General features: G+C 37.0%; 1 protein-coding gene across 3 annotated transcripts; it reads left to right on the forward strand.

Moving 5' to 3' along the window:
* Window positions 1–11,848: 11,848 nt before the first annotated feature.
* NETO1 (neuropilin and tolloid like 1) lies at window positions 11,849–105,083 on the forward strand. Of its 3 annotated transcripts, none has more exons than XR_004593291.3 (11): window positions 11,849–14,565; window positions 21,871–21,924; window positions 27,291–27,428; window positions 32,993–33,241; window positions 63,423–63,464; window positions 63,557–63,684; window positions 74,616–74,844; window positions 87,248–87,361; window positions 93,829–94,387; window positions 96,299–96,386; window positions 98,910–105,083. XR_004593291.3 is itself a non-coding variant. In XM_034429365.3 (11 exons), the coding sequence occupies exons 1-10, from the start codon at window positions 14,538–14,540 to the stop codon at window positions 96,371–96,373; spliced, it is 1,602 nt and encodes a 533-aa protein (XP_034285256.1). In that variant the 5' UTR covers window positions 11,850–14,537; the 3' UTR covers window positions 96,374–96,386; window positions 98,910–105,083. The 3 variants fall into 3 exon arrangements, 2 of the variants coding, with proteins under 2 accessions (XP_034285257.1, XP_034285256.1); XM_034429365.3 differs by having other exon boundaries at window positions 11,850–14,565; window positions 96,313–96,386; XM_034429366.3 differs by lacking the exon at window positions 96,299–96,386.
* The last annotated feature ends 39,096 nt before the right edge of the window (window positions 105,084–144,179 follow it).

Consider the following 144,179-nt stretch of genomic DNA (forward strand, 5'->3'; position numbering starts at 1 on the left):
TTGCTAGTGAGACAATTGTTATGTGAGTTTTGCCCCATTTTATGACTTCTCTTGCCACAGTTATTAAGTGAATCATTGCAGTTCTTAAGTTAGTAACATTGGTTGGTAAGTGAGTCTGGCTTCCTCATTGACTTTGCTTTGTCAGAAAGTTGCAAAAGGCAATCACATGACCCCGGAACTCTGCAACCATCATAAATATGAGTCAGTGGTCTTTCTTTACACTCTGTGTGTCTTAGCTGTGTCTTCATGTGTGCGTGTGTGCATGTGGGCACACATGCATGTGCATTGTTATCTCTCTGTCAGCTACTTAGGCATACATACAGTGGTGGGATTCAGCCGATTCAGGCTGGTTTGGATGAACTGGTTGTTAAATTGCTGGCTGGCCCAACCTGGCCTGATTTATTGGCCTCGCAAATCTTGGTTGGTGCTTTAGAGTCACACCGCGGCATAGCTGCAGTTCCGCTTTGGCTCCCTTGCCTCGACTACGTGGCCATGCGGCCCAGCCTGCTTGCCTGCCTTTGCTGCGGACTATGATGCAGTGGCCTCCCGCTCATCTTGGCCTGCTCCCGAACGGTCGCCTTGGGCTTTTCCTGATCACTCCAGCAGCATAACAGGTAAACACAGCCGGGTGCCCCCTCAGGGAAGCAGGGTTGGGAAGGGTGGTTGACCTGCGCCCACCTGACAGCTGGTCGTAGCCTACGCCCATCTGATCGCCTCACCCTGCAGCCAGTCCCATAGGCCTACGCCCACCTCTCACCTGGGCGGCAACTGCCTACCCCCGTTGGATCACCTCGCCCTGCAGCCGGCTGTATCCAGGCCCGGCTTCATCCCAAACAGCAATCCCAGCACCGATCTAGTGGCCAGCACTACCTTGCAAGCCAGCCAGCCTGCCTAGCCTGAGCCCAATAGACTCCTGGCCAGTCTCCCGGGAACCAGGTGATTCTACCCAGCTGCTGGTTCTCACCTGCCAGCAGGTGGGGGGGCAACCAGGGAGCACAAGGCTACGCAACCTGCATCTCTCCTCTGCCAGCCACTCCTCCCTCACCTGCCCACTAGGCTGAGCTCTTTGGCCAAGTGTGGACCGTTGCTGTGAAAATGGTGTGAGCCCAATGGGCTGGAAGGTAAGGTTGACGGTGGGGAAGGAAGGTCTGCTCTGGGCTTGCTGCACTCAGCCAAAGGGCTGCCTTGGGGGGGGGGCACATTGAGGCTCAGCCGCCTTTCGGGCCCAGCTTTGGCTTCCATGGGGCCTCTGGGTGGGAGGCTTGAGAGAAAATGCCTCCCCCAAGGGTTGGCCACTCACCCATCTGCTGGCTTGGCTGGCCTGGAAGCGGCATGTCCCCTTGTCGTGGGCTGGATGCAGAACCTGAGGTGGAGAGGAAATTGACCAGGTGGCATCCCAAAGCAGGCACCTTTGCCTCACTGTGTCATCCCCCCCCCCCCAACGAGGCAGCTCTTCGGCTGAGCACAGCAAGCCTGGAGCAGATCTTCCTTCCCCGCCATCAGCCTTACCTTCCAACCCATGGGGCTCGCACCATTTTCACAGCGATGACCCACACTTGGCTGAAGCACTTGGGCCGGCGGGTGGGCAAGGGAGGGGCAGCTGTCAGAGGGCCAATGTGGGTGGCATAACCTTGTGCTCCCTGGTCACCCCTGCCTTGCGCCCACTGGCAGGCGAGGCCCAGAAGCTGCAAAGAATCTAGGCAGCGGGCAAGATGTGAGCTGGTGGAGAGCTGAGCACGATGACTCATCCTGGCTCTCTTTCCCCTCTGCCACCAGCCACAGGAGGAAGGTTGGACCCGGAAGCCTTGCCTTCCGGCCTTTCCAGGCAACCTGGGACTGAATGTGATTGTCCCTTCAAGCCCAGTTCCTGGGAGACTGGCCAGGAGTCTGTTGGGCTTGGGCTTGGCAGGCTAGCTGGCTGGTTCGCGAGGCAGTGGTGGCTACCAGACCGGTGCTGGGATCACCACTCGGAATGAAGCCGGGCCTGGATATGGCGGGCTGCCCTCACCCAGGCAGCTTCAAAATTAAATGCTTCCTTTTCTTGCAAGTATGTACAAATATCATTAAAGGGTGAAATGATGAGCAAAAGAGAAAGAAAGTTCTGTAACCAGAAAAACTTAGAATGAAAACAATTAGAAGTGGTTCTTTGTGAAGGATCTGTGAAAGTTTTGGAATATTGCAATAAGGCCCAAGAAAAAAAATAAAGCAGAAAGATTTAATTAAAAGAGAAGAGAAAGAATGGTAAGACATCCACCGACTGCTTTGAAAATGCCTTTCAAATTTGTTTTCATTTACAATGGATTGGAAATATTTGCTTGACTATACGCTTTAATGTTCAAAAAGAATAATCTTTATCAGTATAAACAGAGATGTATTCTTCAAGCTTTAGTGCATTTTGCAAAAATCATGTAGAATGCAGAATGCAGAAATGCAGAAGAAATTTCCTGACAGTGAGAACAATTAATCAGAGGAATGGGATGCCTTCAGAAGTTGTGGGTATACCATCACTGGAGGTTTTTAAAAAGAAATTTGTTCATAATAGTATAGGGTCTCATGCTTGAGCAGAGGTTGGACTAGAAAACCTCCAAGGTCCTTTCCAACTCTGTTATTGTTTATAAATCTCTCCGTTCAGTCTTACCAAGAGAATGGTGATAAACAATACTTGGAAATGTGCATCGGGTCTTCTGATAACAAAATCTTATCTTACTGGCTAGTATCAAGGAGATGACAACTTTGAAAAAGCTTCCTCTCTCACCATAATATGCAAAACAAGGCAAGGACTGGCTGGGAGGGGAGGGGTGAGAAGAGGCCAGGCGAGGTGCCCCTCGATGTGAATGATACCGAATTGGCCATGCCCCCTCAGTCACATGCCCACCCAGCCATGCCCACCCTGTCACATGACCACTAAGCCACGCCCACAGATCTGGTAGTTAAAAATTTTGAATCTCACCATGGCATGCATAGCATTTTTATGAGAGAATACATGGTATCTTCAAACTTTTTCCACCTTTAAACCGTGAGGCTTCTCTTCAAAATCCATCATGTTTCTATTTAAATTCTCTGCATTTTCTCTTTTTTAACAGTTCCTTCCGTTTAATTTGCAACTTTCTCTGAATCATGCTGTTAAATATTCTTGGAATGGGCTGCAGGTTTTACTCACACCCCCTTGGTGTGTCTCAAATTGCCTGACGGTTCGACTGGCAGCTGCTCCTGTTTTGTAAGTGGCTGCTGAGTGGGATGAGCTCTCTTTTAATCAACCTCCATGCTGTTCACTTAAACATGAAATCTAAAATGGAAATAAGCACATGCGAGTATTGAACAAAAGGAAGAAAACAAAACTAGTTGTAGAATCGTCATTAAAAGTTAATGCAAACTGTAATTTAATTATACTTCACACAGCAGCTTGTAATGCCAAGAAATATACCTTTAATGCATATACTGCATCTTAACACACACAGAGACACACACAGTAGCAGCTCAGTTACACAGTTAAAGAGTATCTTTTATTTTTTTCCCCAACAACTTTAGGAAAATGTGTATGAAAAAAGGTTAATTTGTGCTCATATGTTTAAACCTTAGAAGGAAACGGCATTGTAAGTGCCTTTAGCACCATTTGCAGATGGTCCAAGAGCAGTGATGGGTTGCTTCCAGTTCGGTCCGGTTCTATAGAACCGGTAGTAAAACCAACGGGAGGCTCCGCCCACCTGCCACAATGTCATCATGGGTGATCTGCGCATGTGCAGAAACTTCTGCGCAGGTGCAGAAGTGCACGTGCGTGCTCCCATTGCAAACTGGTAGTAAAGGTAAGTACAATCCACCCCTGCCGAAGAGACATCTTTCATCACTTAATTCTAAGACACAATAATTACTGTATATGTGGAAGTTCTCCTTGATCAAAAAGATATACCTTCATTTATAAAGAACACCAAAGGTAGGAATTTTTTGCTGAAGGTACACTGACTGGCAAATGCATGGGTTTCACTTTTCACTACGGATATTTTACTGGGTAATCTAAAATATGTCAGTTATGAAGGACAGGTATATTTTGGAAGTCTCTCACAAGAATTAAAATGAATTATAACAAGACAGGCCAGTTTTTTGCTAAGCTATTGCCATATATAGCATCTTGACAAAGATGGAGAAACATATCCCAGATGTTCCAAGGAGGAAGAACTAAACGATGGGTGCCCATCTCGAAAATGAGAGAGGTATCTAATATCTCCCTTTGCTACTCAGACCAAGGAAAAGCAATACATTAGAGGTAAGGGTTGAGGAAGTGGTGGTATGGTGACAAGATCAAGCACCAGAGCTTGGCTGGAGTTTGATGGCTGGGAGGAGAATGGACTAGACCAGGGGTGTCAAACTTGTGTCATGTTGCCATTATGTGACATAACATGACGTTTTTCCCTTTGTGAGCTGGGGTGGGTGTGGCCTGCATGTGACACATCCAGTCCCTGGGCTTCCAGTTTTACACCCCTGGCCTAGACTGATCTTTTGGCAGGTCCATTCAAGTATTTGCAAGATAATAATTGTCCAGGAGCAATAGGTTTTCATGTTCATTGTGGTATACATTTTTATATGGTCCAGCTTTCAACATTAGTTATTCTACAGTTTTTAAAATTGCTCTTTGCTTTACTATTAGATGGATATCCTTTGGTGATGTAAAATAATGAAGTTGACTGTATCACCAAAGGGCCACCCCTAATTTTTATATGTGGAAACATAACATATTAAAAAGAGGAAGGGCTTTAAATCATACAATTATGGCTACCATCTTTACTCTTTTCAGTCTCCTTGAATTACTTCTCTTCTCGTCCTTTATTAGACCTTTTCTTGTGCAGTTTTTTTCTTCTATTTACTACTCTTGATTTTTTGGGATTTTTTGGTACCAGGAACAACAACAATCATAACTATTTTAAGTCAGGCATTCAAAAGGAAACTGAAGTGCTGACTCTAAAAGACAGCCAAGGGGCCACATGGAACTTAGGAAAGTTGTGTAAAAAAGCCAAACCAAACCAAACCAAACCCAAACCCAAACCCAAACCCAAACCGTAATCTAGTAAATCCTAAATGGAGCTGAGGAACCTAATTAAATTGTTGGTTCTGAAGGGTCTACACAAAACATACTTTTCTCAGAAACGATGATTCATTGACTTTGGTGGAGGAATTGTTCAAGCTGTTTAAATGTTAATTAAATAAATGTATTGTCCCTCTTGATATTGAAAAAGAAAAGGTTTTCCTGTCCAGTTGTGTCTGATTCGGGGGGGGGTGCTCATCTCCATTTCTTAGCTGAGGAAGCCAGTGTTGTCCAAAGATCCTTCCATGGTCTTGTGGCCAGCCGAAAAGCCCAGAATGCTATTACCTTCCCGCCAAAGTGGTACCTATTCATTTACTTGCATTTGCATGCTTTCAAATTGCTAAGTTTGCAGGAACTGAGGCAAGTAATGGGAGCTCACTCCATTGTACAGCACTTGGGTCTCAAACCCAAGCTGTCAGGTTTCCAGCTGAAAAGCTCAGAATCTTTAACTGCTGAGCCATCACACTCCTTCTTGGTATGAGAGTGGGCATTAATCCTAAAAGACCATAGAGATCCAAAGGTAAGAAACCACTCTTTTTTTGTTTTAAATGGCATGTTTTGGCACTTGAGGAAAACAGCAACAACAGCAACAATTAACATGGCATAAACATAAGCACAAAATCTATTAGAGTGTAAAGATGAGTTTGTTTCCTGCAACAGATTAATGGACTGTTTCTGAAATTCAATATACTCCTTTTTCTGTCCTTGTGACAGTTCCCATTACTTCTAAGACTTTCAGCAGCAACTTAGCCTGATTGCCTTCATTATGTATACACAATCCCCACTTGAAGCATCTTTGAGAGATATATAGGGCAGTAACATATAGCACTGATATTGTGTATCAGCACTCCCAAATTTCTTTTCTAATGTTACTTGAGAATCCTGTCACTATTGCCTTTTGTGTCTTTGTAACTAGTGAGAAACAACTCAATAAAATACCAGTTTGCTCTAATCACCCCTGCAATAGTTTAATTGCTTCTTTTTTATCAGTTCTGCCACTCAGCAGAAGAGAGGGCATTCTGATTTTATTACAGATCGGAACCAAGGTGAACATCAACAGTTCCTTGTGACTAAGCTAGGATTTATTTTATGGGCCTTCCCCCTACCCCAAGCTGTATTATCTGATTTTGTTACCACTTAGAGTAATTTGTCCTTTTAATGCTTAACTTCTTTCTATAAATCTTTTCATTAGCTTTTATATTTCTTTTGAACAACATTTGAATGACTGCTTTCCCAAATACTAACCCTAGCTGGATTCTACTGAAAATGTTAGGGTTATCAGAGCTAGACTGCAACATCTTGCAGAAGGATTCCAGGGTAGCAAAGACGCATGGAAAACTCTTTGTTGCTGCCTAGTGATTATCCAGAAAGTTGCAGCCCAAACAGGATAGGACTGCAACTGCTTTCTTTCCAAATAAGTTCATGTGCTGCAGTGTTTGCAGGTTATGTACATATAAGACTAAAGCCACAGACCTCGATACATGACTTGGCTGTTTGAAGGATTACCTACCTGGAGAAATCGGTCATGTTGAATACATTTTGGGTCCCTCTAACCATGCCATATATTGTTACCTAGGAATTGTATTTCCTGCTGAAATAGCATCATCCCCCCACTACTCCAAAACAATCCATACAGCTCCCACCCTGATGATGTTCAGAAAGTCATTGAAAACTTGGCTTTCCTCCCAGGTCTTGGGCACAGTGATGGTTGAGTCCCTCAAGGACATTTGTTCTTACATAGAGCCTTCTGGATACTTATGCTCTTTTTTTCTTCTTTAATTGTACTTATCTTTTTTTTTTTTAATTGTAAGCTTGCCAGATCCTTCTAGAGTTGGGCAGTCTCTAAACTATATCAAATCAATAATAAAGCCAACACTGCATTAAATGGATTATATAACTTAAATGAGTTTTGAGTCTACTCTGTGGGATTGCAGTTAGACAGAGTCCTTACTTCTTCTGTCCTCTTTAATAATGATAATGTTAAATAACTATGTGAATTAATAGCGTTAATATTGGTGTTAACATTTTTATGAACATTATAAACAAATGTTTATGAATATATGAAATTAAGTCTCTCTCAGAAATAATGCATGCTGACTTAATGTTTTGACCACAAGTATAGAGACAATTGGTCAGCCAAAGGTTTGCTGAATGAACATTAGTAAAAGCAACAGAATGCTAGAAGAAAAAGGGGGGGTCGATCTACATAATGTTTCATGGTGATCTTTTTATTTCTTTCTCAGCCATGACTACATTGTGGAAGATGTTTTAGTGGCCATACTCTACAATTCTTGAACCACTTGACTAAGAACTGTTTATTTTCTTGTCTAGTTTATCTTTCAGGATGAGCTTAAAATATTTTGATTTGGATAAGCTTCAAACCATTGAGTTTTTCTATTGCTAGCTTGGCAGCCTGGCTGGGAGGTGGGGAACTGGGCCAGTTTGACATGTGTAAGCGGCCGGCTGGTGCATGCAAGTGAGAGTACCCTCCGGCCTGCTGCTCATGTACGTTGAGTTGTGCATGTGCTCCGCCAGCCACTCACATGGGCCAATTCGGAATAGGCCACAGCCCAGTAATGGGCCTTGGTCCAGGGGTTGGGGATCCCTGTTCTAGGGCAGCATTGTGTGAAAAAGCAGAATTCTTCTCTCTCTCTCACTGTATCTGAGAAAAGAAAGCACTAGGTATTAGAAAGTACTTTTATATCACCTGGCTTTACTGATATTTATCTCATTATTATTTTAATGAAAAAGTCATTTTTATATAAAGGAAGTAGGTAATCTGTATTTTAGCTGACCCATTATAATTAGTAGTCAAAGGTGATGCGAGTTACAATTCAAGATCATCTCACTTACATGATAAACTATTAGCTATATGTATATTACTTAAATATAATATGCCTGTCTGCATCCAGGAAAATTAATATCTTTGATCTTGGATGGGGTTGAATTACTCCATGCATAATCTTGGGATTCTAGTAGACTCATAGCTCCTGCTCAAAGATTAGGTGGCAGTTGTGGCAGTTGTGGCTAGTTTGCTCAACTGTGTATAACAAAAAGGTTATACCCTTTTTTGGATACGGAGGCTTTCCACTCGGTCATTTATGCTCTGGTCATCTCCTATTTGGATTGTTTCAATGCACATTACATAGAGTTACCCTTGAAAAGTATATGGAGGCTTCAGTTGGTACAAAGTGAGACCAATCAAACAATTTGGGGTTCCCAAAGACTGGCACATGTAATATCAGCTCAAGCACATGAGCTGCAGCCCAGCCTGCTTCTGGGTTCAAGTCATGGTATTGGTTATCACCTTTAAAGTCCTACATGACATGAAGTCAGAACCATCCATTACATCATCCTCTCCCAACCAGTCAGACAGGGAAAATATGTTGTGGGTTCCATTAGTCCAGTCCAGCCCAGCCCAGCCCAGCCCAGCCCAGCCCAGCCCAGCCCAGCCCAGCCCAGCCCAGCCCAGCCCAGCCCAGCCCAATCCAATCCAATCCAATCCAGTCCAGTCCAGTCCAGTCCAATCCAATCCAATCCAATCCAATCCAATCCAATCCAATCCAATCCAGAATTAAAATACATTTATAAAATAACTAGTATCTTATAAGTGAGATTCAGGATGTAGCCTATTTTAAAAATTCTATTAAGTATGATATCTAAAATTACAACAAAGTAAAGTAATTCAGGAAGAAAACCTTCTGTGCCATTGCCCCCAGAAGTGAGATAGGTTCCCACTCTACTGGCCTTCTGGAAGGACATAAAAACATGGCTCTGCAGCTTTGCTTGGCACTCACAGGGATGCAAGCAGATATTTCTATGACATTTTTCTTTTGTTTGTTTGTTTGTTTTGGCACCTTTGAGTCATTTTTCGACTACTAGTGACTGCCTGGACAAATCCCTGCAGATTTCTTGGCAAAGTGGTTTGCCACTGCCTCCTTCTGAATGCTGGGAGGATGACTGGCACAGGATAACTCAGCTGGCTTTGTGCCTAAGGAGGAACTAGAACTTATGATCTTTTAGTTTCTAGCCTGATACCTTAACTATTACATCAAACTGGCTCTCAATTCATAATTAACATTGTATTAACAATGTTATTAATCCTTGAGACAGAATTGCCCATAGTGAGGTGAAAAAAAAGTCAGCTAGATGGTAGTTTTGATCTAGATCAGGGGTGTCAAACTCAATTTCACTGAGGGGCACATCAGGGCTGTGGTTGACCTTGGGGGCCTGGGTGGGCATGGCCAACTGGTTGGGCATGACCAGCTTGACACCACTCCCCAAACTGCTGGCATCTTTCCTCTTTGCATTGAGTAGACTGGGCTGAAGCCATGCTGGCCTGATGTTTCCTATTCACATTGGGTAGACTGGGCCAAAGCGACGTGGGTAGACCGCAGGCTGAAGTGACAGGGCCCAGTCCCTTACATTTTCCAGGATGGCGCCATGGACTGGATCCAACCACATCGTGGGCCAGATCTGGCCCACGGGCCTTGAGTTTGACAACTCTGATCTAGATTATTGCCATCAACTTGAATTTCTGACTTTTCCCCAGAAAAGTCAGAAAAACCAAGAAGCAAACAGGATTATTGGCAGGGGTGAAATGCTACTGGTTCGCTCTGGTTTGGGAGAATGGTAGTGATAAAAACTACCAGTTTGGGTGAACTGGTAGTAAAAAAAAAAAGCTACCAGTTCAGTTGAACCGGCAGTTTAAAAATCTACCAGTTCCTCCGAACCAATATTTCCGATGATCAGTGGGGTTTAGCTTTGCTAGAAAGCAGGAAATCCTGTTTTCTAGCAAAGCTAAATAGCATGCTACAGTTGATCCCCCCCTCACTGTTCTACTTACTTTCCCAAGCCTCCTTTTGGCGTGCACTGCACAGCAGGGGGTGGGATCAGCTGTACAGCGGGGTTTAGCTAAATCGTGTGGCACAGCTGATTCCCCCCTTCTATTTACCTTCCCAAGCCTCCTTTTGGTGCGTACTGCACATGTGCGGCCAGCGAACCAGTAGCAAACTGGTTCGGATTTCACCACTAATTATTGGGTGTTCATTTGTAGTGATGTTACGAAACTAAATAGCCTAAACCTAATGCAGGTTTGCTTCCACCCTGCAAATCAATAATGCCCATACACTAGAAGTAGCAGATGTGGCCTTTAACTTCTCTGAGGTATTTAAAGAAATAGAAGCTGGATGCTTTTTAGAAATATTTGGGTTCCTGATGCATTCACTACAAATATGAAGCCCTGAAGCTGTAGCTTGCTCAGCTTTTGTCTAAATCCAGCTTTGACTTCATTGATACAAATAAATGATATTCTTGGCATAGCCTATAATAGATTTGCAACTGCTTTCTTTCAGAACAATTTTCATCTTCCTAGCCTAACCTACTAATGTAGGTAAGTGGGTCCAGCTGGATGATCACTGAAGGGCCCTCTTTATTCATAATATTGTAGGAAAGAAAATGTGCTTGCAAATTAACCAGTTGAGACAGTACAAAGGCAGAACAAAAGTTCCTTTGAAGTAGAAACATTCAGAGAGGGGCCCCTCAGTTGTCAGAGATAAGAGACATTTGGTGATATACAGTTTGAAGGTTAAAGAGATCAAGTATGACCACATGTAATATTAACGAGAGATAATTTGAATCTATGCTTCAGTGATTTACATGAAGAATTATGACTGTTGGCAAAGAATAATATGAAACTTAGTAATTAGGAAATGTCAATTAAAAATGACAAATGTATATGATCATATGAATTGCTGTGTTAGCAGAATCCTTTGTTTGAAACTATATAAAACTGGAATCTCATGTTCATTACTTTGCTCAGATTTTGAGGTAGCGATACCTATCTGAACCTTATTGCAATAATAAACTGACTCTGTCTGCCCCGAAGGGATGTCTCTTAATTCCTTCCTTCCATAACACTACAGCTCTGGTATCTTGTGGTAATTGCCACAAGTACCAACCAGGTAATCTTATTAAGTCTAGGCTCAGTTAATGTGATTCCATGGATATTTCAGCAAGTCAGAGGTATAGTGAATATTTGTAAATGTAAATATAGCAAAGTTGTGAACTCAGTATCTTGGGAATCCAAGTAAGGAGAGGAAAAGTGACTCAATGAAGGTCATCTTGTCAAGAAATATGGACTTGTAGCTTTCCAGATCCCTTCTGCTTCTGAACCATTCCCCAAGTTAGCTGCCTTTATTTTCAGTCCTTCATATCCAGATGAAAGAGAATCAACACAACCCCTTTAGTTCTTTTTCTATTACACTTAAAAGAAAGTTAGACAATAGTTCTTTGCAAAGAAACCATCACTCCAAAAATGGCCCTACCTACAAGTGCAGTGATTACCTGCATTCTCCTGCAGGAAATTTTCAGACAAATCGTGTCTTTTGCTCCAGTTCTAACCCTATTGATGAAGGGCATAAGGGGGGAGGGGAAAATCTTGACGTTGTTACATTTATAGAAGTTGGTGGAGCTGCATGTGGTGACAACTGGGGCCGAATTTGGGAAAAAAAACACTCTCCAAAGGACAACCCGCAGACACAAAATGAAAGTGCCTTGAAACGGTGAGTCTTGAGAAAAGAGCCGTTTGGTTGCAGAGAATTCAGGCAAACATAAGTTAAAGAAAAAGGAGTCCTCTCCAAGCCGACAAGATAAGCTCTGATCTCTTCTTGTACCTGCTTGGGCATCATTGCGGAGAGCGTGGATCCTACAATCGCTATGACTAAGCGCCTGGCTCCCGTTAACGCATTGGGTAATTCCACCGGAGGCGTGAATATTAGTCCCAGCTCCCAATAAGAACATCGTCGGTTGATGCTTCTCGCCTTTGTGTTTAGAAATAGCCACAAGCCCTGCGTCTCATCGGAAGCGAAAAGCAGATTAGGCGGCTCACTTTCCTTAGAAGAAAAGGATTTGGGAGCCCAGCGGAAGTTAAAACTCCAATCCATTTGAGGCGGCTAAGGGGCTAACTTTGGCAATGACCGGAAAATTGCAAACAAGCGGATCTGGGACCGGGAATTCTAAGTCAATGGGCTACCTGTCCTAAAATCCACAAATTTCACATCATCAGGTTAGCTATGACTGGGGTTGGACGTTTTTGCAGAAGCTCACAAAGCCCGGGCAAGAAGTGAGATCTATACAGAATGCATCGTTTTGCGTTCCCCTTATCTCTATTCCAGGAAATCTGTCTTTCCTCTCCTCGGATCGCAGCTGTCGGGCTCCTGGTTTGGAGAAGTGGCTTTTGCCGATTGTGACTTCTTGTTTCTCAAAGACGCCCCTCCCACCCCTTAAGGAAACGCTCCTGCAAGGCACTGCATGGGATCCGTCGTGACATTATTTTTGGACCACGCCGAAAATGATCATTTGGATGAGGCTTCGCGTATTACTGCCAAGGCGGCTGACTTTTGGCTTACTTGGGAATCTCCGCCGTAACTGGTGGGGCTAAATCAAAGGACAGTCGCCGCCTCCTCTCCTTTTTGTCCAGCTCGACTCCGGGTGATATATTTTCTTCGCAACAAATACGGAAGTCGTTTAGGATTTCTTCTTCTTCCAGGACACTTTTTGGTTTTTTTTTTCCATTTTGGAGTTTTCTGACTATCTGCTATCTAAATACTTCCACGCCGCAGATCTTCCCAATGAAAAGCAAACAGATCTGCCCACTTGCTTCGTGGGGAACGCTGCAAAAGGTTTGGTAAATTTCCCACTCAATTTTTGTTTTTGTTTTTTAAACCTATAGATTCGGCTTTTACCGGAGGGGCGGTTGCGCAACTGGACTTTCTTTTCCTGTTTCAGCTTGTATATATTACTCTGTTCCTTCCGGCAGCACCTTCGCAAGCAGCAGGTGGGGAGGATTATCACTCACAGAAGCTACGGTTAGATTTCTCCTACTGCCCCCTCCTTCCCGGCCCTGCCTTATTCAGCGGCTATTTCTCATCGCTCACCCCGCCCCCTCCTCTCCCCCTCCCCACGCGGCTCTTCTTTTTGCGTGGATGCCACTGACGGCGCGCGAGAGAAGAAGCGGCGGCTGCAGGCAAGGAAATCCCTGTGCGTGAAAAAGCAGCCGCTATTGCGGACTTCGTCCTTTTGGCGCGGCTGCGGTGTGTATGTGGGGGGACTGAGCGCAGAAGCCACCGAGTGAAAAAAAAAAAAAAGAGGAGAGTTGAATCCGTTTCAAGGGAATCTGCCTTTCCCGCTGCTGCGCTCAGGATCGCCATCCCGGCTCCGCCTCCCCTTCTCCTCGGCGATCTCTCTTCGCAGCCCAGTCTCGGATGGTGCCCTGAGGGTGGAAGAAAAAAGGGATCTTACTGGAGAAGAAAAAGAACCCGGAGCAGGTCTATTCCCCTGCTACCTCCGGACGGAGGAAAAGAGATTTATTGGCGGCCGCCGGCCTGACACTAAACTTTTATTGCAGTGTCTCCAGCCCGCCCCACTCTTGCTCTTGGACCCAGAAAGACTGCAGCGCGCAGAGCGAAGATCCTTCGCAGGTTGGCGAGGGTGGAAAAGGCGCCATCTCTTGCTTGGGGCAGACACTGAAGGGCGCTCGGTAGGCGGCGGCGGCGGCGGCACCTCCAAGACTGCGTGGCCCTCCGGGGTCTCGCTCCCGATCGCTGCTTGAGAGATTCTCCTGGGTTAAATCGCTTCTGGGCTGAATTGTGATTTGTTTCTTTCTCTCTCTTTCCTTTCCTGGTCCTACTACTCCGGCCGGAGGAGACGCACTTTTACTTCGGCTTGATGTGCTGCCACGAGGCGGGCGACATGAGCTTTGCTGACTTTAAAGGGCTTCGCCTTTAATAATAAGGATTGCGCGGCGGGCCCCCAAAGATGACTAAATCCCCCACTGGGTGAGCCCATTTTTGCCCTCTGCCCCCTTCCCTTGTTCTCTTCCCTCCCCCCTCTCCCTGGAGAAGCCTTTTCTTCCCACTTTGGGGGCCTCACCCCACCTCGTCCCACCCGGGAACTGATGACAGGCCCACCCGGCTTCTTCCCTTCTGTGCGCCGTAATAATTCTAAAAGGCCGGACGAGCTCGGCCTCCAAATTCTCTCCGAAAGACTGGTTGCTGTGTGGGAAACTGGCGATTAAAGCGGGAGGAGAGAAGCCCGCCTCCCTTCCGCGCCGGAGCCTGGGAGCTCCCTGTTGGCGGCCGTTTGCCGTCGCCCGGAGTCGAGCTTTTGCGTCTCTTCTTCCTCCCTCGCCTTTCTTGGCCGGTTATGCAGACTCCCGGCGGCTGCGGCGGCCGCTGCTAGCCCCTGAAGCTGGCTGCTCTGGAGCCGAGCGGTGGAAATGGTCGCTCCTTGCCAAACGGCGGGGCGAGAGCGCGAGCGAGTGCAGAGGGGGACGTCGAGCTTCTGGGCTGAGCGTGTGCCGCGCGCGTGGGCTCCCGGCTGCTCGGCTCTCCACCGTGGAAGCCCTCCCGTCTCTAGATGGAATTAGTGGAGAGCGCAGCCCCTTGTGTAAGGAACAGACATGATCCATGGACGCAGCTTGTTTCACAGTGAGTACCGCTTCCCCCGCGCCCGCCTTGGACTGAGACTTGAACGCGCTCTGCCGGGCACTCGCGTCGGCCAACCCCCTCTCCCCTCCTCCTCCCCCCTCCCTCCGGCGAAAGGTTGTTGCAAACTAGGAGAAGGAGATGAGTTGCGGAAAAAGGTGAATGGCGTAGGTGTAAATCTTTCCCCTGCCGCCGCCTCAGACGCTTCCCCCTCCCCCCTCCCCCACGGAATCGCGAATCTGGACACCCTGACTCCTTGAACTAGAACCGCGAGGGAACTCCTGGCTCTTCGATCCGGGTTGCGATCTAGAAGAATCCAGTTGGGGGCAAATCTGCTCCACAAACCCATATGCGGAAGGAGGAGGGCGGATGAAGCCGAGAGACCTTGCCCGCTAAAACTCTCTTCACTTTTTTTTTTTTTAAACCTCCTTATAACAGTTAAGCTAACCGAGATTTTAAAACCGCGCAGAAGTCGGTGCATTCTGGAATTTGGCCAATTCCGGCTGGTGGGGCGGTGGGGGCCCGCTTCAGTCTATTATTTGCTCTCGTTGGGAATCCGGTTCTCTGAAATTCACTGGAACTTACTTCTGTGTAACCAGGTTCAAAATCAGAATGGCTCTGTGTCCCTTCCCCCTCATCTTCAGTTCTAGGTTGTGTATGTAGATTGAGTCCCAGGGAGGCGTGAGGGTGAGATTTTCACCGAATGAATGGCAAATATCCGTCCCTGCAGCCAGCTGTCTAAATTAATTCAAACTCATTAATTACTGACATTATTCAGGATTAAAACAGGCTGCTGGATTTGAGTAGTTCTATTCTTCCTCCTTCAGGAAGCCCTGTTATTACATTTAAGTCACTGGCTGGTGATTACTGACTAGCTCTAAAGTTACAGTTTTCCTTAGGTTTCTTTCAGTATTTAAAATTCTCAAGTCGTATGGTATAATACTTTATTAAGCTACATGCTTTCACAAATACTAGTGGAAACTGAGAGAAATATTTTCATTTAATGGTACTTACATATCCAATTCCATAAACAGAAATAATATATTTATAACCCAGATTAAATAATGAAGTTAAATATGTTTAAACACATCTCAGCAAACGTAGTACAAAACTGCCTCTAATACATGATTTATTTGACTAAAAAGATCAATTTTTTTTGAAGGGTCAGTGATGGGCCCCTAGATAAATTTGTTTTCAGCTTATTTTTTTCTGTTCTCACTGGATACAGTACAGACAAGCATTAGTATCTTGAAGGAGGATGTGAATCAGAAAGCTTAATGGGAATGGGATGTGAAAATGGAGACAGTACTATTCTTAATTTTGGCTTTAAAAGAAAACTGCTTTCTTTCAAAGCATAGTGAATGGATTTTTTTTGAGTCAGGATGGTAGTAGTAAGATGTTCATTTTCTCCTTTTCTCTCCAACTTTATTTGATGGAGGTCATAGCAAATAATCAGATGAAAGGAAAAGGGATTTAGCATTAATTCATTTCTAGTCAAGTGAATAATTTAATTTAAAAAGTTATTTGTAGTTAGAACCATCTGGTTAATATTCAAGTGCTCGGTAGCTAATAAGATTCATAATTTCTCCAATAATGTGCAAATAGAGTCATACATTAAACAATATTAAGCTCATTTGATTACTATTAAATAATTCTGCCATTAAATTTAATGGGGTGTGTCCATATCTTTTAATTTACATCATATCAATAGTCATCTCAAGTGTATTGGTTATTACTATGCCCATTTTTTCATAAGTAGATGAAGCTGAGGGATATCATCCTGGCTTTGAATTATTTTAGTTATTTCAGTAATTCTAATTCAGTAATTTAGGGTTAAATTCTGTTAACACTTTGGAATAAACATGGTAGAACGTTTTGCAAAGTAAACCTGCAAAGAATGTTATAGTATGATTATGAATATATAGTACATGATTCAATAGCAAACTACTCATCAGCTTTTCTTATGAACATCTAAATAAATCTTATGTCATTTATATACACTGAATCATCTTTCACTATATAAACATAAACCTTCATCTAAATATTTGTTAAAGGAGGCAAACAGATATTCTCTGGATGTTTTGGACTACAAATCCATGATGCTTATTGCTGATCAGGTTTCAAAGCATTAAGAATGTAACAATTTGATTCATATCAGTGAATGGAATTAGGCATGAATAACTGAGCACAGGTTTCCTACTTTAGCAAAGAGGGATACATATTTTAATACTGTTTATGATTTTTTTCAGAAGGTAGCTTGAGTTTCAACAAGGATGTTTCCAGACAAGATTTCTGGTTTATATTTATAGAATTTTTTTGGTGACTTTGCTTTCTCACCTCAACTTCCTTCCTTTTCTTACCACAAATCATTCACTAAAGACAGAGAAGCAGAAGGGAGTAGGAAAGCTCAGTGGCTTTTGATTGGTAATACAAAAAGTTCTCTGTCTGAAGTCTCCAGTTCATAGTATAAATGTCAGAATCTGTCTTTGAAAGAACAACATATAAATCATGATTTTCTCTTTCTTGTTTTGGAATTGTGGAAATATCATATGCTCAGTCTGCCTATTTAAACATAAAATTTAAATACTTAGTATATTCCATGGTGACAGCTATTGTTTAGGAACAAGAAAATAAAATGACAGCAGTAGACTTCAAGTATATTCCCTCCCCTATGGCCCCTGTCTAAATACACAATTTTTCTCCTTTCGCTGTTTCTTAAATGTACTGATATAATTTCAAAACCCTGAAATTTCTTTAAAGTGTTTTGGAAATCCAAGATGAATAATGCATTTAGTTAATAGCAGAGTTTTCTCTTAACAGTATTTCTTACTAAATACATTTTTGACAGGACAGAAACCTTTTTGTTCAATCAATTTATTATACAGTGGTGTTTGTCTCAGAATATATTGCTGACTTCCAAAACAAAACTTTTGTTTCAAAGAAAAGTGGGTTATGTTGGTATTATGAAATATAAAATACTGGTAAATAATATTTAACTCAGAATATTATGTTCTCTCAACTAAAGTTCTTTGACAACTAACAGAACTATGTGCATTGATTTGGGGACATATGGGCAATTCTACAATATGAGGCTAAAAGCTCAAGGAATAGCTTGAAGTTGGCTGGGCTTCAAACTTGTGAGTGTCAAACTCACACGGTCAGGGTGTAAAGTCAACAAATGACCACTATGGGGAAACAAGTTTTAGAACTCTGGTGTTCCAGTCCAAGATTAGTAACAATAGTGATTATTTCTCTAGTTTATTCATACATCGTCTCAAACCTAGAATGTTCCCCAAACCACATTTAGCAACAGGCTGGAAATGGTATCTGTGTACAGACATTTCTTATCTGCACAGTTTATTATCTTTTTATAACCCTTACAATACCAAGGTAGGATTATGAAGCAGAATTAAAAGCCCAAGAACTGTGCATGACAAAATGCTGTGATTCCATCATTTTAAGAGGAGGATAATAAATAAAATAACAAGATAGCAGGTAATATCAAAAAGTACTGAGGACCATATGTGGACCAGAATTGACCAAGCATAAACTAAATCTTCTTTAAAGTAGAACACTTCTTCAGCTGCTATGGTACTATTAGAAGGCAAGGAAAATTGAAGTTTTAAAGTATTAGATAGCAGAACAGAAGTTTTTAGAATCCTAGAAGTATCCACAGTGGTTTGAGGAAAAATGCGAAGAGTAGATAGTTGAGGGACCATAACCTGTCAGGCCTCAGGACCAAAACAACATAACTTTGAAACAGTTCGGAAGGAACATTGCAGGTGTTCTAGTCCAACCACTTGTCCAAGGAAGAGATTATACCAAATGACTATCCATCTCTTCTTAAACACTTCCAGTGAGGAAGCACCCACAACTTCTGAAGGCAAGCCATTCCACTGATTAATTGTTCTCACTGACAGGAAATTTCTTCTTAGTTCTAGGTTCATTGTCTCCTTGACAAGTTGCATCTAGTACTTGTCATGTTCTAAGGTGCTTTGGAGAATAGGTTGACCCTCTCTTCTCAGTGATTTATCTTTTAATATTACAAATGGAGAAATTTGTAAGCTTTATAGTACTATCAAGCTTCAGTTCAGCCTTATGGAAAGTGAATCAATGTAACAAGTTCCCAATGACAAATATTTGTAAATGGTAATGAATTAGTGAAGTGCGTACCATGGCCATACCAAATCAGTTATATAAGATCTGGTTGACTCAGCCTTCTAGCCTTCCAAGGTTAAAATGACCCAGATTGTTGAGGGCAATATGCTGATTCTGTAAACCACTAAGAGAGGGCTATAAAGCACTATGAGTCTATTGCTATCTGAATATTGCTTATCCTCTTTTTTCTTAGCAGTTGCTAGCGCTTTTAAATAATGTTTGCTGATCTGTTGCAAGGCACCCTAAGAGGAAGATCTAGGAAAAAGTGGTAATGGGATTCTAAGATTGTAACTAAAGAAAATTCATAAATGATACATTTAAGTTCCCAGTAGTTATGGGACAGCTAATTCTATGAAGCCACTAGTGGATACATAGGGGAAGAAATTCTGCAGATTATTTTTTCTAGGATTTCCTTAAATTAATGCTTTTAAGTAGCTTACATGCATCAAAAATAAAAAAAATGCTATGATCATAAGATGTACAGAACATCAGAGATAAGTTTTAAACTTCAGCAGCATATACCGTACTTTGTATTAGGTGCACATATTTCTTGATTGGCATACCTGTATAAATGGGGAAAGGGGAAAATTATGCTCAATGAAAGCACAACAGAGTTGGTGTAACAATGTCAGTGGACTCTAGATGTTAGAACTGAATAGGTGCATTATTATTATTATTCACCTAATTTTCTAAATACCCAGCTTGATTCTGCTGTAAATATATGAAATTAAAGTACTCATTTACAGGTAGGACATTTTGGTAAATAATCTTATGAACTAAGCTTAGGTCGGAACATAGACGGCATAGTTCGAGGCTATCGAGGCCTAAAATTTCAAGCCTGTTGGTATAGGGAATTTTATTTCGAGCAGAGGATTTGAGTACTCTTCTAGTAAAATATAATGAAACAAACACCATTTTTACAAGTTTTCATTCCAATATCTGACACAAGTACACCAGTTGCATTATTGCTATCATGATACCATCAACTGTTATGGCCATGTAGCCCAACACATTTTGGATAATCTCAGTCAAACTTGGTCAAGATTACAAAATGATGGCCAAGTTCTAAAATGGCAGAGGTAATGTCTTGGAATGTTTTGTGGGAGGTTTATGAGGCTATGTATCTAAAAGCAGTAGATAGGGCTTTCTGTGAGACCATATCCACCATTTGAAGACTTGATCCCGATTTCTCAAAGCTGGCAAAATCTTCCAAGGAGGAGACAGGAACCTGGCTCTAGGGAATAATCAACACCTCATTGTAGGGATGGGACATAATAGCTGTTCTGTAGAAAATCTGAGCAGCTATCCATTTTTGTTTTCTGTTTCCTTACTCTCACCTAGTAGTACTCAAGAGTTTTGAAGCTCAGATCTGATAGCCCTATAATGAACATACACTTAGAAGAAATCAATTTGAGGTAGGAAGCTAGCAAAGACAATACTTGACAAGGGGAACAAAGTAATGGTTGCATAAGCACCATTTCTGTAGAATGGTATGTCTTGATATTATATTCAAAGAGTCGTTTGCACCGAATAGCTGCTTACTGAATATCATTTGCATTAGGATATACAATGTACAAATGACACTTGCATTCTTTGTATATAGGATGGTCTATATGCTCTTCAGAGATGAATTGTTGCAGTGAATGGAGGTTACTAAGCTACAAAGCTATTACAATTTGAAATGCAAGTGCTGTAAAGTTGCCCATTTACCAATATGTATTTTATGTGAAAAGAAATGCTAAATTTTATCCTTATTGAAAGTACTATTCCATGCATTCGCATTTTAAAACAGAGCTTCAATCATTGTGAACCAATGCCAGCTTCGGTTTGAGAGCTTTAAAAATTGGTCATTCATACAAAGCATTCATTATATAGTTTCCTACAATCAAAATCTGTAATAATCCAGTGAATGGATTAACTCTTTCTATGGTTTACATTTTGATATTTAGTATTTCTTCAAGGTCATCCAATGAATGAATTTAATAAACAGCCAGTTGAATTCTCTTTCATCCAGCTAGTAGGCTTTTGAATACCATTAAGAAATACTTGTTTTAAAAGTTTCTGTGCTGTTTATTACATTTTTTTGCAGGCACTAAGAAACATTATTTCAACTGCAATAACACAAGGGCTATCAATAGATTCAAACTCAATGTAATTAGCTCTAATCTTGATTGTAGGAAATATGACTTCTGCAATAGAGTAGTAAATGTCTGGAGCACACTACCTGATCCTGTTGTTAGTCTCTCTAATCCCCATACCTTTTACCTTAAACTGTCTACCGTGGACCTTTCATGTTTTTTAAGAGGTCCCTAAGGGAGTGCGCATAAGCGCACCAGTGTGCCTACTGTCCATGTCCTACTGTTCCCATTTATATGTACTCATTTTATGTATTTATGTCTACGTTTGCTTATTTATTTCTTTTATTTGTGCCAAATTTTTTCATGTGTCCATGTATATGTCTATACTGTTACTTGTTTCCTTGTACTTGTTGTACTTGTTGACAAATAAATAAATTAAATTAAATTAATAAATAAACTATATCAGTGGTATCAGATGGCTGAGAATTGTATATCAGAAACATCTGAGGGAGGACAGATTGCCTGGCTAAATACATCAATATACTATTATTCAATATTCCTATGGCTAGTTAAATGTCATCACTAACTATAACCATAACTATAACTACTATAACTATCTGGTGTGCACATAACTGACATAGTTAATACCAAAATCTCATAAAATATCATCCAGTTTTTTTTCTTTCAAATCTGTAGTGTAGATTTATGCAGAAGTAAGTTCCACTGATTTTCCTGAGACTTATTCCATGAAAATAGCATAGGATTGCAGCTCTGGCTATATACAGTATTTAAATGGTGTCTCCTCAATGTATCTCTTACTAAATTCTGAGCACTCATGAATCAAAATGTTTCATGCTTAAAAGATAAGTCTATTTATTCCTTTTGCTGTGTGGCTTTTATTATGAATATGTAACCACATATTTAGGATTACTATGTTCTTATAAAAAATAAGTACAGCCAAACAAAATATACCGTTTGTTCTTTCTTTATCATTTCCTACTTTGGATTAAGGTTAACAATAGGGTTGTCCTAACTAATTTCTTATTTCAACTAATATGTTTTTATTTTCCAGTTGTAGCAAGTTTTATCATCCTACACTGTGCTGGGGCAACAAAAAAAGGAGCAGGTATGTTTTTAGAAGAAAATAATCCTTTGAACTGGTTTTGTTTAAAAATGTTTAAAACTTGAAATGATTTATGTTTTTCTCAAACAATTTAGTAAAGAGGGGGGGATTGTAGTGCTTATTGTTCTGAACAGGTTTAAAATAGTTTAAAATAAAGCAGACTATGACATTTAATATTGAAAACACATCTTATTTCCAAATGTAGATCAGCACTGAAACATGTTAGCCAAAAATTAATGAATAAATTTTCTGAATTCCAATGCAGCTGCAGGTCTAGCATGTTTCTGTTTGAATCAGGAGGCCAAAACAGGTAAAATAAGATCCTAAAAATTGGACCCTAAAATAAGAGTAACATTTCAATCACATCCTGGCCAACACTTATATTACAGTTGGTAAACTTAGAAACGGATGATTACATTTATGGAATCAATGAATGTCAAGCTCAGAAGACATAGAAAGTGATCTAGTACAATAGAAGAGAATATTTGTAGCTTACGGTTGAACTATGGAGTCTTTGGTACTGTCTGAGCTTGAATATTTGCTTGCAGACATTTCTGTAAAAAGATGGATTGGTGACATTGCAAACATCTATGCTTCTTGGCTGGAAATATGAATGAACAGGTGCTGCTGCTACTTTCAAATGCAAAACAAGCATTTCATCTCCAACAGTTCCTTTCTGGCTAAGAATACAAATGGAATTCCTAACTCACAGATATATTTTTTTTTTAAATGCTATTAGTAAGTCAACTGGAATATAAAGTAATAGTAGCAAGAATTTTCTGATCTGATTCACAAATTTAACTAAGCCAAATCTTGTTTCCCCCAAAGTTTACAGAGGAAACAACTGACTGGTTTAAAACATGTGTTCCACTATAAAACCTTCTTTGCAAAGTCTCGGTTTACAAATCACAATGAAAACTAAACCTGCCACATTCTGGATTAATGTGATTTGTGAACTCAGCCAATTTTAAATATTAATTACTATGTAACCAGTATTGCCTATCAGCTCATCTAAAAGATGGATTCCTAAAGATATAGAATTGCTGAAAAATGATTCTGACAAAATTAAAAACTGCAAACATAACACAGATATGAAGCTTTCTTAACAAGTAATTTGTTTGATGCTATTTTAGTACAGTTGGAATCCTAAATATCCAATGTAATTCTAATCTGATATAATTTATAGGTCTATGAAGTACAGCTAGTCAAATTTCTACCTCAGACCAAGAGCTATAGGTTGTCCTCAGAATGCAACAGCAATTAGAACTAGGACTGCTGTTGCTAATTGATCCATTAGTAAAGTGTGAATTACATAACTTCACCACCTAGCGACAAAAGTTCCAGCATTCGGTTGCTATTCTTAAGCAAAGACTTCATGGGAACGAAATTTCTGATTTCCTGCCAGCTTCTGTATTGGCTTTGCTTGTGGGAAACTGGCAGGTAATGTCAGAAACTGAGACATAACCATGAGCTAGGTGTTGAAGGCTCAGATCATAGTTACATCACCTGAGGATGTTGCAACATCCAGAACTTCAAGGATAAGTTCCCCTTGTGTTCAGTGCTGTCACAAGTATGAATGGTCATTGAATGAGTGGTCATAATTCAAGGACCACTTGTATAAAGATTGAAAGTAAGTAAACTCATCCTCCTTCCTGTCTACAGATATAGATTACAGCAAGGAACTAGGAAGTATAAATTACCTTCAATACTTGTTGCCTGAGTATACTTTGAATAGTTTTTTCACCTATATGTAATTTATCTAGTACTATTGCCACACATAACAGAGTTAACTAGCTTATTAGCTCCCCCAGCACCTGGATGAAACGACGTAACTGGATCCGTTCCAGTCGGGCTTCAGGCCCGGGTACAGCACGGAAACGGCATTGGTCGCATTGGTTGATTATCTCTGGAGGGCTCGGGACGGGGTGCTCCTCTGTCCTGGTCCTGTTAGATCTCTCAGCGGCTTTTGATACCATCGACCATGGTATCATGCTGCACCGGTTGGAAGAGTTAGGGGTGGGAGGCACTGTGTTGTGATTCTCCTCCTTTCTCTCTGACCGGTTGCAGTCTGTGTTGACAGGGGGACAGAGGTCGACCCCGAGGCCCCTCATATGTGGGGTGCCACAAGGGTCGGTCCTCTCGCCTCTCCTGTTCAACATTTATGTGAAGCCGCTGGGCGAGATCATCCGTGGTTTCGGGGTGGAGTACCATCAGTACGCTGACGACACCCAGCTGTACATCTCCACCCCGGATCACCCCAACGATGCCCTTGAAGTGATGTCCCGGTGCCTGGAGGCCGTACGGATCTGGATGGGGAGGAACAGGCTCAGGCTCAACCCATCCAAGACTGAGTGGCTGTGGTTTCCGACGTCCCAATATAGTCAGTTGATGCCATCACTGACTATTGGGGGCGAATCATTGGCCCCCACGGAGAGGGCTCGCAACTTGGGCGTCCTCCTGGACTCACGGCTGTCTTTAGAAGAGCACTTGACGGCCGTGACCGGGAGGATTTTTTATCAGGTTCGCCTGATTCGCCAGTTGCGTCCCTTTCTGGATCGGGACTCGTTACGCACGGTCACTCATGCCCTCGTCACCTCCCGCCTGGACTATTGTAATGCTCTCTACATGGGGCTCCCCTTGAGCACCCGGAGGCTCCAACTGGCGCAGAGTGCGGTCGCGTGGGTGGTAATGGGAGCGACATGGCGCTCCCATGTAACACCTCTCCTGCGCGAGCTGCACTGGCTCCCGGTGGTCTTCCGGGTGCGCTTCAAGGTTTTGGTTACCACCTTTAAAGCGCTCCATGGCTTAGGACCTGGTTATTTACGGGACCGCCTACTACCACCAATAGCCTCCCACTGGCCAGTACGCTCTCATAGAGAGGGACTCCTCCGGGTGCCGTCAGCCAAACAGTGTCGACTGGCATCCCTAGGGGGAGAGCCTTCTCTGTGGGGGCACCTACCATCTGGAATGAGCTCCCCCCAGAGATACGGAGGATCCTGGATCTGCGCTCCTTCCGCCGTGCTGTGAAGACCTTTTTATTCCATCAGGCGGGCTTGGCCTAATTTCTTCCCTTTTTAAATATGTAAATTTTAATCTGTTTTTAAATTATTGGGGTGTTTTAATCTGTCTGGGCCAAAATGATTTAATTTGATTTTATCTGGTTTTTAAATTTTTTGTATTTATGTATTTTATTGTTGACTGTTCACCGCCCTGAGTCCTTCGGGAGTAGGGCGGTATACAAATCAAATAAACCTAAACCTAAACCTATTAATCAGAATATTCTTAGGTATGTTGTAAAATGTTTTACTGAATTAAAGATACATTATGTCCTCAGCTTTCCCATGATTTACTGTAATTAACCTGGTAGGCTTTATTTTTGACGGTCCATGTTTCCTGTAGGATTTCTAGGAATTGAATTTCTTTATGTGCTGTAGAGTTTTCCAACCTACTGACATGAGATTTACAGATCGACTAATATCCTGAATCTTCTCTGTTTGACTCTTTTTTTCACTCTTTTTGAAGACAGGGATAGTTTCTTTTTCCTTTTTTTGGCTGCTGACATTTCATGTTTTGTAGGTTTTCCTAAATTCAAAATGTAGTCTGAGAATCTGTGAACAGATTCCTTCAGTGCCTAGGAAGTTATTCATTTGGAACAAAAGAAATGAACTTTACTGAAAAGTTCTTAGATACTCCCTAAGATTTTTTCTGTCATTTTGAAGTTTTTGGCCTGCCCGTGCAATCACCTCATCATGCTTGTTTAATAGAAACAGATCTTTTTCTGAGGGAAAAAAATTATATTACCTCTGAACAATTTGTCAATTTCTTATACAATCAGTTTTCTGCTCCTTTTTTAATTGCATATATGTAAAGACAACTTTTTCTGGTCATCACTTAATCTTTGCAATTCTGGGTTTCTTGTATCTGCCCTTCTTTCATAATTAGTCTTTCCTGTCCCTTCTATATGTGCCCTTTCTCATTTTTTTGATTGCTTATGAGCTTTTTGTGCTGCTGCATGGACTTCCTTTATTTCTCCTTTTCCTTTCTAATTGGAATTTTTTATGATTGCATATTTAATATTTCCTTTTTTAGAAACTTCCATTAATATCAAACTTTTATTCTATTAATTTTTCATGCAAGAACAGTCTATTATCATTGTTCTGAGTTTATTCAAATCACCTTTCCTTGCAGCCCAAGGAATATTTTTTTCACTTGTCTTTATATTTCTTAAGTCAAATACTCTACCATCATATGATTGCCTCCTCCAATAAATCCTTTCATATTACTAACTTTTTTTCCCTATTGGTTAAATCACATTACATCAAATCAAAGAAATCCAATTGCTTTCTTCTTTTTATAAAATCTTGTAATCAAAACCAAACAGGAATTTCCTGGAAATCCATATGTGGCAATTGCATTTTACCAGATAACATTGAAATTAAATCTTCTCATTACCATTACAACATTCTCTAATTTGATTTTGGAAAATGTCATCCGTAGCTTTTCCTGATTGGATGGTTGGTAATCAGATCAGATTCTTTCAGTTGTGTTGCCATGCTATTTGGGGGGATTGTATATAGGTAGAGTTATATTTTTTTTATTTATAATGCAGTTCCTTCTTTAACATACAGTTTCTGGAGTATGATGAAATCTTGATATTTTGTTATATGTGAGAGTATCAGTAATCAGTAATTATTTTTTCTAGAAATACCATAACTTTGCATCGGTTATACATGCACACTATATTATTTTCAGGCAGAAAAATAAGACTATAACTATATATCATCCTACCCTGCTGTGTTCTGTTCTTGCAGATTCTGCCATTGTTGTTATTGTTTTAAAATTCTGTTTGATATCTTGTATTTCTTTATAGCTGATAGAAGAAAATATTTGTTAAACTGAGGGGTCCTTGGTGCTCTCTGAGCTTGATGGTTTTCTTGAGACATTTCATTACCAAACTAGGTAACATCATCAGTGGTATAGGCACTGTGCTAGCACTGATGATGTTACCTAGTTTCATAATGAAACATCTGAAAGAAAACAACCAAGCTCAGAGAGCACCAAGTACCCCCATTTTCCTTTGAAATGCCCTTTCTGGTATTCAGTATAATTTTGACTGCCCTATGAGGCTTCACTAGCAAACTCCTGTTTAATGTCCCAAAGCATTTCCAAAAGTTTACACTTGGCATTTCTTCCTTCTTGTGTAACTGTGGAAAAAGAAGATCTCATCTTTGAGGTTGGATTAATAAACACAGACCCTGATCCTATGGTATAAGTAGGAAGTTGTAGCAGACTACAGGTGAAAGCAAGTGGTTACACATTATGTATTTAAGCCAAAACATCTCATCTTCCTTTCCCTCCTTCTTTTCCAGAAAAGCAAAGCAGTTCAGAAGGACAAAAGACAGTTCAGTGTGGAGTGTGGACAAAATACACAGAAGGAGGTATTTTCACTTCCCCGAATTACCCCAACAAATATCCTCCTGACAGAGAATGTGTCTATATTATAGAAGGTAATTTAAGACATTCCTTTCTCTCTCTCTCTTTTTGATTGTTCTACTTATGATTATTAAACTTAACCGGTTCAAAAACACGAGCTTAATCTATCTAGTAAGAATGTATAAATGTTCATTTTTGGGGAGGGACATCGTATGAAAACTTTGTATTCATAGAAAATGCATACGTTTCTGAAAGACTCCGCAGAAGCTTGCAAGCTGATAATTAAATAGAAAGCATTCTCTTCCATTTTTAGACTCAGTAATTTGACAATAAGATTAATGCTGTTACACATCACTCTAATTTTTTGTGGTTGTTTTTGAGTTATAAGAAATGGGATGTTTCATAATATGGTTAGACTTTTGGCAATATTTCAGAATTATTGGCAGCAAATCCAGGTCAGTCACAAAGTGTATCAACAGGAAGTTCTAGCCAAATCATTCTTTGTAAGAAATATGTTTGTATGATGTTCACATTAGATAGTTCCAGGGTTGCTAAAACATTTAAAGTATTTTTTAAAATGTGATAGGTAGCGTTATTTTTCCTTACATGGACTGCTTTAAACTCATACCAATTTCATTACAAAATAGAGACCCCTAAGAGATTGGAAGCTATATATAATTAGCAGAAAATCATATTTTTATGGTACTTATTCTTTTACTTTTGTGGACATCATGATGGAGGTTTGCTAATCTAAATGCACATATATAAAATTATCTACTTAAATGATAATACTCCCTCATTCCTCTCACATATAAATATTGTTATTTGAAACAAAGATTATTTTGGCTCCTATTGTTCAATTACAGTTTTATTAAAAAATATATATTTGAAAATTATTACAGGTAGTTCCTGAGCCCAAAATTTCAGCCCAAAATTTCTATTGCTAACAACACAGTTATTAAGTGAGTTACGCCCCATTTTATGTCCTTTTTTTTTTTTAACCAATGTTCAGTGAGTCACTGCAGTTGTTAGGTGGCTCATGAGGTTGTTAAGCAAATCTGGTTTTCCCCATTGACTTTTCTTGTCAGAAGCCAGCTGGGAAGGTAATAAATGGTGATCATATGACCCCGGAGCAGTGCAACTGTCATAAATACATGTCAGTTACCAAGCACCCAAATTGTGAACATGTGATTGTAGGGATACTGCAACAGTCGTAAGTGTGAAACCAGTCATAAGTCACTTTTCAGTGTGGCATTCTAGCAATAGAAATAGCAGTTAGACTTATATACTGCTTCACAGGGCTTTACAGCCCTCTCTAAGCAGTTTACAGAGTCAGCATATTGCCTAACAATCTGGGTCCTCAATTTATTGACCTCAGAAGGATGGAAGGTTGAGTCAGCCTTGAGCTGGATCGAACTCCTAGCAGTGAGCAGTGTGTTATCCTGCAATTCTGCATTCTAACCACTGCGCCACCATGGCTCTTAACTTGTAGCTTCGAATAGTCACTAAATAATGGTTGTAAGTCGAGGACTATACCTGTAGGGTATAGTCAGTTACATCATCCGTATAGTAACTTTGAAAATGTACTTATTTTTATTTTTTATTAGCAAAGGTTCTGAATTTCTTTAGGTAGTAGATATCTTGAATATTTGAAAAAGACACGAACTTGTTCCAAATATATTGGACAAATCCTATTCATTATGGTTGTAATTCATAAATTATATTTTTCAAAAAGGGTTAGGATCCACCTTTTTATAGTACTGATTCTCTCCTTTATTTCTGTAGTTGTGCTTGAACAACTTCAGCCAAAGAACTTCAGCTCTTTATAACAAATATATTAATTCTCTGCTTTGAGGCTGTGAGTTCTAGTTCCACCTTAGCCAGAAAGCTGGCTGGGTGATTTTGGGTTAGTTACTTGGTCCAACCTGAGTTGTGTGGAAAACAGGATGAGGAGGAACATTAAGTATGTTTGCCAGCTTGAGTTACTATGAAGTAATAAATGTAGAATTAAAAAAGTAATAAATAAATAATAATTTTAAAAGTCCTAGCTGAAATATTGGTGGTGATTTAGTGTTTTGTTCTCAGTCATATCTATATAAAGACAGCAGTATGTTACAATAACATCATATTTTCTAAAAAAAGTTTTTATTTTTTTATATGATGTGAAATAATGTGTAATATGAAGAAATAACTTGGTCTAGCATGCTTTTTTAAAATTTTGGGAATAAAGAAAATAGGGTTCCTGAACGAGAGAAAATTTTATCATTACCTCAATTTAACTCTTAATTGTATTTCCCATACTTTAACCTTTCATTGTTATCCAGTTCAAAGCTTAGTAGCAGTCTGTATAGTTTTGCTGTAATACCTGTAAATACTGTAAATACATGTAAATACTAAATAAGAATTTAACATTTGCTTAGAATGCATTAAAAATCAAAGAGCTTGGATTCTAACTTCAGACTGTTGCAAAAAAAAAAAAGAAAGAAAGAAAGAAAAAAGGAGAATTCAATTTTGTCCATTGTAGCAAATCTAAATTGTATCAAAATGGATGTTTATTGCTGTTTTAGATTTTGAGTTTCATTTAGCAATGAAGTATTTTAAATTCTAAATTCCTTTTATTAGGTTGCTCACTGCTAACTAATGGGAGATATCAAGAATTATTCCAATCCATTTGTGTGACACTGGCTCCCAGTTATGCAGGAAAGATGTTTAGATCAATCTTTCATTTCCAGCCATTCTGTTAAAATGAAATAGATTTTTTTTTTTTGCTTAGCTTCAGCTGTCAGCTACATAAAATTACAGGCTGGTAAAAATTAAAGCCTTAATTGTATGTCCCTCTTTCATTGCATCTATTCCTCTGTTTCTTGTTAGAACCCCAAGTCATTTTAAGCAGATGTAAAACCTCAAGGCAGCACTTCTATAAGATAATTAGATGAAAAAGATGACAAGACATGCAGGCATTAAGCTATCTTTTCCATGTTATTAGGACTCTTTGAAGAAAGGTAATTAGAACCTAAATTAAAAAGATAGCTAAGAGTTCAAGTAGTAAAAGCTCATTGCAGAACAGCTGTACCACACAGCCACTGTAGTTTGCAACATTTTCTTGCCTTTTTGCTTTTACTATTGCTAGAGATGAAAGAAGAAACATATCTTTTTTCTGAGATGACACTTGCAATATGGGCTGGTAGAATGAATGAATAAATATGAATAGATAAACATTGGTGTAGGTGTGTGTTTTAGGTGTGTGTATGTACTGGCCCATGTTACAGATGGGTGCAGATATCTGCAGTGATTCTCCTTCAGCGTGGTAAAATTGCTCTTGGAGAGCTAGAGATGATGGTTAGGAAAGGTCAGGGAGTAAAACCTAAGCAAGATTTCTTGGAATAGTCTACTGTACCTGAACAGCAAAATCAGCATAATCACTAAACTGCATTAAACTCCAACTTTGCTGCAATCAACTAACTACTGAAGATTTTGCATTAATTATCACATAATTATTTTGAGCCTAGTATTATTTTGCATAAGAAGAAAAATGATCGTCCTCATTAAAATAGATATCCTTTTTGTGATTTTTTTTAAAAAAGTCCAAATTTTAGTGATAAAGAGAAAGCTTTTTAGAACAAATCTAATATTATCTGTTTCTTGCTTTTTATTGTGTGAACCTTGACCGAGAGCGTGGAAGGTTCTTAGTGTTTCACAGTAATTCAATCTGTTTTGTTTATCCAGAAATCCAGTTTTTAATTGAACAGATTCTACACATGAAAGTTGAAATACTTTGATAGTTAACATCTCTAGAATGCTGCTCTGTGCATGCAGTTCAATGAACACTAACATGTGCAGTATGTCTACTTTGGTTTATCTGTCAGAGATACAATCCTGGAAATTAAAATGCATTTTTAACTTGAAATATTAAATGCAAACCTTGTTTCCATTGGCTGAAGTTCTTCCTGAACAATACCTAAGATCTTCCAGGATACTTAAGCTGACATGAAACTAGTATGAAGCTTCTGCATCCTGCTGTGATTCCCAATGACACCTACTGTACCTTGCTGTTCTAGAGGGTTTCCTAATTCTCAAGAACAAATGGGTCACAAAGAGAAGCAGGAGAATGAGGAGAACAAATGACATTTCCATATATGGACGTCTTCCATTGTTTGAAAATTCTTCCATTGTTAGCGCAGCACATTTGCGTGATTCATTAGTGACTCAAAATGTCAGTGCATTTGCTTTGTTTTTCATTACTAAATAGATTGCAAAAGCCAGATCATAAAGAATGTAATCTGGTTTTGGCTTCTGCATTTGACAAATGACAGATGTAACCTGTATGTGGGAATAGGATGCAGCCAGTTCAAAAGATGTTGGTTTTCACATTAAGCTTTAGATAAAGGGAAGAATTTTCTACAAGTCCCCAGCAGAAATCGAGCATAAATCTAATCTACAATGTTACCAAGTTAACATCTCTTTAATCACTTTTAATGTTTCCATTTGGTTAAACATGAAAGCATGCAAATTTGTGAAAGCAAGCTCGTTAGGCAGCTATATTTGGGCTACAATTTTTTTTTAAAAAAGCTAAAGAGCCAGTATTTGAGTTTTCTTTCAACATTACTTCTGCTTTACCATTGTAGAATAGGATTTCAATTCCTATGCTGTTTAATGGATCAGAAAATGTGCTGAAAATTCTGTAAGTTGAGAAATTTCAGCAGTGTTTGACAAAATAGTGCTGCACTATGGCGGTAATATATATTTATATGAGAGGAACAAAGTTTATGAATCTTTTAGAACTATTTGAAATTTAGTGAAAACATGGCACCATAATGGATAGTTTTGGGTCTTGTTTGTTTAACTGGAATATCTTATGTATGAATGAGATTTAGATGAGGCTCAAGATCATACTGAAGGTCACAGTACAGCAAGACTAAAGGTAGGTCTACAAGGTTCACAAGCAGTTTTATCACTGTAGGATTCTATTGCTACAACAAAAACATAAACATAGATGTTGCTGAATGTAGTTGCTACTTAGGCCAGCCATTACAAACAACACTAGCAATACCACTTATACCGCTTCATAAAGCTTTACAGCCCTTTCTAAGCAGTTTACAGAGTCAACATATTACCCCAACAATCTGGGTCCTCATTTTACTGACCTTGAGCCTGTCAGAATCGAACTCCTGGCAGTGGACAGAGTTAGCCTGCAATACTGCATTCTAATCCCTGCGCCATCACAGCTCTTCAAATAAACAAATATACATTTTCTTTGCTTTGTAAATCTCTTTAAAGAAAAAAATAATAATTGCAGGAAAAGAAGAAGCAAAGGAAGACGTAGATGCCTATGCACGTTTTTTTTTTAGCAACTGGGCCATACTGTTACCAATTTTACTTGTCCTGCAATGCAGAATCCAAGTTTTTTTAAAAAGTAAAAAAGTTTAAAAAGTTTAGTAGGAAAGCCAACTGATATGATTATTGAAATGCATTATGTTTATGCTTAGTAATAATAGCTCTGAGTAGAGTAAGTTTCTTTGCCTGAATAAAACCTCAAGACCCATAAAATACTGCGGTGCATAGGTTTAAAAACAGCCCATTTGGAAGCAAATACATTTCAGTGCATAAAGTTATGGAAAGGCTTTGTTTTATTTTTCAGCTGCCCCAAGACAATGTATTGAGTTGCACTTTGATGAGAAATATTCCATAGAACCTTCTTGGGAGTGTAAATTTGATCATATTGAAGTGCGAGATGGACCTTTTGGATTTTCTCCAATAATTGGCCGTTTCTGTGGACAGCAAAATCCACCTAAAATAAAATCCAGTGGCAGATTCTTGTGGATTAAATTTTTTGCTGATGGCGAACTTGAATCTGTAGGATTTTCTGCACAGTACAATTTCACACCTGGTAAGTAATTTTTAAAAATAATTTTAGAGGAAAATATTTTAGTGTTTATAATGATAGACTTTAGAAATATTATAAATGCATGCATTTATAAATTATTGCATATATCACTATATATGCAATAATATAGTACAATTAAAATGTGAAACTTTTAATATATTGGTAATGGGAATGGAAAGAAAATGCTTTTTTCCCCCCCTCCCCAGAAAACAGATGCTTATTTTTTCAGAATTTAATCTGCGCTTTGTATTTATACCAAGTGATTTTATTTAGTTAACTGGCTGTTTATAAATAATTATTTATTTTATTTAGTTAACTGATATATTTATAAATCATCCCACTCATGGTGATATATATATATATATATATATATATATTGTGATACAAAAAAATAAAGCAATAAAGCAAAATAAAACTACAAAAATAGGAGCCAAAGTTTTCATTACAAGAAAAGTGTTTTTTAAAACCTGCAATTATGTCTAATGAAGCATAATAAAGGAAGTATTGTTGTGACCCCAATCTAGGAAGTGATTTTATAACTGCAGCGTTCCTAACGTTGAAATCTTGGATGTACAGATGTTAGAAATAAAGCTGCCATGATGAGTCCAAAACTTCTCAGGCCAGTAATGATCATTATGTCAACAAATCTCAGATTTTTTTATGACCTTGAGACAACAGCCAAAGAACCATTAACTTGGAAAGACAGGAAGAAAAAGCTTCACATTTAATCTCTGCAGCACAGGGATATATAGGGCGTGAGTGCTCTCTCCTACAACAAGGAGGTGGTTTATTTTGTTTTATTTTTTTTTTGTAGTTGGCTTCATTCTTCTCTGCAATAAAGTATCTACACTGGCTAAGTGGTGCCAATTCTAGAATAAGGGAAGATTTTGGATTTGGAATTGTGCCAGGCTGAATCATGACAGTAGAAATTTCCAATGATAGTTGCAAATTCTGGGCAAGTAGTATAAGATGAGATAATTATCTAGGCCCGTGATGGTGAACCTATGGCATGCGTGCCACAGGTGGCAAGCGGAGCCATATCTTTGGGCACGCAAGCGTTGCCCTAGCTCAGCTGTAGCATGCACACGCACACCAGCCAGCTGATTTTGGGGCCTTTCGGGGCCACCAAAAGTCGGGAAACAGACAATTTCCGGCCTCCGGAGGGCCTCTGGGAAGTTGGGAAAGGCCATTTTTGTCCTCCCCAGGCTCCAAGAAAGCCTCTGGAGCCTGGGGAGGGCGAAAAACAGGTCTACCGGGCCCACCAGTAACCTTTTTGCCGTTGCGTGCCAAAAGTGAGGGGAGTGAAGTGGGGTCACGCGCACATGCGGGGGGGGGGGGGCGGGATGCAGTAGGGAATTCAGTTATGGGTGTGGGCACGCTTGTGCGCAACCCCTTGTGCTCCCCCCACTTTTGGCATGTGATGGCAAAACGTTAGCCATCACTGATCTAGGCTGTTGCAGTAACCTAAGAGAGGACCTGGCGACTGGAATAAAAACAAAAAAGCAAAACAGAAGCCTATGGTAACATTCTGATTTAATGAACCATTGAGACGGAGGGATATCCATTAATTCCAGTTGTCCATTAAATACAAATGTAAGCAATTTACATAATTACATAATTGGTATAAAAAGCATCATTTGCAGTAAAATGTCCATTTAACAAGCAGACTCAATTTAAACATATTTTAGTGGGATTGGGAGCCACATGAAAAACATGATCCTACACCTGTTAAGCCATGGTCCATTGAAGCAAGTTTAACTGTACTATGATTTTATCTATGATGGAGTGCAATATATATATATATATATATATATATATATATATATATATATATATACTTATACTGGGAGAATTATAATTACGTGGAAAGAAAATAATTGAAATGTTCACTATGTATTGGTTCTCGTCATAACATATTCATTTTGTATATGTAGATCTTGTCAGCATTACAGTCAGCTAGGAAGTTATAAATGCAATTAATTATATGAATGTGTCTTCAGCAAGTAATATTCCCCGCGTAAGAAGTGGAAATATGTTTTAACATCATCTCAAGAAAATGGTGTACATTCTACTAAGAAAAAAAATGGATTTCAGCTCCTGCTGTTCTTCTTTCCTTTGAACATTGTCTTTTATTAAAAACAAAAACTACTGTCATGATTTTTACCCCATCTTTTAAACTGCAAATTGTTTTGCCAGAGGAATCCAAGATCCAAACCATGGGATGCATTCAATTAAGCAGTTCTGTGAAATCATCTTAATTGCTGTCTTTCAATTCTGCCTTTCATCAAATTGTCTGATTTTATTTCTGAAAGCAAAATGAGTTTCTGCAGTCAGGTTTGCAATGAAAGTTTGCAGTAACTTGCAGGAACTATCAGATTTCTAAAAGATTCATTATATGGAATGAATAGTGCTACATTCTGAATGTATGTCAATATCCTCCATATGTCTCCTAGTTGGAGAACTGTGAGCATCAATATGCTGGGTTCCAAGGTGGTATCTAGAATAAAGATCGTAGCTTGCATAGAATAGATTTATTTATAAGGGGTAAGGCTGGATTTTCATTCCAGTTGTAGCCAAAATGACTGATATTCCCTAATGTATATGGCATGGGTATCATTAAAATTGATAATCTACTATATACCTTTTCTGTCTTATTAGAAGGCATACATTTGAAAGCCTCAATTTTATCAATGCCACAGAAGATGGTAGATAGCAATAAATTACTGATTTTTTTTTTGTATGTTGCCTGTGAAACTAAGAAAAAGAAGAGGTGCAATAGAGCTGAATAAAGATGGACTTAATAAATACAAGCAGAGAAGTGAAGGTTGAGGTGTCAGGATGGGGTTGAGGTTTGTCCCCAAACTGTGAACCAGCTCACGAGCAAACGCACTAGGACTGAAATAAAACTAACAGAGGAGTCTTGCATAAAAATATACTTTACTTCAAAATGTTTAAAAAACACTATATCTTTAAAAAGGCACATTAATAACAAATGGTTAAATGAAGCCAAGCCATCTCCCTAAATTCCTCTCCACAATACCGAAACAGTCCATAAGGAAAAAAACTAAGATGACATTAAGCAGCTTCGGTGTCGATAGATCATCGAGGTGGTAGAAGGGCAGCAGCGTAGGCTTCACAGCTAAAAGTCACCTGTAAAAAACAATTCAATCAGCAAATGTGGCTTGAAGCTCCTGGGAGGGAAACTGTCCAGCAGCAACAGTTCAGATGTTGGCTTGCGTGCTTCAACTCAGCAAAAGGCAAGCCGAAATTGGAGACTTCAAAAGGCTCCCAACTATCTCAACTCATAGTTGCAGCTAGCTCCGTGGGAGTATCTTTACACATCTGTTTGGCTCCTCTTCTGCTGCTATTTCTGCTGCAGCCATCAGGACTCCTTATCTGAGTTCTCCTCCCTTCTGCAGCTCTGCTCTGGGCTCTGCGTCCAGGTGCTTCAGCACTGGCTCTGCATCTAGGCCTAAACAGCGTTCAGGCCCAAGTAGCAAGCAGAAAGGTCCCTGCTTATATGGGGAGTTAACCTGCAATTAACTAGGGCGGGGAAGGCTTGCAGTTAATTGCAAACAGGAGATGGCTTGATTGGATCCATACTGTTTGTGACTGATCAAGTAGCCACAGCAATCCTGAAAACACTCGTAACATGAGGTTTAACCATGACTAAAAGTGCTAAAAGATATGTCAGAAAATATGAATGGCTATAATTATTGTGGATGAGAGTGAAGGTAGAATCCGTAAGTTGGTGATACTTTCATGTTAAATTCCAGTGAATTGTAATAATGAAAAATGGGGGGGGGGGGAACCAAGGATGAATGGATGGGGAGAGGAAGAGAAATATACAACATTCTGAATGAATTTGAACCAAGGGAAAAAGTGTTTTTTGTTAGCTGAACTGAATGAGAAAAGAATGCATAATATAAAAAAAATAACTAGGTTATTTTGACACCCAATAATGAATGTCTGATGATTTGATGTATATTGGCTTTAAGAAAAAATGTCCTTGGAATACATGGTTAAAGTTTAAGCCTGTTGATAACCTACACATGAAAAAGGAATGCTTTGAAAAGCATGGTATATTTTAGTTTGTGATAAAAGACTAAAAGACTTAATAACGGACACCATGACGAGAGGTTCTAACAGAATAATTTTTTGCACAAATTCGACATCTAAGAGTAGAAAAGATGTTAAAGACTCTAGAATAAAATAAGACTGCAAGAAGAGAAAGTGTAAATCTGCAAGGAACAAAGGAAAATAGATTAATATCACAATAAGTGGAAGTAGACAGAAAGAACATGTAGAAGTTACTTGGAAAAAAAAAAGAAAAGTTATAGACTGTCACAACAGTCTGCTGGAAGATGAAGTGGACAAGACTATGAATGAAGAAAAAAACATAGATAGAAAAATGATGGGTGCAAAAATGACAAGGAAATACATTGCACAATGTGTATAAAAAGAAAAATGTACTTCCAAAGAATGTAGTCAAAGTAAACCAGAACCAAAATGCAGAGCAATATCGATAGAAGGAAAATTGTTTTGGAATTTGGTGAAAGAACTAAATAAGGAGCCTCCAGTGGATGAATCCAGAGTGAATGGAATCAAGAATAAAAGTGGTGAAATAATTTAGGATGAAACTGAAATAACTCTGAAACTATTTTATTAGGGAACAATAGTGGTACATTGCTGGGTGGAACCATAACAAAAAAATGTTTAAGAAAATAAATAAATGAAGGAAGTTCTAAATTCTGTGAGAATATTGAAAATGGTAAGGCTGCAGATGCATGTTAAGAAGCGTTAAAATTTGTTTGCTTCTGGAATAGTTGTATTACTTAATAGTATATGGAATGCTTAGTAACCACTAATAAGGAATTAGTAACACTGAAAAAGGAATAAATGTATTTATAGCTAAGTGTATAAGGAATATTAATGATGATCAGACATTGAAATGAATATGTTCAGATAGTTTAATCATATGCAGAGAAAGAATGATGGCAGAACTTCCAAACAACGATATGATGGAGAAATGAAAAATAAAAGACAGAGAAGCCAAAGCTAGTTGGAGTTGATGGCATCCTCAAATGTGAAAGTTGAGAGATTTAAAGAAGAAAAAGAATGTATGAACTAGTAAACAGAATGGTAGAGAATGGTTGCTAGTATAGAAAGGTATGGAGAAATAAAATGAATAGTGATGCAACTAAGTTTGTTTATATTTCATTTAATCTATTTGGCTTATTGTTTATTACTTCTTTTACAGTGTTACTTACCATGAAATAGTGTGGTTAGATGAATATGTATGAATAGTATGTACTTATATGAATAGTATGTGTTATTGTTCGTTCAGTAGAAAAATACTTTTGACAATGTATGCTATTATAAAATTTTGATTCATTGCTTTTCCATGGAAGAACCATGTGTTATCATTAGGCTTATTTTAGCTATAATTTTGATAATCACTAGGTATTTTTTCATCTACCACTATGAAGTACAGATTATGTATCATTCTATATTTCATTATCATGTTATTAGCTCTCTTTCTATCCCTCCGTTTCTGGACTACCGTATTTTTCGGAGTATAAGACACATTTTTTCCCCCTAAAAGGAGGTGAAAATTTAGGTGCATCTTATTTATACACCAAATGTAGCCCCGCCCACCCACTGGCCCCCATCCTTTGGCCTCTACCTCCCAGCAGTTTACCTCCTTGTAGCAAGCAGCAAGAAGAAACAGCTCGTTTCAGCTTCAGCACAGGCTTATTAGCACAAGTTGATTGGATCAGCCTCCCGACTCTCAGCTGTTTTGCTCTCAGCTGTTTTGTGTGGGCCTCTGTTGCTTGCTGCAAGGAGGTAAATTGCTGGGAGCAGATTTTTTTTTCTTCTTGTGCTAATCTTGCTCTATGCTGAAAATGAAAATGAAAGTAGAGCAAGCTATTTGCTGTTTGCTCCAGTGAGGCAAAATTGCTGGGAGGCAGAGGCAGATTTCTTTTTCTTGTTTTCCTCACCAAAAAAGGTAGGTGCGACTTATAGTCCAAAGCATCTTATACTCTGAAAAATACGGTAAGTCCTTCAGTTACCTTGGCAAGATTTTCAGAATCATTTGCTATTGCCTTCTTTCTAAGACTGAGAGGGACTAACTAACCCAAGATCACCCAACTGACTTTGTGCCTAAGGTGGGACTAGGTTTTCTGTTAGTGCCTTAACGACTACACAGATATCTGTTCCCCTCCTTCCCTTTCTGCATCTCTCACTCCCTCTCTCCTCCTCTGTCTCTTGGTTTCTCTCTGATATGAAATAAGGATATGTAATGTCAACCAAATTTCTGAATGCCAGATATTCCTGTACATTGGCAGTATTGTGTGCCCAGATTAGCTTTAGTTTAAATAATTTATGCATCTGGCATTAATGCTCAAAATATAAAATGTTCTGGAAATGGCTCCCAATAAGATCGACTTGTAAATAAATTCAGAATTAGGAAACTTACTTTCAGTGCATTATGAAGTAGTCCTGACCAAGTTCATTGGATGTAATATAGTGAGTCATAATCGCTGTGGGTTGGGCTTTAATTCCCATAATCTAAGACGAGAATTAGCAAGTAAAGGAGTTCACTTAGGTGAGTGTACGTAGGTGAGAAGCTTTAACTTATTCCATATTCTGTACATGGTACACCTACAACTACAGTAGTAAATAATTAGTGTTAGTTACTGCAGATGTAGATTAAAATAGGATACTTTATTTTTCCCAATTATCTCCAATAATTTGATTTTTTTTTCTTTTTTCTTTCCCATCCATGGGAAACATTGGAATCCTTACAAGCTTGTTGTTTTCTCCATTTTTAAAAAAATATGTTGCTCCTGTGAGTACTCATACCCTGGACTTACTATTCCAAGGGGTGATATCTGACAGTAGGGCTGAGAGAAACTTTGAAAGCGTGCTTCCTTTCAGTGAACTGAATCCTTTTGAATCTGTTTCATGCAACAACACAATCCTTTCACTTCTAAGAGGAATGACACAGTTTCCTCTCCCCACTCTGCGTTGGAGCTCTTCTCAGCTTCTCTTCAGAATTCACAATATGGAAGAAGGCCAAAGGAAGCATGCGATATCCTGGGCATGTGCTGAACGCTGGTCAGGCTGGGCATCCATGATATGTATCATTGGCTGTCTTGAGTGGCTTAATTCAGGTGGTTTCTTTGCTTTGGTAAAGAAGGCAAAGCACTTGTGCCTCCATGGCTTGTGTTGCTTTGTTGGAATAAATAAATCTCACTTTAAATGGGTCTACTTGATACAATAGTTCATATTATGGTTTTTCAGTTTCTGCAAACCAAAATAATAATAGGAGTTTGGTCTGATTAGTGTAGTTACAACGGGCAACCATTCCTTTTGACAGATCAAGAAGTCATAATATGAATAAGACTGTCCATAGTTAAATTGCACAAACAGCTTGATTTGTGGTGTTTTCACTGATTATTGTATGAGCATGTATTTCTACATTGTAAGCATATGGATTTCCTAAAGAAACCATGTCTTTCATTGAGTGTGTGAAAGAATGGAAACAGGTATGATATGCCTCTCTTCCACAATAGGAATTGGAGTACTGACCCCATACATTTCTGAATTGTCTCCTGTTCCTTTGTAAAAAATTTACAGAAACGGATTATTATTTTGATAATAATAGCAGGCATGAATGGATTAACTTTGAGCAGAATTTCATGACATGATACATACGGTATGGTATACTTCACTTTTGTAATTTTCTAAAAAAAAGGTATTATGTCATCCATATGAAATATTGGAGGAATGATATAGCTGATTCAGTTTTCCCACATTTTGGGGGGAAATGGCTCATTGGTGAGATGTTCAAAAAATTTATTTAGTAAGTTTCTACTTTTAATGGTATGGAATGCTATTTTCTCCTAACTACACAAAGAAATGGTTTGAGGGCATCTGTTGCTCAGAGCTGAATCAATTTTGTAGTACTGCAGACAGAGGGCTAGACGGAATAAACTGTGCTTTAAGCTGATCACTTTGATTCATCTGGAATAATCAGATTTCTTTTTATCTTGGTTTTCTCCTCTTGGAATCTGTAAGTCTGGCCTCAGATGGCGCACTATTAAATTCAGTTCTATTCACTGGTGGAAACCATCTGTGTTTGCATTTGGCTTCATTGATATGAATGACAACAATGTACGCTCTGCCTTTGAAAACAAAAACACTGTGTGGCACACAAGGAGCAGGAAGGTGGGAGGAATAATTTCTAGGAAATTGCATGAACATAAACACATATTCTGCCTTTGTGTGTGTGCATACATTCTGTATGTAAAAAGATGAGTCAAGACAAGTAGCTTGCAGAATTTTTTAAAAAGAAAATATGTATATCTATATTCCCATCTTCTGCATTTTATACTTTTTAAAAATTCAAATTAGAACAGTTTTAGCTAATTTTTGAAAGGCAGATGAGGCAGGATTATTCATTCTAATTTCTTGGCCACGAGTTCAGATAGTCAAAGACCACTCTTTTGCTGATACATCAGATATCGTGCCTTGTAAGAAGTCAAGCAGTGACTTGTAATAGCAGGGTTATTCTCCTATTTGTGCCTGCAGTGAATATGCTATGGTATTTGTTTTGCATTTTGGAATCCCCTGTAGAAGTTTGGAGCAGCAGCAATTCATTTAACACAGGGGTCGGCAACTTTAAACACTCAAAGAGCCATTTGGACCCGTTTCCCACAGAAAAGAAAACACTGGGAGCCACAAAACCCTTCCCATGCCTGACTATTTCCTGAGCAGCCACAAAACTAACATATGTAGTTGAATTAAACATTCTGTTTTCTTCTGAAACTTTTTTTTCCTTGGATTTATCCATGATTGGCCTACTGGGGTAGAAAAGCTCAATAAATCACGTGCTGGTGGGTGTCGCACATTGGCAGTTGTGATGCATATTTTGAGCGACGGAGCTGCAGCAGAGGGATGAAAGAGCCACATGTGGCACCAGAGCCATGGGTTGCTGACCCCTGATTTAACATTTTTATCCAAAACGTTTTTTTATAGTTAATCACTTTGGGTCATGTTCATGTTCCTCTGAATAAAAATAATTCTATAGCATTGAACCTTCTATTTGTATTAATTAATGAATTGATTGGTTTTTATTTAAATTTGTTCTATAGCCACCCATTTTGCTGTAGTGTCTGCGGGCAGCAAATAAATAAATAAAACCAGAAAATAGTAGACTAACTCAGTTAATTAAAACGTTTTAACCATAATCAGTATAACATTTCCGAAGAACTATTGCATTGTACAGCCAGTAAACAAAGCAACCACCACAAACCAATCTAACAGCCTGCTCCAAAAGTTTGAAGGAACAACCAGGTCTTTAGCAGATTTCTAGGAATGACATCACAACAGAGAAGACACTACTCTCAGGTCCCCGAAGTTGGCATTGATTAATGGACTTGGAATATGCCCATCCTGTCGGTTTTGATTGGGTAAGCGGAAACAATTGGAGACCGGCAGTCCTGTAAATTACATGGCCCTTTGCCATGTAAGGTTCTACAGATGAAAACTAGCACCACGAATTGCATCTGGTTCACTGGAAGCCAATGCAACTTGCAGAACAGTGGTGGTATATGGGTGTATTATGGGACACCTAAAAACTCCCAATACTGGACAAATTGAAGCTTCTGAACGTTTCTTAGAGCAGCCCATATAGACCAGATTATAGCAAGCAGTCCCAGAGCTTGTGCATTTCTGAGGCTTCTTGCCCCTCTGCAAGACAGGGAAGCAAGAGGCCAAAAGGACATTTATGGGTGGAAACACAGGTGGGGGGATAAAGTGTGGTCGTAAGTCTAAATGGGTTGCCAAGCATCCAAATTTTGATCACATGACCAATGGGACACTGCAACTGCCATAACTTTAGGCACAGGTCGCAAGTCCATTTTTTTCAACAGCATGGTAATTTTGAATAGTGACTGAATGAATAGTCATAAGTCAAGGACTAGCTGTATAGCTTTTTACAAGAGACAGAAAAAAAATGCATGTGTCATTTTGGTTTGGATGATTAGAAAAAATTGGATAGTAGAAAAAAGTGACCTTTTTTAGTGGAAGTTTCTGAATAATACTGCAGTCGCAGTTGTTGGAATTCTCAGAAGAATGTTGATAGTGAGCCTGGGAAACAGCTGAAATTCAGTATATTAAAAACATGTAATTTGGGTTATATTGCAGAAAACAACTCACGTGGTTTAGGAATAATCCTGTGCTAATTTTTACGTGGGAATGGAATATGAAACTGTTAATATTTCTAACTGCAATGATTATTGAAATTATTCCATGTGCATCTGGAGCTAGATTACAGATATCATTGTTTATGTCTAGCTGTTTTGTGCATTTACTTCTTAGGCTTGTTATTGCATTTTGGGTATTTAAATAACTGCTTTACTTTGTTTTGATTTGCTTTTCCAAAGCTGATATTTGTTTAGGATTATTGGATTAACTGCTTGCAGGATATAAACTCATTCATTTTTATTCACATCTGTCTTGGGATTCTCTTATTGACATATTTCTGTCATACTAATTCATGTGCAAAATCCCTTAGGTATTTGATAAGTGGATGTGGTTTTGCTTTTACAGGTTTTAGAATACATCAAACACATCAGAGAGCAGTTTTTTTAAAAAAAAAATCATTCTTTTACCTATAATTCCATTGAGAAAAATAAAAAAAATGCATTATGTCATTATTTTTGCTCTTTTAAACTGTTTTGTAATTTCTGATACAATTTTGGTTGTTGGCAGATTAGAAATGTAACAAAAGGGGAAAAAAGAGGATAAGAACAGGTTATTTGTTCTTGATTACTTAATCTTAATTAATTAATAGTAACATATTGGTATAATAGAAGAAATATTTCTGTAGATCTATGATAGCTTCTGTAACACTCATTATGCATCTTTGCACATGTCCCAAGGGTATATTTCTGTTCTATTTCATATTTGAAAGGGTGCTGATGATGCAGAAGTGATATCCATGATCTTTTGTTCTAGGCTGCTTCCCAAGCAAGTTTGCAGGAAAAAAAAATCCTTACTGCTTATGGCAACAATACTGCATGAGAAAATCTGCAGCAGTAAATTTGTCATTAAATATAAAGATGCAAGAGGCTTGAGAACATTTTCTACTTTCCTGTTGAAAAAAGACACATTGCCATGTTTGGAATAACATATACTTCCAGCATTATTCAAGGCAAAAGGTGAATAATAGCAAACTGTAGCAAACACTGATAGTCTGCTGGCCACCACTTTGCCAACATTCATATAATTCTAAGATTATTTTCAGTCCTCCCCCACTCCCCAAATGTCCACATAGGATATACAACATTAGAACATGCACATTTATTTTTACTGTAATAGATAGCATATTAAATATAAAAATGGAGTTAGTAATAGTCACACATATAAAATTATAAATAGCAATAGCACTTAGATTTATATACCTCTTTGCAGTGCTTTATAGCCCTCTCTAAGCATTTTACAGAGTCAGCCTCTTGCCCCGCCCTCCAACAATCTGGGTCCTCATTTTACTGACCTTGAACTGGTCAGAACCAAACTCCTGGCAGTGGACAGAGTTTGCTTATAAAAACATTTATATCTCAATAAATTCTAGACAAATAACTTAATACATTTAGAAGGATAGATGCAATAATATGTGGAACTTAACTCTGCTATGGAAAATACCATTGTCAGCCAAGAAAAGAAACCAATGGATTATTCAATAGATTGACCCACAAAATCACTAGACACACGCATGATCAGATTCATATTATGCCACTTTGGATACATTAGATTCATATTATGCCACTGTGGACACCTAGGTCTCTAGAGAAGGTTACAATGCTGGGAAAGATGGAAAGAAAGATGAGGAAAGGACAGCTTCAACAAAGGAGAATATTTGTAGCTCAGAGTTGAAATGAGGGCTCTCTGAACTTGGTTGTTTTCTTGCAGATGTTTCATTACCCAAATGATGTTAGGTAGTTTGGTTAATGAAACATCTGCAAGAAAACCAAGCTCAGAGAGCACCAAGGACCCCTCAGGCTGGAGTCAATTACAGCAGTGATAGGTGTACCATTAGAAGATATAAAGGATCTAGACCTGGGTCAGGTCTAGATCATCATAAATTTGGTGTAGTGGTGTAGGATAGTGGAGCCATTTTGTATAGTGGTTAAGGCTAGAAATTGGGAGACTAGTTTTAATTCCATCTTGGGCAAAAAGTCAGTTGGGTCTCCTTGGGTCAGTCACTCTCTCTTAGTCCTAATAGAAGCAATAGCAAATCACTTCTGAAATATTGTCAAGAAAACTTCAGGGACTTGCTGAAACTGTTGCCAGGAGTCAACACTATCTTGTAGGCATACAGAGTGATAATAGTAGTGACATATTTTCCATCTGTCAATTCCAAAAGGCCCCACTGTTTGGATCTGCTGATTCTATATTACTGATGATGCTATATTACTGCCAATATATTACAACAATTTTATTATTTATTTATTTGTGAAGAAGCCAGTGATTATGAAAGCCAACACCAGGTAAAGATGTGAAAGCTGCATTTTCATATTTTTGTGTATATAATAATATCAATTATTAGAAACCTCTGGCAGATTAGTAATATCAGAATATGGTTTGTTTTGTTTCTGCAGTTTGGAGAATGAAATTCTGTAAGGAAAAAAAAGCTGAAATTTCAGGATGATTTTTTTTGAAAAGCTTGTAATTTTCCCAGGCCATGCAATAATAGAATCAGTAACTCTGTTTACAGATGCATAAGCCTGCCTCTCTTATCATTTCGCTCCAGTCACATCCTTTTTTTAAAAAGGCCTTTGTGTTTTCAGTGCAAACATCTGCATCTGAGAAACCTCTAGTATAACCCTTGTATTGGTCATGTAAAAGATACAACAAATGCAACATGAAATTTGGTTCCAGAAAACATTTAAATATGAGCTTAATTTTCTACAGATAAATTCATTTTAAATCACTGTAGCTGGAACTTCCAACCTAAGCATAATTATTTGGAATTAAGCCTCATTCATCGTAATGAGATTGGCTCTTGAATTGGGTCAAGCTCCAAGAAATATGCTTGCTGAATGTATAAATGTGATTATATCTTCCGAAATGTTCATCTGTTAATTTATATGATAGCTTTATTGAACTATTTTAATCAATGCACATCACTGAAGTTTCTCAAACAAAAATACAGTGAAATTTAAAGGATGTCATTAGCACCTGAAGTCTGTATTAATTCATGTACTGTTGTTTCAGAACACTTCTCGTCTCCCTGTGACACCCTCCCTCTTTGTTTTTGTGTGTGTGCATGCTACTCTTCAGTGCAAATTATGCCTCAAAAGATACTATAAAGATATTTGCCTTTCTTTTTCCATCTAATCATCCAAACTGGCAACATTTGTTTGCCCATCATATTTATAAACTAAAATGCAGAAGCTTTATGGAATAATAAAAAGATTTTTTAAAATCCTCCTGTGAGAAATACATCCTCAGCCCTTTTATTACTGGATTATGCCATATCTGCTGTGTAATTTGGAGATGATAATTATTAAGGGCTGACATTTTAAGAACAAGACATCATTTATATCTATGGCACCTCCATTGTTAATGATTCACATCTTGACTCCAAGCCTAGACTGATTAGAATGAGGAAAGTTGCAGGGATTATATCCAACTCACTGCTCAGTGCAGGAATCCATTGAAACATCCCTAACAGATGGCCATCTGGATCTATTTGAAAAGATCCAAATTATAGTTTCTAGGAAGAGTGTTTCATTATCTAATATTAGAGAATTCATCCTAATATTCAACCCAGATCTCATTTCTTATATTTCCTCTCTTTGGACATTGCCCTGCTCTCAGTCAAAAAAGAATAGTTAGATATCTGTAAACTGCTATGATATCTTCCGTCAGTCTTCTTTTTGCAAGCTGGAGATGCCCAGCCCTTTTAACCATTTGTCATAGAGTTTGGTTACTGGGTTCCTTTTCCTCTGTGTTGAATCCAGCTTCTCCGTTCCCTTTTAATATATAGCATTTAGGAAAAAAAACACAGTATAATCAGTCTGGGTAACATAAAACACAATAGAAATAGTACCCTTACTGATATGGGTACAACATTTTGATAAATTAATTCAATATTTTATTAGCATTTTTAGCTGCTGCTCATTTAACTGCTGTTTGACCACAGAGATCTCTAGATTTTGCTCATGTGAACCATTGCCAAAGGAGGTTTCTTCAGGCTTGAAACTATGCATTTTGTTTTTCTTGCTAATTGCAGACTCTTGCAAGCCTTGAAGTTGCCTCAATGATCAATTCTATCCAGATCATGTTGAAATTATTTTGAAAAGCTTCCTGTTATATGGCCCTCTCTTCATACAAAGTTGTTGAGTAACACAAGATCTATTTGATTCTTCTCTCTGGGTCAGCCCAGAACTAAAGTTCAACCATCATATGGATCCAATTGTTCAACAAGTTGTGAATCAACTGAATCAAATTATCCTCTAATGTGTCAACTCATGAAGCTTTCCTGACCTGCTCCCGAGTTGCCATAGGCACAGGGATGGGAAATTGCAACTCACAGTTGCACCGAGGAATTCACACCTCAGTCAAAACAAAACACATTCTAGCTGTCCGAAGTCAAGGCCATCTCCACGGAGACCTGCAACGGCCGGAGGGAGTGATTTCTATGACCTGCGAAATTGTTTCATTGGGGAATGTGACTGGTGACACACGTTGAGGGGAGAGGACAACAGGATCAGAGGCAAGGCGCGAACTGGGTGAGGTCAGAGTTGGCTTAGTTCGTGCCGACATGGCACTTCTAATAAACAACTGGATTTTTCTTGCTAAATGGCTCAGGGCTCCTGCTTTTATTAGGACATCGGTCGGAACTTGACATAATGCACATTTATTCATAGTCTCTCCAAAAATACCATAAGAAACTTCCTTGTATTCCTTAACCTATCAAGTATTCATTCAGTCATAAAAATAAATAAGGTTAATCTGAAAGGACTTGCTCTTGATAAAACATTGCTGGTACCTGGAAATAGTAGCAATAGTGTCTAAGTATCACAGAATGATGTTTGACATGTCCAGGATAACATCATCCTTGTTTTTTATAGCACATTTTGAAAAATGAAATTGGCAGTAAGAGTGATCTGAAATCTGTTAGACCGCCTACTTTTGGGAAAAAAGAAAAACTTAGCAAGTATCGAAGTCTCCTATTAGTATAGCTTGCTCTTTTGAGAATTTGGTGAGTTAATATACCTAGGAGGGTTTCCAGCAGCTGGTTCAGTAACACAGTAAGCTGAACAATGGTATTGATTTTTTTTATCTTCATGCTTTCAAAAAGGTTACTATATTTATAGATTTTTTCATAGATGTAGGGTCTTTTGATATTTAGTGCTACGTTAGCTCCGTTTTTTTTAAATTCTATCCATATCTTGGATTTTGTGTTCTAGTCCCAACTCATTCAATCAGGCCTCTATGATACAAATAGTCCTCAATTTACAACCATTAATTTAATGACTTTTCAATGTTATGACAGTACTGGAAAAGTAACTTATATCTAGTCCTCACCTTTACAACCATTGCAGCATCCTCACAATCACATGATCAAAATTGGGGTAATTGGCATGTATTTATGATGGTTCAGCATTCCATCATCATTTGATCACCATATGCTACCTTCTCAGGGAATTTTGGACAGGTAAAGTCAATGGGACAAACCAGATTCATTTAATGACTGTGGTGATTTACTTAACAATTGCGGCAAAAAGCTTGTAAAAACAGGATGCAACTCCCTTAATGAGTCCATCGCTTAGTGATGGAAGTTCTTGTTCTGGTTGTCATAAATGGAGGACTACCTGTACTCATCAGATCATATATGATGCCCAGTGTTAGGATTTCTAGTTTCCCCTGTTTGTTGTTCAAACAGTGTGCATTAGTACTCAGCTATTGGCATCTGGGCATATTACTATTTGCTGGTCTCCTATCAATGTGTTGAGAATTTCCCATGACCCTTTCTTGCCTTGTACTAATTTAGTTCCTAATATCCAAGTTTTTTCTACCTGAGACTGTGCTTTCATCACCTCCTTTCTTGTGATTTAATTTAGTGGAGAATTCTTTAAAATCTTATACAGGAACTTTTCTGTGTTATCCACTATCTAATAAAGCAATCACAAGTTTTAGCAATGAATCCAAACCTGAACTGGAAGCAGATTTTGGTGTTAGAATTTTATACAATTGGAGTTATTTAAAAGGATCCTTCATCGCACATAACTTTCTAGCTATGTAGACACTCAGGGTAAGTACAAGCTGCAAGTAGATGAGTTAACCTTCTCCCCTAATTGCTTACTGAAGGCTTGTATCTACTTAGTTTGTATAAAAGATATAACATCTCCCTCAAGTTGAACATGACATGGTATGATCACATATGTGCATCTTCATTTTCTGGCAACAATACGGAAGGATTTGCTGTTGCTTTCATCTGTGTTATATTTTATTTTTTCTAATTTCCCAATCTGGCCTGTATCACTGGAATCTCTTGATGGTCCATCTTATCAGAAGAATAAGTTAGATTAAATTGTATTTATTTCTAATGCTTGGTAACTACATGATGTGTAACTAGCATTGGGCATTAATAGGTTTTATCTGACAGAATAGGAACCATCCCATCTGCCATTGTGTACTGAAAAAGAACTGCTAGCTTTTTCAGACAACTGCTACTAGAAAATGCAGTCTTGTTTCTCCTGATTCTTATACTACATGGATGTGGGTAAGAAATTTTAATATTATTGTTTTGTTCTACTCCCAAGACCAGCAGTTTCCTGAATACAGTAGCAATTTTGCTGTGTCAGGGAAATAAATCAAAGCATTGTTATATGTCTATGATAAGATAAAAGGATAATTAAATATGATAATTGTACAGAACAAGTATTTTACTACTGTGATATATTGGTATGCCACAGCCAAAGCAAAACCTCTAGAACCCTTGATTCAGCATGTAATATTTAAACAGATTTCTCCTTAGTGACAAAAGAAGATTATTGTACATTAAAAGGTCTGAACTGTGTGAAGTTTCTGTGCTGTTCTTGTAAAGAAGAGAGACTGACCTCCTCAACTTTCTTCATCTATATGGATCTTCTGTTCACATTATTAATTCAGTGGTTTTAGCAAAGGAAACTGTTACTAGAGAATTTATCCTTCTTTGGAGGAATTCTCCAACCGCAAGTTACAGTGTCAACATAAATCAGGAATTAGGCTTTATAAGTAACTTATCTTCTCTTATAAATAACTTCTCTTCAGCACATATAATTATCATTCCCATTTCTGTGACTCCTAGTATTATTGTGAATACATATATAGTTAGTTTCCTAGTCTAGCTTTAGAAGTGTTTGAATCATTGGGGTGTTATAAAGAAATAAGGTAGGCCTCTTTCTTTCATTTTTAGAATTTTCCATGAATCATTATGACACAAAACATGAGTCAAACACAAGCAAGTTGTGCGCTATCACGAGTGGTTCAATTCCATTGGGCAATGTATCACTACAGTACTGTTTCTAGTAATGAATTTGGCTCTAGTACATTTTTATTTTTAGAATGGGGTGGGGTGGGGAGCATATAAAGAAGAATGAATGAATGAAAAAGATCTTCCATGTGGTATATGTGCTTTCATTTTATCTGTGAGCCCATTCATGTGTTAAATGCTCATCTATTCTTGCCTGTCAGAAATATTTCTATGCTGGTTAGCAGTCTATAATGCACAGGGCTATCCATATGGCTTCATTCAGAAGTATTAGAGGTACGTACAAACAGATCTTGTAATATTGCTGTCAGTGGAACTATTCTTGAGCTTGGAAAGCAGAGGCAACAGATTTTTGCTATGATTAACATGCTTATCAATAGCAATCCAGCAAATATTTGCTCTTGTTTGTAGTTCTACTCATTTTGTACTTATCCAGATTCTGAAGACTGAGCTTATTTATATCAAAATTGAAATTGTTTCCATGCTAACAAGATGGTTATATTGCTCATTATTTCTTTCATCCCTTTTGACTCAAGGGTGAAGTTGACAAGCTGAAAACAAATATATACAGTGCGTTATTCAGTATGTATCATTATGTTGTCTGACTTTTGAATGATAATACCTAATAGATCTTGCTCCTATGGCCAAATGTGAGGAATACTGAAATGGCTCCTCATCTTAATAAAATTTGGATCTGATCTGGTTTATTTGATTAGTAAAAGGTCTGAATTCAAGATTCAGAGCCCAGAAATTAAATTTGTCCAACTAGAATGACACTACATCATAAGTGTGGGCCAATAATATTTCTCTTTTCCTAATTCTTTGTTCTATTATTTTGATCTTACTTCTAATACATTAGTCTTTTGCTGTAATTTGCAATTCTAAATATATATGGCTAGTCAGTAACCATCAATAATTATTACTTATGATTATCCCATTATTTTCTAAAGGGAGCCATAAATAATATTTCATTTTTTTGGTTTAATTTTCATCTGTATTACAAAATGTCCCACAACAGAGACATACCTGAAGCCCCCCAAATAAACAAACCACAGCATGGTAATCTAAATATTCCATACACTTAAGCATTGGTACCATCATAAATGAAGTTTTTTGCTTTAGGAGGCTCCATTCTCAGATCCATTGACTCTATCTCTAAAAATTATAAATGTTCTCTTAATGATACTAGAATGTAATCAGGCTGCAGCTATATCTAACTATCAATTGTTTTCACATAAAGATAGTCTTCTACTTATGATGACAGTTGGACCTTGAATCTTGATTGTTAAGCAAAGCGGTGATTAAGCAAGATGATTCTCTCAATGACTGGAACACTGGTTCTTACAGTTGTGATCATTAAGTGGCTATGCATGCCTCCTGTGGTGGAGTGGGGGAGAGGACATGGGCCTTCAACCATACCCAGGAAGCCCTCTTCCCACCCAATTAGAGAGATTGATTGCGAATATGATGGTGTTTATTAGCATTTTCACCAGATTTAAGATTCATTCCTTCAGTGTGCAAGATTTCCCCTCTACGTTGGTGTTAGACAAGGGTCAGTGGAATTTAAGAAGGGTTTGATGTAGTCTGTTTGTTGCTATATAGAGGCTCTAGGCAGATCCTCTTTTAACTCTACCCCAGGTTCTGCCATTCCTCCTGCAAAAGCTTTCTTAGCTTCAATCTTCACTGTTCCTGGAATTTTATTTTACTATTAGTTTATCCATAAACAATCCAAGCAATAGTTTATCTTTTTAAACACTAAACATGGCTAGAAACATATTTTTAATATACCGTATTTACCTGAAAATAAGACCCTGTCTTATATTTTTTCTTGAACCCTGAAATAAGTGCTTGGCCTTATTGTCATGTGCTCAAAAGCCCAATTGGGCTTATTATCAGGGGATGTCTTATTTTGGGGAAAACAGGGTACTTTATTAATTTTTTATTAATATATATATATATATAAAAACAAATTAGGAAAGGGAAAAAGACAGGAATGAAATATGCAAAAGAATAAAGTTGGTTTGGCTGGATGCCAGGTTATTACTACACTGTCCTGTGTGGCATCTTTATCACAAATACTTATTAAGTTTGATTGTTTAGATTTCAGAGGTTTTAGCAAAAAAATTATCCTAGAAAGGATGATATATGTAACTTTAATAAGTAAAAAGGAAGACACAAAAAGATCTGCCTTGAAGTAAATAATGTATAGTATACAGTAGTACCTCACTACTCATTGTTAATTGGTTCTCGGAGGCATGATACCAAAAATGATGAGTACCAAACAGTTTTTTCTCATATGGAATAATGTAGGAGTTACAAAGCAGCTGAAACCAACAAGTTCTAGCTTGTGCATTGAGTACCAAAGAATGATGCGGCAAAATGTTTGCATCAAAATGTGCTGAGTACCAAATTCGATGAGTTTCAAAGCAATCAAGTAGCAAAATACCATTATATAAGCCCATCTATGGATAAACTCACCTTCAAAATTTTCATATCTCTTAATTTTCACAATGTTCATAAGTGGCAGTTTTTCATAGTATTGTGATTAAAAACTGCTTACCCTTGGATGGGCTTATCAATAAGCATATATATAGGTTATGCTGGTATTTTCATAAAGCTGAAGGAAAAAATTACTGTATATACTGTAGGACAAGTCCTTCTGTAGATAAATGAAACCCAATTTTTTGGGTTATAGTTTGGCCTACATTTTTCAGTGTATCTGTCAGTATATATGGTAGGTGTGATATTACATTTTCGGCATCTTTGTCATGATCTTGTCTGGCTTAGAGGAAATCACTCTAATCAGCAGTTTTTATGGGGTAAACCTTCCTAACATTGTTCTGGGACAGGAGAACTATTCATGCACTTCAGATATTTTTTATGTACAGAATAATGAGGATTTAAACCCTACATAGTGTCAAAAAAAAGATTTCTGGTTTTATAACGAGTTGCTGGTCATTATGTGCAGAGTTTTCTCTTGGAAATAAATTGAGTGCTTTAATTTGAGAGGTGTCTGAATAGCTATATCATATTTGGCAAAGTATAAAGTTCCCCAGTACAATTTATTGTTACATACCTTTGCCTACTATTAGCAGCCCTGAAAGTTGATTCAGGTATGTGTAAATAAATGTATTGTAAATAAATGTATTGTAAATACATTTACAAATACATTTATTTACACACACAATATAGATGTAAATAAAACAGCATTCAATAATTTTAATTAACAAAATCAGTATTCAAAATTGTTGGTATTACAACAATACTGCTACAATACAAAATACAAAATGTTGGTACTACAATATTCAGTTTCTGACTCTGGGTAGAATTTTCTGGTAGGACACTGCCTTTGTAGCTAAAAGAAGGAATGATTTATGAATGGTTGAAAGCTGCCATTACGCTGAGCAGTTTAGTTTGGAGTGATTTGTCTGAATTATTTGTGAGTGTTTAATCTGCTTGCAAAGCATGTAAGGAGAGATGTGTGTTTTGTGACTTCAAGGACAGGGTAGTTTCTTGCAGGTTGATCTTGCCATGTCTTCCTTTGCTTTAACTTCTCAGTGTTATCTGTGACAGGCACGCAGACTATTGATGAGATAAGCACCTGTCTGCAGAATTTCTCAGGCTTCAAGGGGAAAAAAAAGAGTATTATTCCTTACTCAAGAAGATTTGTAATAGCTAGACTAGAATGTTCTGTCATTCTGAATGTTCTGCTGTGATAATAATTTATCATTTTAAGGCTCACCTATACTCGTATTGATTTTTCAACCCTTGAATATTTTATCACTTTTTGAAGGGAAGTGAACCAAAACCGAATGTCCAAAGTGAGGTATATTTTGTGTTGCATGTTGCTAGTGAAATCTGTATTTTGCATTTTTACGCATGAGTCTTGTTTTTGGAATCCATTGGGTGGTCAAAAATAAGATGAGAACATTTATCTGAAGTAGCAAAACATAGACAGTGATTGACTCCTCTTATTCTATCATATATTTTTGTGGTTAGAAAGCTGTGAAACAACAAGCAAGGCAAGGAGCTTAGATTAGGTCATGTGAGGACTGCATAATCTAGAGTCAGGAGATGGTTGTCACTGGTAAACTTAGTAGTATCTTATATCAGAATTGAGCAGGAGGAGGAGAGCAGTACCAAGTACAATGCTAAATATATAGCTTCACTGCAAAGGGAGATTTTTTTTTTAAGGAACAGATGGGGACAGAAATGGGTTTAACAGTAGCAATTATTTCTAATTATTTGTAGTTATGACTGAATGCAAATTAATTCTTAGGAGATTGGTTTTGTTTATAACGAAGATTTTTTAAAAATTGAAAAATGTCAATAAGTAGATAAATTAATCTACTGGTATTATTATAAAATCTAAATTAGTAGCTCTTACAAGGTTGGTTTGGTTATTTCATTAATAGCTTAAGATGTTTCATACTTCTTCAAGCGCCTTCATCTTTCAATGAATCTACAAGAAAGCTTTGCTTTTGAAAGAAGTCGGGGATGTGTTTGTGATCTCAAAGGCTTTTTCCTTTGTTATACTTGGTTTCTTCCCTTTGATCTCCCCCCTCCTCTGATTTTAGACATTTGAAAATAATTTTGCTTTCCTTGTCACTTAATCTTCCCTGATCTATGCTACCAGCATTAGCTCTGTACTTTAATTTACAGACTGGAGTAGGAAGGGGTCAAAGAATGTGCATTTCAGTTGATACAATTTAGATGTAGCACAATTGATTAATTCCATGTTAGTATTCTCTGTACTATCAGCGCTCATCATGTTTAGGATACTAAAGACTAGCATAGTAAGGACACTCTTGGTAGAAAGTGACTATACATCTATTTTATGCTGCTATTGATTATTGGTATCCAGACACCTCATGATGTCTACTTACATTATGATGGAAGGTGCTGAACAAGGGTTTCACTGCTTGTTACTGCTATCATTATATGGATTCCAACATAACCAATACAAATGTACTGTTCTACTTTATTAAAAATAAGAAGTCAGAATGATTAGGCCCCACGATCAATATGTGGGTTGAGATCTGTGTTAAGATTCCAGTCTTTTCACCAGAAAAAAAACCTAAATGTGAGAAAAAAAGGGCAGCAATATGCAATGTAACATATATTTTCATTGTGATAGAGTTAGATTTGCAAGTGTGACTGGCATGTAAAAGAAGACTTAGATTTTTTGGGTACATATTTCCTTTATGTAGTTGCATCTGGCCAACCTTCTCTGAACTAGGAAGCCTAGCAGTCAGTACTGGTTAGTTATATAAAAAGGAGACCTCCAGAGAATTCCAAGGGTTAGAATAAAGAGGCAAGTCTAAAAATAGTCATTAAGGGATGCAGTGAAAAATCATTTCTACTACCCAGAATTGTATGACTGGGCTAGTTTGCAGATATCATATGCAAATACATAATGTTGCTGATAAAACGATATTGATGTACATGTTGAATTGATCTCCCTTGGATAGTGTATTTCCTTCTTCCTTTTGCAGCTGGCCTGACCTTCCAACTTAACTGCCTATCACTACTGGCATACTGTCAGTTTCCAGCCTCAGCTACCTGCTAAAAGATTCTTGAAACTCTTCTTTTGGTCTATTCTTGTATCTGCTCAAATATTTACCTGGAATCCTGCAGCACTGCAGATGGGCTTTAGGTCTCCTGGGTCTTGTGTCATTTAATTATTTTGCCTCAGGTTTGTTCTATACTTTCCCCTTCAATTCTTTTCCTAGGCTCACTCCAGTCCTTTCTGTAAGGCCCACAAGGGGAGAAAGAAGCTGAATCAAGCAGAAGCAGTTGGAATATGTCAGGTTCAGTCAGACAAATAAAGGTAAAGCTAGGTAGGGAGACAACTAAAAATATTACAAATTATGTCATTGTAGAATAATTGATGCCAATTGTAACAAGGAAGGTACCAGTGAGCAGGAAAAAGGGGCATAAATGATTCACAGCACTTCCTGCTGCATAAGCTATAGAAAGATATCTTTACAAAGGACTGAACTAATCCAGAGCTTTGACAATCTTTAGTTCCAAAAGGGCACAGGGCCACAAGCATCCACTGCTCTGGATGCTTTTGTCAGAATATCCCTTTTGGATATGATGATGGTATTATGTCCAATGTAGAGAGTCTAATGCTTTCATTAGACCACATTCCAAACAAAGGGACCCTTATTGTAGAGGGCTTTTTACGTCACCCTGTGCTTTACAGTTTGGTGAGATCGTGAAATGCTACAGGGATGGCCTAAGAAGAGCAGAATACCATGTTCTCCTTCTAACCTTTTTCTGGAGTAATATTTTTTTATTTATATTAAGACATTTTCATAGAATAAAAACAAATTGGAGGAAAATGGGGAAAATGGGGACCTCCCAGGAACAAAAAAGAGGGGACCCCCCCCTAAAGCCGTGATGGTGAATACATGTGCCAGAGGTGGCACGCAGAGCCCTTTCTGCTGGCACGCGTGCCGTTGCCCCAGATCAGATCTCCATGGAGTTTCTTTCAAGAGCTTCTGTTTCCCTGCAAACAATGAAACAGAAGCTCACGAAAGAAAAAGATCTTACCTCTTGCTGTGCTGTCGGAGTTGGGATGCCCCATCTCCCGCCGGTGAGCTGGTCTTCGGGTCTCTACTGTGCATGTGCGCATGCGCACAATCGTGCACCTTTCAGTTTGGGCATGCACACACACGTAGTTTGGGCACTTGGTGTCTAAAAGGTTCACCATTACTGTCCTAAAGTTAATAAATATATGAATGGCTTTTAACCTTCTTTTCAATGGATAATTACAGTTTTCCTCCCTTTTAACTGTTATATCAGTCCTTCCACCCTCTTGTTTAATCCACTTGTTTCCCCCATCTTTCAGAAATGAGGGTTATTAAACCGGAAGTGATCATCTCAAAGAGGGTATTTTGGGCATATCATGAGAGAAATGGGACAATTCCTTGTTTGTGAGTTGAGGATCCAATTTGGGACTGCCTCTTTTGAAATGCTTGTGTAAAACAACAAGGTCTGATTTCTTGAGGCCAGGGGATAATGACATTATTTTAGACTGGGAAAAGAAGTATTTGGATCAAACAGTTTTAAGAACTATTCGTTTGGAGAGGAGCTGAGTGGACTTTATGATTAAAACTTTCTCTAAAACTGGCACAGAGAAACACCCCATTACTACAGTTGGGGAATGCAGGGTATTAAAGCTCTTCTGTCACCATCACTTCCTGCTATCAGTGGCCAGGCCAAGTTCCAGGGGACTAATTGCATTCTCTGAAACCAAGGTCTGTATATCTACTCCCACTTATCAGACTGTAATGGCCCCGTCGTCGGAGGAGGAGATGGAGCTGGGGCCAGCACAGGGGGATGGTGCAGTCCCTATAGCTCAGGAAGAACGACCTGAGAATGTGGACAAGGCAGTCCCAGGTCCATCGGGCCTCGGAAGAATAGGCAGGGAGGAAGAGAAGGCTCAGGCTGATCAAGGAAGGGTGAGGAGACGGAAAGGGACGGAAATGGTGGAGCAGAGGAATTGCAGAGCTCTAGAGATGATCAAATACCTCCCCTGCCCGATCCCCGAGTGTGAAGAATGGAGAGAAGGTAGAGTCAGCAAAGGGCGACCAGATTACTCGGGACGAGGGCACCCTGCCCCTCTTCACGATGTTCACCTGGAGAGTATTACTTAAGGAGATGCCGTGAAGTGGGGCTTTTGCCAGGAACAAGTGTTTGTTTTTGGATTACACTCCCTTGGCTGTGAAGATTGCTTTTGCCTTGTTTTGAGGACTGTTCTTGGCTTGCCCTAGCCCTGAAGATTCTCCTTTTAAACCTGCCTTGCCCATCTTGTTTTGAGAAGTGTTTTTGGCCTTTTGGTTTGAACTGTGCCCTTGTTTGTGAACTGCGTTTGTCTGTTGTTTCACTGTGCCCTTTGGGAAAACTGCTCCTGGTCTTGGACCTTTGCCTTGCTCTGAGCCCTACCCTTGCTTTTTGTCTGGTCTTTTGCTTTGTGGACTGGTCAGGTAATTTATGGGCTGTTGTTTGGGGAACTGAGGGTAGAGCCTGAGTGGTCAGTGAAGGGTCAATTGTTTAACCCTTTTGAGGAGAAATAAAAGACTCTCTGGAGGCCTGCCTAGTGTTGCCCACCTGGGTCATAACATTGAGAGTCACAACTGAAAAATATTTATCAGCTTACAGCACTCACAGAAAAGTGAAAATAATAATGAAGCACAGTGTGAGACCCAGGAATGAGAAAATTGAAACAGAAAATGTTGTGCTGCTTGTTAACTTGGAATTGTAGTCATAGCATTATTTAAACGTAGAATTAACTACCCATGGCTTATTTGGGTTGATAAAATTCATAGACTTTGATATAGGTGAGTACTTGTTTATCAAAGTCTAATTGAAAATTGCTACTTGCCAGTAAGAAACAGATACAGACTCACAACTAGAATGTGACAGACACAAATGCCCAATTTGTGAATATATCTGGAATATATTTCATGGCCTTCCGTTTTCATCTACAACTCCATCTTCCAATGTGGTATATGCTATCATCTGCATTTGAAATAAGGAAGGGTGCAATAGGCAGAAGGACACAATTATAGTATCAGAAATGTGTTGTTTCCATTCCTTTGTTTTTGGGTTACAAAGTAATATCGAGAAACTTCTGCTTGATTACTTGGGGAAGTAGGCTGTCCCACAAGATTCTGATTTGTTTCCCTCAATATTGATATTGACATGAAGATATTGGAAAGGATAATTTCCGGGCTAGGACTAGTTCCATTAATATGCTAATGATAGTTAGCTGTAATTATTCTTTCTGAGAACTCAGCTAGATAGTACTTGAGCTACTCTGAATATAAAGGAGTGTAAAATAAAATAAGATGCAGCTGTGTTTAGAGCAAAGACTACACTTTTATTTCTAGGAGCTGAATGTCAGGATATGTGAGATGCACCTTTTCTGGATGGGACTGCATCCCTGAAGAACATCTCTGCAGTCTGTGGATTCTCCAGCTCAACAGCCATATAATTTCAGTGAAGGAGATAAGTCATTTATTAAACTCAGTTGATACAGCAGTGTGTCCCATCTGGGAGGAAACGGACCAGTGGTTCAAGACTTGCAGTGTGCTCTTTGTCAGCCAACCCTTGAAGGTGACCTGTATCTAACTCAAAAAGCAATACTGTTAGTGGTAAGGGGATCTCATTTGAGTCCCATATTACCCCTGTGTTGAAATAACTTCATTTTTGAGCTTTTGAATATTAATGGAACAACTATGGGTCATGACACAAATATAATTAACATATTACAGAAATATTGAATCAACTCTTTCCTCTTCCTAGCAAAATGTGCAAAGCCACAACTGTTTATAGAAAAGTCCCATTAAGTTTTTTTTCCCCGTCTTTCCAAAACTTGATCTTTTTTCTGAGTCAGATCTCATGCTGTATGATCCAGTCCACATCTTTTCTTGACTGTGCTAGATTCAGTCCTTCCCAGCTAAACCTCTGGGCAATTTTAATAGAATGTAATATATGTAGTTTAGATTTGAACCATGGAATCGTTGGTGCTCTTTGAGCTGGAGTTGTCTTCCAGCACTATACACACCAGGCAAATAGCCAGTGCTAGCAAATTCCTTTTCATGTGTATTTCCCACCATATGCTTGCTTATCCTCTTGTAATCCCTTTCTCTCCAATATCTCTGCTGTGCAAGATGTAAGAAACCAGGTCAGTACAGAATAGTACTTACTAACTGACTATGATGACTGTAATGGTGAATATGTAACAGAGAAAGAGAGATACTGGTTGCAAAGTTATGTTTTCAGAACAATTTTAACTTTGAATTATTTATGCATGAGAAGGTTGGTAAGCAAGGTGTACTGGAACTCATTATTGTATCTTTTGAACTGGAAAATAATTATCTTGAGGAGATTGAAATGCTTTCCTTGAAATTGGTCAATTATCCCTGATTTTTCTTTTAGTGTAACATATTTATTTATTTATTTATTATAGCATATAACTATTACAATATGATTGTATCTGACTTATAAGAAACTTTGATCAACATCAAAGATAAGAAAAGTACAAAAATATGTAAAGAGTTATTGATTTAACTTTGTGGTACCCAGATTAAACATGACAATGAATACCTTGGTTACAGTTGATCATGCCCAAATCACATTGATATTTCAAATTCAACATGGGGTTGTTCTGGAAGAATGGTTAGTAATGATAATTTCAACAAAGTGCTGTTGCAAATATTGAGTAGAGTGATACAGTCAGAACATAACCACTCATGTTATTTGCTGTGTAGTAGTTGCCATTATTTTCCTTTATGTATGCTTGTTACTTTGCCTGGATAGTATCATATAGGTTAAGTCCAAGCCGCATAATAATGTTTTGTGAGTATAAAGTGGCATTACTTCATGTGTGAATAGGCATAGCTGAGTTCATTGTTGGAAGAGAAAGGTGCAAATGAAATTAGTGAACCATTTTTAAAATTTAATAATTAAAAAAATATTCAGCAAAAAAATTTTCAGCAACATAATTAAGAAAAACTTTTATTTAAATTTTATGTGAAACCAATGAATTATTATACATTTACAAGAACAAATGTATAACAAAATATACATTTAAAAAGCTAAAAAATACAAACTAAAAAGAAAAGAAGAAATACTAAAATAATTTTATAAGAAAAATAATACATTACAATTTCTAATTTCACTACTCTTCTATGACACTAAAATAGAAGATCATATACAATATTAAACATGGTATAAAATCCAGTTTTAGCATATAGGATAAAATTGTGTGTTATTTGTAAGTATTTCAGTCTATATGTTCCATTTCCTTCTATTTTTTAATTGTACCATATCCTGATGGTACATTTTCTAACAATTTCAAAGATTCAAGGATAAAATGACCACTGAGTATTAGATACCCAAAATAGTCATAATAACACAGTTGGTTAAAATCTTAGTTTACTTCCTCTGAATTTAATGCATTTTATTTTATTCGTTGTTTTGGGGGAGTGTCTTCTAGCAATTGACTCCTGGCAATTGATTGACTAGTCCCTGTGGTGTTCTTGGTAAAGTTTTTCAGAAATGATTTGCCATCACTGCCTTCCTAGTCACCCAGCTGGCTTTATGCATAAGGTTTCTAATCTGATGCCTTAACTACCAACCCAAACTAATTCTTGCCTTAATCCCAGCTATGGGATATATTTGACACAGGAAAAGTAGCATTTGCAGCATGCTCGAGGTTTGTAAATCTCCTAGAGCGGTGCTGATGTGGTATTATTTTATCTCTGGTTATTTAGTTTTCTTGAAGATATGGACAGAATGATCCTCCATTTGATGTAGTAAACCCTTAGTTGTTTAGCGAACTGTGAAAAAATGCTATATAATTCTACTTGTTTGGACAACTCTGTTTGTTACATGTTCAAGCTGATAGATTTGAATAGTTTCTTGATGGTTCTTGGAACTGAAAGGCATCAAGGCAGACAATTCTTCAAAAGCTTTCGGAATAGGAAATAGAAAAGAGTCTTAGGTATTAGATCTATTTTTCAAGGGACGTGCAGTAATAAAATGGATAAAGGAGCTAGAGCTGTGATGGCGAAACTATGGCACGCGTGCCAGAGGTGGCACGCAGTGCCCTCTCTGATGGCATGTGAGCCATCGCCCCAGTTCAGCTCTGCTATGCATGCGCGTGCACTTCCCGCCGGCTAGCTGGTCTTTGGATCCCTGCCGCGCATGTGCAGGGGGCGGGGCACATGTGGGGGGCTGTGCACACATGGGTGGGGTGGTGCGCATGCAGGAATGCTGTGCGCACATGCATAGGGGATGGGACACGTGGGTTGCACATGTGCGGGCAGGGTGCATGCGCAGGGCCATGTGTGCATTGCATTTTGGGGGTTTGCGCACACTTTGGGGACTCAGTCCAAAAAAGTTTACTATCACTGAGCTAGAGTGATATGGTAGAACATTCAAAGAGAATCTGACTTAATATACCAGTCCTGGTTAAATTGTGATTCCCTTAAGACTTGAATGAAGCTTCTAGAACCCTGGCATCTAAATTGCAATGTTTAACATGACAGAAGGAGAAAATCATTATATTCATGGAGGGCAATCATTTAAATTACATTTAAAGTAATTTTCATTTAATAAAATGTATACTGCACTTAAATCTCATTTAACTTTTATATTAGCCCTGTCTTTTTTTAAGAGTGCAGATAATATGCATTTTTAGTGAAAGAGGAAATGAAGCAGTTTCTCTGTTACTTTCTTGCGCCAGCAGGTAACTATTATATAGTTGGGTAGACCTTAGCTGCAGCCTCTGGGTTGGCTGTTCAGATGAGTTATAATTAGTTGAATTTAGTCTGTTTTATGGGGATCATTTTAATTGAATTTTTCTTGTGTGCTTAAATGTATTTGCTTTTGTTAGTCATTACCCTTTGTTGGAAAAGCAGAGTAGAAATTCAGTAAATTAGCAAATTAACCACCTGAGGGTAACTTTGCTTTTTAAAAGAACAAATCTCATTTTAAAAATTCAACTTAATAGTTCTCTTCAGATCCCCATAATTAAGATTAAGATAGATTATAATGTTTCTAAGAGTGTTGGCAAAACAGGCTAATTTGTTTCTTCCTTGGTTTCACTTTCAGATCCCGAATTCAAGGATCTTGGGGTTTTGAAACCATTGCCAGGTCGGTATGTTCAGTTTTCCATAGCACTTCAAAACCTTTGTATTTGATCTGATTTTCTTCTTGCTTGATCTTTATGTTTTGTTGTTATTCAGTCTGTGAGTTTCAAATGGGAGGATCTGAAGGAATTGTGGAATCGGTGCAGATCGGAAAAGAAGGGAAAGCTTCTGATTCTGAGGCTGTTGATTGTAAATGGTACATCCGAGCACCACCACGATCCAAGGTCAGTTCTGCTCCATTCTTTGATTTGGGGTCATCATTTAATCAAGTGACTATATTAATACAGGAATTTATTGCTTTCTACAAATAGCTTTTGTTTAATAAGCTGTATCTATGAAACATGTAAACTTACATTCTTTGCAATACGGAAAAAGTTATAATCAGTGTAAATATTTTAAGTGGTATGGTAGATTTAGAGCAATTTGATGCGCAGACAATTTTTAGGTTTAGGCCCTTTCCTATGTATCAGTAAACATATCATTGTTTAATATTTTCAAGGACTCCAAAACGTTCAGTTAGTAATTCTGTAATATAAGTATCACTTTTCTAGAATTAAAGAACGTTTTGAAAGAAATGTCAGAATCATACTGTTCAATTGCCCTACCATGTTCTATTCACCCTCAATTTGCTAAAATTCAACTTTCACTGTCCTCTGCAGACTCTCCAATTTGTCAACATTCGTTTTAGAGGTGTCCAGAACTGGATACGGTATTCAGATGGGTACCTGATTGGGATAGAGTAGTTGGGACAATTAGTTCTCATGGTCTTCAATCTGTGTTCCTATTAATACATTGTAAAATTGCATGTCTTTTTAGCAGCTGCATCATGCTGTTGGTTCACATTCAACCTGTGATCTACTTACACGCCCAGAATCTTTTCACAAGTCTATCTGTGGACCTTTTTGAATCTATATATTTTTTAAAGTATAGGTCCATCCTCCTAAATTTGTGTCATCCTCAGATGTGATGATCATTATCAACTTGTTAATAAAAATGTTGAACAGCACAGAACTCTGTTTAGTACCTTTGACACTCCACTCAGTACTATGATCTAATTCAGTGTTTCTCAACCTTGGTAGCTTGAAGATGGGTGGACTTCAACTCCCAGAATCGCCCAGCCAGCAGCGCTGGCTGGGGGATTCTGGGAATTGAAGTCTACCCATCTTCAAGCTTCCAAGGTTGAGAAACACTGATCTAATTTGATATAGAGCCATTTAAGAGTACTCCCTTAACCATATTTCAGTCAATTATAAATGTCTACAGTTGTTTTCTACTTACATTGTCATTTTATTAATGAGGACATCATAAGAAGCTTTGCTGAACTTTTTGCTGAGGTCAAAATATTAAGTTAGTCACTCTGTCAAAAAAGGAGATGAGAGTAGCATTGCATGACTTGTTTATGGCAGATCCTTGATGACTCTTTTTAACTGTTGCATGCTTATGCAAAGACTCCCAGATATTCTGTTAAATTATCTGCTAAGGGATCTTGCTTGGTGTAGATATCAAGCTGAGAGGTTTGTAATTTTTTAGGATCTTCTCTTTTCTGAAAATAGACACCATTTGTTCTTGTTCAACCTTTTAAAACTTAACAGTCCCTGGGAGTTTTGAAAGATTATAATTAATGGTTTTGCTATCACCCCTACAACTTTCTTCCATATCTAGGATGTAATTTATTTGGCTCCCAAAAAATCATGTAATTTAAATTAGCTGAGTGATCTTGCTTGGCCTGAGATCATTTCCCACTTTCTACCAGTAGTACCATGGCTAGCTAGAGCTTCTCTATTCAGAGAGGAGACAGACCTAAAAAACACAATAAAACATTCTGCCTTCTCACCATCATCCATAACCTGTTCCTCGCTTTGTTTTTTCAACAGACCTACATTGTGTTTTTTTGTTTCCTTTCCTTTTTTTCAGAGATATCTGAAATAATGTTTTCTATTCCTTGGGGCATTTCTTGCAAACCTCAGTTCATTCTCACCTAGTCTTTACCGATCTTTCTTTCTCTCATTATTTTGTTTTAATTCTGTCTGGTTTATTCCTGAGAATAAACTGCAAAATGGATATATGTCTGGGGTGTCAAACTCGATTTCATTAGCGGCTGCATATTTTGAAATGTATATGTGAACTACAGTATGTTATATACTTTTTCTACCATAAGTTGTACAAAGAGAGTAAGCACATTTTACATTAATTAAGTACTGTAGATAAGATGGTTTAGATTCCCTATATAGTTAGTGTCATTGATTCATGAGGCAACTAGTGTAGTCATGGGTTTCTTGAAATTTTTTACTGGATTATGATGGAGAGATTTTGAGAAGTGGTTCTTATGATTCCAAGGGTAGACATTAGGAGTGACGAGGGAGACAAATGATGACTTATGTGTGATGTAATGACATAAATGTTCACTTATGTACTCTCATTAGACATTTTGAGAGAGACATGCAAGTAATTACCTTATTAAATTGACATTATTGAAGACGTTGTTGTCTTTTGTTGTAGAAAGTAGGATTAAGGGGCACAATGGGTCCAGTCATACTTCTGTTGGCAGGATCAGGATAATTTGTTTTTCCCCAGGTTTGAGTAGGTTGTCTTGGAGCAGTTTTTTTGCTTTTTTAAAAATATTTACACAAAGTTGCTTTTGCTGTTTGTTATTGGCCATAACAAAAAGATGCAGATACCATGTATGCTTCTGGAACCATAGATTTCTCTCCTGTATCATACAACATACAACTATACTTTGATAATGTGACATACAAATTCATACTCTCTACATACCAACAATAGGATATCACATTAGTCATATATGATGTATGTGCATGTGCATGTGAAGATGGGATTCCGTGAATAATTATTCTAATATAGTTCTTCTTCTATAGTATGTTGCCTTTATTTTTATTGATTTTTTTCCACATATATGTAAACTCTTATTTTAATTATTATGAAGATATTGATTTTTTTAAAATAATATGTCTAATTTAACAAAGTTAAGATAAAACAGATTTAAGGGTAGCCAGCTGATTTGGAGGGAATTTTCTTTTGTTTGTCAATCTAAAAATGATGATACAGGACTAAAATATATAATAGGAACTTATTTTAAAAGTATGGATAGAGAATTCCAGACATTCCCTATTTCTTGGAGATTTTTTTTTTGCATAGAGCTCCATTTGTTTTCATGCATCCTGTAACCTTAAAAAATAGGGTTTGACTCGCACAGTAGACACTGTTCTGAGAGTGCAAAGATTGTAGTTGGAATAGGCAAGCCTGACATGCCATATATCTTATTGCAATAGTGATTATTCGGATGTAATTTTTCATCAGATTGGATTAGTTGGAGTTATGTACACATTTTTCTTCTTTCTAGTAGTAGATGACTAAGCAAAATAATTATGAAGAAGTGGAATTCTAATTATGTAAAAGATGGACATGAATATGCAACTATATTAGTACAATAAGAAATATTGGGGTGGATGACATGCAAACTTTTATTTATTTATTGGTTTGATTTATATGCCACCTTTTTCCGGAGACTCAGGGCGGATTACAATGCGTTAAACAATAGCCTTCATACTTTTTGTATATACCTGCTTAGTAGGGCTTTGCCCCCCCCCAAAGCAGTGTTCTTTTTTATACAAAGTCAGCTTATTGCCCCCACAAACCGGGTCCTCATTTTACCTACCTCAAAACGATGGAAGGCTGAGTCAGCCTTGAGCCTGGTGAGATTTGAACTTGCAATAATTGCAGGCAGCTGGTGTTACTTAACAGTGCTTTAGTCTGCTGCGCCACCAAGGCTCTTTTAAGACCCTGAGTTAGCAAATACAACTTCGGACAGCAAAGAGGATAAATACCAGAAGTGCCCCCCTCCTCCCCAAAGATTAAGGTTATGAATATGAGAATGAAGCCATTCAGAGATTTTCTTTCCTATTTCCACTTTTAATGCTGTTGCTCCAAACCTGGAATGGCAAAGGAAGGTAAGAAGGAAAGAATGTTCTTCTCCCATTCTTTGGAAACATATAAATTTAATAAATAAGTAAACTGGCTTAACATAACTCATGTATTTTCTAACAATATGTCACACCAAGAGCACCATAGGGGTTGTATAAAATCTATTGCTCATGCCCAGAAATTACAACAGCACCATAATATGTAAGAGAGGTGGGCAGGTCATCAAGACCAGAAACAAATTCTTTATGAGCATATAAACCTCTCTTCAGTTAGAAACGAATAAACCATTTCTCCTTCTTAAATATGGGCTTTTGTTTTTGTCAGATTTCAAAGTCTTTAATATATTTGAGAGGAGATTTATTACTTTTCCAATAGATACGCTTTTGCTAGCTTCAGTGCGAATGAAATGAATGAATGAAAAGTGCAAAACTGTGGTGAACTTTGCTTGAATACAGACAGGCTCTTATGATGGTTTTCTGACTTGCCCAATCAATCTTGTCAACGCAAATGTACAGTGACTGATGAAACAGGATTTATCAAAAATGATTCACTGTGAAGAGCTTATGAGAGAGTTTTTACTGAAGTTATATGTTATTCAGAATTTGGAGTAATTAATTTTCTCTTAATATATGTCATTGGGTTATTGTGTTCAAATTAAAATTAAAAAAAAACGCAGTTCAATCTGCATTGCTTTTTTATCATTTTAAAAATACCAACTTTAAAAGTGACAAGACAGTAATTTAAAACTGTAATACAATCAGGGCTACTAATTACGTATTAGTGGCCTAATTAGCTGTGGTGAGGTTATTTTATTCTTGTTGGTAACAGCGCTGCCATTTTGTAGTGACATTCCAAAGCTGAAACACCTCTGAAATCCTGTCCTTTATTTTGGTTAAAATTACAATATGATCAAATGGTTCAAAAAGTGGATTTTTCAGACATTTTAAAACAAGAATGTAGAACAGTGTGGATTTCCCTCCCTCAATCACATAAAAATGTTTCATAAGAAAGTACTTATAATGCAGGACATACAAGTGTAGGTTTCTAAAACAAGAAGGTTTCTAAAATAAGAAGATACCATCTTGCTCCATTTGAAGTCATATCAAATAAACAAAAACACTTGCTGGATTCATTTATATATTTGACTTAAGGCCAGAGATTTTTATGTCTTACATTATAACATATTTTTAAAAAATGGATAAAAGAAACCATGTGTGACCAGGCATAACACACTCCATGTACTACACAGAACACCCAACAGCAGCAGTAGGTAACAGTGGCGACTTTACAACCTATGAACTTGAACTCCCAGAATTCCTGAGTCAACTCTGGGAGTTGAAGTCCACAGATCATAAAATGGCCATAGTTGCTCAACTCTGCCCAACAGGGACATATGTATGTATGTATGTATGTATGTATGTATGTATGTATGTATTCATGGATCCATGTGTCTGTATGTGTATGTGTATGTGCATGTATGTGTGTGTATATGTGTGTGTGTGTGTGTGTGTGTGTGTGTGTTTCTATCGAGACACCTGGTCTACCCCAGCATGTGGGAGGAAGCATACTGCATCCCTTTTGCCTTTCAGTTCCAATCCAATCCAGGAGCCCTCAAGCAGTCGCATTCACGACAAACCATTTAATACCAAATTTATATTTCACTGATAAATAAAGTCTTCCTTTATTTTTTTATCAGCAAAATATAAATTTGGTGTATGTATGTATGTATGTATGTATGTATGTATGTATGTGGTGGTATTGACTTACCTTCGCTACCGGTTCGCAAATGTGAGCATGCGCATGACACCTCTGTGCATGCGTAGAACCTTCTGCGCATGCACAGAGCATCAAAAATGGGATGTTATGACGTCCGGGCAGGTGGGCAGAGCCTCCCGAAGCCGCCGCTACTGGTTCACCCGAACCAGATAGAACCGGCTGAATACCACCACATACATACATACATACATATCCGTTGAAAATAGCAGTGTATAATGGGACAAAATATTTACCTATATAGGTTTTGCATCTTAACTAATATGTATAGGTAGGTCTCTTTCAATTCCTCTAATGGAATAGCTATTTAGTTACTTTTAATGGATATATGAGGTTTGCACCCACGCTCTATTACAGTGAAAAATTAGAAAATTTTCTTTGTAAAATTCTAGTAATTGTTACTGATTTAAAAGGGAAGATTGAAACTGTGCATTTTCAATGGGATTTTTTTAAAAATACAGCAATGGAAGAAAAGAGTTGTCATTGTGATCCTATCAACTCTGTTTTTAATGCAACAGCTTAACATAGTAATTACTACTATTATACTTACTTACAATGTTAATCTTAAATAATATTATTATTTATTATTTTATCTTGAACTAATATATAAGACTTGGTGACTCATTATTTTATCATAACAAAATGCTTTGGCTAGTCTCTCCTTAGGCAAATGCAAGAAAAAAATTAGAAGGAATTATAAACAGTGATAAATTTTACAAGAGAATGAAACGAGCCTGGATAGCTCTGCAGACAAAGGCACTGTAATTTAACACCAGCTGTCTGCAATTAAAGTAAGTTCGAATCTTGCCAGGCTTAAGGTTGACTCAGCCTTCCATCCTTTCTAAGGTAGGTAAATTGAGGACCCAGTTTGTGGGGGCAATAAGCTGACTTTGTATAAAATATACAAAAGTATGAAGGCTATTGCTTAACACACTGTAAGCCACCCTGAGTCTCCGGAGAAGGGCGGCATATAAATCAAATTAAAAAAAAAAAACAACTTCTAGTACTCCAGGCAGATAAACCTTTATTTATAATCAAAGGATTCCACTGAAGGTGTGCAATTACTACATATTTATAACTATACTTCATCATATAGCAGTCTTTGAGGCTGAGCCTTGAAACTGAAAGCATAATTGAGCTATTATTTACAAGGGGGTTGTATCATGCCAAAATCAGGGTAAGTGATCTTTGGGGATCAGTGGGTCTGTTTAAAATGCTAAAGTTATTTTATAGACCCAGTGAAGAAATAGTCATTCACAAAATGAGGTGGGGGTCAGGGGATGACAACATCTGGCTTACCTTGTTTGGATGTGGTTGTTATGTAGATGAAGACTACTTGCTGAAGAGTTTCAACAGGAGACTTCTGGGGAACAGCAGAACTGCAGACTGCAGTTGAAAGTTGGACAGCATCCCAGAAAAGGGGATTGGTGATGAGTTCACTTAGAACTCAGACTTTATCATTTAGTAACTCAAACCATTACCATTTAGGAGGCAAAGGATTAAGTAAAATATATATATATATAATTAATAAAAATACACAAAACCTTAAATTAATTAAATTCACTTCCTCTGTCTATAAAAAATACAGTTTCCATTCATACAAAAACAATGGCAACAAATAGATTTATTGTACACAGACTTTGCAAAATTGATGCACCTCTAATCCTCATCTGTATAATAATTGATTTCTTCTACCTTTTTTTTTTTAAAAAAAATGAATTTAAAAGCAGATTTTCCCCTATGTGCTTTTTTCTGTGCCGGTGTTGTTTCCCAATGGTTACAGAGATAATATGGCTGCTCCAGTGATGAGCCTAAGAGAAGAGTATCAGTTATCAGTTTGTTATCCTTCACTATTGATTTAGTGGTTAAGCACCAGGCTAAAAAGCAAGAGACCATGAGTTCAAGTCCCACCTTAGCCATGAAAGCCAGCTGGATGATCTTGGACCAAGTCTCTTTCTCTCAACTCCCATCTCACAGAGATGTTGTTGTAGGAAAGAAAGGAGGAGGAAGGGCGTGTTGGATATGTTTGCAGCCTTGAGTTATTTGTAAAATAATAAAGGCAGGATACAATTAAACAAAATAAAATGGATACAAATGGATCTCCACTGTTCGGTTTCACTTCAATTGATGGCAAAAACATGCATCCTTAGTCTCTTTCTTTTCTCTAACTAATGTGTGAGGAAAAGCATACTCTCTACATTTCTTGTCCAGTGGGAAAATGTTCTTTACCAGTTCTCTAAGTTTTTGGAACTTGATCATAATGCAAATATACAAAGAATTGCAACTTAAATCTTGCTTTTTTTCCTAGTTAAAAAAATAGGAATGAGATGAAACACAAAATATTTCTTTTTAAAAGCTGACTTATTGACCAAGAAACAATAACAGTAAAATATTTTCCACTTCTCTGCTGTATAGGATATAGCAACGATTGCTTTGAAGTAGTAGCTAATAATTATTTGACTGGAAAGTTAAAGAGCCCCACTACACGCCGTTAGTATTTGAGTAAAACCAGGGTAAAACTCCCTAAAGCCCTGTTTTCTATTTGTAAATGATAAATGGTCTCTATCTAAGGAATTGGAAAATAAAATCAAGACTGAAAAATATTCTTAAGAACCCACTAAAGAACTCCAATGAAAAAGTATTGATATTTAAAACATCCCATTTCGGGTCTCTAAATGAGAAGTATATACTTCTACAGGCTTCAGCAAAATAAGAGGAACCGAAAGAGAAGGAAGGATTGGGTTTTTAAAGATAGACATTCAGACTGAACTCTTTTAGCAAACTGTTTTACATGCATTACTAGATCAACCGTTATTTAAACCGATCCCATTTATAAACCAAACTGCTTTTAGATCTCTTTCGAGAAACTAGTACTTTTGAATTTGGATAATTAATCTCCATCTCATTATAAGTGCTAAAATAGCTAAATTTAGAGCTGATCTACTCAGAAGTGAAGAGAGGTAGTTTCTTAAGTTGACAGGATGACCTTTCAAGATGAGATAGGGTGTTTTTTTTTAAAAAAAAAAAATCATATGATCTTATTCTAATTTATTTTTAAAATTTCTGTCACTTTCTCAGAGCAGCTTTTCACCTTGTATGACTTTAAAACATAAATGAGACATACTTGATTAAAAGTGAAGTGAATTAGTGAGTTGATAACCAATTAGCTTAGATATTTCCTTTTTTAGTTCTGTAAGATTTTGAACCTTGCTAAATGTTGTTACGGCTGTTTTAATTATGTCAGGTAACCAATTGCCATAAGTATAATGTATTTGTTGCAGACGTATAATAGAGTTATGAAATGTCAGAAGTGATTTAGATTACTTTGTAAAGTAGTATATGTATTAGGAAATTACTCAGGAGAATAAAATTACTAGAAATGCCACAATACTTGAATTAGTTGTACTTGATTAGTCATATGTGAGATTCACATTATTTACTGTAATGTAATCTACAGATAGGTATAATGGATGATCAAAGCCATGCCTTTTTTTATATGTGTGTCTGTCTGTCTGCTGTCTGCTGTCTGTCTTTCTGTCAAGTTTGAATATGGAGTATCATTATCTCTGCATCTCTTTTCTGCTTTTTGTGTGTGTGTGTGAGAAAAAGGACTCATATATTAGCAAACACTGAATTCAGCCAACAGATGATAGTTTTGACCACCTGAAGAAAATTTCAGTCTTGCTTTATTAATATCAAGGTATACGTACAGCATTCACAGTGGATAGCAATGATTCCTAGTTCAAGAAGACCGAAATAAAATACATTTTGGTTCCATCACTTTTGAATTTCTTAACTGATTAGAAAATAAACTTTGCAACATTTCCACTCACCTAAAACGTCTGATGATCCAGCAAATTATACTGTTTTATTTTGAAGATGTTGCTATTTGTTTTAGGACAAATTGACTTGAGAATAGCATTCACTTCAAATATCTGTGGGTCATTTTTCATCTTTTTTGGAGCCAAAAGTAGGACTGAGTATGTGGCCTCATAGCATCGACACAGTATTGCAGCAATACTGAGTTCCTTTTCAATTAGAAATGCACAGTATTTTCTTGATCATTTAAGGTTCTTCAAAACTAAAGACCTTTCTCAGTTGTTGGACCCAAAGTTTATAAAGTACTATAAATTTGTTCTTTTGGAAATAGTCCAACAAAAAATTTAAAATCTATTTTCTAAATATACTGCATATCAAATACATATCAAAATCTATTAGACGCTTTGAGTCTGGATGCATAAAGGCTGCGGCAAAAATTTGGATTGACATGCTTATTTTATTACTCTTTTAAAAAAAGATTCATGTATTTCTGCAGCTGTAGAACAACCACTGGTTTCTAGAAAGAGCTAGATCCTTGTGTATGAAATTTTGATATTTACAATGTAGTATAAGAGGAAAAAAATATTTTCCTTGCAACATCTTTGTTCTGTTGGGCTGTACCTCCCTTGCTTCTGCCCCATCAGGTTGTATATTTCTTTGTCTTCTTATCATCCTAAACATTTTTGAGTATAATCAAGAAGATGAACAAAATAAGATAGCCCTTTGTCCTTTTTTGTGTTTTATCCAGCATGTTAGAAACTATTTGTCATTATTGTAATTATAAAGAAATTAAACGTGCAGGCAGTAAAAGACATTCTTTTTCAATGGAAGAATGTCTTATTTCCCAAACTTCAAAAGCTTACCTGTGGCCTATTAGTTGTCTTTTGGACACAAGGGTATTTACTAAATTATTTTGGACTGATTATTTTAATTGCTGATACTGCATTAGGTCTGATTAGGCATTGCTCAATTCTGCTGTGCATTGCTCTGGACCATTAAAGTTTCAAGTGCAGAGAGAGAGAACACCTGTAGAGGAGTTTTGATATTTAACAATTAAATTATAGAAAAGTTAACAAATTCTATATGGTTTTATTTTATTATTTAAAAATAAGCAGGTAATGTTCTCACTGCTTAAAGAAATAAGAAACGAATGCCAAAACCCTTTTTTCTCTTAAGCATTCCTGGATTTTAAAACAACTGATCTACTAGTTTTGAGACAAACAGAAGAAAAAAGGACAAAATATTTCTTATGTTTTTCCCTTTTCTGTAAATAATGTAACATGCGGTGAAACTCTATGAAGACCCATACTCATTTCCTATTCTGTTCTGAGTAATATAAAGACCTTTGATTATTGTTATGTACATACCTAGACTTGATCATAATGAGTTTGTGATAAGTATACCTGAGAAAATTCTTCCAGGACAAATAAATTGTTAGAAAAAGGATTCTGAGTTCCATTCATGATCCTGTTTTCTTGTGGTATGCTACCATTCAAGAACATAAATATGATCATTGTTCACTGTTTTGCTGTAGAGCATTGGATTCTTTGAAAAGCAAAAAGTGATGTGGAAATGCAAGTGTTGGTCTATGTTGTCATATTCACTATTCTCTTTTTTATAGATATATTTACGATTCTTGGATTATGAAATGCAGAATTCTAATGAATGCAAAAGGAACTTTGTGGCTGTCTATGATGGAAGTAGCTCAGTGGAGGATTTAAAAGCAAAGTTTTGCAGTACTGTTGCTAATGATGTGATGCTGCGTACAGGTCTTGGAGTAATCCGCATGTGGGCAGATGAAGGCAGTCGAAATAGCCGATTCCAGATGCTCTTCACATCTTTCCAAGAACGTAAGACACTTAATAAGTATTCCATTGTCACCTAACATTTAATGGTGTTTTCCTTCATACCAAATAAATATGATAATACTTTATGTGATAACCAAGTAAGATATTTTCTATCAAGTCTCTACATATGCTCTATCCCTATATAAAGGGAACCCTAGGTGGTAGTGACTTGGATTTCCTTGCTTGTCAGGAATATGTATGAGGAGTTTTAGATGAGGATGTATGAGTTTTAGACAGTTGCCAAGCTGTGGAGAATAATAGTTTGATTTTATTCTACAGGTATCAGAATATCTTACTTTGAATATCTAGTTTTAGACATAATTTAATAAGGATTCAGAAGAGAACTGGAACAGATTTAAGGAGGGATGTCAGGCTAGAAACACTAAATCATAGGAGAAAATTGTGGACTATCCCTGTGATAGCTAAGTTCTGGAAGACCTCCAGAAAAACCAGAATATAGAGTTAGGCATATTCCCCTGAAAAGAAAATGAAGGAGTTTGGAATATCTTCAAAACAAGAAGACCATGGGTTTATATAATAGTACTTTTCAATTAACAAAGAAGGAACTTCATTGAAAATCAAATTTATTTTCTAGTCTTTGAGACACAGATTAATGGATTTAAGCTCTAGAAAGACAGATTCCATTTTGTTTTTAAAAGCCCTTAATAACAGAAATTATTATGACATTGGAACCAGTGCTGTTATTCAAAGAGGATGTGGGATTTTCTTCAGTTGATAGGTTAAGCAAAAGCAGAATGACTGTTCGTCATGGGTCATTTAAATTGTATTTCTTTACTGAGCAGTAAGTAAGACTCAGTGGTCTTTATTGAGCAATGGGTAAGACTCTGAAATCCTCCTCGTGCAATCTTGAGAAAGCTGTTTTCTTGTCTTTTGCATATTGAATTGCATATATCAACCCACACACTTGATGTATACAAGCTAATTAAATGCACTTAAGTTTATGCAATCAAACTTATTGAAATCTCAGTACCAAATAACTAAAAATAACCAATATTCACTTGGTAAGATTTATTAATGTAATTGTATATACATCAAATAAACCTGATTTATAGAAGACAAATAGTCAGGAAGAATTCCCTTCTGAGGTATTGATTGCCAAAGACTGGAAGAAAACAATTGATTAACAGAAAATGATTTATCAAGTGAAATTAAATATATGTGGTTTAAAGTTCCCCTCCCTTTTTTTTCAAATGCAAATCTGTACTCATCTTTTAAAAATCTACTCATCCAACTAAGTGTATATTACGGAATGGAAAGGGGTAAATGTTTTTCTGGAAGAGATTGATAAAAAGAAAATCAAAAATCAGCAGTTAGGAATGTGCCAGGAAAGCTGTTTATTTCTGGGAAAAAACTGAACAATTATTTGACATACTTTTTTCTGATACAGAAGATGCCATTTAGAACAGCACTCTGAAAATGTATGGAGAAAAGTTTTTTGTGTAATTTTGGTTAGATTAACAAAATTCTGATGCATTCTGAGTTGAGATTGTTAGTTTGCATGATACAGCTTAAATGATAGTTTACAGTTCCCAAGTTCATAAATCAAGCTGGCCTTAATTTCTGCATAACTCTGATGCTGTTCCTAAATATTTTTTCTATGATAAAAACTTTCTTTAATATTCCGTTTTATTTATTCAAATCAAAGACATTGTGTCTTGTTATCTTAGAAACAACTGTGAAAGCATTGAGGATTCAGTATTTTCTGGAAGTGTATTTTAAAAAAGTGACACCATTCTTTCCGTCTTTTAAAACCATATTGTCTGAGTGATTGGGTTTATTTTTCAGCTACATTATAGGCTGTATAACAACTAATGCAAGGAAGCTTTCTGTTTACCTACAGAGCTGCCAGATGTATTTTTGTGATTTCTGTTCAGGGAATCTTAAGATGTTTCTGAGGTACCAAGCCAGATTTTGGAGTTTAAGATATTTAAGATATTCATTTATTCTGCAACCTTGAAGCATAGTTTAATTCTAAGACGAGTTTTGAACTATGGTATGAATTGCTTATCTATTCCACCCTAGTTGGATTAAATATGGTAGGTAAAAATAGTAATGGCATATAATGCATAGTGACAAATTAAATTACTTATGAAAAATGTGGTAATAATTACAATGGGTTAAAGATATGGTGGGATTTTCTACTTTCCAAACTATAGACCATTCTGAAGAATATTATATCACTGAAGAATATTATATCAACATTTTGAGAAGTGTATATATAGTTGATCTAAACAAACACAACATTAAGTGAAAATACAACAGCAGAGACAGATGGCATTTCACATCATCTTCATAAATCACTGCATTTAGCAAGTTCATTTTGCTAGAAAAGAGGGAACTATATTATAACAGGATGGCATGGAAAGCTGTTTCTATTGTTATTTTAAAATAGTTGGCAACCTGCCTTTATCCTACTGATTTTAACACTGTTAATGTGTGAATATTAATGTAAGTAAATTGAAGAACTGATTACTGAGAGTTAAGAGTTGGGAATTCCAAAACTTTGATATGAAAGCATTGGAAGATGTTATAAGAAGAGGAAAGATGGAAACATGACTGTGGCAAGCATTTAAAATTTCAGATTTCAGAGGACAGACAAATTTTGGAAATAATATTTTTTTCCTCAGGTATTGTTGTTGTTTGGTCACTAAGTTGTATCCAACTTTTCGTGATCCATGGACCACAGCACACCAGCCTACTACAGAAGGCTTTATGTCCATCTTTAAGTTTTTTGAGCCTAGCAGAAGCAAAATGGAGGTAATGTGAAGTGTGCATGTGTAAAAAAACCCTGCATGTGTAAAAAAAAACAAACCTACAATGTATAGGAGTGAAGCGGAGACATTTATTCAATTTTGGGCTTTTTAAATATTACTTTTAATTGAAAGATACCATGGAACTTAATGATGAAACCAAAGAGACAGAGTTGGAATATTGTGCCCAGATTTTCATACCAGAAGATAGTACTGAACTGTGAAGCTTAATGCGAAGAAATAGAATTTTGGCATGTAACTAGAATCTAGTGTTAAAAGGCAAAAATAGTTTACAAGTGAAGTAGGATGGAGAGTCTGTTAGTTAAAGGCTTGTACCTGTACTGTTGTTGGCCAGCTAAGCCACAGTACCAATAAGCAGCAGGAGTGCACAACATTAAGATACCAATGTACATAGTACACACAAAGAAGTTGTTTTACTGTATGTAATAATAGAGACTCAATCAAATTTTCATAGGTTAGTTATTAAACTGAAAATTGTCCTTATTACTATATCAATGCAGACTTTCCAAAAATCCAATGACATGGTCTAAATAGTCCTATTTAAAAATGCAAGAACTCAAGTTGGTTCCTGCTCAGTTGCTGGTGAGCTACCAAGAAGACTTTCAACACTGACGAAGCTGGCAAAATGTCAGGTTACCAAATTAGATCATAATCTATTAGCCTTGATGCTCCTCATTACTATATGTCTTTATTAGCTTGATTAAAACAAAATTCATTTTGTTCTGTTTTTAAAGAAATTATTTCATTATTTATGTAGTGCCTTGACCACCTTGATAAATAACTTCGGGCAACTAAAGTATCTAATATTCCTTTTGTTCCCCCACACCAACCTTGTAAGGTAAATTGGACTGAAAGAGAATGACAAGCCCAAAGGCCCAAAGTTGAGCTAGAACTTTCAGTTTCTTGATTTCTAGCCTGGTGCCTTAACCACTACCCCAAACTGCTGTAATGAATTAACAAAATTCCGCATCACAAGAATTTTCACAACTTAGCTAATGTAGGGGTTTTTTTTAACTACAACTGAGAAATGATATACGTACATGTATACAGCAGCACCTCCACAGTGGGAAAGAGGGAAGGGCAGAATGATGAAAGTAGGGTTGTATCACAATGAAAGTCCTCCCTCTTTCTGATACGCATCATGCTGTTGCATGTATTTATTTATTTACAGGTAATTCTTGACTTACAAACATTTGTTTAATGACCGTCTGAAATTACAATGGGACTGAAAAACGTGACTTATGACTGTTTTTCACACTTACAACCATTGCAGCATCCCAGTGGTCACGTGATCAAAATTCAAATGCTTGGCAACTGGCATGTATTTATGTGATCACCTTTTGTGACTTTCTGACAACTATAGTCAATGGGGAAGCCAGATTCACCTAATGCCCATGTTACAAATTTAAAAACTGCAGGGATTTACTTAACAATCTGACAAGAAAGATTGTAAAAGGGGGCAAAACTCACTTAATAAAACTACTGTCTTGCTTAACAGCAGAAATTTTGGACTCAATGTGGTCATAAATCAAGGACTACCTGTATTTATTTATTTATCTATCAAACTTAACATGCCATCCATTCGCCCATATATATCTCCTCATTTTTCTGGTGTGTAGCAAATGGCATCTATAATAATTATTATTGGATAATGGTAATCTGTTGGCTCTGACCACTAGTAATTGGGTTTGGACTGTCTTGGATATATTTGTGTTTCTTTGGAATCATCACCACCAGTATGCCATGTGCAAATAATCCTTGGTTAACAATCGTAATTTGGACTGGGAACTTTGTCACCAAACAATTTAGTTGTAAAATGTGATATCACATGACCATGACATCTTACAAAGGCAGTTCCAGTTGTGGTTGTTACATATGAAATCATATGATTGCTATTTGCAACCCGTTGCTGGCTTCCACATTGACTTTGCTTGTTGGAAGAAAGCAATGAAGATCACAAATGATGATCACATGACTACAGAATGCTATGACTGTCATAATTATGAATTGGTTGCCAAGTATCCAAATTGTGATTGCATAATTGCAGGGGTGCTGAGACAGCTGCAATTGAAGACTGGCTATAAGTCTTCTCATTGTAACTTTGAATAGTTGCTGAATGAATGGTTAACCGAGATCTACATGTAGTAGTGTATTGTAATCTGTTGAGTCTCTGTAGACATGTATATGCCAGTGAAAATTTTTTATCATATCTAAGTACATACTTTGTTTTATAAAATTGTAAGGATCTATCTTTTACTTGATACATATATTAAATGCCATTATTGAAATGATTGGTATATGCATTGATTTTATTTCTTTCTCAAATCAGTCTATATTGAAATCATTAGATTTATTCAGTGGCGTTGCAGAGAAACATACAAATTGATTTTACATTTTAGGGAATTGCAATATCATACAGTTAGAGAATTTCTGAGTCATTGAATCATTGTAATTTCATTTCATAGCTGCATTTGCCAAAATAATACATTAGAATGAGATTACCAATGATGAGCAATGCAGCAACTATGTTTGTATATGACAGTTTTATATTACTCTTGTGGGTAGTTGGTTCCTAAAAGTTCCTAAAAGATGTTTATGTTCTTCTTGAACTCATTGTTCTTTTCATTTCATTGTAGTATATGGATGCTGTATGTTTAGATAGATATAATAATTTTACACTACTACACTCATGTCAGAAGCACTTACCAAGGCACTTCCGGATTGGAAGGGCATCACCATTGCCCAGGAGACCCCAAAGGGGCCCCTTACATATCCCTGAAGAATAATGTTATGATATATTATTTATGATTATAAATATAATTATATAAAACCAGGATTTATGAAGAATCATTGTTTAGGGAAAAAATTAAATATTCAAAACGTCAAAAAATATGAATTAGATGGCCAAATATTAAGGAAAAAAATATGACTGCATAATATCACTAAACCAAAATGTACTTCATTGATTATAAAAAAATCCTTTGATTGTGTCAATCATGTCAAACTATGGAATGTGTTTAGAAAAAGGGGAATCTCAGAACATCTCATCCTCATGCAAAACCTATGTACAGGTCACGAATCCACAGTATGGACAGAGAATAATGAAACGTAATGGACCTGGATTAGCAAAGGAGTATGACCACACCTACAAAGGTATAGATCAAAATAGTATAGTTTATGGCTTTCTCTGTGGAATTCTATGGAAGTGAAATTTGGATTTTGAAGAAGCAGGATAGAAACTTTGGTTTTGGAGGAGACTCCTGAGAATTAACATGAATAGTTAGGAAAACAAAAAAAAGGAGCTCAATATGACACAAATGACCAGGTTCACATTATCATATTTTTGATACATTATGTGAAGACTTAACTCTTTGGAGAAGTATTTAATGTTGTGAAAGCTGGAAGGAAAGATGAGAAGAAGATAACTAGCATTAAGGTGGATGGACTCGGTTCCAATGGGAAGGAGCGTACTGTTGTAAGACTCAAAAAATCATACTTGGAGCAGATCCTACTAGAGAAAATATTTCTACTTCGACTTGAGGGCACATACTCACTCAACTACATAATAATAAAGAAGAAATGTCTATATTATTTACTTTAAAATATTTCTTCTTTATACAACTTTTCATTATTAAAGAAGCTGAATCTTCCTCCTGATACTTTGGACTGCTTGGATAGTAACAAAGTGGAAAAGACTAGGATAATTTTCTTGTGTCTGCAAACGTTAAACAGTTTCTTAAGCCTTCTCCTTTGGAACATCATACCAAACTCCCCAGATGAGATTTGCACCAACCCTTCTGATCTTCCATAAGGGCCATTGAAGACCCAATGGGGGTGAGGTGGGTGGGCAGTGTATCACTCTGGAGGTGGTTAGTAGATTGAGAGAAGACTCCACATCACACCATGTTCTTCGTGTCCCTTTCCCAATGCCCATCTTTTAATCTTTTAATGATAAATTTTAGTATAACTATGATTCTTGTTATCACTTGTTTCTAGTTTTTAAGGTTGGTAAACTGCTCAGAGTTGCCTCCGGACGAGATGGGAGGCACATAAATCCAATAAACAAACAAACAGTGGCTTCTAGCTCTATCTAATCATTGTTCTTCCATTGTAAGCTAGAAATAGATGTTATTGCATTTTATTTTTTCATACTTCCTGTCGTATTCTAGCCAAACTAATGAGGGTGACATCAGATTAGGGAGGGTTTGGATCATAGTTATACAGACTTTCTAATCACTCTCTTTAATTGGTTTTTTTAATTGTCACAATTTCCATCTAGAATATTTTGAAAATAAAGATAGTATGTTTTAAAACTAATGATACAATGCTCTTGACTATATTATATATAATGGCATATCAAAAAGGCCAGGTCAGTACATCACAAAGATTACAGGACTGCTACTTTATTGATACATAGACTAACAACCTCTTGAATATATGTCAGAATTTTCTTCTGCCCATCTTACACCCAACAGAACCAAGGCTTTTACTTTTATGTCTTTCTCATCATGTCTTCCCCAATCTCAGATGTGTTTTGTTTTACTTTAAATGCTCCTGCATATCTTGATCAAAATTATATCTGCAATCTCCTGCAATGGCGCAAATATTTACCATCAAGTTAATTTTAATTATACTTTTAAGTTGATTTTTTTTAACTTAACATTATTGTGTTGTATCTTGTGGCAACAATACAACTATATGTTTTTTAATATTAATTGTAATGAACTGTTAAAATGACAGTATCACCATTGGGTGATTTTGGATAAGTGATGTCTGCAGAAGGGGAAAAGAAGTCAGACTAATGAAAGTAGAGTTGTGTTGCAACACTTGCCCCAGCCTTTTCTATATGTATCACTATATCAAATACATGCTTGGAAAAGATAAGTTTGCAGCACAATGCCATTCACAACAGCAGTAAAAACTGGGTTGGTTTCTTATTTCAAGTACTTCATTGCCACATCACAAGGTGAGTTGCATAAAAGATGAGAAAACACCCTTCATATGGTATTTCGCTCTTCTGTCATTGTTACATTTAACTACTTTCTGCACTCTGAGGTAAACATAACAATTTGGATCCTTAAATAAGGCCTTGTGATCCCAGAGAACTTTTGAGGAAGCAAAGGAAATGACATGAAGATAATTCTTGCAGAAACTTTTACACTGATTTTGGACCTAAAGTTATTGGTGTGCAACAACATTCTGGCTTTCTAATTTTTTTTTTTACACACATCCTTATATATTTGAGTGGTTGTTCTATATTCTTGTCCTTAATCACTTACCATGATTTAAATAGGAAACATCTGCTGTTTTTCTTGAAAATAGTAAAATTAATTCATATCCTTGGGGTTTAAATCATATGTGTAGCTCCTTTAGACTTAGGTTGCCACCTTGTGACCAGTGTTTGCAACAGAGAATCATAATTTTCATTGTTGGATTAGATCAGATTACCCTGTAAATTAGATTTTTCTCATGAACTGAACATTTCAAACTTTGCATTTCTGGATAACCTACAAGGTGGTTATTCCTTGTAGAATATGCATCTTCTTATTAGAATAGTGCTGCCTTTGAACTGCTGCTCTATTTCTAGCATCCAATACATCAGCCTGGATGTCCCTGGGACACAGTGGGACAGGTTGAGATCTTTGTTTCAAATGAGAAGAATCTGTACAAAATTTCCTGAATTTATCACTTTTTTGCTACAGTATTTTCCCTTCTCTTACTGTGATTCTACTTTTTGTTTTTTTGTTTTTAAGCTTGCAGGTCTGCTAGGAATTATTATCATAATCTCACTTTCCTTGCTTGGCCATTACTGCCATTCTCCAGAAATATAGCTTTGATCCCTGTTTTTCTCATTAGATGTTGTTATGTCTCCATTGTTTATACTTGTCCAACGATTTGCAAAAGAAGGTTGACGTGAAGCTGGCAAGGCAGTAACTTTTGATAGAAGATCCTATATTGATAGCAGGAAACACAGGTATAGAAAATGAGTGAGCAGTAGAACGAAGAAGCATGGGAGATAGCATGTTAGATAATCCTAACCTTAACCCTTTGTATACAACTAAACATAAAAGTTGTTGGCATGTATACCACTTAGAGCACACTTCTAAGCATGTCTATTTGTTCAATGCCCTTTAGTGGGATTTACTTTCAGAAAGAGGCATAGAGGAACCTCAACTCCTTTTCCTGGTTTTTGAGTCTTTTGGTGGTGTGCTGGTTGTGGGTGGATGTGGGTGGGGGAGAGTTATTTTGTTCAAATGTAAAAGCAAGACTGCTTTTAGAACTCCCTTTGCTATTCTTCCTGTACTGTTTTTACAAGTACTAATAATACAACTCAGTAGTCCTCAACTACTGGGATGCCCAGTAGGAATTGAAAAGCAGCATTGTAGCAGATGTATCAGTGTTTTTTTTTTCAATTTCATTACATGAAGAGTCTGCCCTGACCTCACTAAAAGCTAAAAATTATTATTATTGCTCTGATGTTATTCTTAACAACAAACTTTCATATCAGGATCTATGATAGAAGTTATCTTTGAAAGATTATAGAGAAATGCCATTTATTTCAGATAGCAAAATCTGTCTGTCTGTCTATCTATCTATCTATCTATCTTTATATTTACCGTATTTTCCGGCGTATAAGACGACTTTTTAACACATGAAAATCTTCTCAAAAGTCGGGGGTCGTCTTATACGCCGGGTGTAGTTCTCCTGTAACCAGGCAGACCAGCCCGAAAGGCTCTGACGAGCCTTAAATGGCTCTGGCGATCCCAGCTCTGACGATCCCAGCTGAGTTCCCTGCAACTCAGCTGGGATCGCCAGAAATCACGTAAAAGGGAAAAAGTTTTTTCCCTTTTACTCTGGCGATCCCAGCTCTGACGATCCCAGCTGAGTTCCCTGCAACTCAGCTGGGATCGCCAGAAATCACGTAAAAGGAAAAAAAGTTTTTTACCTTTTACTCTGAGGATCCCAGCTCTGACGATCCCAGCTGAGTTCCCTGCAACTCAGCTGGGATCGCCAGAAACCACGTAAAAGGGAAAAAGTTTTTTCCCTTTTACTCTGAGGATCCCAGCTCTGACGATCCCAGCTGAGTTCCCTGCAACTCAGCTGGGATCGCCAGAAATCACGTAAAAGGGAAAAAGTTTTTTCCCTTTTACTCTGGCGATCCCAGCTCTGACGATCCCAGCTGAGTTCCCTGCAACTCAGCTGGGATCGCCAGAAATCACGTAAAAGGAAAAAAAGTTTTTTACCTTTTACTCTGAGGATCCCAGCTCTGACGATCCCAGCTGAGTTCCCTGCAACTCAGCTGGGATCGCCAGAAACCACGTAAAAGGGAAAAAGTTTTTTCCCTTTTACTCTGAGGATCCCAGCTCTGACGATCCCAGCTGAGTTCCCTGCAACTCAGCTGGGATCGCCAGAAACCACGTAAAAGGAAAAAAGTTTTCCCCCTCCAGCTTGCTTACCTCAGCTGCTAGTCGCAACGCTTGCCTTGCTTTGCTTGCCTGAATCTATTCAGGCAAGCAAGCAACTCCCTGCCTGCAATCAAGCAAGGAGTTAGTTGTGGACTTCAACTCCCAGAATTCCTCAGCCAGCAAAACAAAGCTGGCTGAGGAATTCTGGGAGTTGAAGTCTACAAGTCTTAAAGTTGCCAAGGTTGGAGACCCCTGTTCTATTGGGTAAGTTTTTTTCCCCTTTGGGAGCTTTAAAAAAAATAGTCAATTGGGTTTTTTTAGTTGTTCTTTTTTAGACCTAGCCATTTAAAGTTTAGGAAGTTTTAAATTTAGCTTTCATATAAAAATAAAAATAAAATAAAATAAAACAATATTTGTGCAGCTTTCTGAGATTTAGTGTGTTTCTGTAGTGTTTCACTCCAACTACACAAACACACAAAATCTCACAAAGCTGTATGTGGAATTTTGTGTGTGTAAAGTGTGAAAGTTGGTTTTTTGGACTTTTTGTGGCTGTGTGAGGTTCCTGCTTGTTGCAGGGGCCATTTTGGGTCTAGCACAGCTGCTTTTACATTGTGGGTGAGCCAGTTGTGTTGTGTTGTGTGTGTTTAGAGTGTGAAAGTTTTTTGGGGGGGCTTTTTGTGGCTGTGTGAGGTTCCTGCTTGTTACAGGGGCCATTTTGGGTCTAGCACAGCTGCTTTTACATTGTAGGTGAGCCAGTTGATGTTTTTTAATTTTTATTTGGTGTGCATTGGAAGAGGGGCAGTCTTATATGGCGAGTATAGCCCAAACCCTATATTTTAACAGGAAAAGTTGGGGGTCGTCTTATACGCCCAGTCGTCTTATACGCCGGAAAATACGGTATATTTATCTCTCTCTCTCTCTCTCTCCTATCTCAGATGTTCTTTCTTAAAAGCAAACACTGCATTAGAATGTGGTTGAATTAAACCTATTAATCTCTTTTCATTTATCATTCCAAAGTATTATATTTGTCTTTTTTAATGCTATCTATATTTGGAATAGCATTCCTCCAGATATTCATACGTCTCCTCTCTTCTCCATTGATGTTGAGAAAGTTATTCTTACATACCTTGAGATTCAATGGGCTCTTGACTCCTATAAGGTTTTTTGTTGTTATGTACGGTTTTTCTTCTGCATGCATATGACCTCTACGTTTTTAATTTCATTGTTCTTACTTTTAAGATGTAAACCTCTCAGAATCATAATAGTCTGTATGACTAAATAAAAATAGAAATGATCATTGAAATGTCCTCCAATCCAATCCAAGGTTATTTGTAAAATATATGTTAAAGTCTGCAGAGAGGTTAATATAGCTTTAAAATATGTCATTTTTTCCTTTAGTGCCACTTAAAAATTCTAATGGCAGCATTGTAGTAATTATACAGATAGCCATCTAGTTGCATGAACATAAAAATATATCATTATTGAGTTGAATTTAGAAACGTTCAGTGACTGAACGTGAATAATCTCTGGATTGTAAACTTCTCCTTGAGAATTTTGGATTTCCCTGTGAAGCCTGATATAGAGTATATAGCCTCCAGTTATACTTTCATTCTGGGGCTTTAGTAATATTAGCAACTTGATTTTACTAGTTTGTGAGCCTTAGGCAATTACGCTCTATCTCCTGCTCAGGGACTGTGAAAATTCAATTTCAGAAAGGCAAGTGTTTCTGCAATTCCTTACCTACTTATACTTAAAAGTATATGTGCTTGAACATATCACCAAAATTTTCTTCATTACCATCCCTAGTTTATATCTAGAAGCATCAAGTTGTTCTGAAGCTGATGGCGTTTTAAAAAATGCATATTAACTATGTTAGATATTGCCATCTTCTTGTATCTCTCTCTCTCACATTTAGATACACACATTACAGTGATTTGTAATGAAGACATGAATGTGTTCGACTGCAGGTGAAAACTGCACTTTAAATCCTAAATTTTGTTTATACAATAAACAGTGAAGCCATTATGCTGATTACATAGAATTACAGCCATCTGGCCTACATTCAAAATATAAAGTTTTTTAGATCCAATATTGCAGATCCCTTTGCTTGGTGTTGTATTAGATTTACTAATAGCTCTATTGCTACTGAGTAGGAGAGTAAATACACTGTGCAGTCCTGCTAATGCATTTTTTTCCTTCTCTTTTTAGCCCCCTGTGAAGCCAACACGTTTTTTTGCCATAGTAATATGTGTATTAATAATACATTAGTCTGCAATGGACTCCAGAACTGTGTATATCCATGGGATGAAAACCACTGCAAAGGTAATGCTAAGCATATGGATTAAACTTCCAATTAATGCCACAATAGTTTTAATTTAATTATTTGAAACTTGCCGCGTAATTATTCTCATGCTTTTCAATGAATGCATAAGACTGTTTATCACCTAGCTCTAAAATTTGTTAGAACTTGTTTCAAAAGTTATTACAAAATAAATAGAGCGTTTAATAGCTAGTGAAATAGCTAGTGAAAAAGTCCTATATTTTCTCTGGAAAAGTTAAATTGTTGGACTTTGATCAGTATATGGATAGAGAAATACTATTACTTGGGTTCCTCATTTTGTTCGTGGTGCTTAATATTCAGTGCTTGTGAAAATATAAACCATTATCAAAGGAACACTCACAATATAAACTTACAGTTATAATGAGATTCAATGGCTGATTTGTGAAATGTTGCAATATTTTGAGTTATTCATGGGTATATGGGACAAAACCAGAGCATCGGTATGTTGAAAGTAAAATATATAACACAATAGTAATAACAAAGCATGTATATGTATGAAAAGTAAAAACATACAATACATACTTCTATGTGTGTGTCTTGAATGTGAATAATAAAATATATGCACTTGCCCTTGTGTAAACCTGCCTTTGTTTCATGAGAAAATAACTCAAAAACAGCAGAACAACTCATTTCTTTGCATTGTTATGGGAAATAAAGCCAAATATTTCTTAAGATAAAAATCCAACTTCCAATGATAACTAACTCTATTATACCATGTTTAAGTGGAATTTTCTATAATTCATTGGTTTCTATTGTGAAAAATTGAAGCCTAAACTAGAATTTCAACCTCAAGCTTTATAGTACAGTTAGATAACAATTGTTTTGCCATAGTCCTCTAGATTTGGGGATTTCTGTATCTGCATTTGTCTTCATTAAAAAGAACAAGAGGGATAATTTATTTCAGCAACAGCTTCCATGGTTATTATGCCTTTGAAAGCTTTTTGGAGAAGGGTAAAGGACATCATTCATTTAGGAAGAACTGAAAAAAGCTTGCAAAATGCTTCGCCTTAACTGATAGCCAGCATAATGAGCCAAGCAGAAGAAATTGAAGTGTAATTCAAACAGAGGATTTTAAAATGGCAAATAATCTCTCAGAAAAACAGTTATAATTTTATGTTTGTTGTAAATGCAAGCAATCTGTCCACTAATTGATAGTTTTAAGTGCCTGAATGATTGTGATGAGGCAGTTCTATTAGATAGCTTTCTTCCATGCCTAACTGTTCCATATTAATGTTATGAGAAGGACAGCAGGTCCATATCAATGTCTGGTGTGGTTTGCTGGCTCTATTCTACCAGTATCTTCCCAGAAAGTATGGCTGGCCTACACGTTTAGAATTCTACATGAAGTACCTATCTATGCATGATTGTGAATTTGACTCAAATGTTTAATTCAATGAAAATATAAGGAGCAGGACTGGGCAATCATGTGATTCAAAAGTTGGAACAAACATACAGATTTACTGTCCTTTTCAACATGTTAGTTTCCTTAGGCAATTAATGAGTGAAGAATTGCCAATCAATCCTTGACTTCTTACCTTCATCTTTTCAAAAGTGGTGCTGACAATATTTCTATACTCTTATGAAACAGATGAAATAAGAACAGATTAATTTTTACCACCAAATGCTGTAGGCTACTGGATTACGAAGAGCATTTCCAAATATGCCACTGATCAGAAGCAGAAGTCCCTGCTAGCAAGTCAGAAGCGATCAGTATTTATTCTGAATATTAATTTTATTTCAAAGCTGAATAAAACCTCAACACATAATTCATAGCATGCTAGGACAAGTGGCAAATCATCAGCGTATTACTAATTTTAATTAAGTGCAATACAAAGAGAAGAGAATAAATTTTTAATTAAAGAGATTTGAATCTTGATCCTGGATTGTTTTTGAACTATATTAGTTCTATAACTAGTTGCAGTTAGAGAAGATTTGAGAGGGATAGCTTTTATGGTAAGTTTTTGGAAGATTACTTCTGGAAATAAAAATGTTCCTTAAAATGTCAAAGAATAGCTGAATTCTTCTCCACAAAGGTTGAGCAGTACTGACAAAAATGCAGGACAACACAGGCAAAACCCTTTCAAGAAGCTGTTACCTCTTAAATGGACCTATTGCCCTTAATGGAGAAAAATTGGATACTTCTAATAGAAATAAGAAATAAATAGATTTTGCTTTTCACGAATAACCCTGAGACTCTCCAGTGCTTGATGGTATTGCTTGCTTATTTTCACATTATGGGAAATTGTCTCTGCAATGAATTTAAGAATAAAACTATGGTTCTGAATTGAGAATCACAGGTTTTTTGGGAATATAAAATGCTCCGGACTATAAGACACACCTACGTTTTTTGGGGAGAAAAACAAGAAAAAAAATCTGCCTCTGCCTCCCAGCAATTTGCCTCCTTGGAGCAAACAGCCCATTTCAGTTTCAGCTTCAGCACAGCCTGATTAGCACAAGCAGGTGATTGTAGGTTGGATCGGCCTCCCAAAGATCAGCTGTTTCAGGCTGCAGGGATTGCCATAGCCTATTGCCGCCTCCATGTGTCTGGTTTTCGGCCTCCATTTTCCGCCTGTTTCGGGAAGCAGGGATCAGAACGGGTGGAAAATGGGGCACGCAGAGGCCGAAAATGAGGCACGCGGAGGTGGCAATAGGCAATGACAATCCCTGCAGCCTGCTAATCAGGTTGCACCGAAACTGAAACAGGCTGTTTGCTGCAAGGAGGTAAATTTCTGGGCGGCAGAGGCCAAAGGGTGGGGGCTGGTGGATGGGCGGGGCTACATTTGGTGTATAAGACGCACCCAAATTTTCACCCTCTTTTAGGGGGGAAAGAGTGCATCTTATACTCTGAAAAATAAGGTAATAGAAAAGACAAGCACACTTGTATTTGACTAACACTTATGTTACCCAGAATTTATTTTCCATTGGCTAGTCAGATGCTTCTAAGAAAGTTACAACAAGGCATACAAACAAGCAATTTCTTCCCAGATGTCACTTCTTTCCACCTCAGCAACTATTGTAGTGCAGGCAGTTCTTGACATACAGCCACTTGTTTAATAATTGTTTGAAGTTACAACGGTGTTAAAAAAAGTGACTAACAACTGTCCCTCGCACATATGACCACAATCCCCACAGTCATGTGATCAGAATTTTGGCACTTGACATATTTATGACACAACCACCTTTTCAACCTTCCCAGGTGGCTGCTCCACAAGAGACAGAAGCCAACTTTGCTTAATGACCATGGTGATTCACTTAATAACGACGACAAGAAAAGTCATAACATTAGGCATGTTAATTTGATGACTCATTTAACATATGCAGTGCTTAGCAACAGAAGTTTCAATTCCAATGGTGGTCGTAAGTCATAAGGACTATCTGTATATCTCTTCCCTGGCTATTAATGTTAAAAGGTGGACTTCTTTTATGTTATGAGAAATATCCACTCACCACCATTTGATAAATTAGCCTCTTCCTTTTTCTAAACATTAGAGCAAGTAAGATCTTGAATCCTAACTCAGAAATAATTTAGAGGAAAGTTGATTCAATATGAAATGGAGTAGTATAGTTGATTAATTGCATAAGAGCTGCCAAATTCTGCACCAGTTGTAGTTTCTGAATATTCTTGAAGACCATCCTGACATTTACTAACCAAAAAGAGAAACAACTAATGAAAGCGCTCCTTCTTCTACAGCAAGAGAAAATAATCCAAAACTAGGCAAAGATCCAAAACTACGCAATATCACTGAATTTTCATTCAGGTGTCACAAGTAGGTCCAGTAGGTGTGGTCTTTGATTTATGAAAACAAATGTTTTACAACCTGCATAGGATTGCTTAAACTTTTACACTGGTAAAGATTAGGAACACATTATCTCACTACTAAAATAATTTGGAGAATCTCTATACTTTCTTTCATCTAACTCCATAAACTCATAACCGTTTCTTTTCATTGCCCTAGTTCAGGGGGGAAAAAATGGCAATTTCTACAAATGTACAATAATAATAATCATAACTGAAGTAAGGTGGGCGAGATGAAATGTTACTTTGCCCTAAAAATAGATTGAGGTAGTGTTTGAATGATTATAATCTCAAATTTCATTTTAACTCTTTAAAATCAGTACAAGTATTTTTCACCTTTTAACTTATTAACACCAGTGAAACAATCCCTCTCTTTTTGTTGTTGTATTTTGTATTTTATTGAAACATTTATTATAAGCTCACATCGCATGGGAATCAGAAAAAATGTGTGAGGAAGGATAGGCTAACCCATCCTTCTTCATTTCTTTATAGTATGTATCCTCAACTTTCTCAGGATGTACTTTAATTTTCACACATGCTCCATACTTTTTTCTCTGGTGGATTTTCAAATATGCTAAATCCATTGGTAGACATGATTATCTCAGTCCACTTTGAACTATATTATCTCTCTTCCGTCTGACACCCTTATGAGTAATAAATAAATTGCCCCGTGGACAAACAATTGATTTTATCCCTCCTGGAAACAAAAGAAAATACCCTGGCATTTTAAGGCTTGCTACTTTTCTTAAATTGAAAACATTTTTGTGGTATATATTATCATGTCACAAGATAACTTCAATGAATAGAAAATCTTTACCATTTGAATTTATTGCACAAAAGTTTGATCATAAGCAGTCTGGAAAGCCTTCAATTTTCAAATGAAAGATGCATTCCTTTGCTAGTAAAATATTGAAACTATAATGATGGGAATAAATTTGTTCATGTATAAAATAATTTATCATGTGCTGTATTATATTTAAACACAAGCATTGATTCAGACCATTTTTCCCATCATATTATTCATATAGTAATTGCAGCCATCAATTGAAAACGTAACATTGTAAGATGCTCTCATGTGTTGAATAGGCAAAAGTAGTTTCCTGTTATTAGATGTTTTATTAAACATTAAAAAAATAATCTGTGTTAGACCATCCATATTATATACATTCTTAAATTGGTATAAGAACAATATATATCTTCAACAACGATTACAGATCCATAGTAGAAACATTTAACAAAAATATGTTCATAATTTTCCTTTAGGATAAAGTATAATATAAAAATACAACAAAAACAATAATAAAATATACAAAACAATAATATATTCCAAACTTTTCTCCCTCTAAATTCCACAATAGTATTACATATAGTTTTACTACATCCTAGATTCAAGTTGCTTAATGAATCTTGATTTTTTTTTTTAGTAAATGGCTGGCCTCTTAAAAGTATTACTTGAAATAGTTAAAAAGTTGCATAGTGGTGGTTTTTTAGAATGGAATTAGAAAGAAGCACCCAACTCATACTATAGGCCAGGGGTGTCAAAATCACAGTGTCATGGTGGCATCATGATATATCGGGACTTTCTTCCCCTTCACTAAACTGGGCGTCGCCAGTGCGTGACACATCCAGCCCGCGGGCCACAAGTTTGACAGCCCTGCTATAGGTGGAAGGGATATGAGAGTGACTTGATTATTAAATGTGTTGAAGTATCTCAATGGCCATGGCAGTAAATTGTGGTTCATCTAGATTGACTCTTGAACTAATCCAATGAGCAATAAAACAAATAAACCTATAGCAATTTCTTTAGCTTCATCAGGAGATTTTTAGTCTGTAGAGCTAACTGTCCATACACACACGCACTTCGGAATAGTTTCATTTTAACTCTGTGCAGTTTCACTTTAGCTCTAAGATAATTAATGCAAACCTATTTGATCTACTTTCAGATTCCAGGACCAGTTAAAAAAAGATTTGTCCATAGATATGAACATTCCAATGCCTGACTAAGGAAGAGATAACAAATTAACTTTTCCCTCTAAGAACCAGGTTATTATTTTAGAGAATTCATGGTAAAAGACTAGCTATCCTCTCTTAGGGATGTCACCATAATGGAGAAGCTTGGAAAAATCTGTCACTGCACTTTTGAGAATTTGGTTAAATAGAAAAAAAATATCTTAGTTTTCATCAGATTGTACAAAATGACATTATTCCACCAATTTTGTTTGTTTGTTTGTATGCTTGATTTGTACTTTACAGAAATGTAAATTATAATTGTCAGAAAATAACTGTAGAATGAATGTATATCCAACTATTTGCCTTACAGAGGTTTATAAAGCTGGAGCAAATCCAGAGAATTGAAATCAGTTTCTGATCAGCAAAATGCTGTCCTGCCATATAATTCTGTTTCTTGTATTCTTTCTTATATCAGTTCTATAGTCTTCAAATGTATTGGGACATAATTATCAAAGTGTCCAGGTGTATAGCCAAGAAATCTATTGAAACATGCAGTTGCAACACATCTGGGCAGTATCCAGTTTGGAAAGATTGAGAAAGAATCATCATAGTAACAATCCATAAAACTAATGGTCATTAAAAAAAAAAAAGGCTGATTTTAATTTTCTGTTTTATTTTTTTATTCCCTTTCCCATCTCACAGAAAAAACAAAAGCCAGCCTGTGGGACCAGCTTACAAATACCAGTGGGACAATCATTGGGGTGACTTCTTGCATTGTGATCCTCCTTATCATTATCTCTGTTATAGTCCAGATCAAACAGCCTCGTAAAAGATTTGTCCAGAAGAAAGCAGACTTTGATCAAACAGTATTCCAAGAAGTTTTTGAGCCTCCTCATTATGAGTTATGTACTCTCAGAGGGACAGGAACTTCAGTGGACCTTGCAGATATTGCAGATGACTTTGAAAATTATCATAAACTCCGTAGATCATCTTCGAAATGCATTCATGACCACCACTGTGGATCACAGTTATCTAGCACTAAGGGCAGCCATAGTAATCTTAGCACAAGAGATACACCAATCTTGACAGAAATCCAACCCCAGCCTGCAAAGCCCCTTATCCAGCCTGTGAACAGAAGAAACATCCTTGTCATGAAGCATAGCTACTCACAAGAAGCTGCAGATGTGTGTGAGATAGATGAAATTGAAGAGGTACCAACCACGAGTCACAGGCTGTCCAGACACGATAAAGCTGTTCAGCGGTCAGTATCAATAGAGTTTTGATGAGGACTTTTGCATGAAGACTGGGTTCAGCTCTTATTTTCTATTTATTTATTTATTTATTTTTTAATATGTATATCCATTTTACAGTCCAACCATTGTTTGTGAGCCATCATTCTTCTTTATTCATGATGGATGATGGATGAATATTCTAAAGAGGAGTGGTTTTTTGTTTTTGTTTTCTTTGGCGGGAAGGGGCTAGAGGAGGAGAAGGTGCTTTTGGTATCATCCCATGAAAACAGCCAAGAATCACTTAGCAACTCAGTGATTCTGCTTGCTAAGAATCCAAAATTGTCTTTATTTATAGTTTTAGGCATTTACTACAACTTCCAACCCAATACAATCCATGGCAGTATTCCCTGGCAAATTTTGGCAGATGAAAATAGGTTCTTTCTATTTATATTTACCTGCTATTTGGCATAAAGTAGCCATGGAGACCATTACAGTACCAGGCTTTACTGTCTGGCTTTGATAATCAAGAAATAATGAAGTTTAAACTTTCCCGTCTTTGATTGTTCACTAATCTAGGCTCTAAAATAGTTTTAGTTCTGAAGTGCAGCCTTCATCCTTTCCATACATACACACACTCAAGAGCTAATTGTATGGAGGAATTTATAGCATAGAAAGGTCAAGCAAGGAAAGAGTTAAGCAGCTCTTCCTAGGGAGGCTTATTTAATTTTTAAGGTGGCTAAAGAATACTGTTGATTATAATTAAGTTGGGCTTTTCATGTACAGTAGATATACTTATTTTGTGAAAAATTCTAATTGCAAATATTCCATTGGCTGTATGACTTCGTTTTTTCTTTATTTGTTTGTTTTTAATCTTTCTAATACTGCTCCATCATCAAAAATTGTCTCAGGAATTGTTTTCAGGATTATTATTATTTTAATTTCATTAAATATAAAAATGTATGAAAGGGTAGATAGACTTTTACCTACCAAAGATACTTTTGATTTAATTAAGGGCAGTTTTCTTTGAAAAATTAGCATGCAGAACTGATTTCTTAGAGAGCTTGAATGTAATATTTTCTCCTTCCAGATTGTAGGGAGGGATAAACCAATGAGAAAATCCCTTTGCCTTCCCCTCATTGATCATGTTTCTTTTATACAGCAAAACACAATATTTTGAAATACGATATGGTGATTTCTGCAGTTGATATATCATTACTTGTCTTGTTTATTTGCAATTTAGACTAGGGGATAATTTTTATGCTTTAGCTTGATATTCTTTTAGATTTGCTTATGAAAAAAAAGTAGCAGAGCAAAAGCTTTCTAAATCAAATCTGGCAGAATGACTGTTTCAAAGAAAATTATGGGGACTCTTTTGCTATGAAATACACCCTGCATGCTTGTTAATAAAAATGCTTAAAAGATTATGAGTAAATACAAAGTGAAAAATATTTACATGCAATGTACTTGGAAACTGCCAGAAACCTTGTGATAGGTTTAGGCTGTACACATGCATTTTATTATTCTCCATTTTATCGTGTTCATGTGTTCAGTCTTTTCCATCTACATAAAAGCTAGCCAAATCTGGGGTGTCTACAAGACACAGGAGGAATAAAACAAGTTAAATTGGTGGATACAGCCATGTGATTGGAGCCCCATTATTATCTTTTTTCTGCATTGCTTGACATACCCCTCCTCACTGAAAACACTCCAATCCAAACCTCTCAGTGCACTTTGTCAATTAGTTGCACCAAGCCATTTTAGTGGACTAATTTTAAAGGATTGATAAAGTTAATAAGAGTATTGTTTTTGCCCACTAGCCTACCAATTTTAGGTATCTTAAATCAATTTGCCTGAATCTTTAGATATGCTTCAGTAAAGAATGTATATGCATTTATTTCTTTTTTTTACCTATGCAAACATTATTATGTTGAATGAAATAGCCATAACATTCCAGGTTCTGCCTCATTGGGTCTCTAAACAAACATGAATCTGAGTACAACACAACTAGGGTGTAAAAGACAACTGAAGGTAAGCGAACAACTGAATATATTGTTCCCAATTCACCATCCCAGCATTTCATTTGTTTTCTTGGAAAAAAAATTGAGATCTTTTTATAATTTGGTTTTTGTGATTGTGTGTTTTGGCTTGTTTGAAAAATGTTGCTACTCCCTGAATGTACAAAGATATTAAAAGGGTTTGCTCTAATTTCAATAACACATACAATTTATTCAATCACTTTCCTCCGTTCCATTATAACATCCTGCAAAATATGATTCTGAATATTAAGCTTGATTGTTAAGCAGCGGTTTGGCATGACCATTCAGTTTGATTGTTGTTCTTTTAAAATCCAGGGTTTAAAATGTTTCAAAATAACTTCTAGCCTGCAGCTTACACATTATAGGATTATAGAGAACCTATCTTTTAGATCTATGTATAGTCATAATTGATGGTATGCTTATTTTAGGGAAGTTGAATTAATATGCAGATTATTTCTTGTTTATCCTCACAATTCACTGAAGCTGGTTTTACTCAACGCCTATTGGCCATCTTCATGAAGTAGGAGTTTGAACGTGTTTCTTATTGAACTCTTAGAACTCTTATACATTTTTCCATTCCCATGATAACCTTGTTATATCGTCACCCAACAATATACAATCACATTTGGCTATTGTCCAAGATCTTTAGGCCAAAATCAAAATTTATTTTATTTAATCTATTACAATAAATTAATAAAATAGAAACTCCTTGTCCCTATAAATGTAATATTTTTGTCCTATGTCACTTTGCAAAGCACAAATTGGTGCCATTTTTTTGGCCCACACCCAAGTTTTGGTGACTGTGTGTCACCCAGGTTCTAAACACATGATTCATGAGCATTGAAAAGATGAGGGAAACAAGAATCTGTAACTAAACATATGGCCTGGGTAATGAACTACAAAGGAAGTGCAGAAAATTAATTTCTGAGACCCAGCAGGAAAAACATCTTGTGTCTTGAATTGATCCTACTTCTCACTTTATTTTAAGGCGAATTCTATACACTTAGTTCCTCCTATTACTGAAAATAAATCTAGGAGAACAGTATACACTTCAGAGGTAGCATCAGGGATGAAATGCTCCTGATTCGGACCGGATCACCCGATCTGGTAGTGATGGCGGCGGGTGGTTCGGAGAACCGGTAGCAAAAATCCCTGGGCTCCCCATGCCCAGCTGAACCGCGCAATCATCAAAGGCTTTTTTTTTTACTTTTAAAAGCATTTTTTCTACAACTTCTTCGGCAGAAAAAATGCTTTTAAAAGTAAAAAAAAAAAAAAAGTTGGCCACGCCCACCCAGTCACATTACTCCACCACCACCACTACCACCACCAAGTCACGCCCACAGAACCGGTAGTAACAAATTTTACATTTCACCACTGGGTAGCATATAAGTCACACAATATGTAGGCAGTTTCAAATTATGTGTATTAAGTGAAGTTTAACATTTTGGTTATCACTGAACAGTAAGGTACACCTAGTGGCATATTTGGGGGAAGGAAAGGGCAAAGGCCATTGTTTCATGCATGCCAAAATGAAAAATGATTAATTTTAATGCTGCTGATCATTGTCAAAAGATCTTTCCTGAAGAAGATAGTTCCATATTTCCATTATTTTTTAAAGCTTGGCTGAAATGAATGTAAGGTTGTTTATGTGTGATTTTTTTAATTTGAAATATAGTTTACTTGGAAATTGATTAATAGTGGTAGCTAAACCAATATTTTAAATATTTTGTTAGTTTGTCTGCATCTATATGATCTAGTTTTTACATGTGAATTTATGTGTACTATATGTGTGTATATCTATATATATATGTTTTGTTTAAAACGTGTATATATATATATATATATATATATATATATACACATACATATATATACATACACATACATACATATACATGTATGCATATACTTATGTGTGTGTATATATATATGTATGTATACACACACACACACACACACACACACACATGTATATACATACACTTATTAAAAAATTATTCTTGCTCCTGGCCAATGAAAGTGTTCAGCAGTCTTCTGTTCACCCCTTCCTGTAAATTATGTGCTCATAAGTGTTCTTATATCCGAATTCCAATCACCAGAAGTGATATTCTATATGTGTCATGGCTTCACACGTCTTTTTGCTCTCAGGTAGCCAAACTTGGAGGGGAGGGGGTATATAATACTGCCAATCACAAGTAGACACCTTAAAAAAATCCCAATGGACAAAAACCTTTGTCCATCTTTGTCCAGGTATTTCATTAAATCCCTATCGATGGATGGATGGATGGATGGAGGATGGATGGATAGATTGATTTTTGGGTCTCAGGTACAAAAGCAGATCCATGTGAGCAATTTTCATAATTTTGCACAGAACTAGCTTCTACATAAATCACATTTCTTTTCATGGTTGAATTCATGATATCTATGTAACATCCTTTTTATGTTACAGTATTTTACATATTGTGTCAAATAAGATTCTTTCCATTGAACTTGTTATATGTTTTTCATTATGTAGATTGCTTCAGAATAGTGCATTCGGGGTGATTTTGAATATACAACAGTGACTTATGAAAGTATCAGCTCTGGAACTACAAGCTAGAGATGTTCTGGACTCCAATGAACTACTCCGATTTCGTGGGGAAAAAAACACCAGTCAATAATAAGCAAAATTAATGAATGGCAATAAGACCCTTATTACTATCATTTATTGTAATCATATTTTTCTTTTATATTGTTATTTATTTTGTTATTTGATTACAAAGAAAAGTTATCCACTTTCAGGAACAAATGATTAATCAGGTATTTATGGATTCATAACCACTTCAACAGAAGTATCAGTTGAAAACATCTAATGATGTGGCAGAAGGTCACGCTGAGAAATTGATCTGCATGTATGTTGCTGAATATTTCAATCGACAAAAAAATGTTTGAGATTCATTGTAAAAAGCATGCATTCATACTTACTGCTATTCCAATCCATTTCTTTGTGTCATATGCTTGCAAATTGTAAGTTTTTATATAATGATACATAAAACAATGTATAATAATTTCTTAAACTGAGTTTTGCAGTAGTCTTATTTACTCTAGCAGTTAAGTAAGGATTTATAGTACATTTGCTGGGTCACATCTAAATGATGAATCATTTTTAGTAGCTGAAATTCTGAAAGTCATCTAGAACAGGGATCTCCAAACTTGGCAACTTTAAGACTTGTGGACTTCCAACTCTCAGAATTCCCCAGTCAGCATACTAGTCTTAAAATTGCCATGTTTGAACACCCTTGATCTAAGAAGGGAATGAAGCAAGTATGAATAAATACTGAACTTATCTTTAATTTCTCCCAAAGACCCAAGTAAGATGAGATTTCTACAGTATCTTTGTTTGTTCGTTTGTTTGTTATTTTAAAAAATATTGCACACAGTACTTTCTGATAGATTACATTGGGAATAATGTGTAATGTCAAATACCGTAAGCCTTGTTCCTTATGAATTACAGAATTCTCATGTCATTTGCTGAACATTTCTATCTCATTGTCTCAGTGTTGAAAAACAATTTTTCTAGGACTTTTATTTAACCATCCCAAATGTTGCATAAGAAGCTCTTTATTCACTTTACCAATGTAACATATTATCTGAAATATTGAAAGCTCAAAAGCTGAAGTTCACAGATGTTGAAATCTCAGAATCATTGTGGCTTTGAAGGGTGCACACAGATGGATGACAGCTGTCAGATTCAAATGAAAACTGATGGTAAACTGTCAAATATTGTAAATTGCTAAATGTAGTCCAGTGTTGAAAGTTATTACAGATTGATTGCAATTATTTAATATTTGTAATTTTTTAAAGTAAATTTCTATTACCTCAAACAGCATATTTTTTAATGTGTACTTTGGAGTAACTACTTTTATAAACAAAGCAGTTGAGTAAAAAGTGTTTCCCTCATTGGCCTCAAAGAACAGAAGGCATTCAAAATAACTTTAAAAATATATATTCACAAACAAATCTCATGATATTCATTGGCAGTTAATCTCAAAGACTGTGACACGTGATTACACTTCCAGTATAGAGTAAGAGTTATGCTGGAGGAGGAAAGAATGGATATATTTGTGTGTATTTATGTAAATTTTATTAGCAGTAACATTGACTTAGGTTTTGAAGCTTCTACTGCAAAGAAACCCCTCTTTTAAATAGTCAATTTGCTTGCATTTAAATTGAATATTGCATAGATTGGTGAAGTGGGGGGTTATGGAGTTACTGGAAATCTTGGAATAATACTGAAGTGCACTTTATATTTCTGATGGACTGTGGTGATCACTATTCAGTGTTTAAAATGTATGGTCTCATGTATTACAAGTCTTTGATGCTATGTCATGTCATGAAAGATGGCGACAATGTGAAGAGAAGTTTCCTTGAGTTTGATTCAATTAAGCGAAGCTCTCATTGTAACAAGAACAAACAACAAACTCATTTCATCAGTGCTCCTCTAATTTGCTCTGGCTTCTCAAAAACCAGAGGAACTTTTTAATCATTCAGAACATTGCCAAGGCAAAGCAACAAGAAGACTTTGAGAAAAAGGAGCCAGATGGGTTATCCTTTAATCAATTAAAGAAAGAGAAAGTCTATTGTCTCTTGGACTGCTGGATAGCCTAGTCAAGAATTTAACTGAAGATGTTTGTATGGTAAGTAGTTTCATCCATGCTCATGCATGTTTGTGCACTTTTTTGTGGTGAGGGCTAACTTGACAATGAATGTTTAAATCCCCGTGGAATTGTTTACAAAAACTTTGATTTTATTTGAGAAAAAAAAATAATGCCTCATGTAACTGGAGAAAACATGTTTTCATTATGATGCATTTACATGCCAACAGTATCTCAGATTAAAAATACCTTTATATAAACAAAAGCCTTCTATAGTAAACTAGTTGTTGATCATTGGTTAAAACTGCATAAACAGATGAACCATCTGTAAATATAAGAAGAACCTCTTCTTTGTTATCAGTTAGGATAATATTAAAGGAGCCAGCCACGTGGTCCTGTGGGATGGTATCTCACACAGATCAAATTTTTCTACATCCATCTTCTGAGTTTTCTGCTTCTCATTTCCATAGAACTTTCGACGACTTCTGGAAGCTGCTGTTACCATACCTTTTGGTTTAACTAAACTTGCCCTGGTTTGGCCCTTGACTTCCAGCCTTGGCTGGAAGTAGAACCATACTGACCTGCAGTGGAGAATTGTGGATATAGACTTAGGTTACAATTTACTGTTTGCACAGGCAGATGGGAAAGTGGATTAAAATGCCTACTTGCAGTCTGGCCATTGCAATTCCACATGCAAAGATGTCTGTATAGAAGCAGTGGTTTAGTTGTTTCTCAGAACTGACTGCTCTTCTGTATAGTTGAGCCGTGGCGCAGTGGTTTGAATGCAGTATTGCAGGCTATTTCTGCCAACTGCCAGGAGTTTGATTCTCACTGGCTCCACCTTCCATCCTTCCGAGGTGGATAAAACGAGGACCCAGATTGTTGGGGACAATATGCTGACTCTGAAAACTGCTTAGAGAGGGATGCAAAGCACTGTGAAGTGGTATATTATTGCTATTGCTTGGAAAATGGAGAATGGTTATAATGTTTGATATTATAAAGTATTTTAAGTTTTGTCTAAGCATGCTGTTGTTTTTCAGCAGCAGTTTTAATTTTGTTTTGCTATAATATCCAACTGTCTGACTTTGCCATTACCAGATTCATAAAGACTTATGTATTTAAGAGTCAGGAAATTAATGAAACTAAAAATAATTATTTTTATTGATATTATCCAGGCATGATATTATCCAGGCATATTGGCTTAGCTTAAATATTAATCATAGCCAAATCCAGTTTAAAGATAAATTTCGACTGTACAACCAATCAGGCTGATGTAAATACTTTTGTGATAGATGCCTGTTTGTTACATGCTACAGTGACTTCATTCTTCCCTATATGACAAATGTTTATTGGTGGTTTTCTCATGCATTTTATACTGTTTCAAGGGAAGAACAAATTAGACTTTTATACTTACCGTATTTGTGTGTTATATTCTATCTCATTTTTCAGTCAGTATGAATTTTTTAAAGGGCTCACAAAAAATGTATATATTCTGCACATAAATTCTTTTAATATTTACTTTTTTAAAAAAAATACTCTAAGGTTTCTCCCAATGAATATCACAGCAATTGATAGGTAAAAAGTAAAGGACAATTAAATTTCAGGTTTTGTATTAACTTGTGCAATTATGCTTGGTCATGTGAAAATGAAAACCAAAGAAACTTTTCCCATTATTTATTTACTTTTATGTTTCAATATAATATACATATGTTGACTTGGCATAAGAACCAGTGGCATAATTACGGCATTGCAAGCCATGAAGACGTAAGAGTATTTGTTGCATACTCTTCATTGCAAAACTTTATACAACCTATAATGTGCAATGCTTTGTCCTCAGTGCTGATGCTACATATGCCAATTCTCATGGATTATGAACTCATTTGTTGGTTGGTCCACAAGTTGTCACAAGGATCCAGAAGAATTCAAGGAAAAACTGACATCATAACTGTGAACTATAAATACGATAAGCTTTCCAGAAGCTTTTTTTTTTTTTTTTTGCCATTTAAATATTCACTTGCAAAAATTCAGGGCTGTTCTTTTTTGGGTTCACGTATCTGTTACTTTTCTGTACGCCATGCCTTATTTCTTGAAATGCAATTACCACAAGTATCTATGGATATTCTCAATCATCTAGGTCATGCTTTTTCCAAGAGTCAATATTCTCATGAACTAAAGAAGCTTCTTGGATGAAAAGCAAAATGTTTTCAAAGAAAAAAACCAAGAAAGTCCAGTTGCCTTTTGCAAAAAGCACCAATTACAGCTGTAACTCCTTGTTCTCACATTTTCAACAAGGAACATTTATTTTTGGATCTTCTCAAATGATATTCCAACATTAAGAATAAGATGAGATATAAACCTAACAAATAAGAAAGTCATAGTTCTGATGGTTGAATATCCAAGTTCTTGGATAACCTGTATGATAGTGCTGCAACAGAATTCCTTACTGATTTTGTTCAATAATATTCAAAGGAAGCTGAAGAACCTTCTTGGATGAGAAGCAAAACATCTTCCCAAAAAAATCAAAGTCCAGTTGCCTCTTGAAAAAAGCACCTTTGGGACAATCATTACTTGGATGACTGAGAATCACCATAGATGATCAAAGGAAGTATGTTGTCATAAGAAAAGCCCACTCCTTAATAAAATGGTATAGATTTCTGCATTATAATCCCTTGACATTACTAGATAGTAGGAAACGAATCCTGCACGGTCCACATATGAAGGTAGCACTTAAAATGAAAACATACTAAAATTGTAAAAGAACAAACCAGACTTTGGACACCAGTGCAGTGTCTGTATAGCTCCCCTGAAATAGAAAAACCTGTCAGTCAGGCTAGAAGTACTTTGGGCTAAGTACTTTCCCTATTTGTTCACCCCACAATTAGAACAGTATTGGCTATTAACAGGTATTTTCAGGAAGAGTTATTCTAGAGCAGGGGTGTCAAATTTGCGTCGTCATGGCAGTGTCACATGACGTATTGGGATTTATCCCCCCTTCGCTAAACCAGGCAGGGCCAGCACGTGATGTAATTAGCCCAAGGGTCATAAGTTTGACACCCCTGTTCTAGAGAGACCATCTTTTATTCCTGAGCTATGTGGTACCATCTGCAAATTTGCCTTCGTATGGCAATAAAGCATTTTTCATTGGCTGGATATACATGGATATCCAGCCCCACATGGATGGATTTTTTTCCATTTTATATAAGAGCACCCAGCTGTTTCCTACAGGTAATCTACAATTTACAACTGGTTGTTTAGTAACCATTTGAAATAACGCCAGAGTTTTCAAAGCTCACTCCCTGCAGTGATGTGATTAAATTTTGGGCACCTGGCCACTGGATCATATTTATGACTAGTTGCAAAGTTCTGTGGTCATGTGACCATGATATGCAACTTTCTTTTTGCTATTTACTGGCAGAAAATAGGGGGGGGGAGAAACCCCATTGGATATGCTGGATTCAGTTAATGATCATGTGACTTGTTTAATGACCACAATGACTTACTTTACAACCATCACAAAACAGTAAAAAAAGTTTAGTCACATGATTAGGGTTGCAAGCACAATGACTTGGGACCAAAATTGGTCATATTTTGGACCAATTGGTCAAAAGTGAAGGGTATGCTTTTATGATTACTGGTGTTACATTCTAAATATTTTGAAATAGTTTTCAAGGTTTGGTAATAAGAAAAATAAGAGCTATAATATATTTGACAATATTTGCTACCAAGGTAAGTTTTCCTGATAATCCATAAACTTCAGAGAGGACACTGCAGTCAAGTGGCATTACCTTGTATTCACCATCTATATGGAAACTCCATGTGTATGTTTTGTTCAAGAAATTTTTTTGTGTATATCTTTTGGTACTGATTGTTCATTTTGTTGTTCATGTTGATATATCTTTCAGTTCTGATTAGTTTTTGAAATTCAAGCCCAACAAATTTTAAAACATCCTTTTTTCTCCTATCCATCTTCCTTCTAAATTCTAATTCAGATTCTTTAAGCAACCTGTTTGTTTTCCTAATTTTGCATTTTACAAAGTAAATATATTTATCCACAACTTTATTGTGATTGTCTTTTTCTTCTTGATTATAGATAATATAATCTAATTCTTTAAAAAGAAAAAAAATGTCTTTTGTTGTTAGATTCATTTCTAGGTGTGTTTAATGGTGAGTTGCACCTGAAATAGCCTTATTAAATACTTTGTTCATTACATACAGTAGTTCCCTTTAGTTGTTTGAGCAGTGTATAAACTACTGTATGTAAAGAACAAAGTATTTAATAAGGCTATTTCATTCATTCAGATCTCGGATGTCTTCTGCTTGTGTTCCCTTTATTTTTTTGAGCAGTATATATATACACACACACAGCACGGTGATTAGGCACAATATTGTTCAGCACTAGCACTTCAAAAAACACTTATTTTTTTAAATGTACATTAGCATACCCATTAGCACATAATAATGCACTTAAAACTCTGCTATTGGTCTAAAAATCATTTATCCATATTAGCATGCAGTATGGAAGCTTAAAGTGCTTTTTAATGTGCTTTCAGTCTTCTCTCAAAATCGTACCAAGACAGCAATGAAAAAAAAAAAAAGACTAAATGGAAAATAGAATAGAAATGTAAGTTGTGGTCTTTGAAAATAAAACTGCAAAATGATAATGGTTTAAAATTTCTTTCAGAAATATTACAAACCCAAAAAGAAAGCTTGGTGTGAATATTTAAAAGGCAGTAAGATTTCTGTAATTCTCTTCGTTTTAAAGACAGAGGCCCAAATTTGAACAATAGAATATGGCTTTGATTTATTCTTCCCACCTACTGCCATTTTCCATTGGAACATCCTGACCCTTAAAGCACAGTTGGCTGAGGAATTCTGGGAACTGAAGTCCACAAGTCTTAAAGTTGCTAAGTTTGGAAACCCCTGCCTTAAAGGAATAGAGTGGCTTTGTATCCAAGTTCTTTCTTGGAATTCTTGAACTTGGTGGAAAAAAACCTGATCTACTGCAAAACTCAGGAATCAGCAATTCCCCCTATGCCATTCCCCACCCAAGTGACAACTTATCTCTGGTTGATTAAACCAAAATGATTATAAGATTTTGGTTTTTTTAGTGTGTCTTGTGTCTGGCCCAACAAAAAAAGGGCTAATTTGAATTTTTCTCTCTCCCAATGTTGCAACTTGGCACTATAACCTATACTGAGAATCAAAAGTATCAAGAGAAGAGATGCAAATATTTCTGTCTTCCCTTCTGCTTTGTTGGGCAGTAGTTGAGCAAGTAATTTCAGTTAACAAAGCAAAAATATCCTTGTTACCAGTTAAAGGAAAACTATGCTTCTCAAAATAAAATACATTTAATATTCATTATCTAACAATCAATATAAAGGGTGATTGGGAGACTACACTGGAAAATTCCACAACGTTTAAAGACACGAAAGATATGTCTTTATGCCACTTCAAGAGTCTTTTTATTCTGAATTATTTTCAGATACAGTTTTAAAATGTCTGTCTTTGATGTTATCTGACTTGAATACAATAAGGAATAAGGCAGCCAGTTCTTAAGCATGTGTTTAATGGACAATGGGGTCAGCCAGTGATTCCACTTTATTCAACCCTTTCTTTAAATGTATCAGCCAATTTAGTACTTGACCTAAATCTATTCTATTCTTGCATTTGCTGGAGATTTCCTCAGTTTAAAACATATTGATGATGATATGTGGTGAAATCTAAATCCTGTTTCATTTAGTCATCCACTTTATAAATTAAAAGTGTTAAAAAAAGACTTATATTTGAGGATTCTTTACCTTTTCCCAAACCAATCCTCCTTCTCCTCTTCCTCTAACTAAACATGAATCTAAAATGTCATGGAGGTTATAGGTTTTCAATATACTCTTCACTATTTATATAGTTATGACATGCTATATTACTTATTAAAGAAGAGTCCAAAAGTTGCAGATAAAGCTTCAAACAAATTATCAATTAATACGGTAGTAATCCAATTAATAAAATTCAAGTATAAATGGTAAACCTAGAAAAACTCAGATTTAAAATGTGGTACAAATACACAGCATAAAGTATAAGCCAAGGCCAGTTTCCAATTAGACCTGAATTCTACATCAAATTTACTTATTAAATAGATTATTTTGGACATTGAAACATAACTGAATTCACATTCTTTCCAGAAGGAATTGAATACTCTTTTCAATAAGCTGCAGTTAACGTATACAAGAGACTAAGAGGGAACAAATGACACTGGAATAAGACAAAAAATGTTAGTTCATCAATTGATAAGGTAATTAGTATTGAAAGGAAAGAAAGGAATCTAAACAGCCATTTGATGTTCAGCATATACAGATGATTTCCCACCAAATCTTTGTGGAACTGATGTGCTGTTTGAAAATGAGGGGAAATGAAGATTTATTTAAATTATTTGGAAGTTTTGGAAAATAGTTTCTTATGCAAGCAATAACAATAATAAAAAATAAAGTAAAATAAAGAGCAATGCATGAATATGCTTTTTAACAATATGGTTAAAAATATAGACAATAATATTTTGAACATTTAGCCATTCTGTTCTTTCTCTTCTACAATCCTTGCAGTGATACTGAAGATCAAAGGGTGAGTCTTCTATTATGTTAGATGCTATTGTAATCATTCAAAATACTTCAATGTTATGTAGTAACGGCGCTACTATATGTGTATCCCTTGGTTTTTTGTGTTGATTAATTAGATATCGGAAATTGTTTTTGTTAATCAGAAATATTTGTTATGTATCCTAGAATGCTAATATTTGAATGGCACAGCTGTGTTTGATGAATAAAGGCAAACCAGTATGAATCTGGCATGGAGTTGGAAGTGTTTCTAGAGGTCATTAGCTATGCAGCCCAAAGTTATAGGTCAGCAACAGAAAAGCTAAAGTTTCCAACTGTATTCCATCTTTTGAAAAAGATTAGTCAAAATTGATGCTTAAATCAATATTCTGATTATGATTGCCATTATCTGCCATCATACTTGCCAATATTCTGTCTTCCTCACCCATCCCTAGATTAACCATTAAGCAAATTAATTAATTAATTAATTAAGTCATTAAGCAAGATAAGCATGTACTTAGGAATCCAAGAGAATAGGGGAGCGAGCACCACAATTATGCAATTATGCCTTTAGCTCTTTCACTACCATACTCTAGTTGAATTGTTTTCAATTGTCATGTTTGTCATGACTCAGGCTCAGGAATCAAATTCTGAATCTGAAGAAGCTGCTCCAGTGAAATCTGTGGGATGTCAGCCAACACCAACCAAGAGTCACACAAGGCTGTATGATCAAAACATCACCACCTGGACAGCTAGAACAGTCAGATAAGGATGATATAATGCCTTCCAGACCCTATACCCAGTGAGTAGAAAGGAGAGCAGAGCACAGGAATTTTCTGAAACTTCAAGTGATTATTGAAGCTGTTGCAGCCTGATTTGAGAGGCAGTCCTGACTTACGTTCCTTTGCAGGAAACAACTATCTGATATCTGGCCATTCAATGATGTTCCTCTGAATATTGTTGTGTAAGAAACCTTCAATCTCTGGACAAGGTGACAATTCTGAACCAACTCATGGAACTTTGGACTTATTTTGGATTTTTCTTTTGCACTCTCCAATTTTAAAGCAAATCATTTTGGAAAGCATCTAGACCATTTGGTTTATGTGCTTTGACTGTTATTATTTCTTGACCTTGAGTAAACTGTCAAAACCATAGCAATTGTGTGTGAGTCAGTATTTGAAACCAGAAGCACGACAATGTTCAATTCTAATTTGTTTTTTAAAAGAGATTTTCATTGATCTGGTGAGTAACAAAAAATTAAAAGTTTGATTTGAAAAACTTCTGAAAAAAAGTTTTCAGAATTGAAAACAATGCTCTCTAGATCATGTAATTTCAGGAAATATAATATTGAATCTTATTTTATCTTATAATCTTTGTGGGCATGATTAAAATGTTTTTAATAAAATATTAAATTTATTTTAAAAATTTAATAACATTTTGTTAACAAATTTTAAAATGTCCATTTTTATGTTGCCCTAGTTATAATAAATACTGTGATTATATATTTGTCCGCTGCTATTTAGTGTTAAATATTTTATAAAAAATGAGTATCGTTTAAAATGTTTTTTAATGTATAATATAGGGATCTAATGTGGGAGATCGCATTAAGGAAATTGAATTTTTAATCTTTTATTTCACTTTCAGCACTTATTGAATCTTAATGTCAGTTTAAGAAATGGAAGTATCAAGGGGCACCACTGTTGTGCTATGTTTAGGGCATTAGTAGGCCTTAATCTGACCTTGAACTCAACATTTGAAAGCAGATGTGAATTCACATTCATCAGAGATATCTGAAGGGACCAAAGATTTGGAAAATATGACTTAGCACTCTGATTTTTACAATGGTTTTACTGCTTCATTTGAAAAGTTTACTATGTTTAATAATTTACACTACATCCTATGCTTAATTGTTTAATTATTTCAATTATTTCAACCAAACTAAATTAATACCAGGGGAAGCTATGGGAAGCTGAACTGTGAAATTGGATTCCATATTCCCTTGTACAAAGCTGCTTTCTTATCGGTAGGAGATTCTCTTACATATAATTCTAACATCTAAAAAAAATATTGGTGGGATTTTTGTAGGAAAAAAAAGATACAAACCAACTTTCATTTAAGGTCCAAAAAGATAACAAAAATGGCACATTAATTACATTCACTCAAATCTAATTTTCCTACAGTTGATGTCTATTTGACTTCCTTCTCTTTCTGAGTGACCCATAAGGTCAGCCTAGAATAGGTTCAAGGATTCATGCAATATGAATATCAAGAGGGAAGCTAATTATTAATATTGATCAGTAGTATTAGGGAGATGTCTATTTTAGTAGAGCTCTATTTCCACCTGAATTCCTTATAGGGTCATTTTCTCTTCCTGACAAATAATTTATATAGAGCTAATGAGTTTTCAAAGGTGAAACCATTTGATCAGAGCTGAAAAATAGGACTCAAAGGATTTCTACACAGAAAAGAAGCTATTGAGAGTTACCAAGACACTGTAAAGTAGTTCGGACAAACCTTTGCTTCATATTGGGGGCGAGTTATTGGCCCCCACGGATAGGGCTCGCAACTTGGGCGTCCTCCTGGATGCACGGCTGTCTTTAGAAGAGCATATGATGGCCGTGGCCTGGGGGGCTTTTTATCAGGTCCGCCTGATTCGCCAGTTGTGTCCCTTTCTGGATTAGGATTCCTTACGCACAGTCACTCAGGCGCTCGTCACTTCCCGCCTGGACTATTGCAATGCTCTCTACATGGGGCTCCCCTTGAGGAGTACCTGGAGGCTCCAACTGGTGCAGTATGCGGCCACACGGGGGATTATGGGAGCGAGGGGTCGCTCCCATGTGACACCTCTCCTGTGTGAGCTGCATTGGCTTCCAGTGGTCTTCCGGGTGTGCTTCAAGGTGTTGGTTACCACCTTTAAAGCGCTCCATGGCATAGGACCTGGGTATTTGCGGGACTGCCTTCTGCCGCCGATAGCCTCCCACCGACCAGTACACTCCCACAGAGGGACTCCTCAGGGTGCCGTCAGCCAGGCAATGTCGGCTGGCGACCCCCAGGGGGAGGGCCTTCTCTGTGGCAGCTCCCGCCCTCTGGAACGATTTGTCCCCGGAGATAAGAAGAATATCGGATTTCCGGGTCTTTCGCCGTGCCCTGAAAACTTTTCTTTTCCATCAAGCAGGGCTGGCGTGAACCCCCCCTTTTTTTAGTTGTTTAGTTGTTTAGCTTTTAATCTGTCAATGGGTTTTAATTCGAATTGTTTTATAATTGGGCCAAAGTATATAATTCTTTTAATAATTTTAAATTTTTGTATTGTTATATGTTTTAGTTTTGGCTGTGCACCGCCCTGAGTCCACTAGGAGAAGGGCGGTATATAAATTGAATAAAATAAAATAAATAAATAAATAATAAATACATTTTATCTAGATCTAAAAAAACAAAACAAAACAACACTAAGTTATTTTTTTTAAAACTAGGAATCTTATCTGTATTCTCAAATGAAAAGTGGGAAGGGAGAAGAAGGGAAAGTGAATCAGTGGCAGATGTGAACAAAATTGTATTTTAAAGAGAACAAAATGATAGAAGAATGAACAATGCAATTCCAAGATTGGATCTCAGCATAAAGGGTACAGTTAAAACCTACTTCTTTATATTTCCTAGAAGTTCAGTACATGGAAAACCTTTAATGAGCTAAGATTAATCCTGGAATATAATAGACATTTTTTGCTACATTATGTTCATGTTATTGGGAATATTTATATACAGTATTTCCACAAAAAATGAACATTCAGTGAATTGTAAGACATAAAGTTTCAAGGAGTCTCAGAAGAACTTTGAAAGTCCTGATTGTTCTGTATTTCCTATTGACATTTTTCATCATTGTGCTACCACTTAGAAAAGTTATCTTTGTTGATGATTAAGATCATTAGTTAGATTTATACCAAGGGTGAAATCCAGCAGGTTCTGACAGGTTCTGGAGAATCAGTAGCGGAAATTTTGAGTGATTTGGAGAACCGGCAAATGCCACCTCTGGTGTGGTGGGAATGGAAATTTTGCAATATCCTTCCCAGGAGTGGGGAGGGAATAGGGATTTTGCAGTATTCTTCCCCTGGAGTGGGGTGGGAAATGGGAATGGAGATTTTGCAGTATCCTTCCCCTGCCACGCCCACCAAGCCAAGCCATGCCCACCAAGCCACGCCCACAGAACTGGTAGTAAAAAAATCTGGATTTCACCACTGATTTATACCCTGTTTTATTTTATATTACCTTCCTTCAGAGCAGTATATATAGCACGTTTCTCTCTTTCTCCCTAATAATCCTTTGTCATAGGTTATGATAGTGACTGGACCAAAATCATATTTTGATTTTTCATGGCTTAAGGAAGACTTGAACTTCCCAATTGTAGGTCAAAGCTTCAACAACTACACAATACAAGCTTTATAAAGGAAATAAGTATGATTAAAAGTGGGGAAAGTCAAAAGAGATGCATTCAATACACATTACTCAAAGATGCAGATGGGAATGATGAATTAGGTTTTAGAAATTCCAAAATAAATTAAATTGTTTTGAAATAGAGACATTCCTTATTCTGCACTGGTTAACAGGAAAAAAATTAAAGGGGAATGGTTAGGTGGAATGGTTAGGAAATTAGATTAGAACGTTTGTCCACTTGGGAACTCTTATTCTCTTTTTCTTCTAAGCTAATCAACCAGGCAAATAAGAAACCACAGGAAAATTTCAAAAGCCAAATATGATCTGTGCTGCTTATTTGTGCCACATAATGTAGAAACCTCCTGGTGATGTTGGTTCCACACTGTAAGAGATGTACTTCAGCTTTGCATACATTAATATATGAATTATATTCTTACAGGTTGTGAGATGCAAAGGACAATGTTCCATTCCTGACAATGATATTGGCCTACTAAAAATTTTAGAATACACCAACAGAACGGCTAGTTCTATTTAAAATTTGTAGTGTCTTAACTCTGTTCTGTTGTACTACATCAATTGGGCATTCAAACAATCTGATCACCTTTGGAAGATTTAGCAATAAAGCACTTAGAACAGTAGAGGGAAGCTACAATACATTTTGCAGATGGAATGGCAATGCCCACCTGGTGCTTGAACTGCATGGAATTTCTGTTCTTATGACTCCGTCTATATGTCTAATGAACTGGTCAGGTTAAAGAGTCACAATAGAACTTTTGTGTTAAAAATCCAATCCAGTCTATATTGGAATAAACTAATACCAGAAAGAATCAATGCATGGTGAATGAATAGGAGTGAGAGAATGAAAGCATCAGTGAAGAGTCTTTGGGAACCAAATATACATAAAATAAGCATATAAAAGGATGGCATAAGAAATCAGATTCAAGGATAAGAAGAATCCTTTATGAACAGAAGTTTCATAGCTTCTGTGTAGCAATCAAAAGACAAACAACTGAAAGTCTCCATGAGCTATTGTTGTACATGACAATGAAATAGATTCTTGCTACGTTCTGCCTATTTTCTGTGAACAAAACAAATTTCATTTTAAATGCTTCCTTTTTGTGCCCTAAGCTCTTTGACACATCTTGCTATGTAAAATCAGAAAAACATTTCATTATTATCAGTTACGCCTGTTTTGACACTGGAATGCCAGCAAAAAAAAAAAAAGCATGCATGCAGATTTATTTAGATTCCATTTTCTAAACCAGTCTCTGCCCAAATGTTCTCAAACTGAAAACTCTCTTTGGATATTGAAAGGGTGGCTATGAACTGATCTCCAAAATGTCCAGAAAAAATAGGGCAGAATAAAAGCTACATTTAAGTCATTTTACATTGTAATAATATTTAAATTGGATCTAATTAAATTAATGCAGTGAAAAGGGTTTGTATCCTTGTAGGTATTTTCCTCTTTACCGCATTAAAAATAGAATTTGGGAGGTTTGAAGGTAATATATGACCCTGTGCAGCCTTGCTCTTAAGCAACCACATCACAGGAAGATGGTGCTAGAGATTTATGTATTTGTGAGAACCTGTCAGATTACTGGGGTGGGGGATGATCCATGGAAAAAGCACACTTCTGAGGTTCCACTAGATGGCGAGATTGCAGTGAAGAGAACTGGCACCTGCCCACCCTAACCAATCTGATAGGATAGATAGATTCTCTCAGGCAGATGCAATCCTGGAAATAACCTAATGTGGCTGTCTGAAGGGTAGGATGAGAGTGTATGTCAAATATCCATGCAAATAATGGTGGGGAGAGCAGGATACAGAGATTTATATCAGTGTGGTCTTAATGAGTTGCAGTAAGATCAGAAGACTAAAGTTTGATTCATCCTCCACCATGGGAGTTGGTTAGATGACTTTGAGCCATTACCTCATAGAGCCCATGGAGGAATAGTGGGACATAAATAGTGGGACATAAATCTAACAAATAAATACTGCTGAAATACTGTTTTTCTAAGAGGGGGAGTAGAAAAAGGAAGAGGGAGAGGGAAAGGGAGAGAGAGAGAGAGAAGATAAGTGAATATTTGATTGCTTTCTAATCAGATAATATACGGCCTCTACTTAACTAACAATTGAAGCTTTTTGTTTATAATATATGTATTTTTAAAGAAAATATTAATGGATCTATGTATTCTAGATTTTCATATTACTTAATTTCTTCTGAAATAATTTTAAATAACAAATATAATATACAGTTCACTCTTTTCTATTTCAAAATTCTAAAACTTGCAGGGATAGATAGATAGATGATAGATAGATAGATAGATAGATAGATAGATAGATAGATAGATAGCAATTCTACTATCAGTTGCTTTACTGTATCTGGCTGTATTATAGCTATAATGCTGATTTGATTATAGAATAATTAGTCTGAGAGAGAAAATATATGTTAAGAAAAGTTATGAGAATTATATTTGTGTTCTATATTAAATACCCATTCAGCTATGATAATTGATATTGATGCTCTATTAATAGTAGTAGTAGTAGTAGATGCTCTTACAAGAAGCACATAGGCCTATCCCATTATTTAGATCAAGGCTTTCTTGGAAACTAACATTTCTTGAAGGAAACTAAATCTTTTCTTCTGGAATGTTGTAAGAGTTTCTTCCTTTCCTAGTTCCAATAGGACATTTGAAATTTGTTCAGGATAGAGATGTGGATAAATAATATGATGTTACAGATAAATCACAGAACAATGAAAAAATAAAATATATGGGATACCCATGAACATTTGGCATCTTTTGAAGTTATCCTACTTTTCCGTTTATTTTGTCCATGTACACACCTAGAGTTGGAAGAGTTGCTACTGTGAAAAATGTATATGGCTATCCAAAAGTATATGAACCTTTAGATCTGGGACATGGAGCTAAAAGCTATTCTACAAGTTGCCTAAATAAACCTCTAATAATTATCCTTGTAGTTTTTCAGGATTTTTACACATTCTGTTCATCTTTATGCATTCTGTTCATTTATTTTTGGGAGAGGGTTGATTTTCACAATTTGAAAAGTTTATTAAATCTATTTAAAGACTTGGTTAACCTTTCTTTTGAAAAGTGCCAAATTTCCCTTGAATTTCAGTAATACAATTTCTACAATACCTGAAACTGTAACAACAGAAAACACAACCAGATTACCTTAGCCTATAGACTGCAGGTTATCCAGTCTTACCCAATGCCTAAGATGCTAGTTTGTTTTATTCTATGATCAGCTTATATGGAAAAAAAAATTCTTTTGTAGCATCTTTTATGAACATGTAGTTTCTTCTTTGAAAAACTGTTAGCCATTGGGTTCACTAGTGAACACCTTTTTATCTATCTATCTATCTATCTATCTATCTATCTATCTATCTATCTATTAATCTTTTATGTATGTGTATATCCATGTGTGTGTATACATTGACAAAGTGAGAGACAGATTATAACCTACAATTTTTGCCATACATTTGTTACTTAAAGGAGTGATGAAATGCTCAACAGTTGCTCTATTTTCACTTCCATTTCAGTCACAAAAAATATCAACCACAGGTGATAGATAAGCACTATAACTACAAAAGGTAATGTTATTATTTTTTATTATTTTAATTCAGACTTGCCCAGATTGGCACTGTCTATTTGTAGTGCTCAGTATGCTAAATTAGGGCACAGAAGGCTATACCAATTGTTAATGGGTTTGGAAATGAAGACCAGGACTTTTAATAAATTAATCAAAAAATAGGGAAGCTTGGAAACAAACTATGAAGGTCATGTCAGGAGCTTTACGGCCTCCATTAGCTCATGAAGATTTAGTTTATGATCAATGAGTTTTGACCTTTCAAATTGGCTTTCTTGCCAATTTCATTCCGTCTGTACTTTGCCCATCAAGAGAGAATTGGCTACCTGTCTTGTCTTTCTGGAGGAAGGGTAACAGGGAGGGGGGGTATGCCAAGGGAGTATAAATGATTCTCATGGATGGAATTACTGGGCCTTTTCAGATTTGGTATTGTGTCTTGGTCTAATCACCCAACTCTTGAGTTTAAAAGAGTTTATTGGGCTGTGTGGTTTAGATGCAAAAATATTTTGAAAGCTTCCTTTTCACAATCAAGAATTATGCAATGGTTAAAGTTAAAAAAGAAAATTAACATATACTGTTTTGTTACGTGCTTTCCACTACCACCTAACTTAATAATAACACAATAATCTTTAAAAGGAGTGAAAAAATAAGGCCCGATGACTGATAGATTGCCCAGGCATTATTGTTACATGCTAGGTGATGCTAGAATTAAGGAAAAAGAATTGGAAAAAAATACAAAATTCTACGATTTGCAGATTGAAATTGGGCACTTATGGAAAATGAAATCTGTTGTTATACCAATCGTGATTGAAGCCATTGGAGCAATAGCCAAAGGACTCCCTCAATATCTGGAAATACTGAATTTATCAGGCCTGACTACTAATTTTACAAAATAATCCATCCTATTTGGAACTGCCTATATTCTTAGATGCTACTTAATAACATAACAATAACAACAACAATATACAATAAACACCTTACTCGGAACTGCCTATGTACTCAGGCATTACCTTAAAGGCAGAGATAGTGACCACTTTGGGGCCTGCAAGCCTAGGGCTCTTGGTCAGTTCAGTCTTTAGTTTTAAACCCACAAACCAACCAACCCACCAACCAACCAGCCAATGAATGGAGTCTGGACAAAAGTGGCAGGCAGCTTCAGTAGGGACCAAGATGGCAGCAAGCTACAACTCTAGTGAACTGGATTCTTGGAGCCCAGAACCAGCAACTTAATTCCAGGCTGCAATAGGATCCTGTTCCTGCCTCTCTGAGGTAACCAATAAAACGTTGGGATTAGTTTGTATTGAAGTCCAGTGCACCAGCCAAGATGAGAAGGTGGGAATGACATGACATCAGGGAGAAAACCATAGCTGGAAAATACCTCAGAATCATATGTGCAGTGGGAAGGATTCAAGTACAGAGCAACTTCATCCGTTCCTGCTCTCCAGAAACACTACTTCAGTTATTCTGGTGACAGAGCATCCAGGCGGAGGGGATAAGTCCATATGAGTAAGAACAGTTTTTTTTTTAAAAAAAAGCTTCTCTTAATTGCTTTGACACACTGACTTAAAATGTGTGAATAAAGAGATAATGAGTTTCAATGCTTTCAGGGGAAATATGATTTTGTCAATTTTCATGAGCAGTATTTTTTTGCATGCAAACCTGCTTACTGGCCTGGAACAGCATAGTCTGAAAATCTTTAGTTATTGAAAATGACACACAAAATGATACAAATGATCCAATATAAATTAATGGGTAATATAACCGAACATCATACATGAGGTGAGATCTGAGCAGTGAAAAATGGAATAGAACTATTACTTAAGTTGGCAACAGTTTCAAAGGTCAGAGACACATCAATAATTCTCTTCATAAAAAATCCTAATTCTGTTTGTTTAATGAAGCTCTTCTTAGTGTTTGTCTGAACCTTACACCTCTGAAAGAAAGAAGAATGTTATTTTTCAAATCAAATGATTCTTCAAATCATCAGTTTTGAGCATCAACTATTAAAGATTTTTAAAACTAGTAGAACAGATTCTGTGATGATTGACTGATAACTTTAAGAAGCAATATGTGTCAGAAAATCCGTAGACCCAACTGTAAAGTGTTAAAAAGGAAACAGAGCTATATAGCCATAATTATTTCTCTATGGGGACTCCTAAAAAATAATGCATATATATTTCACTGGTCTGCATGGCTAACTGAGTTTGACTCAACTTTTCTGAAGATAAATGCCTGGGTAATAGTCAGATGCTTCCGGAAAATAATGGTTTTGCTTTGTTTCATAGCATTGTTATATTATTTCAATTTGGGTTTGGGGATTATATTTAATGGAGGGAATATTGGTAAATTGTCATGAGGAACAGTTTTGAAGTTGGCTGGAACTTACATAACTATTGCAAAGGAAATAAAAGCAAAACAATGATTAGGGATTATTCATATACAAAGCATGGGATATGGTTATTGGCTCAAATAATTAATGTATAATTATAATTTCAACTTTGAACAAGTAAAATGTTCACTTTATTTATTTATTTTAATTTATGTCATCTGTCTCTCCAATAAGGCAATTTCTATTCAAGGCGGAAGCCTTGCACCAGTTAAATGGTTGTGTATTTGTGTAGTATAGGAGCCTGAGTGGCGTAGGAGGCTAATGCCTCCTACTAAGGCAGCATTTAACATCCAGCTGCCTTCAATTACTGCGAGTTCAATTCTCACCAGGCTCAAGGTCGACTCAGCCTTCCATCCTTTCTAAGGTGGGTAAATGAGGACCCGGTTTGTGGGGGCAATAAGCTGACTTTGTATAAAATATACAAAAGTATGAAGGCTATTGCTTAACGCATTGTAAATCGCCCTGAGTCTCCATATATATATATCATATCATATCATATCATAATATATCATCAGCAGTATTGTGGACCCAATTGGCAAAAGAAAGTTCAGGACCGAATAGCTTGGAAACATGTGGAAGAGGCCTTCATCCTGCAATGGATAGACAACGGCTAAAATGATGATGAATATAATAGTATAGTATAGATATAGCTATAGGTAGAAGGTATATAGTATAGTATAGTATAGTATAGTATAGTATAGTATAGTATAGTATAGTATAGTATAGTATAGTACAGTGTATAGTATAGTATAGTATAAGGCAGTGATGGCTAACCTTTTTGCCGTCACGTGCCAAAAGCGGGGGAGGAGCACGGGGGGATTGTGCGCGTGTGTGCCCACAGCCATAATTCAATACCCCCCCACGCCCTGCCCTCCCATGCATGTGCACGTGCTCCCCCCGCACTCTCCCCGCTTTTGGCACGCGATGGCACGGTTGGCCCATTTTTCACTCTCCCCAGGCTCCAAAAGCTTTCTAGAAGCCTGGGGAGGGCAAAAACAGACTTCCTCACCCCCCTGGAGGCCCTCCGGAGGCCAGAACAGCCCATTTCCTGACTTCTGGTGGGCCTAGAAGGCCCAAAAATCAGCTGGCTGGCATGCACATGTGTGCTGGAGCTGAGCTAGGGCAACGCTTGGTGCCCTCAGACATGGCTCCGCGTACCACCTGTGGCACGCGTGCCATAGGTTCACCATCACGGGTATAAGGTATAAGGTATAAGGTATAAGGTATAAGGTATAAGGTATAAGGTATAGTATAGTATAGTATAGTATAGTATAGTATAGTATAGTATAGTATAGTATAGTATATTTATTTATTTATTTATTGGTTCGATTTATATGCCGCCCTTCTCCGGAGACACAGGGCAGCTTACAATGCGTTAAGCAATAGCCTTCATACTTTTGTATGTACCTGCTTAGTAGGGCTTTCGCCCCCCCCCCCAGCAATGTTCTTTTTTATACAAAGTCAGCGTATAGTGTAGTGTAGTGTAGTGTAGTGTAGTGTAGTGTAGTGTAGTGTAGAGTAGAGTAGAGTAGAGTAGAGTAGAGTGTATGGTATGATATGGTATGGTATAGGTATAAGGTATAAGGTATAAGGTATAAGGTATAGTATAGTATAGTATAGTATAGTATAGTATAGTATAGTGTATAGTATAGTATAGTATAGTATAGTATAGTATAGTATAGTATAGTATAGTATAGTATAGTATAGATACTGTACATACCACATACATACATACCAATGATGGGTTGCCCCCGGTTCGCACTGGTTCTATAGAACTGGTAGTAAAACTGGTGGGAGGCTCTGCCCACCGATCCTGACATCATCAAAACGCTTCTGCGTATGCGCAGAAGAGCGCGTGCACGGCCCCGTTGCGAACCAGTAGTAAAGGTAAGTAGAACCCACCCGATACAAACATACATACATACATACATACATACATACATACATACATACACATATACACAGTGTATACATACATATACACATACACATACACACATCTGTATATATTTTCTCATTTTCACTCTCATAACAGTTATGTAGGCACTACATTTTTATTTTACTCAATTAGCTCCAGGTTAGAAACTTACATCTTTGTCCATGAGCCTATGGTTTCTTTAATCTGGTCTTATTTAGGTAAAAATGAAGCTAATGACCAAAATGAAGATTAAACTTTCTTTGTGTCATACATACATATAAACTTTAAACTCTGTGTGTGTGTGTGCGCGCGTGCGTGCATACATATTAATACAAGCTATTTCCCAATGCATTCCAAATTAAATAAAAGATGTATTTAAGAAGCTTTTATCAATATAGATATGCAGGTGGGATAAAACTTCTCTTTCTGAAGTAGAACAGAGACATCTAAAGGCAAAGAAGAGAACACACTTAATTCACTCAGAATCAAAAATTCCGAGCAAATTATTTTGTTGAGAAAAGTGATAGCAGTTTGCTACATTTTTTTGTCTTTTTTTATTTCTAGTTCTGTCATAACTTAACTTGGCAGCAACAGACACTTTAAGGATTTATTTATAATATTGGATTATTTTTGTTATATATTTACAATAAATTTAAGGAAAGATTGTATAGGCCATGGGTATCAAACTTGCAGTGTCACATTGCCATCATGTGACATATCACGTTTTTTCCCTTCATGGAGCTGGAGTGGGTGTGGCCTGTGTGTGACCCATCCGAGTTATGGGCCACCAGTTTAACACACTTAATAGAGGCAGGAGCCACTTTATAAAAAGAAATGGTTGGTTCTTGCCATTTGAAATAAATGGGCACATTATGTAGCAAAATCTATGCATACTTGTAGTCCTCTACTGATACTACAATTGGCTCCAAAATCTTGGTCATTGAGTGAAGCAGTCATTTAGCAATACATCAGATGACTGCTTTGCTGAACGACCACAAAAACCAGCTCTCCCAATTACGGTCATTAAGCAGAGTGCTAGGAAGAATGTCCAGGGTCTGGTAGGGTGAGGAGAGGACGTGTGCCTCCTATCACACGCAGGAGGTCTAGGCCTCTCCCCACTGCACCAGGAAGAACGATTCTGAGAACTATGACATTGGCTAGCATTTTTGCCAGATTTGAGGTTCGTTCCTCTATCTGAGGAATGCTGAGGAATTTATGGAAATTATTTCAGTGTACTAGAAGAATGAACTTCAAATCTGGTGAAAATGCTAGTGAACACCATTATTTTGGAATGTTCAGAACATTTACCTTCAGTAGCATTTTCTCCTCCCCTTTGGAGCAGAAAACCCTACCAAACACAGCATTCTGAAAGGCTCAAAATGCTGCCTAGTGTTTTTGCCAGATTTGAGCTCCATTCCTACAGTGTGCTGGAGGATTTCCCCTCCCTTCATGGAGGGGACTGGAAATCCCTCAGTGAATTGGGGGATGGACCTCAAATCCAACATGCGCTCCCCATGCAACCTTCTGTGCCAGCTTCTCCATTGACTTTCTGGCAGAGAAGATTGCAAATGGAGATCACATGATTGCAGGGCACTGAGAGCAAACCCCACTGCTCATGAGCACTGATGATGTTACTAGTTTAATGGAATAGCAGAGTTGGAGGGGACTTTGGAAGTCTTCTGGTCCAACCCTCTGCTCAAGCAGGAAACCCTATACCATTTCAGACAAACAGTTGTCCAATCTCTTATTAAAGACCTCCACAATTTCTGGGGCACATTTTTCCACTGATTAATTCTGTCAGGAAATTTATCCTTAATTCTAGATTGGTTCTCTCTGATTACTTTTCATCAGTGGTGGGATTCTGCCGGTTCTAGGGGGTTCAGCTGAACCGTTTGTTAAATTGCTGGCTCGCCCCGCCCCTTGCCCCGCCCCTCCGCACCACTGGGCGAGGCGTGGGCGAGCCAGCAATTTAACAAACGGTTCGGTGTTTTTTTATAATTTTATTGGCCTGCAGCTGCCGCGGGGCTTCAAAGAGCCACCCTACAGCTGATCAGTGTTAAAAGAAAAGAAATGAGTAGACCAATGGCTGCAAATATAAATGGGTAGACCCAGTGGTGGGATTCTACTTTGGTAGAACCGGTTGTTAAGTAGTTAAGCCAGTGGTTGCCAAAGTGGGTGGTACCGCCCCCTGGGGGGCAGTGGGATGCCTTAGGGGGGCGGTAAACGGTAAGGGGGGCAGCAAGAGGGATGCTAGAGGCAAAGGGGGGCGACAGGGAGGCTAAGTGGCAAGGAGGGTGGCTCCCCCTTTGACCTGTGCCTCGCAGCACTTACCTTCTTGCAAGCAAACAGCAAGAAAAAAACAGCCTCTTTCAGTTTCAGCATAGGTTAATTAGCACGATTAGATCGGCCTCCGACTCTCAGCTGATTCGCTCTCAGCTGTTTTGCAGGCCCGTTTGCAAGCTCTTGTTTTGCAAGCTCTTTGCTTGCTGCAAAGAGTGCTCGAGCAGATTTTTTTTTCCCCTAGCTAAAAGGAAAATGAAAGTAAAGCAGGCTCTGCTGCAACGTAACAAAATGAGGCAGGGAGAGAGATTTCTTTTTCTTTTTCTTTCTCCTCACCAAAAAAGGTAGGTGCAAACAATGGAAAATTTAGGGCAAAAGAGGAGAGTTCAAGATTTTAAAAGACAAAAGAAAAAAAGCTCTATTTAACTAGGGAATTGTAATAATTGAGATACTATTAATTGTATATTGTGTTGAAAGCAGAAATGGTTAAGTTGTGGTTTGGAGGAATATATGGGGGAAATTATTTGGTTTATTATGATTGGTAAATATAATTAATTGATTTGTAAGAAATTGGACTGCATGAAAATAATTGGAATATTCATGTTCATATTGATTAATATACAAAAAAGATAGTTATATAACTAATTGATTTATATTAAAATGTTGAATTTGTATTAAACAACTGTAATATTTCATAATTAACCAATGTGAGGATGGATATAAAAATAGATGACAATGGGAAGGGGTATAATATAGAATAGGGTAGAATAGAATAGAAGGGAAAAATTGAATTTGATTAAGATTAGAGATGAGGATGAAGGGTAATATTGGTTTTTTTAAAAAATAGATGAGGAATAAACATGGCAAAAAGGAAATATAGAAATTGTAAATTTAATTGAAATGACTAAACGCTGTTTAAATTTGTGAACCAGCCAAATATTCTGTTCAAAGAAAATACATTGTATGTTTGTATGTGTGTTTCTAATTATTGCTATTTATTCATATTTGTTCTCTTTTATTCTTTAAAGTTTAACAATTCATTCTTTATCTTAATATCTTTATATTTGTTTGGAGTTGGCTTTCTTCCCTTTCATCTTTTTTATTGTACAGCAATCTTTCTCCTCAAACCTACCACCCCTTTCTTTTTTTTTCCTTCTTACTTTCTCTTCCCTCCCTCTTCTTCTCCTCCCTACTTCCTCTTCCTTTCTCCTTCTCCTACTCTCTTCCTCCCTCTCTTACCCTCACTCCTACTCTAATTTCCCTTCCTTCATCCCTCTCTATTGCTGTATCCTTTTATGCATATGGACTACTCAGAGGGCTGAAAAAGTTATTTTTGACCGATCCTCGCACTTTTGACCAGTCCTCGAACTTACGACTGTCCTAACATTTTATGTTTTTGCCCTATCTTGTCACCATGGTGAAGAGAAGCAGTTGTGAAATGAGTGACACGGTTGTTAAGAATGCTACAATGGGCATAAATGATGACCAGTCATAAGTGCGAAGACCGGTCAAAAGTGCGAGAACCTGTCAGAAATCACTTTTTTCAGCCCTCTGGGTAGTCCTTTTATGCATATGGACTACTCAGAGGGCTGAAAAAGTTATTTTTGATTGGTCCTCGCACTTTTGACCAGTCCTCGAACTTATGACTGTCCTCACATTTTACGTTTTTGCTCTAGCTTGTCACTATGATGAAGAGAAATAAGTGATACGGTTGTTTAGAATGCCGCAACGGACATAAATGTGAGGATGGTCATAAGTGCGAGGACCGGTCAAAAGTACGAGGACCAGTCAGAAATGACTTTTTTCAGCCCTCTGAGTAGTCCCTATGCAGATAGCCACGCCCACCAGTCACATGACCAGCTAGCCACACCCACCCAGTCACATGACCACCAAGCCACATCCCCAACTAAGCCACGCCCACAGAACCGGTTGTTAAAAAAATTGAATCCCACCACTGCTTTTCATCCATTGCTTCTTGTCCTGCCTTTAGGTGCTTTGGAGAATAGGCTGACCTCCTTTTCTTTGTGGCAGTCCCTTAGATATTAGAACACTGCTATCATGTCACTCTCTAACCCTTCTTTTCATTAAACTGATATACCCAATTCCCTCAACCCTTCTTCATATGTTTTCATAATTTGGATAATGAAACATCTGCAAGAAAATAACCCAGTTCACAGAGCACCAAAGACCTTTCACATATTCCTCACCCTGCCTAGATTCCTTCTCTCAATTAGGCAAACTGATATTGAAAGAAGGAGAGATGGGGACGGAGGAAGGAAGGAAGGAACTTTGTTCATAAACCACATAATCTTCCACTAGATGGCAGTAACAGCTTTCTCAAACAGTATCTAGAACAGAGGTCTTCAAACTTGGCAGTTTTAAGACTTGTGGACTTCAACTCCCAGAATTCTTCAGCCAGCATAGAATTCTGGAAGTTGAAGTCCATAAGTCTTAAAGCTGCCAAGTTTGAAGACCTCTGATCTAGAACATTAATCGCTAGCAAACATACAATGGGGCTAACAAATAGGATGCAACATTAACACTCAGATTAGCCTATATTCATTTTTCTTCCATAAAAATGCTGCTTTGGCTGCATCAGTAAAACAAGTATTCCCAACACAAGTATGTATTGGGGAGGGGGGAGAAGTGGGGGGAGAGATAGAGAAAAAGCAATGGTATTGCTTCTCTATTGTTGACATGAAAATTGCATGAAGATTCCAGGAGCCAACCTCGACTAGAAGGGGACTCTTTAGCTCTAATTGGTGAGAAACTGTTTCTGAATGGACTTTCTTTAAATTAAAAATAGGAGTTCTCCCTAAGTTTCAAACTCTCAGTACTCATAAAAAAATAAAACCATGTAGAAGACTTACATGACCATCCAAATCAACAAAAGCAGCTGGAAAAAAGCAGCTGGAATTAATGTCATGCATGCTAATAACATTCACTTTTTTTCTCCATTGATTCTTTAAGAATCTTCTACAGAAGTATAGATGGAAAGAAAATACCAATCCTGTGTTGAACTTAACTTGGCAGTGGTTGTACTATTGGTAATACAATCTGGTTGCATGTAATTGTACTCAAAAGTTGAGGAATCTTTTACGATAAGACTCATTTTTTTAATATTATTCGTGGCAGTCATTAAGTGAATGATTTTAGTTGTTAAGCAAATCACAAAATCATTAAGGGAACGGTCTGGCCATTTAAGTGAACTGATGACATTTTTAACCAGAAACCAACAAAAAATGATAGAAACCAGCAAAAAATGACAGAATCCAGCAAAACCTCAACACTGATTGCTAAGTGCCTGAAATGCAGTGACGTGACCATAGAAGCCAGAAGTGCTTTATGGGCCATAAAGAACCCATTTTGAGGTTGTCGTAACTCTGAAAAACAACTGGTCATAAGTTGAAGGCTACCTGTAATTGTTCTAGAATTTTCGGTAAAGCAAACAGCAGACAAAAAAAAAAAAAAAATTTCTTAACTGCATGATATTTTATTTGATCCCTAGAAAATATGCAACAGCATCCTTTCAGGTTCTGAGGCTTTGCACAGCCCACTTAATAGTGTAAAACATGGAGATGTGAAGACATAAGAAGTTTTGAAAAGAGTTGTAAAAGCCAAGGAAGAACCAGACCATAGTATTGTAGCATCAGGACTGAGCTCATAAATCTCCTTTTGCATAATCCCTCTAGGTGTATTATATTGTACTCCTCCTGCCTTAGAGTACTGTAGCTGTTTGGTAGTTAATTTCCTTCAGGGAGATGCCTTAACTCTTGCATTTAACGAATCCCTTACTGAGAAGAATATAAACTAAAAAAAAGTTGTCATAAAATGCTATAGTGCCATCTACTGGCTATGGAGAATTGAGAAAGAAATCTAAAGAAATCATTTCTTCCTTATGAGATAATTAAAAGTAAATATTTAGAAAAGAAAAAAGGGTGAAATATATAAGTTTATTTTTAGCACTAAGAGGCCCTGCAAAAATAAAAATGCTGGACTAAACACACTACTGTTGAAATCAGTATTAGAGACGAATTATAGGCAGCATTAGAGAGGAAGCTGTTTTACAGAATTATAGCACAGAAGATAAGCTTAGGACAGATGATAGGATAAAATGATCTGATAGTCATACATAAAATTATATATATGCACATAAGGTGAAGAACAAGATGCATCTTGGAATCTACTGCAACAAATATCCAACAAATGAGCTTGCCTAGAAAAAATTAAATCACCAAAGACCATAAATTAGATTTACCCTCAATTAAATCAGAAATAAAATCCTAGGATTTTGAAGTATATTATTTATTGATTCGTTAGAGACAAATAGAATTTCTGAAGCCAAAGAACCCTCTTTCCTTCCCTGGATTTGCAGATTATTATAGTAACTTTTAATCAGAGGAGCTCCATTACTTTAGCTCCATTTTTCTCCCCAGGTTTTCAGATTCGTCTTTGAATTTGAAAGACAAAAATACCTTTTTGTTTCTCCTCCAGAAATGTAGCAGGTGGGAATATTTCCTTGGCTGTGTGCTGAACACATGCCTCAGTTGGTAAGAGTCTAGTTGAGACAAAGAGGGGTTGATATCAATATGTGATATCAATTTTGTGAGTGCTAGATGGTATCATATTACAAACATTAGACAATTTAAGATGTTTCAAGAATCATAAACTAATGCTGTGATGTCAGCACATGAAACAGCTTTGAAAAAGTGGACACACTTTGTTGCAAACTTTCATTGAGCCAAAACAGCCTTTCAAACTTTTGCATGCTCCTAATTGGCATATTGATCTGGAAATGCACAGTATCACTCCTCTTATTATCTGAATGCTTTTCTAGATCCAGCTACTGATCTTAAAACTTTCATATCGATTCTGATAGTGATACACAATATGTTTGGTTCCATGGGATACAATACTGCAAAAGAAAAAAAAGAAAGAAGAGATTGATTTTGCTCAAAGAATACTTTAAAGCAGGGTTGTCAAACTCAAGGCCCACAGGCTAGATTTGGCCTGTGGGGTACTTAGATCTGGCCCACGGGGCCACTCTGGAAACCGGCCTGTGGTGCCTCTGTCAGTGAAAATAGAGCTCGGGAGGGCCGTGTGTGGCCTTCCCGGGCTCCATTTTTGCTGGCAGAGGGTTGCAGGAAGCCATCCCAGCTGAAAATGGAGATCGGGAGCCCGTTTTCGCTGGCAGAGCACTCGGGCCACCACAGGCGCCCCTGACATGAGTGATGTCGAGCTGGCCACACCCACCCTGGCCACGCCCATCCCACCCCAACCCTGATGTGGCCCTCAATAAAATCGGGTTTGACACCCCTGCTTTAAAGATGAAATAATAAACAGCATGCCTGACACATACACCAGGAAAAATATTTACTATATTTATAAGGCTGCCCGACTCAAACAATGTGACAAATTGGTAGGGCCTTTCAATATTTCTAGCTTTTTCTCTAACTGGTAAAAGCAGGTTAAGAGTGTTCTGAACATAGCAGAATAGTGAGCATCTAAAAAAAATCAGAGCTCGCTTCCAACTTTTGGTTCTCAAGCTTTCTTAAGGTGTTGAGTCATTAATTGATAAAAATGGAAACTACCATGTAAGCACAGTTATGATTCAGCCAGAGAATGTAACATTCTTCTAGCCAACTTTGGGACATGTAATTCTAGCTGGGCTTTTTCTCCCTGTTGCGATATTTTCAGGATCAGACTCAATAAATTGTTCAAGAATTAAGAGTTCAAATATATCTCTCTTTATTTACATAAGGCATTCTATATTCACTGAATATTCACAGATAGAAGCACAGAATGAACGTATGCAGCTCCTTATATATACAATGGGTGGAGCTAATTATGGGAGTGGTAAAGTATGAATACATTAAGAAGTGAAGAATAAGTTAACCCCTGACACACTGTTCATATATTATTTACATAATGGAGAATAAGGCATTTACTTGTGACAAATCCCCCTCTAAATGCCGATTCGATATATTACAACAATTACATTCAGATTCAGAACAATATAATACATGTAACTTAGAAGTCAGGTATTTATGTTGCTTAGATGGCAAAGGCTTTGTTAATATGTCAGCTATTTGCTCTGATGTTTCGCAATGAACTGCTTTGATAAATCCATCCTGAGACAACTGTCTCACGTGTTTAAATTTTATATCTATATGCCTGGATCTTTGTCCAATGGCATCAGATCTAGATATTTCGATAGCAGCTTTGTTATCTTCATGCATGATAAAAGGCAAAATGGGTTTTTTCCAAATGTCAGAGAGTAAATCATTGAACCATACAAGGTTATTAGCTGCCTTAGATAGACAAACATATTCTGCCTCTGTTGTTGAAGTGGCTACTAACTCTTGTTTGCCAGTATACCAGTAAACTGGACAGTCATTGAGAAAGAATATATAACCAGATGTGCTTTTTCTACATGAGGTATCTCCAGCCCAATCCGCATCGGCATAACATGTGAGGATGGGCTCTTTGACATTTTTAGGTTCCAACAATAAACAGAAGTCTAAACTATTTTTCAAGTATCTTAATATCCTTTTGACAGCTTCCCAATGGTATAGTGATGGTTTACTAATGTGTCTGGACAATAAATTGAGAGGCAAAGCAATATCAGGCCTAGTCCAATTGGAGATGTAAAGAAGTGAACCTATGACAGACCTGTAAAATGTATTGTCTTTGAATTCAGGAGATGATTCTTCTGTATTCTTCAAAAAATCAGTTTGCATGGGAGTGTCACATGGCTTAGCGTTACTTAAGTTACATTTATTCAAGAGCTCTATGATTTTGTCCCTTTGAGAGAGTTTAAATCCTCTTCTGGTTTTACTGATTTGAACACCAAGATACTTATTTACTTTACCCAAAGATTTCAATGAAAAATGTTCATTTAGTTTCGTTACAAATGCCTCTTTCCTTTCTTTATGTTTACCTATGTATAAAATGTCGTCCACATAGATTAGTACAAATTCTAGAGAATTATTATCTTTTTTAACAAAGAAGCAATTGTCGGCAGTAGTGGCATTGAAATTCATAGTTTTGAGAACTTTTACTAGACAATCATACCATTGTTTACCAGATTGTTTTAACCCGTATAAACTTTTATTTAATAACCAAGTCTCATTTTTGTTTGTGTATTGACTGTGGGGTGCTCTTACATATATTTCCTTATCTAACTTTGCGTGTAGGTACGCAGTCTGTATGTCGTATTGAAATACATCAAGGTTGAGTGCTGATGCTATAACCAGAGCTGTTTTGACACTCTCTGTTCTTACTGTGGGGGAGTATGTGTCTGTATAATCCTCGGGATATTTCTGTGCATAACCTTGTGCAACTAATCTAGCTTTGTATAGAGTATTGCCTCCTTCTAAATTCTTAATTTTATATATCCACCTAGTGCCAATGATAGTTTTGTCCTTTGGTGCAACTGTAGGGGTGAACACATTTAGCCCTCGTAAACTATCCATCTCTTTAGTCATGGCTGCTTCCCATTTTATCTTTTCTTCAGGAGGAAGCTTGAACACTTCCTCATATGTGTTAGGTATTGGTGATTCTCCATCCATATACATTACATAATCTTTGTATTTATTTGGCATTTGATTTCTGCTACTTCTGGTTGTTTTTTCTGGTTTACTATCATTGTCATGTAAATATCTTGCTTCTTTTTTAGTTAATGAATCTGTCTTTATTTTATGTTGATTGTTTGTCCATGTTTTAATTTTATTTTTATGTGTATTGTTACTGTGCTCTTCTCTAATTCTTTTTTCTTGAAGTTTGGTATCTGTATTGGTGTTTGGGAATATTTCATTAAGATGTATTTTAGACCAGTTGGCCTGTTCATGGAACACAGCTGTTCTGGAGACTATGAATTTATTATTATTATCGATAAATCTGTATCCTTTTGTACCTGTCTCGTATCCCATGAATCTAAGTCTCCTGGATACGTTCTCACCTTTGCGCCTTAGTTGTTTAGGTATGTGTACGTCTGCAGTGACTCCAAATATGTGCATGTGTGCTAATTTTGGTTTCCTATTATACATCACTTCGTATGGTGTCTTATTTACAATGCTGGACCAAGTTCTATTTTGTGTGTAATTAGAGTATTGTAGGGCTTCTGACCAGAATTGTTTACCTAAGCCAGCATCTTCTAAAGTGCATCTAATCATGGTTTGTAATGTTGAGTTCTTTCTCTCTACCACTCCGTTCTGGAATGCAGAAAATGGACTAGATGTGTAATGTAACATCCCTCTGTCTTTTAGCCATTGGGAGAATTCCTTAGACATGAATTCACATCCCCTATCTGTCATAATTTGTTTTATTTTAATATTGTGTTGTGTCTCTATACGTTTGTAAAACTCTTTAAATTTCTGAAAAGTTTCATCCTTATGTTTTAATGTGTAAACAAATCCATAACGACTATAATCATCCACAATTGTTAGAAAATAACGTTTTTTATAAGTAATTGATGGTGTTAGTGGACCAACTAGGTCCATATGTACCAAATCAAAAATTTTGTTGGTTGATCTCGTTGACTTTCTAGGTCTGGGACTAGTTTTGAGCTTTGTAGATTTACATACTGAGCATTCCAAATAGTTTTCACAATTTTTTATTTTAACACCTTCTGCATGTTCAGTCATCTTTTGTACTACAGGAAAACTGGCATGTCCTAATTTCCTATGTAAGACATGAGCACACTCATCATGAATTGGTTTACCTATCTTAGGTTTTTTATCATTATGTGTATCTTTGTGATTATGGGTTACCTCACATTCTTCATTGTCACTATTACTATTCTCTCCATTATCTATTTCATTATCATTTTCCATATTTGAATCAATGTTGTGTAACCATTCTTCCTTTGTCATTAAGTAAGGTAGACCTCCTTTGGTTATTACTGTACCTATGTTTATTTTGTTTTTTTCTAATGTTGCTTTTCCTTTTGAGAACACAATATTAATGTCAGAATCTCTGCTTAATTTTATGGCACTAAGTATATTATGAGGAATTTCAGGTATTAGTAATACCCCCTCTATTTTTCCTAAGCCAGGTAAGATTACATTCCCTCTACCTATAACTTGAACTTTTTCTTGGTTAGCCACTTTGATTACAAATTTATCTTCTACAAATGAAGATAATATGTTTTTATTATTAGTAGTGTGATTAGTTGCTCCAGAATCAATAAGCCAATTATTGTTCTCTGGTTGTGGTGTGTTAATGTTGTCATGTTTGTTTAGCCCATTCATTGAGCCAGATTTTCTATCCTTTGAGTTATCTCTGCCCCCTCTATGTTCTCTATAGTTGGGTGGACTTCTATACCTAAGTCTATCATTGGAAGACTGTCTGTTGTTGTACCTATTTCTATATTCTGACCTATGTCTATCTTTTTGGATTTTGGGACAATCCCTCCTATTATGTTCTTTAGATCCACAATTGTGACACCTAAATGTTTCACGATATCTTTCTTGAAATGCTACCTTTTTATATTGTTTGTGTTCTATTTGGTTGTTATAACGACTTCTCCTTGAATTGTCTTCAGCTATTAACTTATTGGATAGGCTTTCTATGGATAAGTATCCTAGATTGATTGTGTCTAAGTGTGACATATAATTATCCCATGATGGGTCAAGCAAATTGATGATAACACTTTTCATCGTTTGATCTGAAATCACCTCCCCCCTTAAATGCAGTTCTGCTCTAATCTTGTTTAAAGATATTAAATGTTCACTTATGGTAACCCCTGGCTTTATCCTAGAAGAGAAGAAATCTTTAGACATTCTTGTGGTAGTGGCTACGCTTTCACTGTGAAACAAATTAAACATGCATTGAATAATTTCTGAGACAGTCAGATTTTGCTTAATACTGTGATACATGGCAGGGGACACACTGGAAATTAATAGGAAAAATGCTCTATGATGTAAGCAATCTAACTTTAGAGTCCAAGGTCTTTTTGGGGGGTTGGTAATAAAAAACATTAAGTTTTCTTTCATAAAGACAATCTGGAGCTGCTGATACCATTCTTGCAAATTAATGCCATCTATTCTCAGCTTTGGGAAGTCACTGGGTAAATTCCCAACATTGTTGGGTCCATTACTTACAACCAGGGGTAGTCCGTGGTCTTGCAAATGTCGAAAATTGCAAAACGGCGTGGGAATGCTCACAACGAGTCTGCATGGTTCTCTCTGCATCTCATGACTTCCTGGGTTGTCTGCGTAGTCCCGCGCATGCGCGTTGCTCATTTCGTTCCTGGAGTCATCGTGAGAGGTTCTCGCTGCTGCAGCTCCCTCGCTTTGTTCTTCTTCCGATGAATCAGTCTCCGGCTCGATCTTGGGAGTCCTGGTGATGGCGGGTGCTCGTCTTCTTTTGCTGAAGGCGCTGGTTCTTGGATCAGTCTGCGGTGTGGGGTGATATCTGCAGGGCTCTCTGGGTTCAGGTGTCGGTGCTTTCGCCGTCTGGATAGGAGCGGGTAGATTTTGAGGCGTTGGCTCGCTTGCTTGCCTTTTGGTTGATTTTTTAGTAATCTTCAGTTTTGGCCCAAATGCAGCAAAAAGCGTTTTCATTGCTGATTTTATTTGTGTGTCTATCGAATCTTCTTCATTCTCTGTTTCTGATTCTTCTGAGGTATATACTTTTTCTTTTTCATTTTTCGTATCGAGTAAGGCTTTTCGCGCCAGACATTTTGAATCCTGTCTTCTGATTGGCTCTGCTTCACTCATCTTGGGAGTCCGTTGAAACCAAGATGGCTGCCATTTGAAATTTTGCGCGGGATTGTTGGTTTTCTTCTTCGCTGCATTTTTATCTGTAAGCATATCACTTACTATTTTTGAGTCTTTTGGTTTTTCAGTAGCGATGTGCTTCTCTCTCGCTGCTCCGTTGTTTTTTAGTATATCTTGGAGGTCCGCGACAAGACTTTCATCGCTCTTTTGGCTCTTTAGGAGTTTTAGTATCTCTGACCTGAGTTCGTTGTATTCTATTTCGTTTTCTTCTTGGTCATCATCTTTATTTATTATTTCTTCGTCTTCTGTGGTGTATTCCTCAGATTCTCTCGAAATTGCATTTGTGGACTCATCTATTATTTCTTGATCCGCTTCCATTTCTTTGCTGTATGCCCTGGTGTTGGGCCTATCTCTTTTAGACATGTTTAAGTTTTTATTGAGTCAATTCAACCATCCTCTGCTACCAGATTGTTGCGATATTTTCAGATCAGACTCAATAAATTGTTCAAGAATTAAGAGTTCAAATATATCTCTCTTTATTTACATAAGGCATTCTATATTCACTGAATATTCACAGATAGAAGCACAGAATGAACGTATGCATCTCCTTATATATACAATGGGTGGAGCTAATTATGGGAGTGGTAAAGTATGAATACATTAAGAAGTGAAGAATAAGTTAACCCCTGACACACTGTTCATATATTATAATGGAGAATAAGGCATTTACTTGTGACACTCCCGTATGAAGCCTACTAACTCTCTTCTTGGTCTGACTATTGCTAATAAATCCTGAAGAAAATATTTCTAAAATGTTCCTTTGGAATTTCCCAACAGAAGTTCAGCAACTAGCTCATCAGTTGCCATTTATAGAGTGACTGCTGTGGTGCTATTCCCAGGAATAATTGTCTTCTCTTGCTTTTGCTAAGGTACAGGCTGAGATTAATTATCGGCTGCTGTGTGTCTTGCTTTAGCACTACTTTGCTAAAATATGTAACTTTGCCAAACGAGATGGGGATTTATTTTAGCAAGAGAAACATTTATTTTCTACAATTCCTGTCCTAATGGCCAGTACTTTTAAATCTCAATTAAACCAATGTTATAGTTTAACATAAATACTTAGTCTTGGTTGGCGGTTAATTCAACATGTACTCTGAAAGGACAGAATCTAAACAGAACTGTGCACATTTTAAGGTATTCTAGTGGGCTGGAAAAAATAAAAACAAATAGAAAACAGGGATGGTACTTTTTGGTAAGCTGTTTTTGATCATTGGCCATGTTCACTGTGGTACTGTCATTTCCTGAGATGGGTGGCTATAAAAATAATATAAATAAATAAATAAGTCAGAGCCATGTGCTCTAAAATTCCAAATTTGTCCACTGACAAAAATGGGGGGCATTTTGCAGTAGCTGAATTATGTGAAAGTATCTTTCCCTTTGTTTTAGCAATTTTTGGTATTTTTAATTTATTTAAGAAAATTAATATGGCTGCCCAAGTCACCCTCAGTGTCTCTACACAGTTTACAAAGATAAAAACCCAATATAAAAACAATAAAAAGCAATAACCTCTACCTCCTGGCAACAACAATCAATCAATCAGTCAGTCAGTCAGTCAAATAAACCACTTAATGGACTCCATCTTATTCTATGATCCCCAGAGTCCAGACTAGGGGTGGGTTCTACTTACCTTTATAACCGGTTCGCAACGGGATTGCGCACACTTGCTTCACTCATGTACGTGCCTTGCTTCTATGCATGCGCAGAAGCTTCTGCACATGCGCAGATCACTGATGACAACATCTAGGGCAGTAGGCGGGGCCTCCCGCCAGTTTTACTATCGGTTTTTGTGAACCGGTCCGAACTGGGGGCAACCCACCACTGGTCCAGACCCATTGGCAAAAACAGGTCTTCAGAGTTGCAAAAAAGTGTCAAAATGGGGGCCAATTTTATCTTTCAGGGGATATGTTTCACAGAGATTGAGCTACCATGAAGCAGGGCCTTCTTGGTCCTACTAGATTGATCTCCTTAAGAGAAGGGACCAGTATCATTCTCTGCCTCCCCACTCTAATAGGTTGGGTAATTGTGATTTCAAACAGTATTTCAAATAATCTGGTCCCAAGCCATGTAGGGCTTTAAAGGTGACAACCATCACCTTGAATTGGAAGCAAAATATTAGACTGGAATATGAAAGAACATCGATGATTAAATGGTTAGAGGTAAAAACAGGAAGTACATAATGCTACATATGGGATTTATGCTTCCAATTCATTTATCAGATGTATAAATATATTTTAAGAATAAGCCTCCTTATCAGAGTAAAATAAATAAATTTCAACATCCACATTGATTTTTTTTTCAATGTTTCCTGTGATAATTTATTTTGATTTGGGGGATTATTTTTGTATTACATATTTGTAGTTGTTCATAACTACTTAAAGTTACATGACTGGCATAAGTGGCATAAAAGCACTTGCATATGCATATGCTGTACATTCCTGGAAGAGCCAGTTTGGTTTTATGGTTAACATATTGGACTATGAGCAAGGATATCCACAGTGTAGTCCTCCCTTAGGCTTACTTTGAGCCAATCACTGTCTCAGTCTGGACTAGAATGTAAACACAAAACCTGTTTATCATTCTGCATGGGACCAACAAGAAAGATTATGATCTATAACTTTCCATAAAGAGGGATTTATGCTGTGGATGAATAGTAAATATGAGAGCCAATCTGGTGTTGTTCTGAAGGCACCAGGGTATAGAATCAGCGAGACTGTGAGTTCTAGTCCTGCCTTAGAGGCACAAAGCCAGCTAGTGACACTGGGCCAGTCACTCTCTCTCAGCCCTAGGAAGGAGACAATGGTAAACCACTTTTGAAATCTTGCCAAGAAAATTGCAGGGATGAATCCAGGCAGTTATCAGGAGCCAACACTGACTTGAAGGTGCACACAAAGAGAAAATGGAATGAATTTTGAGATTCTTCTGCAGCTGTAAATGTCTCTTCTTATTGCAATACCCAGTGGATTTTAACACAGAATGAAGGTCACATATGTTAACAGAAACAAAGCAATTCACTGTACTTTAATGCCACTCAAGTTATAACATACTAAGGGAATGCTTAGGTGCTTCCTCCAATAACTTCCATGCCAGTGGTGGGTTTCAAAATTTTTTACTACCGGTTCTATGGGTGTGGTTTGGTGGGTGTGGCATGTCTTGGTGGGCGTGGCTTGGTGGGCATGGCAGGGGAAGGATACTGTAAAATCTCCATTCCCTCCCCAATCCAGGGGAAGGATACTGCAAAATCACCATTTCCTCCCGATCACCTGGGACTTCGGAGGCAGAGAACAGATGGGGGCGGGGCCAGTCAGAATTTTTACTACTGGTTCTCCGAACTACTCAAAATTTCCGCTACCGGAAACTCTCCAGAACTAGTCAGAACCTGCTGAAACCCACCTCTGCTCCATGCCAGTTAGCTGCAATCCAAAGGAAAGCTGGCCTGAGAGAATTGGCATGGAGAAACAGATTGTCCTTCTTTCCCATTCTGAGTAGAGTTTCTGTGACAGGTTTGTCCTTTTTACCTGAAGGAAGACTAGAGCTTGGTCTGGAGTTTCTTAAAAAGGAAGAGCCGCAGCAAAGAGACCGTGTTCAACAAAGACTATGTTCAGATTTACCCATGGTTAACTGAAACCATCATTATCTCAATTTTCTAGGTTCATAGGACATACTAAATCATAAATTAAACACATGGATTGACATTTTTCTATCACTCTTTCCTTACCAGGATGGACATATCCTATCCTATCTCCTTTAAGTCTCATGGTTTTGTATCATCCTGAATCTAATAAATGTGATTCAGATTTTCCCTTATGCATACTTCGTGAGTAAAGATTGCTTGAACAGCAATCTGAAAGCCTGAAAAAGCATTAACTGAAAACAAAGCTCAACTGTAAATATGATTAAATCGAGCATGTTTATTTGAAAAGTGTGCAATAGACAACTGCTGGGTCATGTACATTAGGAAATGATGCTCAGCTCTGAAAAATTGTGCTTTGAAAGTAATATTAAAACTGTATTATGGATAACAGTTTTTAAGGGAAAGGCTGATTTTGGTCCTTTTCACTTGTAGCTACTGTGATTTCCCCTCTGTCATGCTTACCAGAGTATTCATATAATCCATGGGTTAAATTTGGATATTCTAAAACTTATGTGGAAATTGCTTTTGGGTTTACAATTAGAAACAATTCAGTCTGGGTTGTAAGTGTACATTGAAAAGCAGAGCAGAAATGTTCACGACAGTTAGATCTGATAAATAAGCAACAATTTAGCATCTATCATCTCTCTCTCTCTCTCTCTCCTATCATTCTGTCTGTATGTCTTTATGTCTGTCTGTCTGTCTGTCTGTCTGTCCGTCTATCTATCTCTATCTCTATCTCTATCTCTATCTCTATCTCTATCTCTATCTCTATCTCTATCTCTATCTCTATCTCTAGCTCTAGCTCTAGCTCTAGCTCTAGCTCTAGCTCTCTATCTATCTATCTATCTATCTATCTATCTATCTATCTATCTATCTATCTGCAGTATCTATCAGAATATATCACAAATGCACACAGACACACAGACACAGACACAGACACACACACACACACACACATTCTAACTGAGAAACTAATTATTACTTAAGGTGAGAGGTAGCTTACCAGCAGGGGCATGATGTGCCTACATTCTAGCATATCCAGTTTAAATAGACCCTGGCAGTCAAAACATTACATAGCATCTGCATCTAATGTGGATGGAATCTGACTTGTTTATCAGTTCTCTAATGTGTTTTAGTATGACAGGTATGTACAGTAAAAAGGTGAGAATGACAGACCTTATTAGCTTTGTAATGTTTCAAAACACATGGAAAAACAAAGAAACACAGGTTTACCCCTCTCAGTCTCTTCAGACATGTTTATACTAAACATATGATCACATTCATCAAATTGAGAGCTTTGTAGATCACAATGTTTATTGAGATATTGGCCAGTCTATTAAGTCCAATTTCCCTCTATTGTTAACATTGGCAATTGATCTACAAGGAGTAACTTGCATCTCTTTTTTTGAACAGATTAGATTGTTGGGCTGATATGTGCTAATACTACAATCCACCAAGACTAGAATGTACACTATTGACCAGTAAATGTTTATATTTTACAACTTTTAGATTTGTTGTCTTCAGTTTCAGAATTCTCAAAAATGGCTATGCTGGCTGGAGAATTCTGAGTATTTATTACTAATTTGTTTAAAAAATGTATATGGCCACCTATCTTAAGCCACTCTGAGCAACTCACAGAAATAATGATAATAATAATAATAATGATAATAATAATAATAATAATAACAACAACAACAACAACAACAACAACAACAACAACAACAACAGTGAATCAATAAAACAAAAACCCTGCCCATAACTTCAGATTTCCCTCCAGATGCCCTATAACATGCTAAACTTCTGTCCTTCCATACTTTCTACTGTACCTATACAACCCCAATCTTTATCTCAGTGAAAAGCTAGGAATCCTTTTCACATTCATGTATATGGTCTGAATTCCAGAGACACAAAGGAATTGTGAAATTATTTGTACAACCTTGTAAAATAGAATGTTAAAAACCAACTTGTTCATAAAATCAGTTTGTAGATTCCATAATCTTGGAGCCTCATTGTGCAGTGATCACATTACTTCCATCCAATTCACCAAATTTGTAAAACTCAGTAATGTATAAAATAGAGAAAAAAGACTCATAATGCTGCAATTCTGTAGATAAATTATTATTGTACTGTAATTCTGCAGATAAATTAATTTCACATCTTCTATTATATTAAGCCATTTTGTTATTTTCAATGCATATTAACCTATATCTATGGCATAATTTAATAAGCAGAGTGGTGTAAAAATCAATTTAATGATTTCTACCATCCACTGTTTCTTCTAATATTAATTTGTTTAATTTTTCTATCCACCTTTAATGATCAAAAAGATGCATATTGCAATTCAAGAATATAAAGTAATTCATATACCAGCATACCCAGAATAAGATAAATATGTGAGTTTCAGATATATAGGAATAGATAATACACAACAATATGATTTTGTGTGCCTATTACTCTACTTCTTATGTTAAGCATTTTAGGATATATTTCTGGGTTGTCAGTGATGAATAACAAATCTAAGTTTCCACTCAGATGATAAAGATAATGCTTTTAATGTAGCCAGTTTTTGCACTTAATGGATATCCATAATAATAGCCATGGTTACACAGTTATAGAACTGTATAAGGGCTTGTAGGCTTTTCGTAATGGACTGGACTTCCTTGTTAATGCATCTTCCATTCCACAGATATTCCATAAGGGTTATACACTTAAATTTTCTCTGAATCATTTTGTTGTTACAGTTGGCTTATCTTTGGTTTAAATATGCATGTAAGTATTTTTGTAAGATATTTTAAAACTTCTATTGCCAAATGTATTGGGTAGATAATAAGTTAGAAGAATAAAGAAGTCAGCATGATAAGACAATAATTAGCACAGAACTTTTTTTAATAGAGAATATTTAAAAGCCATCTGATACACACTGTTAGCTCAGAATTATGCAAATTCACTGTTAAAATCTGAAAATGCCCTAGAGAAAATTGTTGTCTTTGAATAGCTGAAATAATGGAATGGAAAAAAAGTTACAGAAAAAGGCAGTTTCCAACTGAACGGATAAAGTTCGTAATAGTAAATACAGACTGAATACAGTGGAAGCAAGTACCAATTGAAATGGTGGCCTTCTCTTGACTGAATGATTTCAAGACGCGTCTATAGTACCCAAGCAAGGGATGTGCTCAGTGGCTTAAATGGTCCTTTCCACGTTATGATCATTACACTCTATGGAACGCATCAACACCTAACATTATGGGCCCTGAACAATCTAGCAAGTGGAAGACACTGGACCATAGACTGAAAAGTAGGATGGTATCTGACCAATTTGATTGGCTGGACACTTAGAAAATGGTTTCCAAAGATGACCTAAGAACATAAGATTGTCAACTTCAAACCAAACCTGGCAGAAGCCATTTTGTTGGTTCTCAGCTGCCACACAGTATGGGTGGGTAGAGGAAAGAAGGCTGGAATGCACTGCCAGACACAACACCAATCTGTCTTGTGGGAACCAAGGTCAACTCCACAGGTGTCGGATGAAGACGGAGAGGAGTGCCTAAGGAGCCCACCAATTAACCTAAATTGGACAATGTGACCGGTGACACTTGGGAAGGGGATCATTTACTATTTTAACTATACTAAAATCGCAGGAAATATTCAGCGTTGGTTTTACACTTAATTGTGCCAATATGATGTGCCCAGTTGTACCCAATAAAGAAGTTCTTTGAGAGAGATCAAAGCCTTGGAGTTCTGATTTGCTTGGATTCATTAGTTGGAACCTTGACAATGATATTCAGTTATAATTGAACTTTTCCACCTGTATATGAAATTCTATTGGCACCACTACACACTATAAACCAAACCAGTGGTCCCCAACTCCCAATCTGCAAACCAATACTGGGCTGCAGACCATTGGGAAACGGGTCACGCAAGTGGTAGTGGAGTGTGTGAAGCACCATTTATGAGCACAAAACCATCCCCTCCTCCCCATTGCTTCCCGCCAACACTGCCAGTCCATGAAGCCAGAAAGGTTGGGGACCACTGAACTAAATAATGTCAGTGAGCTATTATAACAACATTCCTGAATCTGCCTTAGATCATGTAAAGATAGTCCTTGTTTAGTGAGTGTCTTGTTTATTGGCAGTTACAAAAGTGATAAAATTTTACAACCAGAGGTGGGGTTCAGCAGATTCTAACCAGTTCTGGAGAACCAGTAGTGGAACTTTTGAGTAGTTCAGAGAACTGGTAAATACCACCTCCGACTGGCCCTGCCCCCATCTATTCTCTGCCTCCGGAGACCCAGCTGATTGAGAGGAAATGGGGATTTTGCAGAAACCTTCCCCTGGATTGGGGAGGGAATGAAGATTTTACAGTATCTTTCCCCTGGAGTGGGGTGGGAATGGAGATTTTACAATATCCTTCCCTGCCACGCCCCCCAAGCCATGCCATGCCACACCCACCAAGCCACACCCACAGAACCGGTAGTAAAAATTTTTGAAACCCACCACCCACCATTAGTTTACAACTAATTCTCGCATTTATAAGTTTTGCAGGCCTATAAAGCAAAGGAAAACTGAGGTAAGATAGTTAAGTACAGTCATAGTTTTATTTAGCAATCACTTTGTTAATGACTGAATTACCAGTCCCAATTGTGGCTGCTAAATGAGGACTACCTGAATGATTCCCTGAAAGCACAATACACCTTTTGAGAAGATAGATTCTCAAAATAAATAATATATTTACAGGCAAATATATTAAGGTGAAGTGTTGCGAATATTATGGTTTTTTTTCTGTTTTTCTACAGAATCGGTTCTAATATAGTAATATTCTAATGCAAAGATTGACTCCTTTCCTTTGCCCTTTCTTGATCAAGGATACCCTATTTTCTCTTTTGTAAGGTCTTCCTCCTTACTCTCCCCCAAAACTCCATCCCCATATAAATTGTTATTGTTATGTTTGCTTTGAGGTGGTAAAATACCATTCACTTACTAGGCTTAATAAGTTTGCAAACTTATTACTGTTTGCAAATAATGGAAATTGAGTGGCAATAGCTAGCAAACTTATTACTGTTTGCAAATAATGGAAATTGAGTGGCAATAGCTAATACATTAATTCACAACCCAAGATAAGAGTACATGTGATTGTCCATGTTTAACAAGAGAGGAAGCGGGGGGGGGGGGCGGCAAAGACAGTTGATTCGGAGTAGTCTAATAAGACTAAGTATGATGGTGGATGTCTGTGCAAGGGGAAATCATTTTGATTTTTTTATTAAATGAACTCAGCAAGAATCATAAAATGACAGATCCACTTTAAAATCCTCAAATATTTTCTGTTAATAGTCCTGATTGACAGAAAGAAGGAGCTGGAGCATCTCTTATTTACACTTCCAAGGTACTATGGAGTTATAGAGATTTTTATTTTGAATACTCTTGAGATGATAACTAGAATAACAAGGTAAATTGGTAACTGCTTGGAGGAAAGTAGATTTAAATGGCAAACCTGACCTGAAAAGCAGTCACTTGTGGGATCTATTTGATCACAGCAGTTAATTTTTTATATACACTGTAGATCAAAGTTTCCCCTCTCTTTCTTTCTCTCTCTCTCCAAATATTACATTGCAAAAAGTTACATTTAGATTATATGAATCATACATTAGCAACTGGACTTTTGGAAATGATGTTCAAAGGAGGAAGAACACCAATCTTATGTAAGTAACTTTGGGCCATCCACTCTCTCTCAATCAACTCACCTTCACAGAGTTGTTGAAGGTAAATAAGAGTAAGAAGGAGTATTAGGCATGATGACCACTTTGAGTTACTTATGAAAAAACAATAAAGTTGGGGTTAAAATATTTAATAAATAAATAAAAAGAAAATGTTGGGAATGTTGTGATGTTGTTTGGGAAACAATGGAAATGACATGCAATTTTTTTTTGTCTTTTAATAACCCCGTAATCCCTTACATGGGGGTGGAGCAGGGGGAACTCAATGGAGCTGAGTGTTTACTGGCCGGATGCCCTTTCTGTCACCAATACAGAGTTCGCAGCAGATAAATACTCATTGTGCCCAGAAAGAGAAATATCTACTGCTACCTAGGACCAAACCCCCAGCCTTATTATTGTGAACCAAGAGCTCCACCTCTAGGCCACTGCACCACTCTGGAAATGACATGCAAATCCTGATAAGAAATACAACACAAGCCCAGATTTCTGATATATTCTTGCTTTTTCTCTTTCTGGTTACTAACTGGGTCTCTAGCTCAGTGGTCCCCAACCTTTCTGGCTCCACAGACCGGTGGTGGCAGCAATGGCGTCCGGGGAATCATTTTGTGTGCACAATCTAGATCCCATGCATGCGCAAATCAAGCTTCACATGCTCACCCCACAGCTTGCATAGCCTGATTCCCAACAGGCTGCAGACTGGTACTGGTCCATGGACCAGTGTTTGGGGATCTCTGCTCTAGCTTATTCAGCAGAACTTCCTTCCTTCCTTGGTACTCCCAAGAAAGTACCTTGGGAGGTACTTCTCTCCCAAGTACCGTAAATGATGAATGGAGAAGTATTTCGGTTGAAACCAGATATTTTCTTGATGGGACTACTGGATAGACAATTAGAAAAGAGACATAGAAGATCGTTTTATACTATATGATAACTACTGAAAAATTATTACCTGAACAAAAATGGAAAGCTTCTGAAGTGCCCACAGTGGAGAAACGGCTGACGAAGATGACAACAAAGATTGCAAAATTGACTTGTCTGATTAAAGAACAACAACTACATTTATGAGTGATCCCTTTCAGCATTTGGCTGAAAAAAAAGTAAAAAAAAAACTTTTTCATTTATGGGTTGGATTTATTTATTTATTTATTTATTAGTCGCATTTTTATGCCGCCCAACTCCCGAGGGACTCTGGGCGGCTAACAACAAAGAATAAAACAATGCGAACAATATCCCATACAAAAGTTTAAAAAGAAAACATTAAAACCCATACACTCCAATTCGTGGCCGGGTCTCGCAAGATCATCGTAGCGAGATCAATGGCCCCAGGCCTGCCAGAAGAGCCAGGTCTTCACCGCTTTCTGGAAGGCCAGTAGGGTGGGGGCAGTCCGGACCTCAGGGGGTAATTGGTTCCAGAGAGCCGGGGCAGTCACAGAAAAGGCCCTCCCCCGCGGGCCCACCAGTCAACATTATTTAGCTGACAGGAGCCGGAGGAGACCGACTCTGTGGGATTTTACCGGTCGTTGGGAGCTATGCGGTAGAAGGCGGTCTCGAAGATAAACTGGCCCTGAGCCATGTAGATTGTTAGAAAGCGAAAGAAAAAAAATGAATATTAAGTTGTAAACCTTAGAAAGAGAGGGTAAAATATAAGTGTACCTGTTACTGCTGTAAGGAAGGTTTTTTTGCTTTTCTTTTTCTCTTTGCCTCTTTTTTTGTTACTTAATACTTTACTTTCTCTACTTTTTTCTTTCAAAAATTGCATTGTTTTTATTCTCTTAAAAATGTCTTTAATTATACATACTCATTTCTAGATGGTCTACCAAGTCTGTC

The sequence above is a fragment of the Pantherophis guttatus genome, chromosome 3 (assembly GCF_059756535.1).
Source record: "Pantherophis guttatus breed Tessera chromosome 3, ASM5975653v1, whole genome shotgun sequence".
NCBI lineage: Eukaryota > Metazoa > Chordata > Lepidosauria > Squamata > Colubridae > Pantherophis > Pantherophis guttatus.

Coding starts and splice junctions, on each gene's coding strand:
- NETO1 (XM_034429365.3), top strand. CDS start 14,538: ATGATCCATGGACGCAGCTTGTTTCACA. Junction 27,429..32,992: donor ATGTGTCTATATTATAGAAG/GTAATTTAAGAC, acceptor TTTATTTTTCAG/CTGCCCCAAGACAATGTATT. Junction 63,465..63,556: donor GGTTTTGAAACCATTGCCAG/GTCGGTATGTTC, acceptor GTTGTTATTCAG/TCTGTGAGTTTCAAATGGGA.